Genomic DNA, 105,491 nt, shown 5'->3' on the forward strand with positions numbered 1-105,491 from the left:
ACTGGCTTCTTGATAACCAGTGGGGGGGGAATCAGAAGCAGTTTGTGGCTGGTTGGGAAGCCGGGCTTCAGTGTCACCCACCAGCACCGGGAGAATCTGCTCTCCCCTTGCAGCCTGCCCTGACCTGGGCATTCTCAGGTGGCTGCCCTGGGCACGGATGGGTCACACGCGGGACAGGGCAGCGTGCTGAGGGGGAAGCCTCTGGCACTGGCAGCAGGTGCTCACAGCCTCCTTGGCTGGAAGGGGGATGGTGGGCTCCCAGCGGGGGCGGGTGGCAGTGCTCCTTCCTGCACAAGCTGGCTGAAAAGCTAAACTTTCCCCTGGTGAAAGCTCAGCAGTGCCGTGGCATCAGCCACCAGATCAGCTCGTGTGTGGGCAGTAGCTGCATCAGTTCTTCTCCCACCAGCCTCTGCTAAAGCACCTCGAGCCTGACTTACAGCATCCTCTGCTACTCAATTCCAGCCCCATCCTCCCACCCTTCCTCCATCACTCTGCAGTATCACAGCGCAGCATCCAGGCAACCCCCGCACTGAGACACGACTGCACCCCTCTGCTACAGCACAGCCTGGGAACCCCAGCACTGAGACACAACTGCACCCCTTTGCTACAGCACAGCCTGGGAACCCCAGCACTGAGACACGACTGCACCCCTATGTTTTAGCACAGCCCCTGGGAATCCCAGCACTGAGACACGACTGCACCCCTTTGCTACAGCACAGCCTGGGAACCCCAGCACTGAGACACGACTGCACCCCTATGTTTTAGCACAGCCCCTGGGAACCCCAGCACTGAGACACAACTGCACCCCTATGTTTTAGCACAGCCCCTGGGAACCCCAGCACTGAGACACAACTGCACCCCTATGTTTTAGCACAGCCCCTGGGAACCCCAGCACTGAGACACAACTGCACCCCTCTGCTATAGCACAGCCCCGGGACCCCCAGTCATGAGGCTCGGTCTAACACTACTGGTGAAATTCAGCAGCAGTGGATACGTAGCTTGCGTGTCTCCCATTGACTTCCTAACTGCTACCTACGGCCGTGTCCGCACTACGCTGCACCACTGGGACACGCCCTCTCATCGACGCAGCGTTCCTTTTTTTGCGGTGGTGGATTAACGGCACGGACTTCCAGATCGCTTGAGCGGGTCTCCACTGCCACTCAATCGATCCTGCCGCCCTGAGACACAACCATAGCACATGCATTGTTGGGCTCAGCTGCTGGGACCAGTTCTGCTCCATGCTGCATTGTTCCCCAGGCCCTGTAATTCTCTGGCTGGGCCGGTGGCTCAGCCTCTGGCAGGAGGCCGCTCACAGTAATGAGCTCCTGCAATGAGGGGAATGGCTCAGAGCTTCATCATGAGCCTGGAATTCATTTGGAAACAATAGGACAGTTCTTCAGTCTCTGATTGGTCAGCAACAGAAGAAACGCGTCTGGTTTCCATTTGTCTTTCAGCCCCTTTTGGGGATGCGACGCGTGCTGCATAGAGTATCGCACAGGAAAGCAATCCCATGTCTCCCCCCGCCCTGCGCTCTGCTCTGCTGCTGCTGCCAGGCATTTGCATTGGGTCCCTAAAGAGAGAGGGCTCCTGACCGGCACAAGGTGGACCTGGCAGCGTGGGAGACTGGCCATGAACAACGTTCCGACGCCAGCTCCCAGGGCTCCTGCTGCCCGTCAGCTCCCATGGCCAGGCTCATTCTATGCCAGGCTCCCGCAGTCACACTCTGCTTCCAGGTGCCACTGTGGAGACTCAGGCCCTATGAAGAAATGCCCCTTTCCAATGCTTCTTTGTGCCTCCCTGCTGTAGCCCACATGCTCCTGGGGCATTCCTCCCCTCGGGCCCAGCTAGGCCACGTTATCCCCCCATTCAACCCAGCGGCCTTGGAAATGCTGAGCCTGGACCAGAGGCTAGAGAATCCGGTAGACAGCTGGAAGCAGCTGTCGCCTGGCTGGGCTAGCTGAGATGGCACCCCCTGTGCTGGTCACTGGGTGTAGTGGGCATCCCTTCCTCCGAACAGGGAGCTCTGTGCTTCTCCAGCACCTCCGCCCAGCCCTGGCAGGAGAAGGACAGTGTGGGCCAATGTTACCCCACAGACAATGCTCTGAGTCAGGCTGGCAGGAGGCTGACTAAGGGGCTAGGTGGGCCCGTGGTCTGATCCAGTGACACTCTATTTGGGATAGTGGACTGGATGGTCTGAGCTGACTTAGCTTAACCTGTGTAACAGACAGCAACAGTGACCCCAGCCTTCCTGACTTGATCCCCATAAAGAACTGACGAGAAACTTTTCCAGGCCAGGTCCCTGTGGAGAGACACCGGTGCACAGCCCCTGGGGGTCTGTCCCGATCTATTTTTAATGGGGAAAGGTATTTATTAGGAGTGCAGCATGCAACCAGTCCGCAGGGGTGACATTGCAGATATTACTGTGCTAAACACCTTCTTCCCACCTTGCTGTGGGGCCCGACAAAGCTTTCCCAGAGCCTGGGTTTTCCCATGTGTGCCCCTATGGGAATGGCTGGAAAAGCACCGGGCAGCATGCAGCATCCTCATATCTCATCTGCTCTGCCACTCACCGAACCCGTGGCGCTGGTGCTGTGAATGGCCCCAGCAGCGTGCTGTACACTCCCTGCTCTCTGGCTCCCAGCCCTGTGGGCAGGAACCGGCTTTCCCCTGCCTGCCACTAGCCCTAGGAGGGGATTGAACTGCAGCACTCTTGCTCTTTGTCTGAAAAACTGGCACAAACAAGTTTCTTTTCCTGAAAGTGGGGTGCTGCTAGCATAAAGCAGCTAGGATACGTGTCCCCTCGGAGAGCGACCCCTGCCCTCAGTGCTGGCCTGCAGCCCCCTGCTCTGCCCACCCCAGCTTGGCCCCTGGCTGCTCTGCAGAGCCTGCTGCTACTCCAGCAACGACTCGGGAGCGCTAGTCAAGGCAAACCAAGCCAAACGGGGCTCTGGGGTTTCAGATGCAGACCAATCTCCACTAGGCCCAGGCTCCAGCTCCGCCCACCAGCTCTCCTGCGGCAGGCCTCCATTCCCTCTTCTGCACGCTGCCAGCCGTCTAGCGGGGACAGCCATGCGGTCCCTTCCGCACAGCGAGCTCTGGCATGCGCCAGTCCCTCCATCCCACCAGCCCAGTCCACAACCATCTCCATGGTGCAGCATCTATTGGAAAGCTTCATGCTCCACAGACAGGCTAGTGACAATCCTAGGATATCCCCCATTTTTTAATCCTATTTGCAACCAGATCCTGGCCCCCCTGGAGACTGCTTTGGCTGACTCAAGCTCAGCTCTCTGCAGTTTCCTGCATGGCAGAACCAGCTCTATACCCTTCCGCTGGCGTAGCTGGAGGAGACAGGAGAGGACGAGAGCACGACTGCAGCAATTCCCACCTGCCGGGGCCTATTGCAGCTGTTCAAATGTTGGGAGTTCAAAGGCCCAGCGCAACAGAGCCCGAATCATGCCCCAGGCCTCTGGGTGCTACCGCAGTACACTTAATAGGGAGGACCTGGTCCGTGGTGTTTTCTTTGTGGTGGATCATATGTTAGTATCCCAGAGTGTCTGACAGTGCTGTGCAGAAGACTTGTTCTATAAGATTGCAGCCACTTCTGGGCTGGAACACGACAGTTTAGCAGCATCACACAATTATTTAGGGCAGGGAGTGAAAATAAAATCCATATCCAGGTAAAACTTCAGGGGCAGGGGATTGGAAGGAAGCAGAATCTAATTGCATAAGATGAGATTTGGCCAGCTCGCTGGGGTTAACACCCTGTCGCTTGTGAAAATTGTGGTGGCAAGAGGCTAGGCCATCCTGTTTAACCCCTCCACTGCTAAATTCTCTGCTGCTGTGAATTGGCGCGTCTCCCACCCAATTACACCAGCAGAGCCTTTGGCTCAACATTGTGTCCAGATGCTGCATTTGGAATATCACACGCGTTTCTTCGACTTCTCATATGTTCGAAGCAATGTAATCCGAGCCCCATAACAGCCTGCAGCACAGGCTGGTGCAGGGAAGCCTCACTTTCCCATTTGGGGAGCAGATATCCCGTAGCAATTCAGAGCTGTGAACACTACTAACGAGCAAGAAAAGCGAGGGCGGGAAAAGCGCTCTGCAGCCAGAGAACTCCGCTCTAACTCATGGAAAAATGTGGTTATGAGCCAGCCCTGGGACCTGAGGCTGGAAGGATTGCTAAGCCTTCGAAACAAAAGGGTCTTGGTGGCGTTGGCTGAACCAGACCAGCTGTCTGGTTCTTTCTGCTGTCTCCCAGGGAAAGGGCTGTATGTCAGCAGCATTTGGGAGAGCTGGCACGGGATGAGACCGGAGGGGCTGCAGCCTAGCACAGTGCCAGTTCTCCTGTCCCAGTCTCTGCAGTGTCTCCTGCTGGGAGAGGCTGGGACTGCAGCAGAGGGGAGCCAGCTCTCCAGCTGAGCGGGGTTCAGATTGGAGTATCTGTGGGTTCCCCTTGTACGGTAGCTGCCAGTCCTGCACCAGTCCCTCCTGTCATTCCTACTGGCAGAGTGGGGGATCTGAACAGCCATGAGCTCTCCCCACAGCTGTTGCTACTAACCTGCTCCCAGCAGGGGCGGTTCCAGATGGTGGTCCATCGAGTGCTTGCTGGGGGCTGCACAGAGATGGCCAGTCACACTGGCTTTGCTCCTCTTTGCTTCCAGAGCATTAAAGGAAGCAAAAAGTACACAACAATGTTCCGAATGTCGCTTTCCCTGTAAGCAGTTGTTGTGGTGGCCAGCGGGAGTTTACAAGATTGGGAGAAGAACAGGAGGGAGCCAGTCTCTCTGTGGCCCACCCTGGGAAAAAACCATGACAGCACCTTCTGCTGGGAGAAACTGGGGCTGGAGAGAGTCCACGCAATTCCTGCCCAGTTCCTGGGAGAGCTGTAACGGCTGGGAGCTCTCAAGCACTGCTCTTTCTGCACCATTTCACTAGTTGCTGGCAGATGCTCCCGTGATGGTCTGGGGCCTGAAGCGCTGGAGTTTGGGGGTGCACCAGCATGGCATGGGAGTCCCTAGACAGCCACCTGCTCTGTGACCTCGAAGCCCTCAGCACATCCCAGTGATGTTGAAGTCCCATTGAATGTTCTGGGACATATGCCCAGACTGAACCAGTGCTGGGAGTGGAGGAGCCATCCCAGAGCAGCAAAGGGGAATGTCTTGGACATCGCCCAGGGAGGTCACAAAACACATGCATCTGGGAGCCTGACCTTGCTTTCCCGTTAGAGGCGGGCCGGAGGGGAGGTGACAGGCTGACTCTTGGATCTGTCCCAGGCACATACCAGGAAGGAGCCAGTCTGATCACAGGGTTATGGGCAGGGAATAACGAAATCTTCGACATACATGGAATGCCCCGAATCCCTGTCTGGAAAGGAACTGGAGGAGGGGCCCGCTGTCCTTCCTTGGGGCCAAATGGGAAAAAAAAAAGGTAGTGGTGCTGGTGCTCTTCCAAGTTCCAGCCACAGAATAAGCCCTGCCTTCAAACGATACGGCTCGTGCTTTCAGCAAATTGTGCAGATGTCTGGTTTTGAAAAAGCAGGAGGTTAAACCCATCCCTGAAAATGGGATCCCTGAAAATGGGAAGTTCTTGGAGAGTGTTGCAGACAACTTCCTGGTGCAAGTGCTGGAGCAACCAACTAGGGGCCGTGCTTCTCTTGACCTGCTGCTCACAAACAGGGAAGATTTGGTAGGGGAGGTAGAAGTGGGTGGCAACCTAGGCAGCAGTGACCATGAGATGGTCGAGTTCAGGATCCTGACAAAAGGAAGGAAGGAGAACAGCAGGATACGGACCATGAATTTCAGAAAAGTGAACTTTGACACCCTCAGGGAGCTGATGGGCAGGATCCGCTGGGAGGCTAATAAAAGGGGGAAAGGAATCCAGGAGAGCTGGCTGTATTTTAAAGAAACCTTATTGAGGGCACAGGAACAAACCATCCCGAGGTGCAGAAAGAATAGCAAATATGGTAGGCGTCCAGCTTGGCTTAACAAAGAAGTCTTTGGTGAACTTAAACACCAAAAAGAAGCTTACAAGAAGTGGAAGCTTGGTCAGATGACTAGGGAGGAGTATAAAAATGCTGCTCGAACATGCAGGAATGAAATCAGGAAGGCCAAAGCACAATTGGAGTTGCAGCTAGCAAGGGACGTGAAGGGGAACAAGAAGGGTTTCTACAGGTATGTTACCAACAAGAGGAAGATTAGGGAAAGTGCGGGCCCCTTACAGACTGACAGAGGATGTGGAGAAAGCTGAGGTACTCAATGCCTTTTTTGCCTCTGTCTTCACAGACTAGGTCAGCTCCCAGACTACTGCACTAGGCGGCACAGAATAGGAAGCAGGTGAACATCCCGCAGTGCTGAAGGAACAGGTCCAAGATTATTTAGAAAGATTGGACATACACAAGTCCATGGGGCCGGATGCAATGCACCCGAGGGTGCTGAGGGAGTTGGCTGAGGCGATTTCAGAGCCATTGGCTATTATCTTTGAAAGCTCGTGGCAATTGGGGGAGGTCCCTGATGACTGGAAAAAAGCAAATATAGCGCCCATCTTCAAAAAGGGAGGAAAGAGGATCCAGGGAACTACAGACCGGTCAGCCTCACCTCAATCCCTGGAAAAATCATGGAACAGGTCCTCAAGGAATCCATTTTAAGGCACTTGGAAGAGAGGAAGGTGATCAGGAACAGTCAACATGGATTCACCAAGGGAAAGTCATGCCTGACCAACCTGATTGCGTTCTATGAAGAGGTGACTGGCTCTGTAGATGTGGGGAAAGCGGTGGACATGATATATCTTGACTTTAGCAAAGATTTTGATACGGTCTCTCACAGTATTCTTATCAGCAAGTTAAGGAAGTATGGGTTGGATGAATGGACTATAAAATGGATAGAGAACTGGCTAGAGCATAGGGCTCAATGGATAGTGATCAATGGCTCCATGTCTAGCTGGCAGCCGGTCACAAGCGGAGTGCCCCAGGGGTCGGTGCTGGGGCCGGTTTTGTTCAACATCTTCATTAATGATCTGGAGGATGGGGTAGATTGCACCCTCAGCAAGTTTGCAGATGACACTAAGCTGCGGGGAGTGGTAGATACCCTGGAATGCAGGGATAGGATACAGAGTGACCTAAACAAACTGGAGGATTGGGCCAAAAGAAATCTACTGAGGTTCAACAAGCACAAGTGCAGAGTCCTGCACTTTGGACGGAAAAATCCCATGCACAGCTACAGACTGGGGACCGACGAGCTAGGCAGCAGTTCTGCAGAAAAGGACCTGGGGGTTACAGTGGATAAGAAGCTGGAGATGAGTCAGCAGTGTGCCCTGGTTGCCAAGAAGGCTAACAGCATATTGGGCTGCATTAGTAGGAGCATTGCCAGCAGATCACGGGAAGTGATTATTCCCCTCTATTCTGCACTGGTGAGGCCGCATTTGGAGATTGTGTCCAGTTTTGGGCCCCCCACTACAACAAGGATGTGGAGAAGTTGGAGAGAGTCCAGCAGAGGGCAACAAAAATGATTAGACGGCTAGAGCACAAGACTTATGAGGAGAGGCTGAGGGAACTAGGCTTGTTTAGTCGGCAGAAGAGAAGAATGAGGGGGGATTTGGTAGCAGCCTTTAACTACCTGAAAGGGGGTTCCAGGGAGGATGGAGCTAGGCTGTTCTCAGTGGTGGCAGATGACAGAACAAGGAGCAACGGTCTCAAGTTGCAGTGGGGGAGGTCTAGGTTGGACATAAGGAAAAAGTTTTTCACTAGGCGGGTGGTGAAGCACTGGAATGGGTTACCTAGGGAGGTGGTGGAATTTCCAACTTTAGAGGTTTTTAAGCTGTGGCTTGACAAAACTCTGGCTGGGATGATTTAGCTGAGGTTAGTCCTGCTTTGAGCAGGGGGTTGGACTAGATATCTCCTGAGGTCCCTTCCAACTCTATGATTCTATGATCTTGCTAGCACAGAGAAGTACTTCTATTTTTAAAGGACAGCTTAGATCCTGGAGAAGCAGAAAGCCAGTATACCACCCTGCCACACACTGGCCCAATCCAGGGTCTTCCCAATTCTCCTGCAAGCCAATGGGATTGGAGAGAAATTGGGGAAGGTGAAATCCTCCCTGCAGCTCCATGTAGGAGGCCCACAGAGAACTGTAACATCGTGGTATAGCAACCCCCCTTGGCCTCGCCCATTGGCAACAGTCTCCTTTGGCAGCGCGGCCTGTGGTAACTCTGCCCCAACCTGGACCAATCCTTTGTCTCTTCCCCTCGGCACCTCTCTCACGCAGCATTTGGTGCAGGCCTTATTTCAGGTCTGGGGGCAGTCCTTCAACCCCACAGGGGAGGGGCAGGTAGTCCCAGTCAATGTATATGCCCCAGGGAGGTACCTTTCTGTGGCTCCTTCTCAGGGCTGTAGAGGTGGTGGTGGTAGAGCCGTGGAGGGTCGGCGACACGGGTCCTTCCTGCAGGCTGGGGCTGGGGTTTTTCCTCGCTCTGCTTCTCTGGCTGCAGAGAAGCACTGTCTGCTGGGCAGGGGGAGTCTGTTCTCCAGCTACCACAAACCTTCTGGCAACATCCTTCTCTCCTTTGTTCTCCCGCCCTTTAGGGGGGCAGGTTAAAGTACCCCTGGAGTCGCCCTTCACTGGGTCCAGGTGTCTCTGACTGACCTGCAGTAACTGCTCCCCTGCCTGCAGGGAAAAGGGCCTTTAGCAGCCTGGGGCTGACATGCCGGCCCTGGCCTCCCCTTTTGGGGGCTGCTGCTGCCGCTGGTGCTTGGGGTCCCTGCCGGCCGGCCGGCCAGTCTCCCCCCTCCCTGGCCAGGAGGGAGAGGGTGAGTGAGCCCCTCCAGCACCTCTGCCGCTACCACCACCTGCAGAATGGCCTTTCCTTGCCAGCCGCTCCCTCCCACTGCTCCTGCTGGGCGTGCCCCTCCCTACTGCTGCCCCCATGCTTGGGGGCACTCCTGCCTTTCCCCTTCTCTGCCCCCTTCCCCATAGCTGCCCCTGCCGACTGCTCTCCCCCCCCCCCCCGTGGTTTGTTACTTGGTTTGTTTGTCTGCTTGTCTGTCTGTTTGTCCCGCCAGCCTCGCTTTGGCCTCCGTCTGCTCAGTGTGTTTGCCCTGCCCCAGCCCCTGTGTTGGTTTGTTCCCTGCCCCGCCCGGCTCCAGCCGTTTGCCCCTGAGCCTCCCCAGCCCTACCCCCCCCCACCTACCCCTGCCCGCTGCTGCTTCCCCCCTGCCCTGGCCCCTGTGCTCCTGCCCCAGCAGTGCTCATGGCCTCCTTTCATTGACCCCCCACCTCTTTTTAGTTGCCCCCCCGCACACTGCACTCCCCTGTGCAGCCGGAGGAGCCGGTGTCCCACCCAGGGCTGGTGAGTGCATCGCCATCTTTTCTTGGGCTGGGTCCCTCCTCCCTGGCTCTCAGCCTTGCTGGGAGGAGCCGTTGCCCCCCCCCCCCTTCCCCTCCCAACCCTGTCCCTCCTCCCCCACCTCTTCCCCTCTTTTCTCCCCCTTCCCCTCCCTCCCTCTTCCGTCTCCTACCCCCCTCCTGAACCTGCTCCTACCCACTCCCAGGATGGCGGGTGTGCCTGGGGCCGGGCCCCCCTCCCCAGACGCTCCTGCCCCTCCCTCTCGCCCCAATGATCCATCCCCGCCCGCGGTGCCTGGCCTCGCTACCGCTGCTGGGTCACCGGGCTTCGGTCCCGCGGCACCGGCACTGGACAACTCGAGTAGGGGCTCCGGGGACTCCACTGCTGCCACGGCTCCTGCCCCCCTGCTCCGGGGGGCGTGCCCTCAGCTGGAAAGAGGGGCCAGGGGGGAAAAGAGGAGTAAGGCCCCTGCCTGGACAGCAACGCCTCTGGTGGCAGGGTTCCCCCTTCTCCCCTACCCCACTGTCCCTTCCACCAGCTCTGGGGGGCAGTGACGCTCCCAGGGCATACGCCCAGGTGGCCGCGGGCCCGCCACTCGCCACCTTATCACCTGTCCCGACCGCTGCCTCCGGCACCATCCCTGGGGGCCGGGGCCCCTTCTCCACCCTCACCAGGAAACACGGTGTCCGGTGCCTCTTGGTACCCGCCTCGCCCCACGTGGAGACCTACATGCGGGCGCTGGCGTGGGTGGTGGGGCCCACGGCCGTGGTGGCAGCCTCAATGATGTACGGGAAGGCGGTGTTCTTCCTGGCATCCGAGGCTGCCGCCCAGGAGGCGGTGGAGATGGGCCTGGCGGTGGGGGGCATCCACGTCCCCATGGAACCCCTGGAGGACCTGGGCGTACGGGTGGTGCTCACCTCCGTCCCGCCCTTCCTCCCCAATGCCACCCTTCTGCCTGTGCTCTCCGCCCTGGGGAAGCCCCTCTCCGTCATCAGCCACTTCCCCTCGGCTGCAAGGACCCCACCCTCTGCCACGTCCTCTCCTTCCGCCAGCAGGTGCAGCTGCCGCCGGTGGCACATGACAAAGAGGCGCTCGAGGGGTCGTTCCTGGTGCCCCATCAAGAGGCCTGGTACCAGGTGCACTACTCGATGGTGGAGGCCAGGTGCTACCTCTGCCAGGCAACAGGGCATGTCCAGAGGGACTGCCCCCTGGCCCGGCAAGGAGGGAGGCCCGGGACTCAGGAGGGTGCCATCCAGGCCAGCGGCGGTGCCCCTAGCCATCCGGTCCCTGTGGCCGCCCCTCCTCCTCCGTCGTGGGACGTCAGCTCTGCTCAGGCCCTGGGGGTGTCCCTCCTGGCAGGCCCAGGCGAGCGGGTGGGCCCCACTGATGCCCGGCTCAGTCTGGCTGGGCCTGTGGAGGAGATGGAGCCAGGGCCACCACTGTCGGGCACCGGAGTGGGCTCACCCCGGGGGGAGGCCTCTTCTCCCCCTGTTTTCCCAAGCCCCAACCCCTGCGCTCTTGCCCCCTGGCCCTGCCCCGGCTGCCTGGCCCTCCACCTTGGAGGACTGGGTGCTCATGCAGGGCAAGCGCAGCACATGCAAGGCCGGAGCCCAGCACCCCTCCCCCTCGTCACCGAGGGGGCAGAGAGCCCCTGCAAGACCAGGAAGGGGGCTGCTGGAGACGGGCCTTCCACCGTGCTCCCTGCCGGAGCCCAGCAGGCGGCACCGGCTGAGGAAGCCGGGGTGGCAGACGTGGGACACACCATCTCCCTGCTGGAGTCCCTCCTCGAGGAAGCCCCGGCCAGCAGCCCCCCTGCCCCTTTGTCATCCGAACCCCCCACCAGTGCCGGAGCTACTGCCTCCTCGGCTGCCACCGGGGAGACTTCATGGTGGTGGGGGGGACCTATCACCTCTGCGCAACGAGATCGATGCTCTGGGTCTGACCCCGGCCTGCCAAGGGGTGGACAACCCCCCCCATGGCGGGCCTTGATGTGGGCAGCACCCAGCCACCTCTCCCCCCCTTCCCAGGCTGCTGCCCCCGCTCCTGTCCCCAGGCCCCCCTGGACCCGTCTGCCCGGCCAGCAGGTGGCCGCACCCCCACCGCCACAGCCCTTGTGGCAATGGCTGGGGCTGAGCGGCCAGGCTCCGGGCCACCGGCCGCTCATCCCCCCCAAGGGTGCCAGCCTGGCTGTCCCTGCACAGGGGCCCGGAGCCCAGCCCCATGGCAGATGCCCCCACCTTGCCTGCCTCTCTAGCTCCTGGCCTCGATCAGGAGGCACTGCTCCCCGCTGGCCCAGTTGCTGGGACATGGACCCCGCCCCCGATCCTGGCCCTGTCCCCTCTCCTGCTCCGAGTCCTGCCCCAGATCCTGCCTCCCTCCCTGCTCCTGATCCCCCTCTGGCTCCCACCCCACCACAAACCCTTCCGCTCCCCCCCTCGCTACCTGTACCTCTGCCACCCCTGGAGTTGTCTCCTTTCCCCTTGCGTGCTGCCAGGGAGTGACCTTTGCCGTTACCTCTCCCAGCCCGCTCGGGGCTGCTGTCTTCCCTCTGCTACCACCCATATTGCCCACCCCAGCCGGCCGCAGGGCCACCATGGGGGCCAAGACGGAGGATGACCCCCCCGAGGTGCTGCGCGACGAGCTGCGCTCCTTCCTCCGGGACATGCGGTGCCCAGAACCAGGTGCAGCTCGCCCTGCAGCACTAGGGGGATTTCCACCACGTCCTCTGGGCCGTGAGGGCCACGATGAAGGAGGGGAAAGTGACCAGGCGGCAGGACACTGCAGCCTACCAGCGGGTCCGCAGCTTCCGTGATGCCCTTGTGACCTTCGGGACCAGCCACAGATTGCTGCAGAGCCTGATGGGAACCGCTAGCACTCCTGCCCACGAGATTTCCCCCAGCCCTCCTCATAATGCCTGTCACCTTTGCAACCTTAAACATCAGGGGCTGTGAGACGGGTCTCCGCAGGAGCCATGTGCTCTCCTTCCTTCGGGAGCAGGGGTACTCTGTGGCACTCCTGCAGGAGACCCATACGGATCCAGTTGCTGAGGCCAGCTGGCGGCTGGACTGGGGGGACGGGGTGTCCTTTGGTCACCTCTCCGCCCGCACGGACGGATTGGTCACCCTGTTCTCCCCCGACCTGCAGCCCGAGGTGCTGGGGGTCACCGAATTTGTGCCGGGCCACCTGCTGCACCTCTGGGTCCACATAGAGGAGCTGGCATTGAACCTTGTCAACATCTACGTCCCGACATCGGACCCGGAGCGTGTGTGGTTCTTCCAGCAGGCATCCGCCTTCCTCAGGACCCTAGATCCTCGCAAGTGCCTGGTCCTGGGCGGGGACTTTAACACAAGGAATGGGGATGTCCTCTGGGGGATTGTAGACCGTCACTCCCTGGTGGATGTCTGGCGTGACCACCACCTGGACAACATCGTCACCTTCACCTTTGTCCAGGTGGGGGAAGACCGGTTGAGCCACTCCCGGTTGGACAGCATCTACCTTTCCCATCACCATCTCTCATGGGCCCACTCTGCCGGATCCTCTGGATCCCACTCCTCCTCTGCCCAAAAGGGGGACCTCTGCAACCTTCAGAACTGGCGTCCTGTCTCGCTCCTCGGCACGGATTATAAAATCGTGGCCAACGCCATCTTGCTGAGGCTGGGGTCCGTGCTGCAGGATGTGGTCCATCCCAACCACACCTATACCGTCCCAGGTCATACCATCTTTGATAATCTCTATCTGGTCCCGGACCTCCTGGAGCTCTAGTGTAGGGATGGTCTGTCGTTCGCCCTCCTGTCCCTGGACCAGGAGAAGGCGTTCGACAGGATGGACCACGGGTACCTCCTGGGCACCCTGCAGGCGTTTGGCTTCGGGCCCTCTTTCGTGGCTTTTCTCCGGTGCTGTATGCCTCCACAGAGTGCCTGGTCAAGCTCAACTGGACCCTGACCGAACCGGTCAGCTTCGGGCGAGGCGTGTGTCAAGGCTGCCCATTGGTGGGCCAGCTGTACATTCTGGCCATCGAGCCCTTCCTCTGCCTCCTCCGCCGGAGGTTGACGGGGTTGGTGCTCCGTGAGCCAGTGCTAAGGCTGGTCCTGTCAGCGTACGCTGACAACATGCTCCTCGCGGTCCAGGACCCGGGCGACCTGGCGCGGTTGGAGGTTTGCCTGGCCGTCTACTCGGCAGCCTCCTCCGCCCGGGTCAACTGGATCAAGAGCTCTGGCCTGATGGTAGGGACCGGGTGGTGGGCGAGCTCCCTCCCACCTGTGCTTCAAGCCATCCGGTGGAGCGCGGGTCCGCTGCTCTATCTGGGCGTTTACCTTTCTGCCACCCATCACTTCCCGGCGGAGAACTGGCAAGATTTGGAGGGCAGGGTGTCTGCACGGCTGTGGAGATGGACAGGACTGCTCCAGTGCCTCTCCCTTTGAGGGAGGGCAGTGGTGCTCAACCAGCTGGTCCTGTCCATGCTCTGGCACCAGCTCAACACCCTGGTCCTGACCCCAAGCTTCCTAGCCCACCTCCAGAAGACGGTTCTGGAGTTCTTTTGGCCAGAACTGCACTGGGTCTCTGCAGGGATCCTGAGTCTCCTCCTGGAGGAAGGGGGGCAGGGCCTGTGCTGCATCCGCAGCCAGGTCCACACCTTCCACCTCCAGGCCCTGCAGAGACTCCTTTATGGTGCAGGTAGTCCGGCGTGGAGCCACTTGGTGCACGCCTTCCTCCGCTGCCTCCGAGGGCTCCGATACGACCGGCAGCTCTTTTATCTCCATCCGAGAGGTCTTCCGCGAGATCTCTCTGAGCTGCCGGCCTTCTACCAGGACCTCCTCCGGACATGGAGGCTGGTCTCGGCCTCCAGGCCCCTTGCGGTTACCGAGTGGGGGATCTCCTCGCAGAGCCCCTGCTACACAACCCCCAACTCCATGTGCAGGTGGCGGAGTCCCTCTCGATGCGACGGAGGCTGGTCCTGGCCGGAGTCATCAAGATCCGAGATCTCATGGACTACGACCAGGGGGACTGGGTGGATCCCCAGGCTCTGGCTCGGCGCATGGGGCTCTCCACTCTTCGAACCCCCTGGTGCGTACTCCAGGAGGTGAGGGCAGCCTTGCGCCCCGCTGCTTGGGTCTACCTCGAGTGGGTCTTGCGAGAGGGCGCCCCCCCCCCCAAGTCCCAGCCTTCCAGCGCTTTCCATCGGGCCTCAGCCCCGCGAGCGCCTCCCCTCCCCCGGCCACCCTCTCCCCACGCACCGAGCCGGCTGCACGACCTGTAGCCGGTCCTCTCCCGAACCGCGCCGAGGAACCATCTCTATGTGCTCGTGCTCCACACCCTTCACTTCCTCGCCCTAATGTCCCACCCTGACACTAAGTGGCGGGACCTGTTGTCACCTGCAGAGGGCGAGGGTCCCCGGTTGGCCAGTCTGTATTCCACCCTGACCCCATGGCCTGCCGGGGACATCGGTTGGCAGCTTCTTCATGGAGCTGTGAGCATGGGTGTGCTCTTGGCGTGGTTCACCCCTCGCCCCTACACCTGCCCCTTCTGCGGCGTGAGGGAGACCCTGGCACACATTTACCTCGAGTGCGCCAGGCTGCAGCCCCTGTTCCGGGTCCTCCAGAACCTCCTGCTGAGGTTCTGGCTGCACTTCTCCCCACACCTGTTTTTATACACACACCCCATCCGTGGCCCCACAAAATCATGGGACCTCCTCGTCAACCTCCTCCTAGCCCTGGCCAAAGTGGCCATCTATGAGAGCAGGAAGAGGAGGTTGGCAGGTGGGGTGCTCTGCGACTGTGGGGCCTGCTTCTGTTCCTCTGTCCACTCATGCATCTGGGCAGAGTTCCTCTGGACAGCGTCCGCCGGCTCCCTTGACACCTTCTGGGAGCAATGAGCGCTGTCCGGGTTTCTCTGCTCCGTGTCCCTTTCTGGTTCCCTCCGTTTGACCGTGACCCCCACGCCCGCTCCTTTTTTCATTCTCTGTCCCATGCCATCAGTTGTGTCCTGGGTCCAGTGACTCCTCCCACCCAGGGGGTGGGGCCTTTAGCACTTCCCGGCTCACAAATAGCAGCCATCTGGCCTGACTTTACCACAATATGCAATGGTTCAACAGAGCCATGCACAGGTTTTCAAGATGCTTTGATCCATGCAAGAATGTCACTTAGGGACGGCACCTTCTCTTTACAGGAAAGCTGCTGCCTAGGGAGAGCACGGAGCACTACGTTAAAGAGCTAGGGAATGAAACTAAGCTGGGTGAACGTGAACAGACTAATCTGAGAAGAAGTTATTCGTAGGACAACTGACAGCCCGATCAAAACAAGGTTACTGTTAGAGACGGACTCGACTCTGCACAGCTAGTAAAAATTGGGCTTCCCAAACGAAAGCAAAAGGACTGAGGTGCATCTAATTCAAACAGCATCCCAAATCATCCAGATGGAACACAAGAGAGAGTGAATATTCAGCAGAGCCTAGATTTGTTTGCAATAGGCATGGAGGTAATTGCAACACGGGGTGTAGGTATCCGGCACAAGGGGTGCGGTGTCTTTCTTGCAACACAACAACCGTTTGGCAAAAGTGCGTCATTCTCAGTCCAGACTGCAAAGAATCACAAAGCAAAATACATTCATAGAGCTGGAGCAGATGGCCAAATTCTCTTCAGATACATCTCCAATGAAGTCAGGGCAGTTACACCAGGAAAGAATTTGCCCCGGAGTTCTTTGCTGGGTCTCTTGATAGATCTGTATTTCCAAAGCAAGGTTCTCTAACAGATTGGTTTGTGACCTTGGAAATAAATGGACCCAGACAAACACTGGAGCTGGCCACAAGGGCTTCAGCTACTGCTGCTACTACAAGCAACGAAATCCCGGGGGCAGTAGGCAGGCACAGGGCAGAAAGATGCACAGGAGCCCATGCAGTGCTACTGTAGGTGGGGCTGGTAGCACTGGCTACAGGTAAGGTTGTCTAACGCTTCCCACTGTAAGACCCTGTTTTCAGTTGCTTGCATCTTTGCCAGACTTCAACTGCTTGGCTGTAATGACCCATGCAAGGTGTCTGCCTCAGGCTGAATTTTTTTTGGAAAGCGTCAGCAAAAGTAGGTCAGCCGTTTATGAGCATGACATTGGAGGGAAATACCCTGTTTCCCCCTGTTAAAAAATTCTTACAACCATTTAACTGAGTAGCTCTAATGCCTCCGTTCTTCGGGACAGAGACTAGAAACCTGGGCGGGAGAGTGACCTGCTGGCAGGATGTGCTCCATCCTTAGAGGTTTTTGAGGCCCGGCTGGACAAAGCCCTGGCTGGGATGGTTTAGCTGGGGTTGGTCCTGCTTTGAGCAGGGGTTGGACTAGACACCTCCTGAGGTCCCTTCCAACCGTAATCTGCTGCTGCTCTTCTTTCTGAGTCAGGGTGTTGGACTGCTGTTGGTGCGATCTTCTGCTTCGGCTCCTGCCCATTTGCAGGCCATTCAAGTTTCCCCGGCTTGCTGCTTTTTTGTGTGGCAGGGCTCCCAAGCAGTAGCCGCATGCCAGCGTTGGAGCCCTGACCGAGGAGGGAGAACTGCACTGAAGGTAGAAAGCAAATTAAAAAAGGGCCCTTCCCATGGAAAATGCTGAGACACCAGATGCTGGGAGCTGGGGTTTCAAGCGCAGATCTGGTGCTCAGCTGCACGGCTGCCTGGGCTCCCGTGGAATGCTCCCCAACTATAACTTGCCAGGGGCAAGTTCCTCTCTGTTCTAAACCCAAACCGACGTACGCATGCACCACAAGGCCCAGGGCCTGCGCCTCCCGTCAGACACCCAAAGGCAGCTCTATAAACCCGCAGGCCCCCAATGTGCATTGCAGGGAGCACCAGAGCTATAGCCAGCCAAGCCGCCCAGCTGCCCCGTGGGGGCAGAGATTCTTGCCCTGCAGGCTCCCCAGTGAGTGGAGATCCCATGTGACACCCAAATGCTCTGCCCTGCAAGGATGTGTCGGGGCGAGGGCCTCATGGTCTCTCCCGTGATGGGGTGTGTCACTTTCTTCCCCCCCTCTCCCCAGCGTGAGCGAGCGGGGCCTCGCTGAGCTCTCCATTTCCAGGGTGTAGCCCCACACTGATCAGACACAGGAGGGGCGCTTGGCCCATAAGCCGAGCCGGGCTGTGCGGGCCTGCCCGGCAACCAGCCAGCCTTTGTGCAAATCCCACTCAGCTTCCCAGAGACAGGAGAATGCAAGGCCTGAATGGAGTGCGACTGCCCCAGGTGAATAGCAGAGGTCGAGGCTGCCAGCTCAGGCTTTCCCACCTCCAACCGGGGGCGTGTGCTTCCTTCTGACGTGGTGTGTGTATAGCATAGCACCAAGGAGCCCCCTACCCAGCACCCCTGGACAAACATGTAACAAAGACAGTCCCTGCCCCGGGAAGGTCACAGGCTAAGTAAGCTGACTGCTGCTGCGTAGCCACAGAACAATAGCCGCAGGGCAAGCTTTCTCCCCACTCCCTACTGCCCTGGAGGGGTCTGGCTCGAGGTCTCAGTGGCTTGTCTGAGCCATGGCTTCCCGAGGGGGACCGCTAACAAGGTGAGCGTTCGGTGCGGGTGGGATGCTGGCTCTCAGCCACTAGGAACTGGGCTGAGGCTTCACAACTCATCACGCCCAGGCCCTTGAAGGGATCAAACAGGAATGACTGAGCCGTGAGGGGCAGCACTAGCCTTCAGTCCCCAGCCGGTCTCTTGCTGTCAGTCGCTCCACGGCAAGGGGAACAGGGACCCTTGGCTGACTCCGGAGTGCCTGGGACACGCCGAGAACGCCAGGCACCGAGTTCCCGCCCCACTGGCTGGAACAAAGCCTGCCTGCCGCCTCCCTAGGAGACCAGTGACGGCCTGTCCGCCTTGCCCTGTGATCTCCATCCCTGGGCTCCTGCTGCCCTCTGGTGGGTTAACGAAGAGTTTCCCAAGGAGCCTAAATCCGGGTTGCGGCTCCGCCCCAGCGTGGCATGCTGGCCTTGGCCCCCTCACACTGGAGAGCCTGTCCTTCCCCTTCTCCAGGGCAGCGCATCCCCGCCCCACCTGCTCTGCCCTGGGAGCTCCAGACAGCTCTGCCAGAGACGCTCTACCCTGCGCCACAGCCTCCCGCCAGCTAAGCCAGCGCCCCTCAAATCCAGGCCTGGAGAACCCCTGCTGGGCCGGGCCGGGCTGGCGTCCCACACGTGGCTATGCTAGTATCCCTCAGGTCCAACCCGCAGCCTCCTTCTGTTCCAGCCCTGGGCTCCTCCGCCGGGTGTGCGGCTGCCCTCCGCTCTGCACCCGGCTCGCCCTGCCCTGGAGCCACGCCTGGCCAGCTCTGGGCACCAGTGACCAGCGGGGGTGAGGCCGTTGCAGAGGAGGTGCGAGTTATTTTAACCCTTGCAGGCCCATGGACTAGGTCTGTCTAGAGACACGTGTCTATGGCTGGAGCGGGAAGCTCATGGTCTGCATGCAAGCAGCTGCTTGAGGGGCGGGAGAGGGGTGAGGGCATGGATGTGAAGGGGCCGAGCAGAGCTCCGGTGGGGCTAGAGGGCACGAAACGTGCCAGCTGCAGAGCAGAGCCAAGCCAACCCCTCTGAGGGCTTGAGCCGCTCCTGCCAACCCCCGCCCCGGCGGGGCCCAGTGCCTCTATCTTCATTTGGGCATGGGTCTCCTCTGTCAGGGGCGGGGCTTTCCCTCTTGCCTGGGGCTGGCTTCTAAGAGGGCTGGGCTGGTAGCCGGCAGGCTGCCTCCCCCTGCCGAGGTCTCAATGGGAGAGTCAGCTTGGATCTTCAGGGGGCTGTCAGCTGACCCGCTCCCTCCATCTTAGTGGGACAGCAGACAGGCCCATCCCCTCAGCCTGCCAGTGCCACAGGTCACCAGAGCCTCAGCCCCCAAGGTCATGGGACTGGCCCAAAGCCAGGGGATTTGCTGTAACAGAGATCAGACTGTGTTGGGGGGGTTGTCAGCGGGTGTGGGCGACAGGCACTGCTGCTGACGGTGATTGGCAGGGCCTTTCTGGGGGGGTCACGCTCCGGCGGCTCCAAAGCCCCTTTCCCCTCCCAAGGTCTTTTTGGGCAGCGGAGGCTGGTCACCTGGTTCCTCTGCTACTCCCGGCTCTCAGCACACATAGCCTGGCCCTGCTGCTGGTCCGCGCTCCTTCCTGGGCTTGCTTCCTCCCGCTGGAGCAGGCTCCGTGGGCGTGTCTCCTTGGTAGGGCCTGGGCACGTGATGGTGATTGTCGTCCAGCATATCCTGAAATTGCTAGGAACAGGAACTAGGAACAGCTAACATACACATACGAACAACTTCAGCTGGCAGTAGCTTTTCCCATAAGATTATGTAACTGTGCAGCACATCTGGCTGGACTGAACATCAGTTTTCAGTCACACCCCAGAACAATGGCATACAGGCACTTGAATTCCTCAGTCTTATTTGTTAACACCTTTAAGCACTGCCCTACTTCTTCTAAAGTGATGCACTCTTTTCCTCTTGTGATAGTAACAAGGCGCTGTGTGGCCTCCCTCCGAGCCTGGGCCCGAGGAAGGGTCGTGATGCCCTGGCTGGACTGTGTCACCAGCCTACAGCGATCCTGGCCCCACTGTCGCGGCTCCAGCTGCTCCCCAAACCCAGCATTCTAATGCACTCATCCTGTGCCCCCCCGAAGAGCAGCTGCCCTGCCGGCAGGCCCCCTTGTGGCGGGGTACAGCATAGCCGCTCGCCTTGTGGGGTGCTGACAGCCGATGCAGCGCGGGGTGGTTCACCTCTTCTCGGGACTCAGCCCTCTGAGGGGGCACAAACCATTCACAACCACCTTCCACCCTGGCACCACAGCCCTAGTCCCCGGCTGGTGTGGGGAGGAGGCCATGGGAAGGGGGGCTGGAGAGCAAGTGGTGACTGCTGCCAGCTCCCTGCTCCAGGTGGTGTGACCTGGTGCACGGGCTGACAGTGCCACTCAGGTTTGGCCCGGTCCACCTGCTGTCAGGATGGAGGGGTGGCCATGCCAAATCTGGGTGTGTGGCGTTGATGGAGAGGGAGCCGGGCCAAACCTCAGTGGGGCTGTGACCCCATGTGCCAGATCACAATGCCCAGAGTGGGTAGCTGGGCCCACACTGCCAGGGTGTGTTAAAAGTACGGTACCTAGCGCAGACACACAGAGCGAGATCAGTCACCGGGGTGCTGCTCATCCCTAGGGTCCTGAAATATAAAGGACACAGGACCCCCTTTTCTGTTCACAAAGGCAGAAGGCGAATTGAGGGGATGCTACAGACACTCAGGGCAAGGAGTGTGGGAAGACGAGGAGCTGGGGGGTGGGGACTGTAGAGGGAGTGCCATCAATGGGGCTTGATGGTGCAGCGCAGAATCTCTAATGAGCCAACCCAAACGAGGTGTCATTTACTGCAGGGGCTCGCTCGCTCTTTCTTCACTACAGGTCTCAACAGCCCAGTGTTCTCCATTCAAAGTGACCTGCAAAGGATTTGTTTTTATTGTGCTTTTGCCCTTTTCCTTTCCTTCATATGGCTGGGTGGAAGACAAGGTTTTGGGTTGGTAGTTTTCAGTGGTGTTCATTGCGGGCTGTCTGGCCTGCCCAGCAGGTGTCTCGTGGCTTGGCGGGAGGGGCAGCGCGATGGAAGGGGTGTTTACCAGGAGAACCAGCTCCGCCATCGGGAGGTGTGGCATGCTGAGTCCCTTACCCAAACCGTTCACTATGCATGGGAGTCTGAAGCAGTCTGGTTCCAGGTCCCTGCCCTTTTCAGAGCTCAGCGTCGCTCTCCTGGCTCTGGAGGTGGTACGGTTGCACTACTCAGGTCCCCATCAAGCCAGGCTCTGGATCTGGAATGTAAAAACTCAAGCCAAAATGAATCCCCCGCCCTTCTCAGCCAACCTTCTCCCTTAGAGAGCAGCAGAAAACAAAGCCTCAGCTCCTTTTAACTCCTTCATAAATGCTGTGCTCCCTGAATCCCACCACCCTCCCCCTCCATCTCCCTCGGCTTTTCTGGCCGCTCTCCATCACCAGACCCCCTTCCCCAGGGTCACAGGACGTCTCCTGAAACGCCTGCGCTCCCCACACTGCCACCTGGGCATCCTGCAGGGCCTAGGCAGGCTAAGCCTCGCCCTGGGCACATCTCATCCCGGGCATTTCATGTGCACACCATGGCCCCAGACTCCTGTGGGGTTCCCAGCCAAGGCTGCTCTGGCTAGGTCCAGCAGGTGGCGCTGCAAAGCCACTGGGGGTGAATGTCCCCAGACTAGGTAGGCCGGATTCGCCTGGCACTCCTGCCTCTATTACCCTGCGGATCTCCTTCAGTCCCAGTGGAGCTGCTCCTGACTGACAGCTAACAGAGCGGGCTCCAAGCCTCTGCCTGTGGGAAGCAGAGGGGAAGTTCTCCTCATTGCAAAGCCAGCAGCCTCCCTGAGGTAGCCGAGGCTGCTGTCTTGTTGACTGGATTTTGCACAGGGAGGGTGATTTGCATTGGAAGCTCCACACCTGCAAAGCCCTGTAGCTGTGAACCCCACTGGGTGGGCTGCCTTCAGACGCAGCCTTGCAAAGCAAGCTCCTGTCTGCATGCTAACATCCTTCTGGCTTCCCGAGCCCTCCACCGGTGCTGGGCAGGCACTGGCTGGCTGCTGGGTTTCAGTGCTGCTGAATATCCATCCTTCACAAGGCGCATATTGGGGGCCAGGGTTTGCACTAGGGGCTTCCTCTAGCCAGTGTGGGGACAGGGTGGCGCAGGGGGGGGACAAGTCTGGTCAACCTGCTGCTTCGGTGCACAGCATGGACCAGAGGGTCCCCAGTTGGGAGGTGTGAAATAAGGACAAACCTGCATCTTGGCACAAAACGTGAACTCAGATTTGACCCCAAATGTTTTGCAAATTCACAAACATTTCCGTGGTTCAACTGTGGCCTCGCGTTCTGAGTGCCTGCGTTTCTGGTTGCTCACCTTGAACATCGCGATCATCACCATGAAGCTGATTTCCAGCGGGTAGCCTGCTGTAGTGGGACGGTCTTTATCCTTCTCCTCAGAGGCTGCTACTGCTGTGTCCAGAGTTCCCATTTTCTCTCATTCTCCTACTCATCCTGGATACCATGGATCTGTATTAAGATGATATAGGATCAGTGTTGCCAACTCTTGTGACATTAGCATGAGTCTCATGCTATTGGGGTTTTCTTAAAGTCCCTGCTCCTGGAGTCAGGGGAGTAAGTGAAACTTTCAGCTTTCAGCATTTTTTTAAAAGTAAATTTCCAGCCCTCATGACCTCAGAGAAAAGCTTGAAATGTGACCCCAGGGCAGCCTAAAGCCGCAGAGAGTAAAAGGCAAAGAAAAAGAACCTCACATTTGTTATTTTTTAAAATCTCATTTTTGGTTTTTGCAGTTTGAGTCATGACTTTGGAGTGGATGGGGGTTGGCACACTGGAGCATGGTACGAAAGCCTGGATAGACAGACAGACAGACAGACAGATAGATAGATCGATCTCCATAGCAATCATACAGCATCCTAGGGACAACTGGGGAAAAGAGCAGCTAGGGAAACTAGCAGCATTCTAGGCAGTGCAGATGAGGTGGTCGGAGGCGGGCAGCCAGGGTATAGGCAGAGGCACCATTTCAGATTTCAGTGGGGACAGGGCAGCTTTAGCAGAGGTCCAGGTGCAGTGCCCCTATACCTGGGAGTCTGGGCAGGTGTAAAGCCCCCTCACCCCGCTAGGTGTGGCATGATGGAGGGGCAGCCAGGCCAAATCTGAGTGATGTTGCACCCCCATGTGCCAGGTCACAATTCCACTCAAATGCAGGGTGGCTGGGGAGGTAAGCCAGGCCCCCTCCTTAGCAAACTTCTGTTTGCAAACCTGGCTCCAATATTAGTGGGGCTAGGCCCACTTTCCAGAATATCGGTGGGGCCTGGGTCCCCCTGGACCTATATGACCTGGTGCTACCCTGGGTATAGGGTGCAGCTGGGACTGGAGGCAGCATTAGAAAGTGGGACCCAGGATATCTGAGTTTTATTCCCCACTCTGCCACTGAGCCTTTTGGATGAGTCCCTTCCCCCGCTCTGTGCCTCAGTTTCCCTGGCTGTAAACTGGGGACAACGATACCTGCCCTGCTGAGATGAAGGGTGGCTCAGAGGGCGCACAGTGCCTGGGGGCTGGCAGGGTTCAGGGAGGGATCACAGCTGCCCGGAGCTCCGAGGGGCACCTCCCACACACCACATCTGAGCGCCCAGCCCCGGGGCAGCTCTCCCAGCGGGCGCCTGGCCGAGGGACCCGGCTCCCCGCTTCTCTCCGAGCTCCCCATCGCCTCCCGCCCGCCCGGCTAGCGCCCACCACCGGCCCCGGCGGCCAGGCGGGGGCTCCCTCCCCCCCCAGCCGCGGCGTTAGGAAGGCTCCGGAGCGGAGGGAGGCTCTGCGCAGCCTCCTCCGGCGGCGCGGCGCGGCGCTGCGCTGCGCGTGTTGCTATTTTGGCGAGGGCCGGGCGCCCCCGTTTTGCGCTCGCTCCTCGCCGCTGCAGCCAGTCGCGTCCCCGCCTCCGCCAGGCTCCGGGGCTGGAGCGGCCCGGGCGCGGCGAGCCGGAGGCAGCCCAAGGTGGGTCGGGGGGTGAAGGGGGAGCCGGCGCCATGGCCGCCAGCTGTTTGCGGCGGGGGCTGGGGGCCCGGCCCCCCCGTGCGCTGCGGGAGCGGTGCGGGCCGGGTGCAGGGCCGCGCTGACCCCCGTGGCTGTGCCCGAGCCTGGCTGGCCAGGGGGCAGAAGGAAGGCACCTGCCCGCCTGGGTCACCGGGGCTCTGCCCGGCCTCCGCGGGCGCAGCCGGGTGGGGCGGCGGGATCTGGCCCCGTCTCCTATCGCTGAGCGCGGGGGACCTGCCGCGGGGCGGGGCGGGGCGGGCGTCCGGGGACCCTCCGGGTGTCAGACCCGCCGGGGACCCGGCTCGGCGCTGGCTGCCCGCGCAGCAGGGCGAGGTGGCTGCGGGGTGAGGGTGCAAAGCCCCCGCCCTGCCCCAAATCACTGTTGCTGGCGTGCAGCAGGTCTGGGAGGGGACGAGAAACGGGGGCGGGGGGGCTGCTGCAGGCAGCTCAGTGACCTGGTTCGTGCGGGGGGTGCAGACCCACCCCAGCCCGGCGGGGATGTGGGGCCGGTGCCGGGAATGCTGCCGGGGGCTGCGCCTGCAGTGCAGGTGTACATTGGAGCCGGGGCTGGCGCAGGCAGGAGAGCTCCGAGCCAAGGGGATGTGCCGGTCTTGCTGTCTGAGGGGCTCTGCTGGTGGCTGAGGATGTTTGTTTATGGGGGGGGGCATGACTCGAATCCGTCGGAGGCTCCGTTTAACCCGGCTCCGGCAGGATCCGTGCAGGGGCTAGCCCCAGGGACTGCGGAGCGCTCACCAGCAGGTGGGAAGGGGAGAGGGGCCTGCAGTGGTCTTTAAGCCTATAAGAGCATCCCTCTTCTGTATCGCACTGATCCCTGCACCCCCTCCGCCACCTTAAAGGGGCATAAACCACTGGGCGATCCTGCGTCGGCGGGACGGGCTAGATGGCCCCGGATGGGCTGGGGTGAAATGGACATAGGTGGGGCTTTGGTCCCCCCGAGCTGTGACTCACAGGGGTCAGCCTGGTGCATGTGCCTAGCTGGATGGATGAGGGGGAGGGGGAAGGAGCCAGCCCAGGAAGAATGAGGCCGGGAGGTGGGTCTGCAGAGGGAGGATGTGTGTGGGGGGATGGGAGTCCGCTCTCCTAGGCAGAGACTAGAGCCCCTTCACTGACTGGTGCTCTCCCCTTGCAGGCTGCATTCCCCAGCCCGGCTGGCAGCGAACGGGCAGTCTCTCCCCTTGCTACGTGAGGCCTGGTGCGGTGCTGCAGAGCCATCCGTGACAGACGGAGCAGCAGGAAGCAAGAAGAAGGGTCCCCTTCTGCAGCAGCTCCTTGTGAGACCCGCCAGCGCAGCCCAGCCCAGCCCGTCCCCCCCTTGCCCCAATAAAGACGCCAGAGCCCCTGCAGCAGGCAGGGCATGTGTGATTCCGGCTGGGGGGACGTGCCCTCTCCAGGGACAGATCTCAGAGGAGTCACCTGCAGCGAGCCCCAGCCGTGCCCCATGGGGCCGGGGCTGTGATCCTGTCTGACCAGCGGGGAGGAGAGGAAGGAGTCTGGCAGGGAGGGGTGCCTTGAGACTTGTGGGGCTGAGTGAGGCAATCTGTGGGGATTGGGGGCGGGGAAGGGTGTGTGGTGGGGGTCTGGAGACTGATCGCCCCTGGCATGGATTGCATGGCCCTGCACAGCCTCCCCGAGGGACCGGAGACAGGAGGCTCCCGAGACCAGGGCTCTGCAGAGGCTCTCATTACTGCCGCTGTGGAGGCGGAGAGCGTGGCTGGGTGGTGGAGGCGTGTGCCTGAGAGCACACGGGGCCGGGTGTAAGGAGAGTTGGGCAGGGAAGAGGGGGGTGGAGGAGAAAAGCACAGGCGGGGGACTCGCATTTTCCTAGGGACCTCCTATTTGGCTGTGAACAGAGGGGCAGCGGGGACTGGGCCATTTTCCGTCTGCTCCCAGCAGCCGCGCCAGGTCTTTGGAGCACCAGGACTGGGTGTGGCCAAGCACTGGCTCCAGCATAGCTAGAGAATCTACAGGCTGTGTGCAGCACTGCCCAGGATCGTTCCTCCGGGCCAGCGCGCTGCAGAGATTCTGTCCTTCCCATCCACTCGGCTTTCCGGAGAGCCGTGAAGCCGGAGGTGAAAGGTCGAGCCAATCTGGCCCAGAGAACCACCCCCACAGGGCCTGGGGCCTGGGAAGATGCCTTCCTGCTGAGACCTCCTCCGTCTCCAACCCCCTCTGCTGCCTGCCAGCCGGGCACCATGGCGCGGCCGAGCTCGGGGGTGCTGATCTCGGTGAACGGGCTGGGCTTCCCGCCGCAGAACCTGGCCCGCGTGGTGGTGTGGGAGTGGCTGAACGAGCACGGGCGCTGGCGGCCCTACACGGCGGCCGTCTGCCACCACATCGAGAACGTGCTGAAGGAGGACGCCCGGGGCAGCGTGGTGCTGGGGCAGGTGGATGCCCAGCTGGCGCCGTACATCATCGACCTGCAGTCCATGCACCAGTTCCGCCAGGACACAGGTAAGGACGGGCTCTGCGTGTCTGGGGGGGCGAGTGCCGAGATCTCGGGCCGAGGTGGAGAGCTGCCAATGCGGTTGGGCTTCAGGGCTCCTCAGGACCCTCAGCGTCTCTGCTGGGTTCAGGGTTCGCGTCGGGGGGAGGTGTCTGCTCCCCTCATGTGGCTGGACGCGGCAGCGCCAGACACCTGGCCCCAGGAGAGCCGTGGCTCTGGCGACAGTGGAATACAGACTGCCCACCGGGGTTCCTCGCCCCCAACAGGTGATAAGAGGTCCCGCCACTTGGTATCAGGCTTAGGGCGCCAGTGGCAGGGGGCTGAATCAGCCGGGCTGCTCCCAACACCTGTCACGGTGCTCTTGTGGCTAACTGTGGGTCGGGATTTGGTTCCGGGCTCTGCCACAGACCCCTTGGGCAAGTCATTTCATCTCTCTGCCCACCAGTTCTCCGTCTGTGAAACGAAGATGCGAATCCTTTTATCCATTTTGATGATAAATGCTTCAGGACAGGCCCGTCTCAGGCTGTCTGTGCAGCGCTTAGCACAGTGGGCCTCAGGCTTGGTACCATTGTAGCCATGATAATAAATCCCAGGACCTCCATTGTTCCGCCAGCCCCCACTTCTTCTCCAGCTGCCTGGGCTTTGTGGCAGCTCTGGAAAGCTGTCCATACCACGGGACGTCCATGCACAGTGCTCCGCGGGCGTTAGCCGCCCGTGGCGCGGCAGCGTATGGGTTAGCAAGACAGCAGTAGCTTTGCCTGGAAAGCAGCAATGGCAATAGGAAAGAAGCTGGCGAGCGAGTGGTAGGCACTGGTGCTGCGTCATCCTGACTGCCGGGCGGCCCCGGCCATGTCTCGCGTTTGGCAAACGGGGAGCTCCTGGCAGTGTAAGTGGCAGCACGCCGTGCGTCTTGTTGCCAGGCAGAGCCGCCAGCGATGGCAGGAGCGCCGCCCCAGTGACACGAATGGCCCGTGGAAACGCTGCTCTGCTGCTGCTTTCAGGTCCAAGGGCTGCAAGGTCAAGCCCCAGCCAGGCCAGAGCACTTTGCTGAAGCCTAGCTCCCTGCGTCTCCAGCGCACAAAGGGCCGAGTGGCTTCCTTCTGCGTCGCTGTGTCCTAGCGGTGGAGCCAGGGCGGGTGCAAGCTCCGATTGTCTGAGGGTGCCTGCTCCTGAGAGCCGAGGTGTGCTGTGGGGTGGTTGTTACGGGACTGCCCCGTCAGCAGTCAGGTTCCAGGAAGCTCCAGAGAGCTGCACGTATTAGGGCTGCGTGTGTTGTCCCGGGTAACTAGGAATGGAGGCCCAGAGACTCCCTGGTGAGGCATGGATCCCTCTGCACTGCAGGAGCATTCATACAGCACCAGGCAACCCCCAAAGTCCAGCCGCACCGGGCTCCTGGCCAACCCTGGAACAGAGCCTCTGGGGTCAGTCTCTCCTGGCTGCTCCGGAATGGGTCTGCCCCATTGTGCCTACGCCCTGGCTGCGCCCGGTGCAGAGCATAGACGCTAACTGCTTCACGCTCCGGCCAGCTGCAGCGTAGGTCCCACAGCTCCATGCGTGGCGTCTTTCCTCAGCGCCGGCTCCCCTGGCCAGGTCAGCAGGGCAGTGTGTGCTCGCTCAGTGCACTAGAGCCTGGGCCCGCAGAGGGGCTTCGTGTGCGCATGCCGCCGGAGCTGTGCTGCAGCCCTCGCAGGACAGCTGGACCCGGCCAGCGTGCGGTCGTGACAGGGCTGTTTAGCTTGGCAGAATTTTGCCCCGAGAGCTTTACTGCCCATTTCACACCCGTTTACACTGAGAGCTGGGCCCGACGCGGGCACCCCTTAGCAACAGAGCCCCCAGAGGGGCCCATGGCAGTGCTGGCCGGCGTGGGCAAGCCCTGGGATCCCCTGTGGCTCCGCCATCCCGCACTGGCATCTCCTGCCCTGCATTAGCCACTGGGCGACGCCCCTGTTGTGCCGAAGGGAATGCGTTCAGGTCTGCGTTCCGGCTCGGAGCCCCGGGGGCTAACACCAGGCCCCTGCCCGGTGCCGGGGGCAGGGAAGGGGAGGTGGGTGTAGCACACAGAAATTGGGTAGGGCCCTTTAAATAGCTGGGAACACACTGAACACTATTTCGAGGGACCTACCAGTCCAGAGGGGGGAGAGGAGGATGGGCGGCGGGGGGAGGCTAGGATAGGCGGCGCAGGGGAAGAGATGGGCAGGAAGGGGCTGTGGCTTTAAAGATCAAAGGCTTCTTAGGGTTCCCAGGAGATGCAAACCTTGTCTGAAAATGCCCCTCCCCCACCCATCAGCCCTCCCCGCCCCGTGCAGTGTGGTTAACACCCAGCCCTGCGGGCCGCCCCTCTGCTCTGCCACATGCTGCACCTGTTTTCCCACACCCGCCTGTTTGCAGGAAAGGGAAACAGACATCTGGCTTGGCCTGGTTTCAGAGCAGTCACAAGGCCGGGGGGACCCAGCGCCAGCCCCAATGGCCTGGCCTGGCACGGCAGACTGTGGGTAGCTTGCCTGCTTCCTGCCCCCAACATACCCACAACACGGGGATCTGCCTGGAGGGAAGTGGGTGCCCAACCTGCAAGCCACGAGCAGCCCCCATTGGGCCCAGGATCAGCTGGTGCTGCCGCCAAAGTGGGCTGGGTGGTGCCGGGCGTTGTGGGTCAGCCCATCTCCCGGCGAGTCTCCCTGGCTGGCTTAGCCAGCTGAGCGCTCCAGCATCTGTGCTACCTGCCAGTGTCTCCACTGCTCCGACACAGCTTTCCCAGGCGCACCATTTCACCCTCCCAGCTCCAGAGGGATCCGTCTAGCCCACCCCATTTATCTGGGAGTGCTGCTCCGTTCAGGGCTCCCTGTGGCACGGGTGGCTTGGCTCAGCCCTTTGCTACACCCTGACACGATCTCTTCACCCTGCAGGTGCAGAGCAGTACGTTTCCAGAGCTCCCAGTAACTGAGCGGGGGTGGGAGCAGGGAGCCGCTTTCCCGCTTGTCTGCAGCTGGGCTGATGAAGGCAGACAAGCGGGTATCTGTCTGTTTGCTCAGCTGCAGACCAGCGCTGGCCTTTAACCCTGCGTGTTTTCAGTGCTCTTTGCCAGACGGCCGAGCTTCCTCGGGACACAGCGGTCCCTCCTGCCTCCGGTCGGGTCAGCGCTGGGAGCGGATGGGTGGGAAAGCAAAGGCTGTTGCAGTCAAACAGCCGGGGGGGTTGTGCCGAGTCTGGGGGCTGCGGGCTACCAGCTCTGCACTGCTAATGCAGCCCTTTGCGTAGGGGAAGAGGATGGCTGGGGTGACCATGGCAGCTCTTCCAGCAGTTCAAATACTGAGTCAGGTCACACATGTCATGAGTTTGTCAGTGTTATCCCAGTCCCTAGCTGGAGGGAAGCGAGAGCCCAGAATGTGCCTATAGCCACGCACTCACAATGCCACCGTGCCACCGTGGCCTGTAGCCACACTCGCCGTGTGTGAGCAGAGCCTCATGGTAATGTGTGGGCGTGGGTGAGTTTGCATTTACATGCATGGGAATGCCATGGAACTGTGTGCCCCACAACCAGCCTCCCGGGGACGTGGTTCCGCTGGACCCACAGCTCCGGCGTCTGGTGCGCCCCCAAAACCCTCAGACAGTGCCCAAGGACTCCAGCCATGCCCGCTGCCCAGCCGGCTGTTCCCTTTGCCAGGGCTCTTGTCATGCCCACAAAGCTCCCAGCCATGCAGCCCCCCACGCCCTGAAACCCCTGAGCACACTGCCTTGGCCAGGCTCCCAACCTCTCTAACCGCCTCCTGCCCTGGCTGCTCCTGTGCCCCTGCGTTGCTAAAAGCCTCGAGCATCTCTGACCAACCCATATCCTGAGCCACCTCCTCCATGGCTGGCTCCTGGCGTCTGCTGGGGCAGTGGCTTGTATTGCATGAGGCCCCCAAAGCCTGACAGACTGCAGGAAGGCATAGTGCAAGCTGGCAGATCCTGCTTCAGACCCACGGATCCTGACAAGTGCCGTGGGGAGTCCAAGCCAGCAGGCCTGTCAGCAGTGCAGGATCTATCCGTCAAGCCCTGAAAGACCCCAGCCTCCCGTGTTCCTGGCTCTGAATCTGCCTTGTAGATCCTGGGGGAGCCAAACGCATCGCTCTGCCACAGGCAGCAGGATGGAGACGCCAGCCCCAGGGCCGACTAGCAAATGCCTTTGGCATCAGCTGCTTTCCAAGTCCCCTCAAGAGTTGCTGGCGTCTCCCAGAGCCAGGCGGGGTCCTGTTATCTCCATGTGCTCGCTGGAGATCTGCCTTCCAGGAGGAACCACCTCAGCAGCTCCAGTGGAAGGCAGCCTGTGCCCATCAGAGATAACTACAGGGCAGGACAGGGGAGACTTTTCCTTAGACACTGCCAGAGAGGTCGTGATCCCGGCTCATCGCCTCCCCATGCCCACTGCCTGGGGCTCCCGGCTGCTGGCTCTGCAGGGGCCCGGATCAGGCTCTCAGCCCATGGAGGTGAGGGTCCTGCCCCTGTTGTCCTTACAACACAGCCGGCAACCTGTCCGGGACAGGCACAGACCACAGGGTATTTGAGGGCCCCATTGCTGGGCCTTTTTGGTGCGGGTGCCCCTGGGCTGGTCCTACCTGCCCTCCAGTGGCAGGCTCAGAGGGCAATGAACCAACCCATCCATGGTCCTCCTCCAGGAGCAGCAGGGGAGGTGACTGTGGCTTGAGCCCCTCCCCCCATGTCCCCCAGCCCTGCTCGAGCTGTGTGTGTAGCCAAACACCTGCAGAGGGGAGACTCCGCACGTCCGGCCGGCTTTGCCCAGTGGCTTGCGCCTGCCGTACTCTGCATGGTGCGCTTTGACCTGTGACGCGAGGTGGGATCCCCCTTCACGGCTGCTGCTGGTGTGTGGCTGGCCACGTTCTGACGTGGTCTGGTCGCTCTCTTCCGTCTGTCTGTGCTCCTCCCCCCCGTTCTACAGCCGCAGGGGAGCCGGCTGAGTTCCCAAGACGCAGCACAGAGCTCCGGTTTGGGGGTGTTTTTCACACTGCCACAGAGCCCCAGGGGTGGGGCAAATGCAGACAAAACTGGGTCCTCTCTGTTCCTGGCTAGTGGAAATCCCACAAGGAGACCAGGGGGAACATTTTCTGTAAGTACCTAGGGCCCAGATCCTCAAAGGGACTTAGCTTCCCAAGTGACTAAAGCCGAGATCCTGAAAGATATTGAGGTGCCTAACTCCCATCGGGGGTCACTTGGGAGCCTAAGTCCCATTGTCAAAAGTGATCTAGATGTGGAGGAGCCTGATGGGACTGTCAGTGAGAGCTGGCCTCCTAGGGCCTCGGTCATTTTGAAACTAGGAGTTTGGCTCCTAAATCACATAGGCACTTTTGAAAAAGCCACCCCCGATCTCACGTTATTCTGGCTCCGTTCATATTTCCAGGAGGGTGAGTGAGACCCACTGTCAAATGCAGATCCAAGGATACACGGCTCATGGCCCTGGGGTCTCGACCCACAAGCCGCTTGCAGCCCAGTCAGCACACAGCTGGGCCACGTGGCATCCTCCGGCCCATGTAGATGTACGGTGTGGCTGTGACTCACGTAACGCACAGAGCTGCGTGTGCGGCCCACGACGAGAACCGCTGGGTTAGACCCTGGAGCTGCACTCTCGGCTTACCCCCGCGGCAGGGCAGCTCTGGGTTTCTAGCGGAGGCCCTGTGCCTTGTCTTATAGAGATCTCGAATTCAGGAGCCATTCGCAAGTGCTCTTGAGTGCTCTGCTGTGCCTGCCAGGTCCTACTGCTGCGTTTCACTGCCACTGCTAGGCTGGCCACTCTGGAGACTGGGCACCAGACGGCTGTCATGGCGTGGATCCTTTGTCCAGAAGAGTGGCTGTGAACTGTGATGAGCTGCCCAGAGGTTTTATTTGTCCTGAGTGGGGCAGTGGGCCGAGCCCCTGGGTGGGGTGAGATATACACATCCATCCACCCCATGGATGGGGCTGGGGTCGCACCGGCAGATCTTGGATCGGATCTTCCATTGCCTTTGGGTGCAGTTAGTGCAGTGCAGTCCCCAGACGGGAGCTTAGCAGAGGAGCATGAGATCCCGAGACCCACCCAGTGCTATGTGCCATTGGACCCACCTCCCGCTGCAGTGGGTGCATTTTTTGTAGGTGGGTCCTTCTACATTCTGCCTGGCAGCGGGTTCATCTCGTGGCTACGGAGGGCTCATGCTCTGGTGAGCAATGCTTTCACGGAGAAGACCCCTGCTGTTGTTATTTACTATTGTGCCAGACATGGAGCAGGACCCGGCTGTATACAGGCACAGAAAGATGAGATGGTCCCTGCCCCAAGGAGGTCCCAATCTAAGACCCAGATCCTCCAAGGTATTGTGGCTCTTCCCTTCAGTGGGGGCTACTTGCTGGGAGGGGCTGGGAACCCAAGCCAAGGAGAAGCAAGGTTCACAGAAACAACGGGAAGAGGAGTCAGCTGGAAAGAAGCAAAGGGGTGGCTGTGGCAGCTCAGCGAATCCCAGGCTCTCAGGAACAGCCCAGCCCACGTACACCTCCCGCCAGTGTGTCTCTGATCTGTCCTCAGGGTGCAAAGAGAGACAGGCTCAGTAGCACAAGTGCAGCCTGATAGAGTAACGAGGAAAGGGACTTAGGGACCTGCAGGGCAATGCACAGCATTGATGGGATTTCCATCTCCTCTTGTCCTGGGGCAGCGGTGTGTGACAGCAGAGCAGCCCAGGCTCTCCGTAGCGGAGGGGCAGGGGGTGCTTGGCTGTTGTTCACCTTAGGATGCCTGCGTTCAGATCCTGTCTCATGTCCCCAGTGAAAACAACTTGGGTGTGTTGCAAGCACCGAGCTCCCACGGGGTTCACCACCTCTACTCAAGAGAGCTCCCAGAGGAGCAGCAGCAGACCTCACCTGCGTGTGTGTCGGGGGGTGGAAGGGAAACCCGCACTGGAAGAGCAGAGTTGGTGCGGGCTTCAGGTCAGCGTGAAAAGCACGGGCAGAGCTGTGTGTGTGGGACCCAGGAACGGCAGGTCAGATCAGGGCTGAGGAGGTCTTGTGTGGGTGGGCGGGAGGACGGGGACCTGAGACTGGAATAGCAGTGGGTCCCGCTGCTCAGGAGTGAGGTTTCATAGATTCCAAGGCCAGAAGGAACCGTTGTGATCATCTAGTCTGACCTACTGCATTGCACCGGCCAGATCCCGACCTCCACATAATTCCCAGCGCAGATCTTTGAGAGCAACATCCTATCTTGGTTTCAAAGTGTCAGTGATGGGGAGTGCACGCAGCCCTTGTTAAGTTGTTCCAATGGCTCATTTCTCTCGTCATTAAAAATGTACGCCTTATTCCTCGTCTGAATTTGTCCAGCTTCAGCTTCCAGCCGTTGGATCGTGTTAGACCTTTTCTGCTAGATTATCAGATATTGTCAAATGTTTGTTGCCCGTGTAGCTACCTATCAACTGTGATCAAGTCACCCCTTGACTTCCTTTTTGTTAAGCTACATCGATGGAGCCTCGAGTCTGTCGCTAGAAGGCAGGTTTTCCAGACCTTTAATCATCCTCGCGGCTCTTCTCTGGCCCCTCTCCAATTTGTCAACATCCTGCTTGAAGTCTAGAACTGGACACAGGATTCCAGCAGCAGTCACACAGGGCCAAAAAGAGACATCTCGGCGCTGACTCTGGGTTTTGCCTGTGGGTGCTGGTGCAGAGCAGAGCCTGGGCCTCGGGGGAAGAGGCAGGGTGCGGGGCCACAGTGAGAGTTGGCCCTGCGACTCAGCTGTTTGGGGCACCTCCACCCCAAACAGCTGGTTTGCAGCAGCCAGTCCCGGTGGGTACTAAGCGCCCCCTATTTTCTGTGTGTGGGTGCTTGAGCCCCGGAACACCCACGGAGTCAGCACTTACTTGCTCCCACAGCATCACGCCTTGTGTTCAGCTGATTATCCACCATGCCCCCAAATCTTTTCCAGAGTCACTGCTTCCCAGGATAGCATACCCCATCCTGTAGTGCACATGAGGCCAGTCTGGATCAAAATGAGGACCCCATTGTGCTAGGTGCTGTACAATGACAGATAAAAAAGACCGTTCCTGCCCCCAGACTTAGATGGCGGTGTAAGACGAAGACAACTGATGGCTGCAGACAGACAGATGGGGAGTACCAGGTGACAGTACCGGCCAGCACTGTGGGCAGAGGCCTCAGCTTGTCAGCTGTCTAACCGGTGTCAAGTTCTGTGCAGGCATCACAGAAAAGGAGATCATCTTTGATCTTTCATCTAGCTGTCAGCCCATCAGCTCTGGGATGTGGCCAGATCCTCAGTTGGTGCAAATCAGCAAAGTTCCATTGACTGCAGCGGAGCTATACTGATTTACCCCCACAAGGGATCTGGCCCATTGGCATCGATGGAGCTACCCCAATGTACGCAGGCCTAGGATCTGGCCCCAAGCATATAAACTTGCAGACCGAAGGGGATTTTATCGGGAGACAATCTGAGCAATTGACAAACGCTTTGGGGGGGGGGGGGGGTTAGAGTGGGAACCTCATCTCCACCTTAATGAGCTCATCATGACAGTGCCTGGGAGAGGAGTTTGGGAAGCATGTCGCAGTGATGTGGATCAGTGGTGCTATGGGAACATAAGGGGCTAAATAGGGATGATGGAAGCCAGAATGGGGGATGCTCATAGACTCTAATGTCAGAAGGGACCAATATGATGATCTAATCTGACCTCCTGCACATCGCAGGCCACAGAACCTCCCCCACCCACTCCTGGGACAGACCCTGACCTACGACTGAGTTACTGCAGTCCTCAAATCATGGTTTAAAGACTTTAAGGTACAGAGAATCCACCAGCAAGTGAGCCATGCCCCATGCCACAGAGGAAGGCGCAAAAACCCCCAGGGCCTTTGCCAATCTGCCCTGGGGAAAATTCCTTCCTGGCCCCAAATATGGCGATCAGCTAAACCCTGAGCATGTGGGCTAGACTCACCAGCCAGACACCCAAGAAGGAATTCTCTGTAATAACTCAGAACCCCCCCATCTAACATCCCTGCACCGGCTGTTTTCATACCTACCGCCAGGAGTCAAAGATCAGCCAATTGCCAAATTAGGCTGTCCCATCCGACCATCCCCTCCAGAAATATATTCAGCTCAGTCTTGAAGCCAGCTCGGTTTTTTGCCCCCACTGCTCCCCTTGGGAGGCTGTTCCAGAACTTCACTCCCCCGATGATTAGAAACCTGCGTCTACTTTCAAGTCTAAACTTCCTGATGGCCAGTTTATATCCATTAGTTCTTGTGTCCACATTGGCGCTGTACTTAAATAACTCCTCTCCCGCCCTGGTATTTATCTCTCTGATGTATTTACAGAGAGCATCACATCTCCCCTCAGCCTTCTTTTGGGTAGGCTAAACAAGCCAAGCTCTTTGAGTCTCCTCTCATAAGGCAGGTTTTCCATTCCATGGATCATCCTAGTAGCCCTTCTCTGCAGCTGTTCCAGTTTGAATTCATCTTTCTTAAACCTGGGGGGCCAGAACTGCAGACAGTGTTCCAGATGAGATCTCACCAGCGCCTTGTATAACGGTACTAACACCTCCCTAGCTCTACTGGAAATACCTCGCCTGATGCATCCAAGAGTCCTTAGCTTAGCATTAGCTTTTTTCATGGCCACATCACATTGGTGGCTCATGGTCATCCTGTGATCAACCGATACACCAAGGTCCTTCTCCTCCTCTGTCACTTCCAACTGATGCATCCCCAGCTTATAGCAGAAATTCTTGTTATTAGTTCTCTTGCAACCCTCTCTCCCTATTATGGAGGATTTACAAAAAGACTTTGGATTCATGGACCTTTATTCCTGGCATTTAAACCCAGGCTGTAGTCACGGGAGAGTCAGTTGAGAAATAAACGCAGTCCCCTGTGCTTTCTACCCAGAGAGAGTCCTGTGCTCAGCATGAATGATAGGAGAGATGTGACAAAAGCATGGCAGCTCAAGCAGTTGCCTTGGGGAGAAGTTACTTGCTGTATCTGTTTTCCATGCAGATCTCTCTCTGCCCCTCTTTGGTCCCCCCTTCCACACTCTCTCTGTTTGTATTTCACTCTCTGCTCCCATTTTCTTGTAGGATCACTTCTCTCTGCTCCTTTTCCCAGCGTCTCCTCAGCAGAATGGGAACCCTGACCCCGCTCACCCTGGCCAGATCCCTCCTCCTCCTCCCTGCCATCTCGCCTATGGAGAGGGAGTTGCAATAAATAGTGGTGTGCAGTGCAGCGCAGCGCACCCATGGGTGCTCACCAGCCTCGAGGGAGTAGGGAGCAAGCCTGGCTCTAACCCTCCCTCCACTGCAGCCGTCAGCTGCCCATGCAACACTCCCTAACTTCAGCCTCCACTTCAGCAGACCCTTCCCCCGCCCAGGCCAGTGCCTGCTTGTTCTAACTGGTCCCATTGCTCCTTCGTGCCAAGGCTGGCTCCCGTTCCCATGGCGTGGCACTGAGGGGTGGCAGGGGAGACTGTCCCGAGTGGAGAAGTGACCAGGTGGTGGGATCAGCGAGGCCAATCAGACAGAGGTCCAATGGGCAGAGCCCCTGCCCCCCGTCTGTACTGGAGCAGCTGCTGTTGGGTTCCTGTGTTGCTGGGCTGGTTCCAGTCAGCTCTTCCGAGCAGGCTTTGCTGGCTGCAGATCTCCAGTGTCTGGAAAAGGCAAAGACAAAGCCCTCTGACTCTAGCAGCCTGTGGGATGCACATGGAATTAATAGCGGTTTACTTAGTGGTGGCAGCCGTGTCGAGAAATCAATAGCTTCCCAGCTCCGTCCGCAGAGACGCACCACGTCCTCCTGCCAGCTGAACAGAGAACAGAGTCCTAATGGGATTTAACAGTGGAGATCTACCCAGAGTCCATTCCGAGTGGGCACAGAAATCCAGATCCGGTTCATCTCCGGTCCCATGGGCCCAGGAGTCCTGGCTCCCAGCAGATTCAATAGACACTTCCTGTCTTTCTCCATCTCGGTGCAGCTGAGCCTATTCCTTATGCCAAGGGAACGAGCTGCTGGTTAGTGCTCTGCCTGCCTGGTCTGCTGCAGGCTTTGCACAGTCTCACCTGCACCTGGCCCAGGCCAGATTGTTTTGCACGCCAGGAATGGATACTGGACACACTTTTCCTTCTAAGATGCAGCCCGGTGCAGGTGCAGGGCAGTAAAGAACGGGCCTAGCCAAAGCGAGATAGGAGGTGACTGATGGTCAGCACAGAGCTTTCCAGGGGCACCTACATGCTGAAGCAGCCTTAGGGTTGTGTGCTGTCAGTAAGCGCATTGCCAAGCTGCTGAATGGTGTGAGGTGCAGTTCTGACCTGAAGCTGATGAGAAATGAAAGCTGGAGAGTTTCCAGGCTGGATTCCCTCTTTGGCGGGCTAGGATCCCCACTTCACTGGGTCTGTATTGAAAGAGCCACAATCTTCCCATCAGCCACCGACCTCCATGCAGGAGGGGCTGCCTGGCGGAGGAAGCTAATTGGTCACCAGACCACCTGCTGGTTTGGAAAAAGTGCGGTGTCCTTCCAAAATACAATGGTATCAAACCTTCAGAGCAAGGACGCCCGGCCCTTGCTGAGACGGAAAGAGATGCCTGAGTGACGGGAGCCCAGAATCAGGAACCAGGTGTCGCTCCTGCCAGCATGGGCATAAAGGACCCACAGATTCCGCACACGGGACGTTGCTAACCCACCAGTCACACACGGATGTCACACAGCTAGGGCATTGCTCACCCACCTCCTGGAACAGAGACCTGGGTGAAGCACACAAAGCTCTGCCCTCAATCCCTCTAGATCAGGGCTGGGGAAAATTCTTTCTTCAGACCGGGTGGCCTGGAGGCCGTGGGTTAAGTCGGAAAGCCAAGTCTGGGAAGAGACGGTCACTCAACATTGGTCTCAAACCTCTGCCTCTCTTCATGTTTCCGTCCCCAGGATGAAATGGGTCAGCGTCTGGATCCTGGTCTCATTCCTCACTCCCCAGGGCTGGCTAGGCAGCACCCTCAGCTCTTGGGGGGATGGAACAGTGGAGACACCTCGTGGCACTAAAGTGACCTCCTCTGGCTGATACTCAGTGTTAATGAGCCTAGAGAAGGTAGCAGGGACATGGGACCATGAAGGAGAAAGCAGGGAGACACTGCAGGACCTTCGCTGACCAAAGCAGTGTGAACGAGCTGGCTGGGTGGAAAGAGATTGACTTTGAAGACTGTGTGACTAGTGATATTTTTTGGATGCCCCAACAATCACTAGCTGGTTTTCAGAGGCTGATAAAAGTAATAACGTTGATGTAACACACCCAGACTTCAGTAAAGTCTTCAGCTTGGTACCACGCAACACTTTTATTAAAAAACTCGAAAGATATAAAATTAACATGGCACACATTAAATGGATTAAAAACTGGCTAACTGATAGGTCAGAAAATGTAACTGTAAAGAGGGACTCGTCATAAAGTGGGCGTGTTTCCAGTGGGGCCTGCTGGGATCGGTTCTTGGTCGTACGCTATTTAACACTTTTATCAATGACCTTTTGCAGGCAACACAAAAGTTAGGGGAGTGGTAAATACTGAAGAGGACAGGTCGCTGATTCAGAGCGATTTGAGTTGCTTGGTAGACTAGGCGCAAAGAGACAATATGCATTTTAACAAGCTAAATGTACGTGTTTACTTCTTGGAACAAAGAAGGGAGGCCGTGTTTACAGATTAGAAATACAGATAATAATTAACAGTACTGGGCCTGATTTTCAGAGGTGCTGAATGCCCACAGATCCCATTGACGTCAGCTGAGTTTGTGGGTACTCCGCACCGTTGAAAATGCGGCTTGATTTCATGTTTGTTGGGAAAAATCTGAGCAGAATTAGGTGGCCCAGCTTTGAGCCCTGTGATCCCTGAGTCAGCTCCCCATGTGTTCCAGAGGTGATAGCTGCACTTCTCAGGAATGGCCGCAGCTGGAAACGTCAAACTTGGCTTGTCTCGTAGTCCTGAGCAAGAATGGAAGAAGGCAGTTCAAGCTTGATGAGAATTAGTTCAGCCTTTGAAACTCCTCAATCCCGAAACTGGGCATTTCTCTGCAACCACAGGAGCCTTTCCTCTTGAGTCGTGACCGGTATGCGAGCCCTGCAGCATGCGAACGATGCTTTGCTAAAAATGCTTTGGGTTAAGATCTTCTGGGTTTCTCTGCAGTTGGCTGACATGAGGGGTCAGCACCACGTGTGGCTGAGCAGGTTTTAGCTGGAGGTACAGACAAAGTGGCTGTGCTCAGCATGGCTGTATCTGTGCCCCCATCCCCGGAGTATGGGAGCACCTCCCAGTCTATAATGTGCTTTTCATCAAGCCCCGAAGCAGGGCTGTGCTGTGAGACCATGTCACAGGTGGGGACTCGAGGCCCAGCGACGAACCAAGCAGTGTGGGGCAGAGCAGGGACTGGAATGTGGGTCTGCCAAGGCCTTGGCGAGTGCCCTATCCACTGGGCCATCCTTGGCTTTCACAGTGAGTGGGGGATGGGAGGCCAGGACACGTGCACCATCAGTGTCTTGTGGTGGGAAGAGTGAGACCCATGTTTGGAACCATGGGACAGTCGATAGAGACTTCTGGGGACTGTGCTATAACAGGGGGGTGCAGTCTGTCTCAGTGCGGGGGTTCCCGGGGGCTGTGCTATAACAGAGGGGTGCAGTCTGTCTCAGTGCTGGGGTTCCCTGGGGGCTGTGCTATAACAGAGGGGTGCAGTCGTGTCTCAGTGCTGGGGTTCCTGGGGGCTGTGCTATAACAGAGGGGTGCAGTCGTGTCTCAGTGTGGGGGTTCCCGGGGGCTGTGCTATAACAGAGGGGTGCAGTCGTGTCTCAGTGTGGGGGGTCCTGGGGGCTGTGCTATAACAGAGGGGTGCAGTCTGTCTCAGTGCGGGGGTTCCCGGGGGTGTGCTATAACAGAGGGGTGCAGTCGTGTCTCAGTGTGGGGGTTCCCGGGGGGGTGCTATAACAGAGGGGTGCAGTCATGTCTCAGTGCTGGGGTTCCTGGGGGCTGTGCTATAACAGAGGGGTGCAGTCTGTCTCAGTGTGGGGGTTCCTGGGGGCTGTGCTATAACAGAGGGGTGCAGTCGTGTCTCAGTGCTGGGGTTCCTGGGGGCTGTGCTATAACAGAGGGGTGCAGTCGTGTCTCAGTGTGGGGGTTCCTGGGGGCTGTGCTATAGCAGAGGGGTGCAGTCTGTCTCAGTGCTGGGGGTTCCCGGGGACTGTGCTATAGCAGAGGGGTGCAGTCTGTCTCAGTGCTGGGGGTTCCCGGGGACTGTGCTATAGCAGAGGGGTGCAGTCTGTCTCAGTGCTGGGGGTTCCCGGGGGCTGTGCTATAGCAGAGGGGTGCAGTCTGTCTCAGTGCGGGGGTTCCTGGGGGCTGTGCTATAACAGAGGGGTGCAGTCGTGTCTCAGTGCAGGGGTTCCTGGGGGCTGTGCTATAACAGAGGGGTGCAGTCTGTCTCAGTGCAGGGGTTCCCGGGGGCTGTGCTATAGCAGAGGGGTGCAGTCTGTCTCAGTGCTCGGGTTCCTGGGGGCTGTGCTGTAACAGAGGGGTGCAGTCTGTCTCAGTGTGGGGGTTCCTGGGGGCTGTGCTATAACAGAGGGGTGCAGTCGTGTCTCAGTGCAGGGGTTCCTGGGGGCTGTGCTGTAACAGAGGGGTGCAGTCTGTCTCAGTGTGGGGGTTCCTGGGGGCTGTGCTATAACAGAGGGGTGCAGTCGTGTCTCAGTGCAGGGGTTCCTGGGGGCTATGCTATAGCAGAGGGGTGCAGTCTGTCTCAGTGCAGGGGTTCCTGGGGGCTGTGCTGTAACAGAGGGGTGCAGTCTGTCTCAATGCTGCGGTTCCCGGGGGCTGTTATTCATTATAGCCTAGTGATCATAGTGACCGTCACGGCGTTACGTTCAGGCACTGTTCAGCAGTGACAGGCGTGTGCACGCTGCTGTCTGCCTTGGCACTGGCAGAGCTCCATCCACGAGCTCTGTTTGGCCGTGGCGGCTGACGTGGCTAGGAACGCTGCAGCTGGGCGGTGGAGGAAGTCATGGCCACGGTCCCTGGGCATGAGATGATGCGAGCCATGCATCCAGAGCCTTCCTCCTGCGGAGACCAGAACTGCTGCCTCAGCAGATGCTCTGGTGCCTAATTCTCTTCTCTCCCCTCTGCCGGGCTGGAGCTACTGCTCGGAAGCCAGCGGATAAATAATTGTTATAATAGTAATTAACAGGGCTGGAAAATAGTGTAAAATGTCTTGGGGAATCTTTCCTCTGAAGCCCGAGCGAGGGGCAGCCTGTGCAGCTAGCTTGCCCTGGACGTGGGAGGAGAGAGGCCCACAGAAGCCGGCCCTGCCCTGCCGTGATTGTGACGTGCTTGTGAAGTGTGTACTGCACAGAGGACAGCACGTGGCGGCTGCGAGCTGAAGGGCCGGGCCAGATCCTCACTGGTATGTAGGTGCCCGTTGGTCTCGGTGGGCTAGGTGTGTAAGTACCACAGCGCTAGGCGGGGACCCGGGAGATCTGGATTCTGCTTTTGGCTCTGCTGCGGAGCTGTTGCCTGGCCTGTCTGTCTAGACCGTCAGCTCTTGGGGTGAGGCCGGTTCTGTGTGGCCGGGCAGTGCTCAGCGTGGAGCCCCACCCCACACATCTGTACCGTGCTGGGAAAGCTGGCACTGCCCTCGGAGCCCTGATTGGCAGGGAGAGGGGCAAACAGAGACAGCCTCCTCGCTTCTGTACTGAGCCCTCGAGGGACCCTCCACGACACCCAGCCACTCTTTGCGGACACAGGTTGATTTTCCAGACATTGGAAGTGACCCAGAACCGTTCCTCAGCCCCCCGGCTGCAGCTCCCAGGGCATTTTCCCCTGTGCATGGATTCTGCCAGCTGAGCACGTTCCCACTGCCCTGCCCCCCGGCTGCTCCAGCTCCTCTAGCTCCTCCTAGGACCTGTCCCCTCCTCTGCTGCAGCCGTGTGATGAGCAGGGCTGGCTGAGGGGCAGCCACTCTGCACCCATGGAGACACTTGGCGGGTTATCCAAGGGGCACGGCTTGAATCGCTCCCACCTGCTCGTAGTGCAAGGGAGCCTGGGCTGTGCCCACCAGGGAAAACTCCCCCCAACCTACCAGCTGCTGGCAACACAAGCGCCCCACTCCGGGCTCCGCACGCCCTGCTCCTTGGCTGGCCATTTCACCCGGCAGCCCTTTGGCCCCCTACGCAAGTACTTGGGGCAGAGCAGAGAGAACCTGGGGCTAAATGGATGGAGATCGCTAGCACCCCGGAGCGCAGCTGCCTCCGCGCTCTTTGCACAGCCACACACGAGCGGCCAGGCCCTCCACCTCTGCACACCGCCAAGCACAGAGTGAAAGCAGTGCCCTTCGGTTCAGTTCAGTGCTCTCCTCAGCGTGCAGCGCTTAGCCTTGGCAAGCTGTCCTGTAGTGACTGGAGTGTGAGGCCCAACCTCAGGGCGGCCTGTCAGGGACCAGGGCACACACCCCAAACTGGCTGGGAGTTCGATATTGAGATTTCACCAGCCAGTTACCAGGTGTGAACTCCTCAGGCACTGGAACAGCCTGACCGTGGAATCACAGACAGTCCCTGGGGCGCTCCGATCTGTCTGACCACGTAGGGCAGCCCCTTTGTGACACCACGAATCACAGCAATATTCCGGCTACTTCCAGTCCCGTAGCACCAGTCACTTATCCAGATCTGCCACCAAAGACCACGCTTGTAGTCAATCCTGTAATAAACTGGAGTTATTAATAGGAAAAGGAAACAGGAGTTATTTACCCGGTTAAATCAGGTAAACACACACACGAGTTACAATCTTATGTTTCAAAAGGTAAGAGAAGCTTCTACAATCAGCAAGCTCTGTGTGTCCTTCAGGGCTAACCCCGGCTAAGCAGCTGGGGATCCCTTGCTTATGCCTAGATACCTTGCCGCAGAGCCCAAGCAGCAGTGAGATCCAGTTCCTCCTTGTTGGGGTTTTTTAGTCCATCCCTGCTTCTGCTCTGAGCTGCAAACTCAGCTGATGGGAGGAATTCACTTGCAAGACCCATCTTCATGGGTGGGGGAGGGGGTAGAGGGGGGAAAGAAAACAACAAAATCTTTTGTCCTCTTTATTGTTCTGCTCTAATCCCTCCGGTGTTGATGGGCCTTCCTTGGCAGGACAAACACCTGTTGGAGACCAGCATTTTGCACTAATTAATGTCTCTGCTTCCTGATGAGTTGCACAGTCCCAGGGCTTGTGATGTGGGTGCTCAAACATTATCTTACAACAGTCGCTCCCTGTGTCTCTGTAGAGCACAACGGGCCGTCTAGGTGCGACTATGATACAAATTGTAACGAATTAATAAGAGATTTGTTTCCCCGAACTTTGCCTGTTCTAGTCTGTTCTATTTGGGTTCCTGTAGCTTGGTAGCAGAGCACCAGCCCTCACTGACATTCAGGGAAAGCTCCCTCCTATTCATGAGATTAATTTACTACCCTCGTCCCCCAGGTTTCATGCCTTTGTTTTTCCCCAGGAGGTAAGATCAGCCATAGATGGACTTTCAGTCTAAATGGCTTTTATTTTAGCTCAACAGCCAGAGTAAAGAATGAGAGTCAAGTACCCAGGAGCAGGAGAGCACAGTGTGTGCAGCTCATCTGTAACAGGCTGTGGCAGCTCAGGCAGTCTGCAGATGGGAACACGATTTCAGAGAAATTTAAAGGCACAACGTACAGCAAACCGAGGCGTCCCGGGCACACGGAGTGCAACACAACAGCTGGGTTGTGCTGAATCCTAATGGCAGCTTGTTACGTGCATGTGGCAGGGTCTGCCTGGAGCTTAGCGCCATCATCTCAGCGCTGGGCAGTTATGGAGGGAAAGGCTGATTAGATCAACGGTTAGATCAGCAGAGCCTGCTCCCTGGGAGCTGCTTCTGGCACAAAATCCCTTCTCAACAAGTGAATGGTGTGTTGGCTGAAGCAAACTATCTGTGGCAGATCCAGCATGGGGCTGAACGCCATCTAGCCACCCTTGTTACACCCACGCTGCTGCCAAATCAGCCCCATCCTGGAGAAAGGCTATGGAAATCCCAGACTCCTGGGCCATCCCACGCCCTGGAGAATGCCTATCTGTATGGAAGTGGAGCACACGTCTGGAAGGGTTGGAGTCCCAGGTGAGGCGTGCCAACGGGATCTCTCCGGCCACGGCATCCAGGAAAAGACTCAGCGGCGCTTTCTGCGGTGTGGATATCTGTGCAGTGGGACGTGAGCCGAGTGAACAGCTGCCACACTAGCGCTCCGTGGGATTTGGTGACCTCCAGGCAAAAGGATCTGTAACCCCTAGGATTATTATTCCTTATCTGTATTGCAGTATCACCTGGGAGCCCCAGCCACGCAGCGGGCCCTATTGTGCACGGCCCTGTACAGATGCAGACCGAAGCGCACCCCAGCTAAGTCCATTCTCTGGAGCCATCCGTACAATTGTCCCCTCTTTGGAGAGAGAGCCGGACTGGTCCATGGAGCCTGAGCTCTCCTGTTGCCCCTAGCGGGGTCCCTCCAAGGCAGAGAGCTGCTCCATGGGCCCTGCTGGGACGATGTAAGCAGGATTTCTCTCTCCAGGGCTGTCAACGCAGCCCCTTCCACCCACGCCACAGTCTCTTTAGAGCAAACAAGGGCAGTGGTGAAGTGGCGGCTCAGCGTGCAGGGCAGTTCGGGGAGCTGGGCCTGTCTTTCATGGCTTCTGTTTACGCCCAGAGGAAGGCAATGGCAGCAAGGGGCAAGTACTGATAAGCTGTTCATTGCTGCGTGAGCGCCGGCTGTGTCCCCGCGCACTGGCCTGTCTTCAGCCTTTCCCGCTGCCGGTCCCTTAGGGAGGGGATGTTCCCGTGTGAGCCCAGCCGCTCTTCCTCTGCTGCGGGGAATCTAGGGCACAGGGAGGAGCCGGGAAGAGGCGGGTGCAGGGAGAAGGAGCGAGAGAGGCAGAGGAAGGGAAATGGTGGAAGTGGAAAAAGGAAGAGGGGAGAGCGGAGGGGGGGAGAGCGGGGGGGGGGGGGGGAGTGAGAAATGGGGATGGTTAAACCAGTGCAACTTCTGTGCATAGACCAGGCCGGCAGCGTGCGCCTGCGGGTGGTGGGGGTGGAGAGAGATTGTCTGTGACTTGGGAAGTGCGGGGAAAGGGCCTGAATAGATAGCTAGCTCGACAGATGGGCATGCCACATGGGGCCGGCAGGGGCGTATGTGGGGCCGGCAGGGGCGTACGTGGGACTGGGAGGGCATATGTGGGGTCGGGGGTGTACGTGGGGCTGGGAGAGGCGTATGTGGGGTCAGGGGGGCATACGTGGGGTCAGGGGTGTACGTGGGGCTAGAGGGAGGGAGCTGCTGAGCAGCAATCTGAGGCCGTGGGGCCCCGAATTCCCAGAAATAGGGGCTGATGTGAGGCTCCTGAGGCCACCTGGCTGTCAGCCGCACAGTTCCGGGTGCTCAGCACTGAGCGACTCAGGCAGGTGCCTGGCTTTGGATTTAGGAGCCCCCAGTTTTGAGAGTCTTGGCCAGAATGGCTGGGAAGCAGCGGCCAGGAAAGGCAGCCTGGCCGTGTGCAGCTGCAGAGCGGGCCGGGGCTCCCGGGCCAGCACAGCCGCGGGGTGTGGCTAGGCTGCAGCAAGGGAAGAGGTGTCCTGGCGTGAGAGCAAAGCTGCTGTGACGAAGGGCTACCAGCAGCCCCAGCACCCGCTGTGGGGCCGGCGCAGCGCCCTGTTTCCCAGCGAAGGCCACACGTGCGTGGAGCGCAGGCTGGCTGTGAGTTGCAGGGGCCTGAGTGGCGGCTGAAGTCACTGAATGAGCCAAGTCAGGTGATGCCTGCAAGAGGGACAGGGCAGGCTGTGGCCCAGATGGGAGCGGTGGGAAAGAGAGGGAAGTGAAAGGAGGTGGCATCCCGGGGGCTAGAAGCTGCAGGAAGAGTCGAGGCAGAGCTCCGACAGACAACAGCCTCCTCCGGCCCACTGACCTGCAACCCAGGGGCCGGGATCGCCAGCCAGGAGAGAAGAGGCGAGCGGTCCTTGCGCGATGGCTTGCAGTGGAGTCGGCGGGGCGGGTACCATGGGGCACCACGGGATCGATGGAGGGCGTCTCATCTGGTCTGGTCTGTCAGTGGTCCAAGGAGCCTATAAAGAGCACGCTAACAACAGGCAGGTGGTGCAAACTGAGGAGCTGTGACAGCCCCGTGTCTGGAGCCGCTCGGGGCGCAGCCTCTCCGGTCCTAGGCAGAGCAAAGGGTGTTACTGGCAGGGGAGGGCTGGAAGCTGAAAAGGGCCAACTTTATTATTTATATCCCAATAGGTCCTAGAACGGGGCCCTTTGTGCTGGGCGCTGCACAGACACAAGTGAGGCAGGCCCAACCACGAAGAGCTCACCAGACAACACAGACGTACAGAGAGGGGGAGTGACGTGCCCAAGGTCATCAGTAGGTCAGTGGCAGAGCGGGGAATAGAACAGAATCCAGGCCTCATGACCCCAGTTCCCAGGCCTTAGCATTGCGTCTCCAGGACGGCTGTCAGCAAAACATCCTGGCAGGGGATGCAGTCCGCTCCCAAAGGGAAGTAGAGGGAATCCTGTCATTGGGAACACAATGACCTAGGCTGGACCAAGCAATGGAAATATACTGTAGGGAACGACCCTGCACTGGCTACCCAACGGGATGGGGTGGATGACACAATAGATCTTTTCCTCTCTCCAGTTTCCATGGATGAAATTTATCCCCTGGTATAATTCCACTGATGTCAGAGCAGTTAGACCAGGCATTCTCCTGTCTGTCTGTCTGTCGGTCACTGGTATCACTGCGGTACCTAGGAGGTGGCCAGAGGGAGGAAGCTGGTAGAAGGAGGCAGCTCTGGTCCCGGCTGACTTTGCTTTCACGCTGCTGGGGGCTGGGTTGTGCTGTGGCAAGGGCAGCCATGCGCGGAGATTAGGGATGTTTGGGCTCTTTGTTTCTCCTCTGTGGGCTCCCCCCATTGCAGAGTCCGTGCAGAGCACTGCAGCGGGGCATAGGCCAGGCTGGGCGGCCGGCTCACTGGCTCGAGCCGTTGGCTGTGGTTTCATGGAGAGACGCCCCGTGGGCCCCGTCAGCTCCAGTGTTCAGCCACTTGAAGCTGCTCACGGGCAGAGGCCTACAGCGCTTTACAGGCAAATGTGCAGCGTAGTCCGGAGCAAGGAGCTGGGCTCCGTCACGTCCTGCCCCTCCAGGGGTAGTCAGCTTGCTGCCCACGGCATGAGCCAGAGCCTGCCCCTCACCTCTCTGGCAGCTCCTCTCTGGGGACAGACTCCAGGTCTGACTGGGCCTTATCTTTTCACACCGCTCTGACTGCAGCCCACAGGTTAAAAGAACTTGCTGCCCTAGTGCAAAGCCCTGCCCCCTTTCTCTCAGACCCCCGCCTGGCTGCCGGGGCGAGGGGGGGTGGAGGGGCAGAATGCGCAGCAGGAGAAATGGGGCTCAGGGAGGTGAGAACGCCCCGTTGTGGTCCCAGGATCCGCGGTGCTGCTCTCACTGCGCGTCCTCAGCACAGGGCATTGCCAGTTCACGCCGCTGGTTTTCGGAGGGGAGACGGGCCCCGGCAGCGTCTGTGCTCCCCACATCCTGCCACCCTCTTGCAGTGGGACTGTGATTTCCCTTCCCTCCCCATGGCAGCCAGCGTGCTGCGGTAGTCCTTCAGAGTCACTCCACGGCAGGAAAGGATTGAGGCACTCGGTATTTTTTAGATTCCAATAGCACCCAGAGACCCCAGCCAAGATCAGCGCCCGGTTGTGCTAGGCACTGTACAAACACCACATTCATTCAGTCCTAGGCCCCATGCATCTCTGCTGAAAGCAACTCAATCCTGACCTAAGATCTCCTGGTGTTTCCCCCCACGCTTGTTCTACCGATGCCCTTTAATGTGACCCGGCGTCCTCCCCAAGCCTGCCAGTGACCGCTGCCTGCCCTGCTGGTTTGCCCCGGCGCTGGGGCGGTTACTGTGTAAACAGACTCCTGCCACTGCCTGTGTCTCACAGGGCCTGAGGCTAGATTTGCAAAGGGATTTAGGCGACTAAATATCTTTGCAAACCCAGCACCTGATGCAAAGCCGGTTGAAGCCAGTAGAGCAGCACTCACCCCCGGGACACGGCCAGGGCACGGAGACGGCCAGTGCACACGCAGAGTCAGGAGGAGGAGCTGACAGCAGACCGATCCCTGCGTGCCAGTCCAGCGCCTTTACAAGACCCTAAAGCCTGCTCTTGTGCTCTGTCGGCTCAGACTCCAGCAAGCTCGCCTGCAGTTTGGTGAATTCTTGCTGAGTCCCAGCTGGAGTGGCTGCAGTCCTTTTAGCCCTGGGTTAGCCGAGGCAGAGAATTTCTGGGGAGCCCCCACGTAGAAGAGGCTGATATTTGCCACCTTCCCTCCTCGCGCTGCAAGGCCTGTCCTCCAGTTTTTAAAGCACGCTCCGTCGAGCCGCCCTGCTGCTGGAGAGACGTGCGGGAGAGCATGGGAGGGTGCCCGGCAGGCCGTAATGTCCCTGGTGACTGGGCGCGTGTAATGGGGTATACTTGGCCGTTAAGGACAGCGGGCCTGGGGGAAGGGGCAGGGCCAAGGCTACTCCGTTCCAAGTACAGCAAAGCTCAGAGTATGGCGCACTCGGGAATGGAGGTTGTGCATAACTGAAATGTTCGTAACTCCAAACAAAGTGGTGTGGCTGTTCCTTCAAAAGTTTACAGCTGGACATTGGCTTAATACAGCTCTGAAAGTTTGCTATGCAGAGGAAGAATGCTGCTTTCCCTTGTCTTTTTAACACAGCACCGTCCTGTATTTGATTTTTTTTGGTCTCTGCTTCTGCCTGATTGCATACTTCCGGGTCCAAACGAGGTGCGTGGCCGAGTGGTCAGTTCATAACTAACGCCAACCTTACGGAAACCACGGGGCAGCCGGGGCAGGGCTGCGGAGAGGCAGTGATCCTGAGCTTTGATCTCAGGGAGAAGAGGAAACCGTCTCTAAGGACCAGGGCCGGGAGCCTTGTAGTGAAAGGGGGAGCCAGGCTCCCACCTCTCCCAGTCAAAACAAAACCTTGGGGGAAGAGGCTCCCTGCCCTGGATAAGGGAGGGGCTGTCCACCCCCCTGGATGGGAGGGCCAGGGAGGGGTGACCACAGGGGTCTCCTCCTGGCAGTGGGACGAAGGACTCTGTCAGATCTCAGTTTAGCGTCATTTTGGCTTTGGTGCCGGGAATTTGAAGAACCGGAGCCCAGCGCAGCGCTCCTTGAATGGTGCAGGGAGGAACTGGCCGGAGCGACACGGGTCTCCCGTGCACGGCCATCACCCCAGCCCTGAGTAACCCTCCCAAAGTGCTGCCCTGGCCAGGCGCCGGCAAGGATTCCATTGGGGGGTTTCTTTAATCCAGTTTGCCCCGACTCCCCCTGTCTGCTCAGCCTCTGTCCAGCCATTGAGCACAGTGAGCAAATGGGGGAGTGGGCTAATTAGCGATGGCTTTGCACACGCCCCGCCCAGAGGGGCAGCCACATGTGCACCGAGCTCTGGCCGGGCAGGCTCCTGGTGCTGGGGAGGGTTGAATGAGGCCTTCGTGGAAGAGCTGATCTGGTCGGTAAGCATGACGGGGCCTGCGCCGGGTGGTACAAAGGCCCTGCCAAACAAGGCCAGGTGCCATAGTGAGGGGCTCAGAAAGATGGCAGTCAGCCTGAGCCTGTGTCGGTCCCCAGTGCCGAGTGTACTGCTCGAGGAGCCAGAAACCGAATGCCCTCCTAGCCACTTGCATTCATTAAAGACCCCTGGGCAATTCACGCCAGAGCCGGTATGTTCAATTCCCGCTCAGGGAGCATGTTTCTGCCCATCTCATAGTCCCCTGGAGACTCACCGGGGGAAGTAATTGGTCACATCCCCTCTTAAAAACCTGCTGGCACAGAAGAGGTGGCCCAGAGTACAATCAGGTCCCTTGGCTACTGGGCTGGTGTATATATGCACCACTGCCCTCTAGTGGATGTGATCTGCAGTGCACAACTGTGTGTCATAGTCCCTCTCCCTCTAACAGAGATTCCTTAGCTCAAGTGTTAGTGGCTTTTGAAGTAGGAGTGTCTGCGTTGTATCTGTGGTGTTCCACCCAGCCATGGCGTGTAGCATAGTCACAACCGTGGACTTGTCCTACTCTCCAGAGGTATTTGGTGGCTGGATGGAGCCGTCTATAAGGTTCCCAATCAAGTGCCTAAAATAAAGGGGTTTTGGCCCTCTGGGTGCTTATTACCCTAATGGAATCTCCAAACCTTGCGTGGTTTGCCCGTCACTAGTCGACACCGATGGTCAGGAGGGGACAGATCTATAATCCTGCCCTGCTTGCTGTGGCTAAGTCCTTCCCTGGCAGCTTTGCCTGAATAAGGCCTGCAGGATCAAACCCGCTCTCTCTTATACACACACTGAGCCCAGGTTTTTCGTGTCTCCTTGGGAGTCCCAGCTCAAACTGCTGCAGTCCTTTTGCAGGGCAAGGAGCCAGAATAACAGCCAAGCCAGCCTCGTTGGAAATAAACACCACAGCAACCACTAATGTATGGCTGTTTAGCTTGATGAGTCCCCGGGGAGGGATGCATAGCTAACAGAACACTTCAAACACAATTATTGATTGCACACACGGGTTGCTCGTGCATTTGCAGTGTCAGCCTTGGCGTCAGAGGCAGGCGCAAGGGAAGATTAAAGGCAAAGGCATGTTGACACGGATAGAGGAGGCTGGTCGGGAGCTGGCCTGCACAGACAGATTGATGGGATTCGCAGCACATCACCGTGTGAGCTCACCGCTGCCAGGCAGACAGCTCTCCGGGCAGGGTGCATGGCAGGAGCTGTGCCGGGCAGGCCGCTGTTTGGTTGGGGTGGGATTCTTTTCCCCCGTCTCCAGTGGGTTTGCATCGCGTGAATCAGAGCTTTGCGCACTACATCAAGAACGCTGCCTCTTGGGCTGTTGCCAGCCCATTACTGCTCTCCTGCTGGAGGATGCTAATTGCATCAGCTGCACCACAGCGGCTCCAGGAGATTGCAGTGCTGGACATGTGATTCAGAGGTGAGGCCTGGGGAATAAAGAGGATTTGTGTTCATTGCTCCACTGATCCTGGCTCGTGGGATGTGGGGGGATGCGTGGAGGTCCCATTCCTCGGCCTCGGGGGTCCTCTCACAGGTTGGGAGGCTCCACCCGTGCTGCCCATGCAAGTACTGGGGATGCCCATGCCTCTCATTCAGGAGCTGGGGACCCTCATTTCCATGCTTCCCATTCATAGGCATTGGTGATACCCCGCACGGGTCCTTGTCTGACACACTGACACCCCTCCCATGCATCCATTCCTACTGGCTGATCCCTGGGCACTAGGGAACTTCTCCCTTTGCTTCTCCTGCCCACCATTACATATCCGCCCTTTCCGCACCCTGCGGGTGTGTTCTGTGAACAGGCCCCGAAAGCCAGGACTCCTGCTGTCGCTGCACAGCGCCTCCCCACTGCGCTGAGGCTGTGACAGCCAGGCCACACGTCCAGCCTCCTTATTTCCTCCTGGATCATAGCAGGGACTGTGGCTGTGCTGAATGCGGGAAGGGCGGGTGTGGGGAGGGAGCTGTGACCGAGAGAGACAACTGAAGTAAGACCTGGGTCTGCAGTGCCAAGAACGGGCCTTATCCAGGAAGCAAGTCAGCCCTGCTCCGACTCTGCCCTCGCACACGGCCACCACGGGCCAGCTGGACTGCTGAGTCCTCGCCGTCGTTCTGCTCAAGGAGCGCTGTCCCCAGACCACACACACGCCTCTCCAGCCGGAGCCTGCGCTGTGCACACCCCCCCACCTGCCTTCAGAGCCTCTCTGCGCTGGCAGGGGCAGGGCAGAGCCCGGGGGCTGAGGAGGGCAGGGGCAGCTAGGAAAGCCGGGCCCCGGGAGCGTGTTAGTTCTTCACATGGCATCTTAGTTCGCACACTTCGGAGGCTGGCAAAAGAGGCTGGCTTGACGGAGCCTGCCCTCCTGCTGCCTCTCCGCTGCCCCGCCACCCCCTCGGCCCCCCAGTGCAGGGCCTTCCGGTCAGCCCGGCCGCGTGGGCTGAATGCAAACGAGGAGTCAGGTCCTGGCAGCTGTTGCAGAGGTTGCTGGGTGTGGACAGCTGCTGTGCTCAGAGCCCAGCTCTCCCCATGCAGGCATGAGTGGCACCTGACTCCCGCCCCTTGCTCCCCTGCTCCGCCCCTCTGCCTGGGCCCCACCCACACTGCGCCCACTGTCCCGCCTCTTAACCCTTTCCTGCCTGCTGCTTCTGCCTCTTCGCCCTCTCCCATGAGAGGTGGGAGCGTGGGGGAGGGGGCGGAGTGTGGGAGGGGTGGAGCAGGAGCGTCCGGTAGCGGCTGTTCAGCCATTTGCACCCGCCGGATGGCCCTGCACGGAGCGAGGTGACAGGAGCCCAGTCCAGCCAGCACACCACACACACGCTGCGCCGCCAGTACCGCTGCCCTTTGGGCTGGGCTCCTGTCACCTTGCTCCCTGCAGGGCATCCAGCCCGCCCGATCCAACCACCGTTCTCCCCGGGGAGGGCAGGAAGTCGTGTGGCAGCCTGTGCAGATGGGTGCAGGCACCGAGGAGGGCATGACTTCACCTCTGCCCCAGTGATGTCGTCCTGCACCTTAGCTCATGTCCCTCCACGTCGCCAGCCGGCCCTGGAGTCACAGCTCTGGCCAGGGGTCAGCCCCTCACTCCCCTCCCCACCGCACAGCCTTTGAACCCCTCACAACTGCAGGAAAAGGGACAGTTCCAGGTCAGAGCTGAGGTGCTGGGCCAAATTCTGCTCTCAGTTACACCATCATCGTCACACTGATCCCAGGAGTGACTGCCACTTTACCGCCAGCCCATGGAAATGTGGCCAGCCAAGGCAACACGCTGTGCTCCCACGCGGCTGAGAGCGCACGCCGACCCCTCGGCATTTATAACTGCGCACTTGGGACCAGAGCTGGTATCACTGTGGGGCTGTGGACATCCCCAATGAGGCCTGTGGAGGGCACCGAACATGGCAGCGGCTGTTGCTGTCTGAGCATCTCCCAGATATTGGACAGTTGCCACCTGCTTGATGTCCCGTCTGGACAGGATCACACTGCCCAGCTCTGATCTGGAACCGGCGGCTGCTTGATGAAGTTGGCCAGGGACTCCCTTTTATCCGGATTAGTCACCAGGCCACTGCACACTGCTTCTTGCCCCACCAGATGAGCCATCGGCTGCAGAGATTCACCTAACTGAGCCAAGAAGACAAGGTCAGGGGCGTATTCGAGCTCTCGGTGCAGAATGGCATGCAGCCCCACGCCATTATCCATCAGCCAGTCGGTGCAAATACTGAACAGCGATGGTGAGAGCACCCGGCCTGGCTGAACTCCCATGGAGATAGGAAACCACGCCGGGCATCTGCCATTGCGGCAAACGCAGCTTTATGTTCCAGTTTCCAGTGCTTTGATCAATGACACTGGCTTCCCAGGAATGCCGCGGTGCCTCACCAGATCCCACAAACTCGCTCGTGCACTGAATTAAAGGCTTGCTGGAAATCTGTTAAAACAAACCAAAAGAAGTTCTGCGCAAGGCATTTAAATGCAGCCGTCTTCTCAGAAAGCAGCGCTTGCAGCGGCTGTCTTGGTATGGACATGTGAGAATGGAAGGCCAATGAATTTTGAAGCATGTGTACCAAGGAATGCCGCTCTGTGGCCAGCGATCGTGGCATGACAAGGTTTCCCAATGATGGGCATAAACTGAATATACCACCAGACCACTGTAGGCCACTTGTCAGAGATCAGTACAGGCAGTGCTCAATTTTCAAGGAGACCACATCTCTCTGGAATTTGCCATGGAGATGGTGAATTGGGATCAGAATCTGGCAAGAGTTATTCCAGATTTACACCATTGTGTGATGTTTCAGCCACTGGTGGAGCTGCACTGGTCCAACCAGCTAGTGTAGACATGGTAGAAGGTGGGGCAATCCGCTCCAATCCAAATCATGCTGTGCCAGGGTAGTTGTCTACATGAGGGGTTGGCATAGGTGCAGCCACATCAGTGGCTGAAACCCCAGTGTGGACAAGGCCTTGATATTAATACAGTCACCAGGTTCCTTTGTTCACAGCAGCTCACTTGGGTTTACAGTACTTCCCACTGAAGCCAAGCGGCAGCCGCTTGTATCCTGCCAAAGGGGATTCAGCCACCACCTCGAATATGTCTACACGGTAGTCGAAGGTGTGATAGCAGCAGGGGCTGGCACACTTGCGCTAGCTCTAATCTAGCTAGCTCAGATAAAAATAGCAATGCCTAGAGTCTCAGGTGTGCTGCCTTGGCTTCACTGCTGTTGGTTCCCAAGCCAATACAGGTATGCCGGCCCATGCTGTCTCACCCCTCTGAGTGCAGTGTAGACAAACCCTGTATTCCCAAGCAGATCTCCTCTCTGAGAGGAGACCACACAGAGTGGGTGCCCTGGACCATCACTGGTTGCTGTGATCTTCGGGCCACATCCACAGCTCATCCAAGGCAGTGGGGAGATTCCCGTTGATTTTGATGGCCTTTGGGGCAGGCACTAGCTTAGGTCCCTTGAAATTCTGCCTTGTCAGCTGGAGGCTGCAGGGGATGACTTGCGCCTGGTTTGTTCCTGGCTCCTCCATGGCATGGGGTGGGCTCTGGCTCCCCAGGCAGTGTGGGCATCACACTGTCTGGAGTGACTCTCAGCTGTGAGTGCCAACCTCAAGGCAGACTGTCAGACACAGGCAGCCACCCCAAGCTGGTGGTGTGCTCTGTAATTAGATTCACCAAGCCAGTAATAGCTGTGAACTCCAGTATCATTGTACCAGCCTTACCACGGAGTCACAGACAGTCTCCTTAGGATCTCCAGTCTATCCTGCCCCCACACAAACTGGACTTTGTGATAAACGGTCACTGAAACCAAAAAGCACACCACATCAGGTTCCTCCCAGTCCCAAGAGACCAGTAATTGGTACTCCAGATCCTACACCAAAGACAGCGCTGGCAGCCAGTTCTATAGTAAACGAACTAAAGGTTTATTAGCTAAGAAAAGGAAATGAGAGTTACTGGGAGGTGAAAACAGGTTTTCAGCTGCTTGCGCAGGTGAGTCACAGTTCATAACTCCAAATGGTGGCTGTAATGTAATTAACGGCCACTTTCCCAAAAGTCTTTTCAGGGCACCCAGTTTATCTCTGGGGATCTCCGCTTGGCATCTGGTGCCCTTCCCTGTCACAGTCCAGTCTGGAGATGAAGGATCTTTCTTTGAATCCATTCTTATAGCTTCTTCTCACCGAAAACAAGCCGGCAGTGTCACTACACACGTGACTTTTCCTGTGATGACGGTGGGTGAGGAATGCGCTTAGTCTTTGTCCTCCGATCATCACGTGCAATGGCCACTTGCTTTGAAATTAGCACTTTTCCATCCAGGTTCTCTTCCTTTGCATTCCACAAGGCTTCTTTCTTGTTTGATGGGTTATTCTGTTACGGGGGAAAACAATGGAAATGCTTGCTACTACGTTACAACAGGTGAGAGAGAAGAGAAACAGTGCAGATAGCATCCCATTAGTTTTCATGAAGTTTAAACACCAAACACATTTCACAGTGGCTTTGATCTACACTAATACCCAAGTGAACGGGCCTAGGGCTCTGGCATGAGCTGGCACCTGGCCTGCCAGCATCACAGGGGGTTGTTTGTGCTCGTGCTGAGGCAACAGTCCCCTAGTTACTGTACGTACCCAGGAGGCCCAGCCCCTGAGTTCAGTCTCATTCCAAAGGGCTCTGAGGATAAAACCTTCACAAATCTCAGTAAAGACGCCTGCGGAATCGATATTCTGGGGAGGAGGAACAACAGCATTTCCTCACAGTCAGGCACCTATAGCCTGGTGTTCACTTCTATTCCTCGTATCCCAAAAGCCGTCGGTCCCTGTTGTCCCCATCACTTGTCTTGCTCACATCACTGCTCTCCTTGAATCCTTTGCTGCTGATCGCAAACTGCACTCTGTGATGGGTGTGATGTGCTGTGAGGCTGGGCCAGGCCGACAAAGATTTGTGGTTAAAGGTGTTTCCACTATACCCTGCATTAGTGGTAAGGGTAATTGTAAACAGGGTATGTCATCCAGCAGGTCTGCTTCCAGTGGAGTCCCACGGGGACTAGTACTTGGCCTGCCCTAGTTAACATTTTCATCAGTGACCTGGAAGAAAATACAAAATCATCACTGAGAACGACACAAAAATTGGGAGAGTGAGAAATAGTAAAGAGGACAGGTCAGTGAGTCAGAGTGCTCCGGATTTCTTGGCATACAGTGCAAGTGAGTGTGTTTTAATGCGGCTGTTGTAAGTGTACGCACCTGGACACACAGACTGCGGCCATGCTGACAGGGTGGGGCAATCTACCCTGGAATGCCGGGACCCTAAAGAAGATTGGAGGGCTGTGGTGGGTAATGAGCTGACCATGAGCTCTTAATGCGACTCTGTGACCCAAAGGGCTAGTGAAATCCTGAGGTGTATAAACAGGAATCTCCACTAGGAGCAGAGAGGTGATTTTACCTCTCTATCTGGCTCTGCTGTGACCACTGCTGGAATCCTGTGCCCAGGTCTGGTGCCAAATTCAAGAAGGACTTTGATAAATTGGAGAGTGTCAGAGAAAAGCCACGAGAATGGTTAAAGGGTTGGAAAACCTGCCTTGTCGTGAGCACTCAGTCTATGTACCTTAATGCAGGCTCATCCACGCTGCAGTAAAAACCCACGGCACTGAGTCTCGTGCCTAGGTCAGCTCACGCGGCTTGTGGAGCGCCGATTGCAGGGCTAGAAACTGCAGGACTGATGCAGGCTGGCCTCAGGCTGAAGCCTGGGCACTGAGACCCTCCCCACTCGTGGGGTGTCAGAGGCTGGTTGCCAGTCTGAACCCACATGCCTACACTGCACTCTTTAGCCCTGCAGCTGGAGTGAGTGAACTGACCTGGCTGGCTTCCATTGCATTGTAGACATGGCGAACGAGAAGGCTAAGGGGTGACTGGATTACAGTCTGTACGTATCTACGCAGGGAAACCATTTAATAAGGGGCTCTTCAGCCTAGCAGAGAGAGACTGAGCTCGAGCCAACGGACTGGAGATAATAACGCGTGCAGGTTTTATTGTGTTGGAACCTGCTCACAGCTCAGCTGGGGTCATGGCTCGAGTGCTGCCCCCCACGCCTGGTTCCGTGGCCAATGGCTTATGCAGTGTGTGGGGCTGACATGGCGTGTGCGGTGGCTTGCGGGAAACGGAAGCTTTCACAGCCAGTCCCCGACTCTAGCTGAGTCCCACAGCTTACGTGCAATGAGTTTGTTCAGCCCATTTCCTAAGGGACGGGTGTCGAACCCACAGCCATTAGTGAATACGAACTGGGGCCTGGCTGGCGGCTGAACTGAGAGACCAGGTGTGACCCCACACCTGTCCCAGGGGCCCCTCCGACTCAGGGCGGAGCCCCACTGCGGGGGAGGTGTGATCTGCCACTGCCTATGCTGACCCGGATGCCCAGGCGCTGCATAGCAGCAGGGCCCCCACGTGGGGGGAAGGGTACACTTTACCGGGGCCCAGAGGCTGCAACCCCCATGGGTATGTGTGTGGGAGGGGGCCTGTGTTACAAGTTTGTACTGGGCCCGAAAATATTATGCTTGGGCCCTGCATAGCGGGGCTGGTTTGTGGCTCTGCTACCCCCATGGAACTGCGGGGGAGCCGGGGGAATTGTCCTGGCCCCGCTTGGAAGAAGGTAGTGGTGAATTAGACCCATTTTTGAAGCAAAGTGGGTTCAGGGGTCTGAGTCTGAATCCTCCCTTACGCTGGAGTAAAGCGGGGTAACCCCACAGCTCCTGCTCACTACCCCAGGGCAAGAGGAGAATCGCGCTCAGGCTGGAGCTGGCCATAATCACATAAACGGGTCTTGCTTCCAGTAATTCTACAAGGCCAGGACCTCAGCAGGTGTAAACTGGCATTGCTGCATTGAAGTCAGTGCTGATTTACATCAGCTGAGGATATGGCCCATTGGGTGTAAAAAGCCCCGGGCGATGGCTGGGGAGAAGGGTCCTTTTAACAAGCTCTGGTCAGGTGTCAGGAAAGCCAGGGCTGGAAGGACCAGCCCAGGGTGTGAGATCCTGGCTCACCTGGATTGCCCAGGCTCCCACTGGAGGGCTGAATTCCTCACACGGGCTCGTGTATCTGATCCATGCTGGGGAAGCTCACCCTCCCTTCTCTGCTCTTCTGTCCCCAGGGACCATGCGTCCAGTGAGGAGGAACTTCTATGAGCCCTCCTCGGCCCCCGGCAAGGGGATCGTGTGGGAGTGGGAGAACGACAACAGCTCCTGGACTCCCTACGACATGGACATCTGCATCACCATCCAGAATGCCTACGAGAAGCAGCACCCGTGGCTGGACCTCTCCTCTCTGGGCTTCTGCTACCTGATCTACTTCAACAGCATGTCGCAGATGAACCGGCAGACGCAGCGGAAACGCCGCCTCCGGCGCCGCATGGACCTGGCTTACCCGCTCACCATGGGCTCCATCCCCAAGTCCCAGTCCTGGCCCGTGGGCACCAACTCCGGGCAGCCGTGTTCCTGCCAACAGTGCCTGCTGGTCAACAGCACCAGGGCAGCCTCCAATGCCATCCTGGCCTCGCAGCGCAGGAAGGTGTATGCGGGCAACAGCAGCGGGACTCTGGCTGTCAGGCAGAGCAACACTTTCAACGGGACAGCACTGTGGTCTGCGGGCACCGGGCCAGCCGGCGGGACAGCTAAGATGGAGCAGATCCGGTCCCCTAGTGGCATGCAAGTGACCACCTTCTCCCGAAGTCAGAGTGCTCCCGCTGGCACCCAGCTCCCAGGGCAGAACAACCTGAACAGGCCTGGCACGCAGCGGGTCACAATACTGAGCACCAGGGCCTCCATCCCACCAGGGTAAGGCTCCGTACCTCTCGTGGCTTCCGTGGCGGGGACGTGGGGGGAGCTGCTAGAGGGCAGATGTGGAGCCAGGTCACATGATAGGGCTGCTCAAACAGTCCAGTGCCCCTCAGCCATAATGCCTGGGGCGCTATATGGCGCTATATGGCCTGCATGTGTAGGAAGTCTGGCATCCTCCACCCCTGTGCACTCAGAGACCCCCGGCTCTCATCTGGAGCAGACGCACCCTCCTGGGTCGATGATGGAATTCAGTTTCTGTTCTTTCTGCCATGGGCCTGCTTCTCTTCTCTCTTACACCAGGGTAAATCAGGAGTGACTTCACTGAAGACAGTGGAGTAAGACTGGGGTCAGACCAGTGTAGTTGAGAGGAGAACCAGATGCCTGGTGTTCACTATGGTACTTGACTAAAGGAACATCCCTCCCTGGTGGGATTCAGTTTTCATGTTCTGGACATCGTGATGATCCCCCTCTGCTCCACTCTAGCCCTGGCCTGGGTGACCCGTCCCTTCCTGGAGATGACAGGGAATTCTGGGCCTAGGGCAACGTGTTGAGAGGGCAGCTCCGTGTCCGTGACTGAGGACCTGTGCAGACAGAGTGCTGGGTGGGAGGGAAGGTTGTGAGGGTGCTGTCCCACACAGCCCCTCAGTCACATCCACTCCCAGCAGGAGGTGCCCCGCAGCTGAGCCCAGCCAAGAGCGCAGCCCCTGGCTGAACGGGAGCGTGCTGACGCTAGGCCAGGGTCCCAGATCCTGACTCGTTGACAAATACGCAGCCGAGTCCCAGCCAGGAGCCAGATCTCTGAGAGGCTTGAAACGTCTCTGGCGGGCCTGCCCGGCACCCGCAGTGCTCGTGGAGCTGCCCGTATAAGGAATGTGCCCAGGCTCTGGGTGCTGCAGCATGGGGAATCTAGCTAGCTCATCGCACAGTGGCAGCGAAGCCCCAGCAGCGTGGGCAGCCAGCCCAGCGCGACCCCGCCAGGGAGCCGCAGGACACACTCAGGCGGCTGGTCTGTGTGGCCGTGGCTTCGCTGCCCCAGTAGGCGCGCTGGCTCGCTCAAAGCTAGTGAATGTGTACAGTGTGTGCTCCGACGGCAGCGTGGAGCCAGGGTCCTGCCCCCCAGCTCACACCGCAGTGTTTGGGGCTCCGGCAGGGAGAGGTGGTTTCATGTTTTGTTTGCTTGGTTTCTCCCCACGCCTCTGCACTTCCTGCAAGCACCACTCTGGCTGGCTGTCTGCAGGCTCCCTAGCAGGCGGCTGTGTGCCCACAGACACGTTGTCCCCCCTCCAGTTCAGACCCTTGCCAGGAGGGTGCTTCTGCTGAAGTGTTCTCTGCTGAGGCCAGGGCAGCACCCTGCAAACCAGCTCCCTCGCTGCATGCGTGAGGGCTTTGCAGACTCTCTCTGTGACCACAGGGCCCGGGCAGCGTTCTGAACACGGTGCAGGACGCTGAAAGCTAAGCAGGCCCCAGAAGCTTCGTCACTGCCGCGCCCATTGTCCAGTCCACGCTCCGCCCCGTCAGTCTTTCAGAGAGCCCGAGTAACGCGAGCAGCCAGGCTCCCAGAGCTGTCGAGCCAGCCCGGAATGGTCCAGGGCTCCGACGTGGGGTGCGTGGGGCTCAGGCCTGCTCTCTGCCCTGGGGGGAGTGAGGCAGCCAAGTCTGAGAAGCACTGCCCATGGCTTGCGGGGGCCAGCCCTGTTCTTCTCGGGTCTGGTGCTACTTGCAGCCATCCCGTGATACCCACTGGAGATGCAGGGGCACGGCTTTGCGTCCGTTCCCGATTGGAGTGAATCCCATGGGGTTATCGGGATTTGCTGTCAGACTATAGCGCTCAATGTTGTCATTGCCAGGCAGGCCTCAGCTTCGCTGGGCAGCGTGGTCTAATGGGTAGACCACTGGGCTAGGCTGCAGGAGACTTGGGCTCTATTTCTGTTTCTGCTGCTGGGTGACCCTTGGCAAATAATTTCATCTCTCTGTGCCTCTGCTTCCCCGTCTGTAAATGACACTGACCCTCTTTGTACAATGCTTTGAGATCTATGGATGAGATCTGGGGTTTATTACTCTTCATATTGGACTAGTTCCTCCCTATTCTGGGTCCATCACTACTCAGTATCCAGGCTTAGATACCAGGATGGGTGCCTGAGATAGGGCCAGATCCCCACTCGTGTAACTTGGCGCAGATCTACTGAAATCGATGGAGCTCTGCAGAGTCACCCCAGCGAAGGGTCTGTCCCATAAGCCAGACGATGGGTGGATGCGGTCAGCCTGGCTGGCACAGAGAGTCCAGGGCCCGAAGGGACCATTGTTATCTAGTCTGACCTTCTGTGTCACACCCGCCCTGGAACTACCCCCAAAGCATTCCTAACAAAAGCAGAGCAAGAATGATTTCAGGCACAACTTTCACCTCCGCAGCTTTTCAGCCGCCCGCCTTGCCATCTCCTCTGCTTTGGACACTGAGCACAAACCCAGCTCCTAGCCCTTCCCGGGGAGCAGCAGTGTGAGAAGTGTGGTTGAACAAGCTGGCCTATCTTGACTCTTGCAGCCTTGGTCAGTGACGAACCAGGCAGTTTTCTCTGACCCGCTAAGCCCTGTCACCACCAGCCCACTCCAGACAACTGAGTGAGACGGTGGCGCCGTCTGCTCTTGGTTACCCCATGAACACTCACTGAAGGCAATGGGGATGCCCAGGGGATAATTTTGCCCCGATGTAAGAGGCTTTCTGTATCTAGAGGCTCTTTTCTGGCCTGCCCCCTATGAATTAATCAAAGACAGGGCCAGCTCCTCGCCCGGTGTGGAGTGGGAGAACTCCACTGGTCAGAGGAACGATGCTGATTTACACCCGCTGAGGATCTAGCCCCCTGGGTCTGTCGCAGTTATAAAAACGGGATGAGGGAGCTGCAGATGAGTCTAAATTAGATCCTTGGGTGGCTCCCAGGGGAGCGTCCCACTAGGTCGGCTGTATGGGCGCTGTGTGCTCTGTGCATGCGTGCGTGTGTGGTCCCCTGAGCAGGACTTGCTGCCTTTGCTTCCCTTTAATTCTGCACTTAACAAGCCACCTGCATTCCTCGCCCCTTGGCCACTCGCCCTTCCCTCCACTTACCTGGGTATCCTTACCTGGGTATCCAAGATCTTCCCTTTGCAGAGGTGTGTCTCTCTCCTCCGCCTTTCCTTAGTTCTGCTGTTCCCTCCTGGTGCTCTCAGGCAAACCAGGGTCTTTTTCCAGCCCCCAGGAGCGACCTGTCGAATGACCGTTGGGAGGTAAACCCGATTGGATTAACTGTAAAACCCCCGTTAATCCAAGGCCATGAGTTGCGGCAGGCCCAGCTCAGCCTCGCTAACACCCAGTGCTGTACAGAGGCTGCTGTGGGCACAGGCACACCCCACTGGCAGCCTCTCAGGATGGAGGCTGGGGAGGTGTGTGATGGAAAATTACAGAGCCGGAGAGATGCAGCGCTTTGTCTAAAAGGCTGCTCAGTCTGGGGGAGGTTAGCCCACCGGTGTGGTTGGCCTGGTGCTGGCCCAGGGGTTCCTGGGTGCAGAAATGGCTCATCTGAGGTCGGTTCACCCCAGTAACTCATTGCCAGCAGGTGTGGTACCATATGCCAAGAAAAGGACATGTGTGTTTGTGAGTAGAAGCTCTGCAGGAGAGCCCCAGGGACTCAGTGAGTTGCTGATTTACATCAGCTGAGCATGTGGCCCATCAGTCCCAAGCAGATGGATGTGGAATGGCCAATGCCGAGTGTTTCACTTTCTTAAACCCTCTGCTTCCGCCATGTCTTACCCAAAACACTCCCCAGACCTTCCCTCGGAGAGCAGCCTGTGGACAGGGAAAGGAAATGCCGAGGAGACTGGAAATGGCACATGTTGGCTGGTGAGCAAACGTCTCCCCCGCCTGGTAGCTCTTTGATGGCCGTGTGAAATGAGCAGGCAGGTCTCAGTCCAGTTCTGACCTCGCCTCATACTGCAGTTGGCCCCCGCGGTGATGTCGATGTAGGAGCCAAGGCCAGAATGCAGCCCGGAGGGTGAATTGCCGTCGGAAGCCAGTAGGCAGTGTGGGAGGGGAGGCATTGCCACTGGGCTCTATCTTTTCTGCGCATCAGCAAAGACCTGTGGTCTCCCAGGGGCTCCCAGCACAGCACTCTTCACTCACTCCCACCTCCCTTTGCAAGGCTGGAGGAAGAAGAAATTAAATCCAGCATGTAACTGACAATGGCTCGGATAAGAAGGGAATTGCTAAGTAATGCATCTAGGTGCCAGTGCTTTAGTGAGAACTAGCTTGGCTTCCCAGAGAAGAGCCCTCCTGTATCAGACAGTTGCTCCTTTCTGGCGTTATCATCTATGAACACACTCAGCATTCTACGCTCAAGCCACAGAGACGGCCAATGTGGGAAATGCTGAGACTTCGCCGAGTTTGATTTGCATGGAATGTTTCGAGTGCTGGAAGCTGGAAAGGAAAGAGCCCTGCACAGGGGAGGAATTGGCTCGCAAATAGCACCCAGGTCGCTCCCTGTGAGCAGCGGTAGATAAATCAGAGTGGCTAGCAGCCGTGGGGGGCTCCCTCCGGGGTCCGCGCTGGGGCGGCTGTTGTTTAACATCTTTCTTCTAAATAGTCCAGTGCACAAAGAGCGTTTTGTGTTGCAGATGAAGTGGCGGCATGGCAAAGCCCATGAGATGCAGAAAGACTCTGGGATTTAAAGGTCTGAGCAAAGGAGCTTTAATCTAGACAAATGCAATGCGCTCCAAGGGAGAGACAGCAGGATCTGCTGGTGGGTAGGGCACTGAGGGGGAATCAGGAGGCCTGGCCTCTAATTCCAGCCCTGCACTAACCTGCGTGGTGCCCTTCGCACGTGACTTCCCCTCTGTGTTTCCTCCTACCCTGCTCTGTTTAGCCTGCACACTTTTCAAGGCAAGGATTGCCTTCTGCTCTGTGCTCGAACAGCCGCACAGTGGGAGCCTTGAGTCAGCTGAGCCTGTGGTCAGTGCTGTGAGTTACCAGTGAAGCAGCAGTGCGGAGAGCAGAGTGATGTGCAGGCTGATAGAGGGGGAGAGCTCCAGTACAGATTTGCAGTGTATGGCGGCAGTGAGAAAGGAAAATAGCAGGAAGGAGCTGCATGGCAGAGTGCAGAGGAGCTCTGTGGGGGTGACTTGAAGGACTGTTGGGTCAGATCCTGTCACTGCAAATCTGCGTAGCTCCATTGACTTAGCTAATGTGTAGCCGCTGAAGATCTGGCCCACTCTGTGCACGGCTGGACAGCTAAAGAGACAGTGAGGGTGCAAAGGAAAGTGATAAGGGCTAAATGGGCTGAAAGGTCCAGTGTGAGAGCAAGGGCTAAAGGGACTAAACTCCTGGAAGACAGAAAGGGTGAGAGGATGGTAATAGCTCCCTGCAGAGAGCCAGAAGGCAAAGACTTGGTCCAGGTTGTCCCACAGCAGATCAAAGAAGTACAGTTTAGATCACGTCCCTCCAAGCCACAAGAGCAATTAGAAAATGGAGCAGTCAGGAGAGGTCATTGAGACGTGTGCAGAGAGACAAGATAACAACATACTCTGGGGATAGTGTGGAGGAGACTCCGGCAGGAGCAGCAGCTGGATAGGATGTCCCCTTCTGGGCCTGATTTTGGTGAATTCCAGGCAGGGCAGTGTTGGGATGGGGATAGGCGAAGCAGAAAAGTTGGTGTCCTGGAGAGTAGCCCTTGGCCTTATCCTTTGTAAATCGAGATGGGGGCATCACTTGTGAAATAGACGCTATACTGTGAATTTCAGAGTTGGGCTCAAATCAAAGAACTGATCCAACCTGACCCCCTACCAGGAGAGATGGGAGGTCACAGTCTGAACCTGGGTCTGGATCTACATTTTGCAGCTGCTTCTTATAATGGGCTAAACCAAAATCCCAGATCCTCCCCACCCCAGACCCAACTGTTGGGGCAAAATCAAGGTCTAGATCTGAATGACACTGGCTGGGTCCCTACCTGGAGTCTAGGAGACACTGCCTCTGAAAAGAAGCTGATGGAGAAGCGCTTGAGAACATCTGGGGTGGAGGCAGGAGGGGAAATGCAGCTCGAGGCTCGGTCTGAGTCAGCATTGCGACTGCGGTGGAAGCTCAGTTTGTCATCTTCACTTTGGCTTTGCAATTGGGAACACCTGTTTGTCAGTGAGAAAATCTTTGCGCCTCAGTTACTCTCTGGTTCCCACGCCCAATTCACCACATCACCTCTTCTCTACTCTCAGGAGGCCCTGATCTGTCACCAGCCAGGTGGCTACAGCATGGCTTTATGATTTGGCCGACCCTTGACACAGCAACACCCTCTCCCCCTCCTGCCGGGGCAATACAAGTGAGGGCCAGTGAAGGTGTTGCAGATCAGAGGCTGGGACACCACGTGGCAGGACTGCACAAGGCCCAGATCTCTAGGCAGATGTGTCCTTGTTGGCCTCAGATCTCGCCTCTCCGCCTCTCTCGGTCTGAGTGGGCCCAGCACTTTGTGGGATGTGACTCTCTCCGAGGTGTTTGAGCTGGGTGTAGGCTTGGGCTCCCCGTAGCCCTGCCTCAAGAGCATCTCACAGCAGTCGCTGCAAACGGAGCAAAGTTTATTCAGCGCAGCCACTGGAGAGAGCCAGTGGGAATGAAAGTGACTCGAATACTGCCCTAGCCCAGCTGAGGGTTCCCACGCATGCCCAGGGCAATGCCCAGATGGCCCAGGCTTTAGCCCAGTTACTTGACCTGATTAATGACACGTTTTCTGTCTACACTACAGATCTGAATCAGGTTATGACTGGGTCAAGGGACAGCCAGCTTGTAACCGTGGGTTTGTCAGTATAGATGGAGTTTGTGTTTTTCCTTAAGGTCTTGCCGCCCGCCGTCGAGGCCTGGGAAGTCCCAGTTTTGCTCCTAGGCTCGGTCTGCGCTGCAGTTTCAGGCTGGGATTGCAGCATGTGCAGACACCGCCCAGCTAGATCGTTTACCTAGCGGCCGGGTACCGGCGCCGTGGCAGTGCAGGCTCTGCAGGCCCTCCTGGCACTTTGCCCGTGCTGCTGGGACTTCGCTGCTCCAGTGCCTAAGCCAGCTCCCCCCGGGACTGCAGCATGAACATCTCTCCCCTCCCTTCCCAGTATCTTATCAATCTCCTGGCGTCACATCGCCCGCTCAGGGTACCTCAATGCACACGCCATTCACTGGGCAGGCTAGCGCTGTCTCTGCCTTAGCTCTGCCAGCATGTCCATCCACTGGAGGCATTTTACATACACCATGTTTGACTAAATGGAGTCTCACCGACGTGCACAGCTGTGGCCCTTCCCCATCTCTAGCCCCTCGGCCCCAGATGTGGAGTGATCACCCGAGGCTGGAGCAGGGATCAGAGTTCAGTGCCAGACGCAGCCTGCTTAAGGACACTCTGGGCTAGTCTGTGCAGCTGCTGGCACCGTGCGTGTGGACATGGATGGGTTTGGCTGAACTCCATTGACTTCCGCGGATTTGCACCGGCTTTCCCCAGGGGGCTGCATTTGGTCCTGAGGCTGGAGGTTACCCGCCCCCTCCCTGACTACCGGACTCACGCACAGTGCAGCTGAGGGGAGTCTCGGCCGTCTAACGAGCTGGAATCAGGAGTCAGCCGCAAAGATTATGAAAATCTCCCCCACCCCCTCCGGCAAACGGTGTCTCCAGCAGGCTACTGCTGCTTGCACTGACCCCTGGGCTGCCAGGCGTGCCTCTCGCTGCAGCTCCTGAACCCCCGCCCCCCCCCCCCCCGGGCTTTCGCTGTCCAGAGGCTCTAGGTCTGTTCGTTAAAGAACAGCTGGGCCTGCGTCGGAGTGAGGAGTGACCCTTTCTCGGCTACCCCTCGCTTGGGATGGGTGCGTGTGCCCCACACACATGCCTTGGCCAGTCAGGAGGTCGGATGACGGGAGAGGTCGGGTGGTCTGGCTCGGAGGTGGCCGCTACTGAAATCTGCCTTGAATTTCTCCTCCTCTTTTGATCTCTGCCGGGCCGCAGCTGCTCGGCAATGCAGGAAGCCATGCACAAAGGCCGTTCAGCTGTGGTTAGCTGGGGAGGGATGTGAGCTATCTTTGCACCCTGCCTGTGGCCCCCTGGTCTGCCCACGAGTTCGAGCGCTGATGTGAGAAAATGCACTTCCCCTCTCGCTCGCCCACCGCCTGCAGTGAAAACAGCAGCTTCAGCGAGTGCCCAGCCTCCTGTGGGCTGTGAGAAGCCCTCTCCGAAGGGAGCACCTTCACAGCTGGGCCTCTCCAATGGAGGGCCATGGCAGGGCTGTCCCCGAGACAGCATCTCCGGCCAAATCCCAGCCCCCGTGTGCGGCACAGGATAGTCGTCAGGGAGGGCTCAGAGACGCCGTTTCCAGGTAGGTGTATATACGGGTGCGCACACACACACAAAACTGCGGGGATCTCACACACACAGACACCACCCTGCCACAGATACACATGCACACACACACACACTGCCACAGATACACATGCACACACACACTGATCGGGGAACTCACAAACACTCTGTTCATATGTGCATGTGTGTACACACACTGTGGGGGATCTCACACCCACCCCTTGCACATGTGCACACACGCGCCTGCCTTGGGGATCTCACTGGGATATCCCCTTCTGTGCAGGACACAGCAGCTGGAGGCAGGGCTGGCACCTGGCAAGGGGCTGCACACACACACACACACACAGTCCTGCACACACCTCCCTCACAGCCCCCCACACAGCCCCCTCACAGCCCCCCACACCAGCACTGTCCTGGGGATACACACACACGACTCCGGGGATCACACTCGTACACTCACACCCAGCACGCACCAGATACAGCAGGGTTTGAAGCGAAGTATCCAGAGCGACTCGATGCATTTACAGCTCTGAGCGGCTGCATTTCTCTCCTCACGCCCCCAGCGTTCTTGCAGGAAACCAACCTGCCCTAGTTTCACTCTGGGCGAAAAGCTCTCACTGCCTTCGTACTGAGAAAGCGGACCGAGTATGGGCGAGCAGACGCTGCAGTAAGATGGCGGGTGGCAGAAGCTAGCAAGCCTCCCACACCAGCTCTGTTGTCTCCTCAGTCCTAACCCGCACTTGTTCCAGGCCCGGAACTCTCCAGCCAGCTGTGCCAGCGCACGGCACCTCTGCCCTGCAGCCCCTGCTAATCCGGTCCTGCACCACACACAGCTATGCTAGTTTCTCTCAGAAGATCCCTTGCTCTCCTGATCCTGGGCACAACAATAGCTCCCCCAGTGCATCCCCTGCTGTTCTTCTTCGAGTGCTTGCTCATGTCCATTCCCAAGTAGGGGGGTGCTACATGCACCGGTGCCGGCAATGTTTCCCCTCGTGGTCCCCATAGGGCTGGCTCTGCAGCGGGGTGTGAATGTGCCAGTATATAGAGCGCTGCCCGTCCCCCTCCCCCTCCGTTCCTTCTTACCGCCTGTGATGGTGGCAAGCGTTCCCATCGCCGTTTGTCCTAGTGCACATAGCTCAATTCGCTGGAGGTAAGTGTCAGTTTAGATGAGACGGGACATGCCCTGGTGTGACGGGGGTGGGCAACAGCCCCTTAGCCAGCTTCCTGTCACACCAGCCCCAATGAAGCAAGGGAAATTGGAGCTGGCCAGAGACACCTGTACCCAACTGGTGAATGGGAAGCAGCTGGCCCCCTAATTAGCCAGGGGCTACATACAGGCCCAGGCAAAGGAAGTAAGGGGGGAAGCCAGGGAGTGGACGGTGAGCAGAGGCGCTGCCTGGGGCAGCTAGCCCAGGCTGTGGACAGTAAGAAGATGGTGGGACTGCACGCTGTGAATAAACTGCACCAGCGACTGCTGAACGGGAGGGTCTCGGAGTGGTGTGGGAGGCAGAGGAGCCCCTGGTGGTGCACTGCTCCACGTGGGGGCTTGTCCAGGATGTGCTGAGTCAGCACCACAGTTGGCAGCCCGGAGATGGAGGAGGCCGTGCCATGGCTGGTGAAGCAGCAGGAGGAGATGCAGAAGGCCATGCAAGCCCGTCAGCAGTCCCAGCAGATGGAGCGGCAGGCCTTGCTTTCCTGGCGAAAATGCCTGCAGGCCAGTGTCCAACAGCAGCTCCTGCCCAAGATGGTGACTCCGCGGTGGAGGATGGCACCTGGGTGCCGGGCTTAGGCCTGTGCAAGATGGGCCCTGCCGATGACGTGGACACATTCCTCTGCACTTTTGAGCGGGTAGCCATGGGGGCCAGAGGGAATGGGGCAACCTGGGCCCTGCGGCTGGCTCCCTACCTGGCTGGTGAAGCTCAAGCAGCATCCATGGCTCTGAGTGAGGGACACGCCAGGAATTCGGAGGCGGTGAAGTTTCGGTCGGCAAGGTGGACGGCGGGTTTGCGCCCCAGGTGTTCGCCCGAAAGTTAATGGATCGGGCCACCCGATGCCTGAGGCCTGACACCCAGACCATGGGGGAGATCATGGACGTGCTCATCCTAGAAGAGTTCTTACATGGCTTCCCCCAGAACAGGTGGGTCTGGGTTAGGCAGCATCAGCCGAGCCTAGTGGAAGCAGCTGTGAAGCTGACGGAGGAATATACTGACGCAGACTCTCCCAGGAAGGTGGGACGGCCATAAGGACTTCGAGTCTGGGGAACAGCCCAGAGAACCCCTGCCCAGAGAGGGGCCCGAGAGGAGAAGGGAGGACAGCTGAGGAGCTCCCACTGGGCCCAACGGATCGTTTGCTGGCAGTGCGGCCAACCAGGACATAAGAAGGGGAGCTGCCCGCACATGGAGTGCGGCTGGTGGAGTTTTGCAGTTGGACTAACGTTGAAGGGAGGGAAAGGGTGGAAATTGTCCACCATTCCGGTGAGGGTGGGGAGGAAACCCCAGCGGGGCCTGGTGGACACGGCCTCAGCCCGCTCTCGGGTCCAGAGGGTCTGGTGAAGCCTCATTGGATAATTCCCAGAGAAAAGCTGGACCTTGAATGTATCCAGAGCAATAGGAAACAGTGTCCTATGGCCCAGGGAGCCCTCGAGGTCCAGGGCAGGGTTCAGTGGAAGCGGGTCAGGGGCTGCCTTACCCAGGAGTGTTGGGCATGGATTGGAACCCCTCCCCAAGAGGGAAAGGAGGAACGCCATGGGGGGAAACCGTGAGGTTCCCCAGAGAAGGGGGCAGAAACCCTTGGGATGGGACGCCCCGCTAAGGAAAGAAACCCTAGACATTGCTGTCAGGAAGGAAAGATGTGCCCCCAGGGGCCCGTGGATGAGGGTAGAAGCAGGGAGGGGGGGACGCCCAGCCCAAGCCCCTCAGTGGAGGTGAAGGGGCCAATGGAGCTCCCCCAAATGCAACCCCTAGCGGGAGAGATCCGGGCCCCGCTTGATAGGTATGAGAAGCCCCAAGTGTAGGTACCCACAGGAGGGTAGGAACCAACCCTGAGCCGTGGCTGGACGGGTTAGGGGAAAGGCGGGGGACCCAACCAGGCTCACAAATGGTGTGAAGACCTGCGGGTGGTGGCGGAGGTATGGGGGCGCCCACCCCCCACACACTGTAGTTCCTGTGGGTGGCAGGGGACTGAACACCACAAGGAGGACCCCGAGGTCACTGCCCCGTAGAGACCCCTGCGGTTGAGGGAGGAGAAGGGGGGGTTGACGGGGGGCTGGGCAGCAACCCTTTAGCCAGCCTCTGTCACGCCAGCCCCAACTGAGTGAGGTAAATTGGACACCTGTACCCGACTGGTGAATGGGAAGCAGCTGTCCCCCTAATTAGCCAGGGCTGCATACAGGCCCAGGCGAAGGAAGTAAGGGGGAAACCAGGGAGTGAGGTGAGCAGAGGCGCTGCCTGCCTGGCTGCAGACGCTGAGGAGTCCCTGGCACTAGCCCAGGCTGTGTACAGTCGGGAGGTGGTGGGACTGCATGCTGTGAATAAACGGCACCAGCGACTGCTGGACGGGAGAGTCTCTGAGTGCTTTGGGAGCCAGGAAGCAGCGGGGCAGAGGAGCCCCTGGTGGCGCACGGCTACACCCAGTCGCCAGGTTTTCAATCCTGTGCTCCCAGCAAGAAGCGAATGCCAGGAAGCAGCCTGCACCGGCACCAAAAGTTTCAGGCCCCGCACCAAGAAAGATCGAGATCTTCGGCTGCGGGTGCTTCTACTGGGATCAGCACTTAGACCGGCACAGAGCTGAGCCGGTCAGCCTCGGTGGGGAGCGCCCCCCAGCGCCCTCGTCTTCCCAGCACCAATCGCCATCCCCAGTGTCTCCGAAGAAGGCGCACGCCGAGTGAGGGCACTTGCTGGTGCCAAGAAGGACACGGGAGACCAGGCGAACCCCGCGTTGGGCCACCGGTCCCCATCGACCCAAGAGGTGCCCTCACCCATTCTGGTCTCGAGCCCGACGCCGGTCCCGCTGCTGACTGGAGAGCTGCAAGGGCCCTCGGCACCTGATGGGGACCACGATGCCCGATGCTTTCCAGACGATGAAGGACTTTACGGCCATCCTGGTGCCACCAACACCCCGAGAAGGGAGGCTCTTGGCATCGCCTACGTCCGTGGGACCTTCCAGGGGCAAACCGGCGATGAGACCGCCCCAGCGTTGCCTGAGACCGAGGCGCTGGTCTCCAGTTCAGGCTCTGGACCTGGGGCACTGGTCTCCAGAGAAACAGCATCAAACCCCAGAGCACCACTGGTGCCCGAGCCCTGGCACCAATCTCCACATAGCCAGCACAGGTCTCTGGTCTCTGAATCCCAGTTGCTGAGCCCCTACAGGAAGCCCAAGAGCCGGTCACGAGAGGAGCAACGCTCAGGCTCCCGACACCACTTCCCAGCATGCGGGCGCCCACGTTCCCGCCAAGGTGTGGAAGGGAAAGTGGCTTCGGCACCCCGATGGCCCCCGAGGGGCAGTTCGAAGTCGGGGGCAGAGGAAACAGTTTTGCCCAAGGGGCAGCTTCCCTGTGGCTGCGGGCTTCCCCACAGCACCCCAGATGGGGATGTGGCCACGAGGCCAATGCACAATCCCCTGGCAGTTTTGGAACCCGTGGGGTCTTCCTCCGGCCATGGGTTTGCAAGGCTACTCCCTCTCCAGACATCGGCAACCACCCACTCGGCACCAAACTTAGACAGGCACTCGGACCAAGAGGAGGTCTCCCAGAGACCCCAGAAGAGGTCGGATGACCCTAGCCCTCCCTCTCTACCAGCCCCTCCTCCCCCTCACCAGATGAAGCTGTGGCAGGACCCTCCACCCCCATCCCTCTGGATGATTTCAAAGCCCGCCAGGAGCTATTGAAATGGGTGGCATCAAACCTAGGGCTGAAGGTGGAGGAGCTGAGTGAGCTCACGGATGACCTATTTGGCGTCCTGGCAGCAGCAGCCCCACCCAGGGGCCCTCCCGGGCCAGGAGGGAGTGGTAAAGCTGGCAAAGACCCTGTAGCAGACCCCAGCCTCCTGGCCGCCTACTTCCAAGCAGGCAGAGAGGAAATATTATGTTCCCGTGAAAGGGTGTGAATATCTGTACACGCCCCCTCCCCAGGGTCGCTGGTGGTAACAGCTGCCAACAAAACGGACAGGCCGGTTCCACCCCAAAAAATAAGGATGCAAAGGAGTGGGCCCTTTTTGGACGAAAGGTTGATTCCCCGGCTAGCCTGCAGCTGCGCATATACCCAGCAAGCCCTGTTAGGCAGGTGTGATGGTAACATCTGGCAGTCACTGGGAAAGTTCTCCGAGTCCCTGCCGCAGGCCTCCAAGCAGGAATTTGAGGCCATTCTGGAAGAGGGCGAGGCAATAGCCAGGCCCTCTCGCCAGGCTGCCTTGGATACAGCCGACGTGCGACCAGAACGATGGCGTCCGTGGTGTCAGTGAGACGGGCATCGTGGCTCCAGTCGTCTGGGCCATCGAGGACCTCCCTTCTGAGGGTGCAGCCCTGTTTGTGGACCAGACAGACTCTAGGCTGCATGGGATGAAGGGTTCCAGGGCTACGCTGCGTTCCCTGGGACTTTACACCCCTCCATCCACTGGGCGACACTTCAGACCTCAGCAGCTGCAGAGATTCGGGAGCCAGCTGAACAGAGATCCCTACAGGGAAAAGACCAGGGGATATAAGAGACGTCAGGGCCAATCGCTGGACACAGCCCCCAAAGTGGGCTCCAGCCACTGGCATCCTGGAGGCAAACAAAACTTCTGAAGGTGTGCTTGCAGGCAGCCTACCAGCCCTTACCTGGATCGATTCCCCCCTATTCTCATGCCACTTCACCCTCTGGCTCCCGGCCTGGGCTGCTATTACACCGGCTGTTGGGCTCTACATACAGGTGTGGCCCTTCAGTTCACTTTGCTCCCACCCACCTGCCCCTGAGGAACGTCCCCCCCAGCAGGTCCGAGCACTCTTATGGGGGCGCCATGGGAGAGGTTCCTCGAGAGCTGGAGGGAGAGGGTTTTAGTCCCGCTACTTTCTAATCCTGAAGGCAAAAGGGGCACCCTGGACCTGTGAGCCTCAATGGGTATCTCAAGAAGTTGAAGTGGTCTCTCTAGCCTCCATCAGCCTCTCTCTGGACCCAAGCGACTGGCACACACCCTCGATTTAAAGGACGCCTGTTTCCGTATCTCTATCTTCCCAGACCTCAAGAGGTTCCTGTGCTTCGTTGGCCTGGCAACAGCTCCACACATGTTCACCACGGGCATGGCAGTGGTAGCAGCCTACCTCAGATGGCGGGGCATCAACGTCTTTCCCTACCAGAACGACTGGCTCATCGGGGCTACTCACGGATGCAAGTCCAATGGAGCATGGAGGTCGTTCAGACCACCTGCCAAACGCTCGGCCTGCTAATAAACAAGGAAACATCAACGCTCGTACCTGTCCAAAGGAGAGAAGTTGTCGGCGTGGTCCTGCACGCCACAAGAACTAGAGGTTTCTGGCCATGTCAGACCTCGTAGCTGGGGTGTCAGCCCCCTCCCACCACGCTGAGAACGTCTCAGTCTGCTGGGCACGTGGCAGCCTGCACCTATGTGCTCCAGTACGCCGGACTGCACCTCAGACCCCTGCAGATGTGGTTGGCGTCACGGTATTCCCCATCCAGGCATCACCTAGACACAGTCATCACTGCTCCCCCTACAGATACTCACCTCCCTATGGTGGGGACAGGGCCCCAGCATGTGCTCAGAGGAGCCCCGTATCTGACATTATCGCTGGAGGCAGATGCCTCTCAGTTAGGATGGGGAGCCCCCCCGGGTTTCCTCAGCACTCAGGGCCTCTGGCCCACAGATGAGCTGATTTTGCATATCAATGTCAGGCAGCTCAGGGCAATTTGGCTGGTCTGCGAAGTGCTCCTGCCCCGACTCACCAACAGGTGGTTCAGGTACTCACAGACAATACGGCCTCTGTGTATTATATCAACAGACAAGGGGGGACCAGGTCCCCGGCCCTTTGTCAGGAAGCGTTACGTCTGTGGATCTTCTCTGGTTCTTCTGTATCAGGCACGGAATTCACCTGGAAGCTGTGCATCTCCCAGGCATCCGGACACATTAGCGGATCGCCTCAGCAGATCCTTTTGCTCTCACCACAGGTGGTTGCTGCACCGGGAGTTGCCAGAGCCATTTTCCAGAGGTGGGGCACTCCCCAAGTGGACCTATTTACCACCAGGTGGCACAGAAAGTACAGTCAGTTCTGTTCCCTGCAGGAGGGCAAGGACGCCTCACTGCCGGATGCTTTTCTTCTGCCATGGTCAGACAAACCTCACTTTAGATTACCTGGTCCATTGCAGCAAGAAGGGCTGGCCTTGTTGTCAATCAAGGTACACCTGGTGGCCATATCAGCTTTCCATTCACCGGTGCAGGGTAGGACAGTTTTCTCGCATGGGATGATGATCAGATTCCTCAAGGGCCTAGAAAGTCTCTTTCTGCCGGTGTGAGTTCCAGTTCCCCAATGGGACCTGAACTTGTCCTCTCCAGGCTCACGGCTCCCCCCCTCTGAGCCCCCGGCTTCCTGCTCTCTCCTGCATCTGTTCTGGAAAGTGGCCTTGGTGGCTATCACATTGGCAGAGAGAGTCTCAGAGATCAGGGCTTTGACCTCTGAACCCCTTACAAAGTTTTCTGCAAGGACAAGGTACAGCTGCATCCACACCTGGCATTCCTGCCCGTTCCGTGTCAATCGGGATATTTTCCTCCCCACCTTCTTTCCGAAGCCCCTGAGCCTAATGAGGAGAGGCGCCTCCACCCGCTTGATGTCAGGCGGGCGCTCGCGTTCTGCATCGAGAGGACCAAACGTCTCCATAGATCCATGCAACTCTTCGTTGCAGTTACCGAACAGATGAAAGGGCTGCCAGAGAACTTCATCCTGGATCACCGCCTGCATCCAAGCACGCTGTGAGCAGACGGGAGTCACTCCTCTGGCCTGCTTGACGGCCCACTGGACAAGAGTGCCGGTGTCATCAGTGGCCTTCCTGGCTCCGGTTCCAACCCAGGACATCTGTAGAGCCGTAATCTGGTCTTCAGCGCATACTTTCCCAGCCCACTATGCCATTACGCGGCAGGCCCAGGACGACGCAAGCTTTGGCTGAGCAGCGTTGCAATCAGCATGTCCATAAACTCCAGTCCACCTCCCAGGGCGCTGCTGGTAAGTCACCGAACTGGGAACGGACGTGAGCAAGCCCTTGAAGAGGAAAGAGCCGCTACTTACCATCAGAATTGTTGCTCTTTGAAATGTGCTGCTCTTGTCCATTGCACACCCCCTTCCTTCCCCTCTGTCCGAGGTCTGGCGCGAAGGAACCGAGAGAGAGGGACCGGCAGCCCCCATTTGTGCCCCACTGGAGACGGCTCTAAAGCCGGCCTTACGGATACCGCTGGGGGGAATTTCCGGCATCGGCGCATGTGGCGCACACACCTAACTGGGAATGGACACGAGCACCACATCTCGCAGAATCGCAGTTGGGAAGGCAGGTAACCTGCTTTCCAGTCTGGGGAGCGCAGGGTCTCCTGGGTCCCTGAGTCCAGCCCCTGCTATCACAGGCAGCCCTGTCATATCATCCCATTCATCAGCTTACCACGTCCCAGCTTCCAACTAGCGCGACTGTTTACCCCCTGCTCCCAGTGGGGCTCTTCCAGAACCTTCCTCCTCTGATGTTAGAAACCACCTCCTTTCCAGCCTCAGTTTACCTATGGCCAGTTTATCCCCATTTGTTCTTTTGCCAACACTGTCCTTTCGCTCCAGTAGCTCTTTCCCCTCCCTGGTGTCCCCCTCCCCTCCCCCAGTGTATTCATAGGGGGCAACCAGATCCCTCGCAGTCTCCAGTCTCCACCCCTCAGAGCAGCCCTCCTCTGCCCCGGTGCAGTTAGACCGTGGGTGAGCAGCGTTGGGCACAGAATTCCCGGGGTCTCTCCCATGCCCAGCTGTTCACTGCAGTTTGGCCCCGCCGCACAGTTCTGCAGCTCCCTGTTATTCCAGTGCTGGGCACTGATACGGCATCGCAGTCCTGACCTGCGGGCCTTTAGCGCTTCCAGCTCTGCTGCCGTCTTTCCGTCCCCCCCCAGCTCTGGCAAAACCCCTCCTTCAGTCCACAGCAGCAGCCGTCCCAGAGCAGCAACAGCCAAATGAGCAAACTGGTGCCAGACAGGGATGCCATGTCCAGCAGGCTCGTTTAGCCCCTCCGCCGCTGCCAGGCATTGCCCCGCTCATTGCTCGCAGGGTAAGGCCCGATTCACACAAGCAAGTGGAACAGGATCAGGGCCCTGGCCAAAGGCTGAGGGTATCTGGGAAAAGAGCAGGGTTGGCAATACGGGCTTGGCTCCGTGTGATTTCCCTGGGAATTCTGCCCCTGGCAGCTGAGGAGGGCGGCACGAGAAGGCACGGGCTGGGAGACCCACCACCCACCGGCAGTGAGAAAGAACCAGGAGTTTACAGCGAGCCAGCATGGTCTAGTGGGTAAAGCTCTGTTCCCAGCTCTGCCCCGACCCGCTTGTTAAACCAGCCCTGGTCTTGTCTCTGTAGGGGGTCAGCTTTCCGAGCAGGGAATGTGCAGCTCACTGTGTGTTTGTACAGCACCTGGCACATTAGGCCTTGTCAGACCTACCAGAATACAGATAAATAGCACTCAGAGCAAGTGAGAGCTGGGAAAAGCCAGAGGGGATTTTGGGGCGCTGCTGAAACGTGAGAGCCATTGCAGCGAAATGCAGAGGAGCTGGGGCTGGTTTGCCAAGCTGTCTGCCTGTCCGAGGCTGCCACCTGCTACGAGCTTCCTTCCTCTGGTGACACGGCGCTTTCACTTCCCTAGCACAGGAGCGGATCAGTGCTGGGCTGTGGCGTGTTCTGATCTGCAGAGGCCGTGCGGCCCTCAGCTCCAGATGGACAGGTAGGAACACCCAGCACCTCTTCGATCCGGCCAGGGAAGCGTGTCCCGAATGCCTGTGGGAGGAGCTGGAGTGACAGCCCCGCACACTGAGTGCAACCTGTGGAGCCCCAGCGTGGGTGGCTGCAGCGTGGGTGGCCGCAGGATGGCGGGACCATGACCTGGAGAGAATCCCTCTAGGGGTGGGAGAAGGGATCACTCTGTGAGCCAGTCAAGCCTCAGCTTCTCTGCGGGCACTGCCAGCCAGGGGCCGGTGAGTGCCAGCCATGCTGGTGTTTGTGTGAGGGAGACGCGTGCCCAGGGCTGGCCTGAGACCCCGCACACTCGCTGCACAGAACCCGCGAGCAGTTGTCAGGTACTTCCCAGTGAGTGGTGAGCTGGGCTGAGGGGGGAGGTGCTGAGCTCGAGGCAGAGGCTCCCGGTCCTGCCCCCAGCTGCCACAGGTGCGGGCGCGGGCGCGGGGTTTCTTCGATTCCACTGTGATCACGACTGGTGGCAGAGTGAACTGGCCCTGGGTGTTCACTCCTTGAGGGGACTCACCTTGGGATGCCCTTCTTTGGGGGGGCAGGCCCCGCTTTGCCCACGAGCTGTATCTTCACCCAGGCCTTCATACAGACAGAGGGACACTCACATGCCCCCCTCCTGCCCTGGTCACTAAGCGCTAGAGTGCTGGGGGAGAAAAGGGAATTCACTTCCTCGGCAGCTCCTGTCACGCAGTCAAAACCTCCCCCCCTTGCAGAGGTATGTGTGAGCAGCCAGTGCCTTACCCCTTCTTCCCCGGGCTCAGACCTTTCCGGGTAGCCGCGCCCCACGCTGCAGAAGGGCACGAGGGAGCACTGGGCAACCTCTGCCTCAAAGGCAGACGTAACGGAGAACACAGTCCCTGCCCCCGAGAGTGCTCCACACACTCCGAAGGGTGCATGCCCTATAGGTCGGATCCCAGAATGGAAGCTAAGCGGGGGCAGTCTTTGCTGTCGCACAGCAGCGTGACTAAAGCAGGGCTGCGTGCCCCATGCACGTCTGCGTGCTACAGAGGTGTGTCTAAGGCGACCGGTGAAAAGCATGCTCTTATCTGCTTTGAATGGCAGGATGTGATCAGGACTGTATTGGGATGATGCAGCTGCACAAGGGGCAGAGTTAAGGTTACCTACGCAGCCATACCAGGTCTTTCCTGCGTGCTTAGCTGTGCAGCTGTAACGTCCTGCCCTGCTAATATGGGTTAGTAGGTTTGGGTTCAGGGCCGGATCCTCAGCTGCTGGGAATGAACCGAACTCCCTGGCTGGCAGTAGGACTATGCCAGTTTACCCCGCCAAAGGATCTGGCCTTTGTCTCAGTGGCTTCTTTGAACTGGATCCTCTCTGTTCTGGTCTCTAAATCATTATATAAGCAGGGTCAGCTGGACAGACAGATAGACAGACACACACTGTGAACCTAGTCCCCACTTAATCCCACCGTCTCTCATTCGAGAGATGCCCACTGCAAGGTGGACGGATGCTGTAATCTGCCCTAAGCTCGTATTTATCAATGGCAGCTGGTGGCTCTTCCAGATCCCCCCGCCCCCGAACGCAGGCTGTGAGGTCACTGGCGGGGAGGTGCCATTCTGCCACTTACAGAAGGGGATTAAAGCCCTGTATAAACCCACTTGATCTGCAGTCCACCAGAGCCTCTGACTCCAGAGCCAAGGCGCACACCAAGCAGGCTTTCCTCCCCCAGTGCTGCGCTTGGCGTCTGGGGAGTGGCACACGCCGGATCGTGGCCCTGGTCATAGCCATGAAGATCAAGCTGGCAGCTGGGTGAGTGAACTGGCCGCCCGGGCGCTAGCAGGGGCACCTGTGCTTCACAAGCTGGCTCCTGCTCCATGGAGGTTTGGCCTGGCCTGCAGCCAGAGCAGGCTCAGCCCCTCTGTCCCCTGGGATTTGCTCCCTCTGGGTCTGAGGGGAATGAACAGGAGACTTTCCCGTGAGTGCAGCGCGATGGGAGCGGGTCCTTTCCGCTCTCCGCAGAGCAAGCCTGGGGCACGGGGCTGGCTGCGCTCAGGGCTCCGGCAGTCTTGGCTGCTCTCCCTTGGCTGGCACCAGCGAGGCTGTGGGCGGGGGAGGATGGGAAGGGCTGTATTGACTATGCCCTTTGGCTGCCTTTCCTGTAGGGAAGCTGCACAGCCTCAGTGGGTCGAGCCAGTGGAGCGCCCTCCAGTGGTGGGGGCAGTTGTTCTTACACAGGGCTCCCACCCATCTGTGTTGTTCTCATACCATCCACTGCCCAGCAGCTTTGGGAGCACAAGGCCATTTGGCAGACAGACAGACAGACAGACAGTGCCAGAGGAGAGCCTACGGCCGCGTGCAACAGCTCCTTTCCCGTGCGCACGGCATGAGGAAAGCAGGAGTGCTCCAGCTCTCCAGCCGCAGGGATCAGGAAGTTCAGTGACACACGGGCCGCAGCCCCGCGGCGAGGGGCCATGAGCCAGTCAGGGGGGTAAGCGGAGGTCTCTCCTGGACCCTAATCCCAGCACAACATCCTGTCCCCGCTGGATTTAATCTGGGATAAGGTGGAGATCACTGGGTTGATGTTAACCCCTTAGGTACTGTGATCTCTAGAAGCAGATGCTGCCGCCAGAGCATTCGTATAGCCAGCAGTGTGGAAAATGCCAGCACGCTAAGGGTTACCGCTTGGCGTGGCACTGGCGGGCGGAGCGTGCTATTTGTACACAGGGGTGTGTGCCTAGAAGGGGGGCTGGCCCCCGCTGTGCCTGCAGAGCTCCTAGTAACACTGGAATAGGCACTGGGCCCATGTGCCACAGGTGAACCAGACCTAATGCTGCGGTGGCGTGTTCTCCTGCACGTTTGCACTTCCAGGAGCGCATGTGGGTTTATTCAGCATTGGCCCAGTTCTGCTGCCACTGAAGTCAATTAGCAAAAGCCAGTCTCACCCTCTGACTACAGAAGGCATCTACCCAGCCCTTCGTCCTTCCCATCACCAGAGTATCTGAGTGCCTCACAGTCTTTACAGTAGTTATCTCCACAACACCTCTGGGGGTAGGGCAATGCTATTATTCCCATTGTACAGCTAGGGAAACTGAGGCATGGAAAGGCCAAATCCCTTACCCACAGTCACAGAGCTAATCTGTGGCAGAGCAGGGATTCTCGTCTCACTGTGTAATTGTATCGACTCAGCTCCTGATTCACATAGTGGAAGTGAGCGAGCAATCAGGGCCAGAGCCTGCAGTAAAAGATTCCCACTCACAGTTCATATCACTGTGTGCAGCGCCTCTCCAAGTGCTTCCCGGATGCACAACACCAATGAAATGCAGCCGCCCCTGGGGTGGAGGGCAGAAGCCAGTGGGGAAATGTCAGCTTAGGACACAGGGGCAAGCCCTTTTCCTCAAGCAGAGCAGGCAGGATTCTGGGTTTTAAGCCCTCACCTGCAAGAACCAGCCAGAAAACATGAATAGGCAGATTTTCAGAAGCTAGCGGAGAACAGTGGCTCATGCCCTCCTGCTGCATTTCTTATGGAGAACATTTGGCTGAGTCAACCTGGCTGGACCTTACGGCCAAGGAGTTTAGTGGCCCAACTGGCTAGTACACTCTGTCTGCTCTGCACCACTGCACTGATGCAAATAGTCATGAGCCCAGTTTAGCGGGCCAGCGATGCCAGGTGTGCGTCACTGCTGTGCACAGGGCAGCAGGCGCAGATCAGTGCATCTGGCTCTGGGTGCCTCTGAAGCCAGGCAGTTTCGTGGGAAGCTGCGAGCTCCTCGTTACCCGGCCCCATGGCCTGGCACAGCACAGCCACGCCATTGGCAGGACGGCGCCAGGTCACGTCGCACCACTGAAGCATGTGGCGCTAGCGATCCCCAGCACAACCAACCACAAACCTACTGGACACGAATGAGCTGATGCTTCCTCTTGTAGGGCCCAATCCTGCCCGGTGCTGGCAGCTTTCAGCACCCATCGGGCTGACGTTTCCCCCTTGTGCCATCATCTGCACCATGGCCCGGTGTGTGCAGAATGGTGCCAGGTCAGAACAGCTGCATTCACACCGCCCTGGGACTGGTGTGAGCTGCAGGGCAATGGAGGATGCTGCCCGCTGGCATTGTGGGGGCTGCAGGGCTCAGCAATTCGCAGGATCAGGCCTGTGTAAGGAGCTCAAATAGGAAACCCAAACGTTTCTCTCGTGTGACCGGCAGTGGGCCCAGTGGCATCCCTCTGCTGCCTTCCTGCCCCGGTCATGGTGCAGCAAGTCTGGCCCCAGCCACGCAAGCAGGGCTCTGAGCTAGCTAGTGGGTGTGCTTGGGCCAAATGGCACACACTGGTGTAAATCAGTAGTAACGCCATTGACACCAGTGGCGACAGAGCGAAGGGAGAACGGTTGCGTGAGGACTACGGCGAGGCACCACCTCCATCTCGCCGGACCCGGCACCGGCAGTGGCGGGGCCTGGGGTAAAGCGACGGTGTTTGTCTCCCCGCCGCCTTTCCTGATCACTGTTTTCAGCGTGGGCCCAGGGCAGGCCCAGGGAGGTGCCTCCACCAAACAAAAAGGAAACAAATGACAAACGCAAACCAAGGGGGGACCTTTCCCTGCCCCCTGTTGTGTTGTTGGCCCCGGGTGTCAGCCCTTCCCCCAGACAGCACTCGGCTTTGCTTGGTTCCCCTGTCGGGGGAGCCTGTCTCCCTGCCCCCCTAGCCCTGCAGCACCTGCCTGTCCTCCCCCCTCACCAGAAAGTCTCAGGGATCCCTTAACTGGACTGAGGTGTCCCCAGCTGACCTGAGGTAACCCCTTCCCAGCTTGTAGGAAAAAGGGCCTTTATCCTTCTCGGGCCCGTCCAGCCTGACTTGGTCACAGGATAGAGACCGAAGAGCCAGGCCAGAAGCTGCCTGTTTCTTTCTCTGAACATGCTTGTGTTAAAGTGCGGAAGGCCCACACACATGCGAATTTTTGCCATTCAGCTTCAGCACTGCAGCCTTCCCCACACGGCAGCAGTGAGCTCGGCCACCGAGGAACGCCGCCCATCGCTTCCCGTCGCGTTAGTCGCCCTCATCGTTGGTCACGTTCCCTAGCATGGGCATAGGGGTGTGGTGTGGGGCTGAGAGCGAGAGCAGTTGCTGATGGCAGCAGTTCTATTTTGTGCTCCCCTGACCGCTTTCCCAGCCCTGGGAAGATGTGTGGTACATCTCCGGGATGGTTTGCTTTTGGCCATTAATGAGTCCCAGGGTCTCTACTGGGCTGTGTCTTGCTGGCAGCCCCAGGAGGGGAGTTGTCAGGACCTTGTATTGCATTTGTTTCCCAAGGAACTGGCCACAGACAGCCAATGGCATGTTACTAGCGCCACATCATATTTGATTTGATCTTTGCCGATCTCCATCCCGGGCTCTTTGTTCAGAATTGCAGGGACTGCTGCTCCAGCACCAATGTGACACTGAAGGTTTTGACCAGCTAGATTCATGCTTGTGTACCAGTGAGTTGTCTGTTACGGTCCCTAGACGTCTGGTCTCACCGTCAGCCAGTGAACACACTCACTCTCACAGATTATTGCCACTTCTCTGGGGGACCTGACCGTTGCTGCAGCATGGCCCATTTTGTGGCATCTCCGACATTCTGCCTCCAGGCTGAACATTGCAGACCGAAGTGGCTTGGTGTCTTTCCACAGCTGCCCGAACCTGCTGTCCTGTTAAGGGTCTGTGGTCACCCATCTCTGGCTGGGCACTGTGCTTATGCTGTCAGTTTGGTCTGACTGCTCCTTTCACATCTGTGTCTTTCCTGCGTCAGTGTGGTCTGATGCAGGCCCCCATATGGCTAGCACAAAAGTCAATGATTTCTTGCATTCTCCCTTTTGTGATAGCTGGACGCTTGGAGGAAGAGCCTGCCTGGCTGCCTCTGTTGGAGGATGCTGATATGTAAGAGGAGGAGAGGGACCAGAGCCACCAGTAGGAGAGGGATATCCAAGACTGGGATCGGTTGTTCCAGTGAGAGAGAGTTCAATGCTGGAAGCGTGTGCAGGGGGAGAAGGGCAGAAAACGAGGCAGCTGGTCTAGCTTAGACTTCTCCTGCTGACTGCACATTTTGAGCAGTTGCCTGGTAATGGGTGGGTGACCAAACGTCTCTTCTCTAGCCCTGGTTATCATTCTGGCCACATCGCAGACAGATGCAAACCAAGGGCAGGTCCCACCCTGCTTGGGGAATGGTTGGAACTTGTTTGGTCTCTGATCGGTTTGGTTCCATCCTTCCAGGATGACTCATGTTGCAGAAGGTCTCGGAGGAGAGAAAACCAGCAGAGCTCCTTGGGGGCCCAGGACTGGAAATCCAGGGGTCGGGGTGGGGGCATCTGCAGAGCTGTGTGCTGGTCAAGGGCTGGATTAGCAAGTGATGCTGCAGGGCACATTTTGGTGCCTTGGCAGAGCTGTGAACGGCGCCCCAGCCTGGCGTAGCAGAGGGCACTGACGTTACGCAGGGGTGCCGTGCTCACCGGCAGAGCTGGGAGAGAAGCCGAGGCCGGGGTGGGGTTCACGTTAAGGTGCATTGGTGGAGTAGTGTGGAGGGCAAGTACAAGCCGACTTTTAGGGCTGAGGGGCAGAGTGGCCTGGGGCCAGGGACTGAAATAGCCTGGGGTGCTGCAGGTCAGGACTGACGTGAATGCACAGAGCGTTGCTGGAGAAGCTTGTGAATCAGATTAACGGACTGATTGGCCCCTCCCCTCGGAGAAGTGACTCTCACCATGCCAGTGCCTGCTGCAGGCACATTGCACAGGGCCGGGCGGGGGGGAGGGAAGGAATATGCCCATTGGAATCCCCTTGGTGCTACTCTGTCCTTCCGAGGCAAAGAGCAGATGGCTTGGACTCCGCTCTCCAGCATATGTTCACCGCAGGGGCCAGTGCTGCCGGCATCTGTCCTGTAGCGGGTGGGGGTGGGATGCATGGAGAGGACTGGGACTGTGGAAAAGACAATCAGTTGCTACTTGCAGCAGGTGAACCTGTCTGCCTGGGGCACGGGGAGAATCAGCCCAGGAAAAGGAGGGCCTTCCAAACTGCCCACACTGAGTGAATCCCAGGGACCTGCCCAGCCCTGGTGCTATTGGTTTGCTGCTTCCATTGTGCTCCCCTGGGCCTGCAGCTGAGCTGACTTTGCGTCTTGTTGCGCTAGCAGGGGCTGTGTCTGGGGCCCTGCAGGGGAATGTGTCGATCCAGACAAAAAATAATTGGTTGCCCTCAAACGTTAAAAAATAAGATAAAATAAAATGTCATGGGAACAGTCCTGCTCCCAACCTCCCTCCCCCCACGTCACCCCTGCAGAAACCTCCCTGAATTATGAGCTGAAAGTAGGCGGGTTTCCCTTTAAAGCAGTGAGGAGGATCTCGAATCCAGAACCAGTGCTGGTGGCCAAGATTTTCAGAAGTGATTTGGGAGGCACAGCCTAAGGTTTCCTTTAACACCTGAAGGGGGCCAGGCGTTCAGAGGCTGGGGCTCTGCATTTGCCAAAACCAGACTGCTTTAGGGCAGCTCAATTTGGGCAGCCAAACACCAAGGCACCCAAAATTACAGCCAATTGGGAAATGTTTTTTTCCATCAAAAATCCAGTTACTGAAATATTTCAGCCTTCAACTGAGATAGGTCAAATTGGTGCCTCATGGGAGCTGTAGTTTGGATGTGCCATGCTCCCACTCTCCTCTACAGGATGAGTTCTGCGGTCTGACTACATCTCCCATGATGCACCACAGTCACTCTTGGCAGGCAGTACCATATTTATAGCTGTTTTGTTTAATAGAAGGTCAGATGGATTGTGGAGTCCTTTGCTGTTTACATTCCCCTTCCCAGAGCAGTTACCTGAGGCCAGCATGGCAGAAGCCAGCACTCCAGAAAAGCGTCCCACATATTCGCCTCAACGCAGTGTCAGACCCAAGCTAACGGAAGTGATCAGATCACAGCAGGGCCTGGAGGACTTTGCTAGTCTGAGCCGCGACCTTGGATTCAGGCACTCCTGGCCCTGGGGTGCAGGTAATGGGGTTTCAGAGGCAGGAGCAGAAGCCAGGCTGTCTCTGAGTTCGAGATGTTCAGCTCGTGTGTTTCTGAGCCAGGCCTTACAGGGGTTTGAGCCACGAACATGCCTCCAAACCCAGTGCTGGCAGTGGGGTCCCGGGGGGGGGGGGGGTACGGCCCATCTCTGGTTTCTGTGACAGTGGCGTGAGAGTTCTGTATGCAGTCCGTGGAGAGACGAGAGGGATGTGCGGGTGGGGATCAGTTAGACCCAGATCCTCAAAGGGATTCAGGCTCTTGGCGTTTCTTGATCGATGGGAGTTTGGTTCCGAAGGATCTCTGAGGATCTGAGCGTTAGTTCTCAGCCTGGCTGCAGCCCTGACTCCATGCTGGGCTTAGGGGGATGGTTCTCAGGGCACCCAGGGCTGTGGGGTACCTTGTTCCGCACCCACCCCTGCCTCCAGCGTGAGCGTCTTGTCTGTGCCTGGCTGGGTCAGCTCCCTGATACTGCCAGTCTGTCAGCCGCTTGCGCGTTCTCCTCTGGGCTACTCCAGCCCTGGCTTCTCTGTGCCAGGTAACAGTAGGTGCACTCCAGTCCCTGAGTCCCTCTGAAGTGTTCCCCGGTGATAGCCAGCGCCTGGCACTGGCTGTTCACAGAAATCCCAGATCCGAGACACAATCAGCTGGGTGAGGAGTTCCCTCTGTGTAGGACAGCTAAGCAGTGTGGGGGGGGGAGGCAATGCTTCAAGGGACTTACCCAAACTCTTGCCTCACCTTCACTTGATCATCATGATGGGGCAATGCCCAGGACTTGTGCCTGAACCCTCACCATCCTCGGGCACACAGAGAGCCGACAGAGCCCCCAGAAAAGGGCCTCATCGCTGAGATCCAGGCTTGCATTACCTTCAGAGTATGTTGGTGCAGCCGGCCCTTCCTGTAGCAGAAGCAGCATTCTAGCCTAGCCACTGACATAATTAGGCTGCCGTCACCTTAGCTCTGCAGTGCAGCGCACGCCCTCGAGTCCCAGGAGCTAGCGCTGGCACGGTGCCGTCCCATCACGGGGCGCCCGACGGGGAACTCGCCAGCACTTTGTCCTACTCCGGTTTAGTGACCCAGCTGAGGGAACTGTGCCGGTCTGGGATCGCTCCTGACTGCGTGTGTCCTTGCAGTGTGCATGAGCCGGGCAGTGTGTTTATGGGTGTAGCAGTTCAGTGTGGGTGTGCGAGGCCCTTTGTGTATGTTCTGAGTGTGTGTGTGTGTGTGTGTGTGTGTGCTCAGAGCATGTGTGCACGCGTCCGTGTGCCTGCATGGCTAGAAACGCTCCTGCCAGGGCTCCATCTGCCCCATGTTCCTTCGTGTGCTTGGCTGCGTGTTGGCTGCATGGGCCAGCAAGCCGAGAGCACATGATGGCAGGGTGCCCATGCAGCGCTAGCTCTGTTCCAGAGCGGCAGGGGTGGTCCCTGCCTTCCCAAACCTGCTGTGTGCCACTCTCTGTGCCTGGCCTGGCCCTGCGTGGATGCCAGGCTGAGCTGGAGAATTCAGCCCCTGGCTATCTAGTGGCCGGGGGCGTGGTGGGAGGCTGGGTTTAATGCTGGAGGCTGAGATCCAGGCAGCTGAAGTGCAGGTCTCTGCCAGTGCTCCCCCGCCCTGAACCACAGCCCGACCCCTCCCTCACAGCTCCGGTCCTGCCCCTCCCCATGCTGCCCTGCGGCACCCGCACGTCCAGCCTGGCTCCCCCCAGCTGACCTGCAGCTCTCGGTCCCTGCTCCATAAAGGTCCCTCCAGCCCGGCCCTGCTATTCCCATCCCTGACCCGGAGCTTGGAACCCTCCCTGACCTCTCCACGGTCTCGCCCCTGGGTCAGTCTCCAGCCACCTGGCAAGGGGAGAGAGGCACGGTTACTACAGGAGTGCGGGCATGGGCTGGGTGCTGGAGGGTACCGGATGAGAGGATGGCAGTGGCCCCCTTGCAGCAGTGATGTCCTGGGGGTGTCCCTTCCAGGGCACTGGAGCAAGCAAGGAGCCCAGCTTACACCGGGCCAGGATGTTTGGGGGCACAGCTCTACTGCCTGCACGGGACTGACAGCAGCAGAGGATGAGTCTGGGGCGTTCAGCCTGGGCTGTGCGGACAGGAGCCGTGCACTCACTGGGATGCACTTCAGCAGGAGTCCCGGAGCGTCCATTTGAGAGCGCCCAGTGCTCAGTGGCAGCGCACTCCCTGTGCTCCTCTCCCAGCCCATCGGGGAGTCCCCACGCCTCTGGAGATCGGGCTGCAGGCCCCATGCTGGGAGGCAGCGCTGCCTTCTGTGGGGAGCAATGGGGGTGCTGACACAGCCAGCACGTAGAGCCACTCCAGCTGGGGCTCCAAGGTGCCTGCCTAGCATGGACGGGTTGTGTGTGCGATTTCACAAAGATGGGCACGTGCAGGTAGGCAGCACCACCCCCATCATAGACGATCAGAGTGGGAAGGGAGCTCAGGAGGTCTCTAGTCCAACCCCCTGCTCAAAGCAAGGCTAACCTCAGCTACATCTTCCTGCTCTGGGCTGACGGGAAGCACTAAAGCAGCCCAGCATGGCCGTTACTGCCCCTGGGGCCAGACAGAGAGCAACAACCACTCCCCAGCCTTGGCACCATGCTCCTGGTCTTCACCAGTTTTCTCCTGCCAGGAGTGGGGGTCCCATGTCAGCCTGCCCTTCCCAGATGCCCAGGTGCAATGCCAGGACCCTGCTGCTATGGGAAGGTTGGAGAACCACTGAGGTAGGGGACACGCATCCTCCCCACTCTCCCTGGGGCATGGCCATACAATGAGACCAATGGCAGTGAGGGGGTCCCAGTCCCCCTGCCCTCCCCCTCCCCCCGAGGTGGCAGCCCTGCCTCGTGGTGGAGGAGAATCCTGGCCCCTCCACAAGGCTCGCGCAGAAACAATGCAGGAGCTTTGCTCCACAGGGAACAGGATCGGGCTCGCGGACATTTTGGCCCAGCCTCAAAAGCCTGAGCGCTGATGACTCCGACTGAGCACAGAGCTGAATTGCACAAACGTCGGGGAAGCTCGTACCGACCCCACCAGGGGGCCAGGCCACGCCCGACCACCCGCCACTGAGCTGTGCTGGGCACAGGAGCCAGCACCCAGAGCTGACAAGAAGGGAGTCGGGGCGGGAGCGTGTGGCACTGGTATTGCTGGGGTGCTCGCGGGGGGTTGCTTTGGTGGGTGTTTGGAAGGAGGGGGAGGCTACGACAGATACAGAGGCGGCAGTGGTGGTCACTCAAGCAGTGGAGGAGACAATGAAGATGACTGGCTGTGGAAGCTGTGGGATGTACATGATCCCGGAGGGGGTACCTCAAAAGAGCTTCGTTTGTATGAAATGCCGCCTCATAGAGCTGAGGGAAGAGATGATTCGAAGGCTGGAGATGCAGGTGGAAACTCTTGAGTTTAGAAGGGGGTTGGAGCAGATGATGGAGCAAAGGAATGAAGAGGCTGAAGGGAAAATCCCAGAGCTGCAGATTGAAGCAGGACCAAGGAACTCTGAGGGGAGATGCTGGGTGAGGAAAGTGGCCAGTGGAAGCATGTGACTGCAAGAACCCGGCAGAGGAGAAGACGGGCCAGCGAAGGGGAAATAGACTCAGAAACAGGTTTGTGGTGTTGGCAAATGAAGATGGGGCACAGCAGGTGGTTACTGAAGGCGGGAGGGTGAGGAAGAAGAGAAGAGCAGCTAGTCCTGTACAAAGAGTGGAGGAGCCCATGGAGATAGCACCAAATCAGAGCCCCGGGAGGATACAGGAACGGTTGCAGAGGATTGCAAAGGAGACAAGTAGACGCGATGACTTGCAGCCAGAAAGACCAGGGGCTAGGCCGGAGAATCGCACCGTCACCAGGAAAAGGCAGGCCTACGGGATTGGGGACTTCCTGCTGAGAAGAACAGACAGGCTGTAACCCCAGAGCTGATCCGGAGAACAGAAGGGTGTGCTCTGCCGGGTGCTCAGATACGGGATGTGGAGCTGAGGCTGAAGCAGATCCTAACAGGAGTGGGAAAGAATCCACTGATTGTCCTTCATGTGGGTACAAATGACACCGCTAGATTCTCGCTGGAACGTATCAGAGAGACTAGGCCAGGCCGGGGAAGACTCCTAAGGAAATGGAGGCTCAGGTGATCTTCAGCGGGATTGTGCCTGTCCCTACAGGAGGACAGCAAAGGCGTGGCAAGCTTTGGATGATCAACAGCTGGCTCAGGCAGTGGTGCTATAAGGAGGCTTTGGGATGTCTGGTCACTGGGAGGCAGTCATGGACAGAGGACTGTTCTCTTGGGATGCACTTCACCTGAGCAGGGAGGGAAATGCACTTCTAGGATGGAGGCTGGCACAACTGATGAAGAGAGTTTAAACTAGGGAGCTGGGAGAGATGGTTGGGAGATGCCCAGGTAATCTCCACGCCTGATTTGAGCATTAAGAGGGAGGGAAATGAAGTAAGAAGGGATCCAGCAGTGGGGAGCAGAATGGACATTAGGAGGCAGGGTCGTGTAGATACCAGGCTAAGAGGCGATATTGGCAGTAGAATGACTGGGCCAAATCGTGTAAGGAACATGAGCGAAACCAAACAGCAACAATTAAGATGTTTGTATACCAAGGCGAGGAGCCTGGTAACAAAAGGGAGGAACTAGAGCTACTGGTAGAGGAAGTGAAACCAGATGATACAGGAATAACAAAGGTGGTAGAATAGTCGTCACGCCTGGCATACAAATATCGAAGGGTATGTGGTGTTTAGGAAAGACAGATATAAGGCAAAGATGGTGGAGTAGCATTATATAGCAATGATGAGGTAGATTGTAAAGAAATTAGAAGTGATGGAAACAGAATTTCCCCTGGGATAGTGCTTGAGGTGTGCTACAGACCACCGGGATCTGATTTGGACGTGGATAGAGACCTCTTTAAGGCTTTTAATGAAGTAAATACTGCTGGGAACTGTGTGATATGGGAGACTTTAACTTCCCCGTTATAGACTGGAGGCCAAGTGCTAGTAGTAATAATAGCACCCAGATTTCCCTGGGTGTGAGGGCTGACGGATTCCTTCACCAAATAGTTACTGAACCAACAAGAGGGGATGTCATTTTCAATTTGGTATTGGTGAGTAGTGAGGATCTCGTAGAATACCTGGTTGTAGTTTGACCTCTGTAGTATGCAAGGTCTTGGAAAAATTTTGAAAGAGAAAGTAGTGAAGGACATCGAGGTTAATGGTAATTGGGATAAAATACATCATGGTTTTACAAAAGGCAGATCGTGTCAGACCGACCTGAGCTCCTTTTTAGAGAAGATAACAGACATTTTTAGACAAAGAGAATGCAGTCATACTGAAAGGTGAACTGTCAGGCTGGAGAGAGGTTACTAGTGGAGTTCCTCAGGGATCGGTCTTGGGACCAATCTTATTTAACATTTTTATTACTGACTGTGGCACAAAATGTAGGAATTTTTGCGGATGACACAAAGTTGGGAGGTGTTGCCAATACTGAGGACGGATCTGGATGACCTTGAAAACTGGAGTAATAGAAATAGGATGAAATTTAATAGTGGAAAATGCATGGTTATGCATTTAGGGTCTAATAACAAGAATTTCTGCTATATGCAGCAGTTGGAAGTGACAGAGGAGGAGAAGGACCTGGGTGTATCAGTTGATCACCAGTGTGATGTGGCCATGAGAAAAGCTAATGTGGTCCTTGGATGCATCAGGTGAGGTATTTCCAGTAGAGCTAGGGAGGTGTTAGTACCGTTATACAAGGCGCTGGTGAGATCTCATCTGGAATACTGGGTGCAATTCTGGTCTCCCATGTTTAAGAAAGATGAATTCAAACTGGAACAGGTGCAGAGAAGGGCTACTAGGATGATCCACGGAGTGGAAAACCTGCCTTATGAGAGGAGACTCAAAGAGCTTGGCTTGTTTAGCCTAACCAAAAGAAGGTTGAGGGGAGATGTGATTGCTCTCTATAAATACATCAGAGGGAGGGAGAAGAATTATTTCAGTTCAGTGCCAATGTGGACACAAGAACTAATGGATATAAACTGGCCATCAGGAAGTTTAGACTTGAAAGTAGACGCAGGTTTCTAACCATCGGGGGAGTGAAGTTCTGGAACAGCCTCCCAAGGGGAGCAGTGGGGACAAAAAACCTAGCTGGCTTCAAGACTGAGCTGGGTACATTTATGGAGGGGATGGTCGGATGGCACTGCCCAGCCTGGCAATTGGCTGATCTTTGACTCCTGGCGGTAGATATGCCAACGGCCTGTGCAGGGATGTTAGATGGGGGGTTCTGAGTTATTACAGAGAATTCTTTCTTGGTTGTCTACCTGGTGAGTCTTGCTCACATGCTCAGGGTTTAGCTGATCGCCATATTTGGGGTCAGGAAGGAATTTTCCCCCAGGACAGATTGGCAGAGACCCTGGGGGTTTTTGCGCCTTCCTCTGCAGCATGGGCACAGCTCACTTGCTGGTGGATTCTCTGTACCTTAAAGTCTTTAAACCATGATTTGAGGACTGCAGTAACTCAGTTGTAGGTCAGGGTCTGTCCCAGGAGTGGGTGGGGGAGGTTCTGTGGCCTGCGCTGTGCAGGAGGTCAGACTAGATCATCATATTGGTCCCTTCTGACCTTACAGTCTGTGAGTCTGAGGGCACAGCATCCGCGAGCACAGCCCGTCCTCTGCCCCTCATGAATCTGACACGGCTCACAGCGCCAGCCAGCGTCTGGCTGCGGGGGCGGAGCAGGAGGGGGAGGGGGACGCCCGACTCTGGGGTGTTCAGCCTGGAAAGCGGACCGGATTGCCGAGGGTGGACGCTCAGGGGGTACTTGGGGTGGACATGGGCGGGGCCTGGCTCCCAGGGCAGGGCACAATGGACATGAGCTGGCTGTCATTTTCCCTCTCACCTGCAGGGCTCAGAGTGCCTCCCCCAAGGAGCAAGGGGAAGGTTGATTATCCTGAGTGCGCAGAGGGGAAACTGAGGTCGAGGGAGGGGAGGGCATTGGCCCCAGGCTGCCCAGTGAGTCAGCACCAGAGCTGGAAGTAGAGCCCAGCGGCTCCCGTTGACCTAGCAGGAGCTGTTGTGCAGAGCAGGTTAGAGGCTCAGGTCTCCTGACCGCCTGGAGCAAGGCTGCCCCTCTAGGAACTGCCCTCGGGCGCTCCTGGGCAGCTGCTTGCTTTCCCCTGTTCGTATCGCAGTCTCTCTCGCTCTCATGCCCATGCCCACCAGATCTCTAACCTCAGGTGCATGCAAACCCACCAGCTGGTGCAGATGCCCCTCCTCACCTGGCCGCTCTCCATCAGCCAGAGGCTTGGTAATTCCTGGGGCACTGGGCATGTCGCTGTTCTCTGGTGGCCTGGGATGCCCAGCGTGCATGGCAGGAACCCGACTGCGCTCAGTGGGCATCACCTGTATCCTGTGTTAGGAGACAGGGCCCTCGCAGCCAGAGTCCAGCCAGTGTCCCTCTGCTACCAGCCTTGATGTAACAAGGGTAACAACGGGGACCGGGGGTCCTTGCTGGGCGTGTCTGGCAGAGCGAGGGGCTCTCTGCCTGCCTGGCCATGGGGCATGCTCCCTTACCTAGCACTGCGTGGAGGAGTGGCGGCTTTTAGATCCTGGGCTGGATTTCTGCACTCTCCTGGAAGGGGTTCTGGCATCGTCCCTGAAAAGGTACCAGGCTCCAGGGAGCAACATCACTCACTTCACCTTCACTTCCCTCTCCCAGAGGAGGGGTTCCCAAGGGTGGGGTTTGCCTTCTGGGCACTGCCTTCCAACACCTGAATGTGCTTCCTGCTTCACTTGTCTCCACTCCAGGGTTCCTGCCCTCCCCGTTAAGAATCTGAATGGAACTGGACCAGTCCATCCTGCCCTGGCAGGTAAGAGCAGCTGGAATTTCCTCAGCTCTGGGCAGCCGTCCACTCCTGGGTATAGTGAGATGGTACTTACTTACCATGGTGAGCGTTGATGGATGGTTGGGCATGTATGGGGATGCATGGATGGATGGATGGTTGGGCATGCCTATGGGATGGATGGATGGACAGACGGTTGGGTCTGGATGGTTGGGCATGCCTGTGGGATGGATGGATGGATGGATGGGAATGGACGGCTGGATGGTTGAGTATGTCGATTGGATGGATGGGACATTCCTAGCATTTGAGCTCAGTCTCAGACTACAGGGATCCTGCCCCACGCTAGGACTGTTGCTCTCGGTGGGGAGATAATCACCCAGCCCCCTAAGTGGGCTTTGTCTGCGCTGTGCCTTACTCTCCCCTTACCGGCTCTCTACGGCACAGGCATGACAGGCATTTTGATGTGTGCTGCTGGGCTGCCCGTATGCCTGACCCGCGCCCCGAAGCCCATCCTGCACCCTCCGCCTGTGAGCAAGAGTGACATCAAGCCGGTGCCCGGGATCAATGGCATCTGCAGGAAAACCAAGAAGAAGCACCTCAAAAAGAGTAAGAGCCAGCAGTCCTCTGTCCTGGCCCTGCAGAGCCACAAGCACTGGCCTGCACCGTGGCAATCCCAGAGCCCAGGGCTGTATGGGCTGGGATCTAGCTGGGAGCATGGCCCTGGATCTGTTACAAAGCCGCTTCCTTCTTTCCTCACCATGCTTGGGTGAATGAGGTGTAAAGGGTTGATGAGCACAGCCAGGCCCAGCACAGCCTGGGGCAAATCACGCCCTACAGCTCTGCTGGTGAACCTCCTTCCTGGCCCACAGCCCCCGCTACCCCTGTCCTGGGTATCTCTTAGTTACAGACAGAGCCAAACTGTGCAGGGATTGTCTGAGATTGACCAGTGGCCCCTACATTCTGGCCCAAGACCCTCAAGTGGATTTTCATGCCTCAGGCAGAGGAGCAAACCCTCCTGCGGAAATCACCCGCTGCTGCCCAGCGTGATGCCTGGGCACCTTCAGCCTGATGCCCCCGGGCCATGGAGTTATTGGGCCATCTGGCACAGCACTCGTGGACACTGAGCACGTGCCAGGCAGCCAGGGAGTCACACCCAGGAAGGGCCAGGTCTGTCCCCAGATAGAAAGAACCTTGCTTGCTAACGTACAGCACAAGGCCAGGCAGCTTCCTGGGAGACCTGGTGCGCAAAGGGTGCTAATGGGATTGCTTTTCAGTTAGTCTCCCCACACGGCAGCTGTTTTAGCAGGACAGTGATTCAAGGGCTGGAGTAAACGCCTGACAGTGAGAGATTGAAGGAGGGTGAGCTGCTTAGCTGAGAGGTGACAGTGTGTAAGAGAGAAAAGGGTGACTGCTAAAGCGCTCTTTAGTCCAGCAGAGACCCACTGGCTGGAAGTCCCACCCAGACACAGCTATTCGACAGTGAGGGTGGGTAATTGCTGAGCCAGTTCCCAAGGGAAGTGGTGCGTTCTCCATCCCGTGATATCTGCAGCCCTGTGCTGGAGATGCTTTACCCAAACATGGGCTGCTGGGCTGACTCCAGGGGCGAAGGCCTGTGATCTACAGAGGGTCAGACCAGATGATCGAATGATCTGCTCTGACCTTCCAGCTGCTGCAGGGGGCTGTGGGTTTGGGTAGCCCAGCAGAGCTCAGCACCCCTGGTGCTAGGTGCTGCACAGACAGAATGTTTCTGCCCCAAAGAGCTTCCAGTCTAGCTAGACAAGACAGACAGAAGGTGGGCAAAAGGAAGAATTATTATCCCCATTTTACAGGCTCAGAGCTTCTGTAACTCGGTGCCAAGGCAGTTGCTTGGGCTTCCCACGTCTAGTCTCCTGATGCGTGGGCTTCAGCAGAGGTTTGGCCCTCGGTTTACAGCAGGCAGCCTGCCGTGGCGGCTCCTGAAATGGTCAGGGCGCTGCCGAAGGGTCAGTAAGAGCAGCAGCGTTCCCATCGACTCCCTGCGCCCCACAGCTGTGGCAGCAGCTCCCCTCGCCTCTGTCCGTACAGGTTAGGTCAGCAATACCGTGTCGCTTTGATGACCAGTCACGCGCTGCACCGAATCCCAACTGGTGCCCATTGCTCAGAGGCTGCAGTCGTGTGTCCCCCCTGCCCCCCTCCGCACACGGGGCAAGTGACAGGCCAGGCCCTGGCCAGGCAAGCAGGCTTGGGAGCGCGGGGAAGGGGCCAGGCAGGCTGGCCCCAAAGGGGCCATAGCAGTTTGCCCGGCTTTAGCCCCCAGGGGTGCTCCGTGCCCGCTGAAGCGGGAGGGAGCCACGTGGTTGAGTGAACAGCGTGAGCCACGTCGCAGACAGCCCCGCGGCTGTGAGCACATGCAGAGCGCGGCGCCCTGGGCTGCATGAACGGACACCGGCTCCGAGCTCCCCACTGCAGCCAGGCCGGGGATTCACTGCTGCTCCTGCTCCCCTGGCGTCCAGCGGTGAAAGGGTTAACCGCTGAGGCTGTAACGTGCCCCAGCCCTAGCCCCAGAGATCCCACCTGCTCCAGCCAAGCCCAGAGCAAGGGAGGGCTGCTCGCTCTGTGCCCCTGGTCCTGCCCCTTGGCGGAGCCCAGCACTGCACGTACAGCCCCATGCGGCGCACTCTGACCTCTGCCCCTCTCCTGTGGCAGGCAAGAACCCCGAGGACGTGGTGCGCCGCTACACCCAGAGGGTGAAGAGTCCGCCGGACGAGGTGAGCGCCTGCCCGGCCCTGCCCTGCCCTGCCCGGGGCTGATGGGCTTGGACGGTGCCCAGGGCCGGGCGCTGCCTGGATGCCCAACCCCATGAACAGTGACCCACGACACCCCTGGCATAAAGCTGCGCCCGCGAGGACCCAGCAGCAGCGCCACCCACTGGCACAGCTCGCCCCTGCACCTCCTTAGCTCTGCCCCCAGGAAGAGCAGCCTGTTAGCACCCCTTTCCCAACCCCCCCGTGAAACCCAAGACCCCCGCCCCCCCTTCTACACACCCCGTCCCCTCACTGGGGCTGGGTAGGAGCCTGCTATGTTTGAGGGGGGGCTGAGCTCACTGAGGGCTTTGCTCACCTGGCTCCACGAGGGGCGGGGGGCGGGGCGGGGGGCAGCCCCTGTCCTGGGTGCTCACTCCTGGCTGCTGCTGCACCCGTTCTGCAGTGGCACCGAAGTGACCAAAATGGATAGGAGGCCAAGAGAGGCACGGACACGTCCCTTCTCTGCCCAGGCATCTAGCCCGGCGACCGCTGGGGCCGGCACAGCCCAGTCCCAGGGGAGAGCTGCCGGCCAGGCAGAGGGGACGGAGCTGCGGGATTCGACTGGCAGCATAGAGTGCAGCTACAAGGGAAGGGGAACCTGGGAGAGTGAGGGGCAGGAAGGGGGGGCAGAGGGGCCGATGGGGCAGTGGGGCAGGAAGGGGAGGCAGAGGGGCCGATGGGGCAGTGGGGCAGGAAGGGGGGGCAGAGGGGCCGATGGGGCAGTGGGGCAGGAAGGGGGGGCAGAGGGGGCCGATGGGGGGGGGATGGGACAGTGGGGCAGGAAGGGGGGGCAGAGGGGCCGATGGGGCAGTGGGGCAGAGGAAGGGGGGCAGAGGGGCCGATGGGGCAGTGGGGCAGGAAGGGGGGGGGCAGAGGGGCCAATGGGGCAGTGGGGCAGGAAGGGGGGCAGAGGGGCCGATGGGGCAGTGGGGCAGGAAGGGGGGCAGAGGGGCTGATGGGGCGGAGGGATGTGATGGCTGAGGAGGAGAACGGGAGCTGGGAGAAGGGAAGCAAGGACAGAAGGATGCGGTGGGCAGACAGCAGGGCAGCCAGGCCGACTGGCGGAGGAGGTGCCAAGGCTCCGCAGGCCCAGACCCAGCGCCTGGCCAGGAGGGCGATGGTGCGAGCAGCTGCTGGGCTCTGGGCGGGAGCCGCCCGGCGCTGGGATGGTCCCGTGCACGTCCCCTGCATTAACCCCGCGCTCCCCTTCAGGACTGCACCATCTGCATGGAGAGGCTGGTCACCTCGTCCGGCTACGAGGGCCTGCTCAGCCACAAGGGCGCCAAGCCGGAGCTGGTGGGCAAGCTGGGCAAGTGCGGGCACGTGTACCACCTCCTCTGCCTGGTGGCCATGTACAGCAACGGCAACAAGGTGAGAGCTGGCGGGGCGGGCGGGGCGGGGGGCTGCCCCTCTGGCGGACGACGGGCTGTCCCACAGCCCCTGGGCAGCCTCCGGTGCCAAGGGCAGCGCTCTGTAGGGGTCAGGTCTCCACCCTAGAGCCCAGCCTGGCCCTCCACCCCTCCCTGATCCACTGACCCGTCCCACGGCCAGCAGAGTCCTCGCCACCGGCTCTGGGCCGAGGCAAGCGGAGGGAGCAGGTCCAAACCGCCCCACTGGGGAAAGGCTCGTGCCCCTGCCCCGGGATTCTGCCAGCCGCCACCGGAGCTCAGCTGCTGGCAGGCCCCGGAAGCTGCTCCCCGGGTTGTCAGCCTGGTTCCGGACTGCGCCCAGGTTAGCTTACCCTCCTCGCCCTCTGCCCCAGGACGGCAGCCTGCAGTGCCCCACCTGTAAGGCCATCTATGGGGAGAAGACTGGGACCCAGCCCCCAGGGAAGATGGAGTTCCACATCATCCCACACTCGCTGCCGGGCTACACGGAATCCAAAACCATCCGCATCGTCTACGACATCCCCGCGGGAATACAGGTGAGGCGCCCAGCACCCGGCCCAGGGACAGACCTGGGAGAGAAAACACCAGGGGGACCCGGTGCCTTTGTGGCTTTTCCGCCCTCCATGGACGAGTCGGCGCGTGCTCCGTTCTCAGACCCCTGCCCCGGCCCTGGAGAGATGGTGGCCTCCTCTGCTCCCTCCAGCAGCCGGGCAGCAGAAGCCCCGGGTGCGACACACCGTGGATTCGGCGGCGGGTCTGGGCCAGGCTCCTGGGCAGGGCGGTCGCTGGCCCCCCCTTGGCTCTGACCCACGTCCTGCCAGGCGGGATCGTGCTCAGACCCCTGCTGTCTGCAGACTGCCCTGCTGGCCAGCGAGTCTCACCCTCTGCCCCGTCCAGCCTGTGCCGTGGGGCTGGGTGGGGGGGCTGCCCTCTTTGGCTGAGCTGGGGGTGATGTGTCTCAGGCCTGGCCGCTGGCTGCAGCATTTCTCCAGTGCCTGCTTTGTTCCCTGCCAGGGCCCAGAGCACCCGAACCCCGGGAAGAAGTTCACGGCCCGAGGCTTCCCCCGGCACTGCTACCTGCCGGACAGCGAGAAGGGCAGGAAGGTGAGTGGCCTTCCCCAGGATCTACGGCGCCGCTCACTGCGTCTTCCCATGAGCAGCTGGCGCTGGCGAGGGGCAGCTGGGCACCGCGGCCGGGAGAGCGGCACCCTTGTGGCAGCTGCTGCAGGACTCCTGGGTCTTGGACTGCGGCCAGGGCGGGCAATGGGTTTGCTGAACATCAGCACGAAGTGTTGTGCTGTCGTGGGCACCGCTGGCCATGGGGCTTGGAGACACACGTGTGTGCTGTGCTGGAGCTGGCACATTATCCCCTTAGACTGCAGATTTCAAAGGGGCAGAAGGGAATTGGGTGCACAAATGCCAGGGACATTCAGTGTCCTAACTCCCCTTGGCTCTATTGATAATCCAGCCCTGGAACGTCCGCCCTGATTCTGGAAGGTGCTGAGTCCAGCCCCTCAAATACCTCTAAGGATGTGAGGCTGAGCATCCCCACTGGGGCCAGTGGCCACACCGGGCCATACGTTTCCATGCGGCTTGTTGGCCGCTGTCTCTGCCCCCGTCCTGCTGCAGGACGGCTCTGAGGATGTGCTGGGGGAAGGGCGATGCAAGGCGGGGTCGCTGTGTCAAGGCCAGAGAGGGTTATTCTGGAGGGACTTATTCTCATGCACGGAAGTAAGGAAGATCCCCATCCCAAGCCCCACATTTTCAGGTCTGTGTTCTGAAGGGTGGGGCAGAGCCCCGATCATTCTCTGGGGAGGGGCTGTTCCTTTACCAGACCTGCTTTGACTTGCCAGAGCTGCCTCTCCCGTGTAGAGAGACGTCCAGAGGAGGGCTTGAGACCCCTCTACCCGTCAGCCCCATCCAGTGCTCCCCATGGTGCTCTGGGGACTGAGGGAGAGGCAGGCCTCTTCCCCCCGGACACTGAGCAAAGACATGCTGGGAGACTGGGGAGAGGATCTCAGCCCCACGGGGACTCCCCCGTGTAACTGCCCTGCCGCCCCACAGGTTTTGAAGCTCCTGATCATGGCATGGAACCGCCGGCTCATCTTCACCATCGGCACGTCCAGCACGACGGGCGAGTGCGACACCGTGGTGTGGAACGAGATCCACCACAAGACAGAGTTTGGTTCCAACCTCACCGGCCACGGCTACCCTGACCCCAACTACCTGGACAACGTCCTGGCGGAGCTGATGGTCCAGGGGGTCTCGGAAGCCAACTTGAAGGACTGAGGAGGAAGCCCTGCCCTCTGCTAGCGTGCTCCTTGGCAGCCAAAGCCCGCCTGCGTCCGTGTGTGCGCTCACACGCGTCTCTGTGAGGCCATCCTCCACCACTTGCTGCATCCATGTGTGCGTGTCCTCCACCGCCACCGCCACCGCTGGGAACCACCCCTTCCCAGGGCTCTGCCTCTGCTGCCACTGCCTCGACCTACGTAACCTTCCCGCTGCAACGCTGGACTTGGCGAGGGTGCCCCGGAAATGTGCAGGAGCCTCACTCCCTGGAACTGACACTGGCCGCTCAGACAGGCCGCCGCCGAGAGCAGGCCAGCAGGCGCAAAGCAAAGCTGGGCTGAGGCTTTTCTTACACTCTTGTGCTCTGTGATATTTTCGCTGTTAGAGAACCCAGCCCACGCCCGGAAATCTTGTGCAGTAGATTGTGTCCAATAGAATCCATGTCCACAGCCGACCGGGCACCTTCCGGACCCTCTCCACCACCCCACCGCCACCGTCTGTCCCGTCCGTCTGTGCCAGCATCGGCTGGGCGAGCCGCCCCCCCCGACTCTCACGGGGTACATTTTCCATGGCTCCTTTTGATTGGTCCCTGTGGTTGCTGCTGCCACTTTGGAAGAAGGCGGGAGAGGGGCCCAGGCTGGGGGAAGGTAGAATTGCCCCTCAGCAAGCTGAACAGCTGGGCAGGGATGGACAATAAGGGGGTGCTCCATAGTGCTCTTATGCCGCTGTTTGGGGGGGCTCTGCCTCTGTGGCGGAAATGAGGTCAGAGCTAGACCCACTGATCTCCATCCCTGCCTCTGCCCCCCAGAGCAAAGGCTCCAAGACCGTCCCTGAAGCACACACTAACCAGCAGGGGGCGACACTGCTTCACACCCCGCATTGCACAGACACCGGCTAGCTACGCCCCGAGCCCCCCTTTTGGCAGCCCCACGGCAGTGCCCGTGCCCTATTTCCGCTGAAAGGAGAGGGGTGGAGCCCTCAGCAGCTCATCAAGCACCTGTCGGCAGTGAGCAACTGATGCCCGGATTGGCCTTTCAGGTGGCAGAGCCAGAATTCGAAGGGCCGCTGGTGGTTTTAGAAAGTGCCCAGCTGGTGCCCGTTGAGCTGGGCACACCTGCCTGCCTGTGCGCCTGTGCCCTTTGGCACGCACGGCTTTCTGACTCGGGGCCTGGTTCGCGCTGGGTCCTGTAGCACGCCTTTAGCTGGGAAATAAACCTGGCCTGCGGTTGGTGTTCCCCCACCGGGCAGGCGTCTTCTCCAGCCGCCAATGTAGCGCCGCAGAAGCCGATTGTGGCCCCTTTGTCTGGGCACCTGTGAAGCCCGCGGCCAGCAGAGCCAACACAGCCATGGGGAGCGGGGGATTGCACGCGCACAGCGTGGGGCAGTGGCTTCAGCAGCTCTTTGCGGGCGGGAGGTGCTGTGGTTTGGGGGAGAGCAGGGCTAGCTGTTCTCCTCCTGGATCCGCCAGGCAACCTGGGCCGGGTCACTCCACCATCCTGTGCTGCTGGGGGGGGGCTAGGGATATGGCCCCTCCTTTGCTAGGCGCTTTGGGCTCCCTGGGTGCTGGGCCATGTACACTGATGCCTAGCACCAGCGGCAGATCACCCCTTGCTTGGCTGCGACCCGTTAGGGTGGGTGAACGGGGTCGCCTAGACAGGCCCTTTAAACTGCCTGTTCCCATCAGATTGGCACACGGATGTGGGTGGAACGGGCTGGGGTCCCCCCATGCACCCCACGTGCCATGGAAGCTGCCTGGCGTACACAGCGAGGCTGCCCCAATGGGCAAGGCCCCCCCCTTCGCTCCCGCCCAGTGCACAAAGACGATCCCAGCCCCGGCTGGACGAGGGTGGTGCTTCGGCCAGGTGAAGGGATGACCGCATGGCAGTGTCCCGTTCATCCGGCAGGTGGGCACCTCTTAGTGGCTGCATGAGACATGGGGCAGGAGGCTGGGGGGAGTTGGGCAGGGGCGAGGAGTGGAGAAGGTGCTGAGTCTGCAGGGCCGGTGCCCACGTCCCGGGCGCGGGTGGAGCCTCGCTGCTCCCTTGCAGCTGAGGGCTGTTGGCTGGCATGACCGGTGCTTCCCCTTGGTCTGTCTCCTGCTGGCAGCCCAGGGAGACGCAGCTCCAGGCCCTGGTGTCCAGCCAGGGCCCAGAGGGAGCTGGAGGCGCCCGGTTTCTGTGCTGTCCTGCTTTGCCGCGCCCGCGCTCTGCTGAGCACGCGCTCCCATAGGGGCTGGCGCCACCCAGGGCCAGGACCAACGTACCCTCCCCTCCCAAAGGGAGGGAGCAGCTGCGGACTGCAGCGCCAGGGCACTTAGCTCTCGCCCACAGCTTGGGTGAGCAGCGAGGTCCCCTGCCATGCTGCGCCTGGCCGCAGGGCGGTTCTCTCTGGCGCCTGCGGCAAGCGGCTCGTCCCCTCCGCTGAGCAGCACGGCAGCTGTGCCGGGCGCTGGCGGGGGGGTTGGGCCAGCAGCAGTGTCACCGAACGGCCCCAGCCCCAGAACGTCGCCTTTGCCCAGAGCTCCAGCACAGAGTCACACGGCCCGCCCGCCCGTGGAACTGGGCCAGGCCAGACAGCAGCTCTCGGCAGGGGCCTGGCCTGGGAACAGAGCAGCAAATCTGGGCAAAAGCTACACACACGGCATGCACGCACCCCCTCCGACACACGCACTGCTCCCCACACGCCCTGCACGTGAAAACACCCCTTGGATACACACTGCAGACACGTTGCCCACACACGGAGCGCGTGCAAACACCCCCGCCACACACCCGTGCTGCACACGCAAACACCCTGCCGGTACACACTGTTTGCACACCACTGCCCACACACACGCCCAGCGCCCGGGCCGTTCGGAAAGGGCAGCAGAGAAGGGCAAATGTCCTGCCACGGCCACCTAGTGAGTGTTTGCCACGTCCCTGCACAGCCCCTGCCCCGGTGTCAGGCCTCAGCAGCGGGCGTCTACCTGGGCACCCCCTGGAGCCGCAGGCCAGGCACCCGCCAAGCAGGCGGGGCGCACAACGGGGCCTGGGTCACTCACCCCATGCCGAGGGGGAGGGGGAGGGGGTGGGCAAAGGCAGGAGCCAGGTGGGAGGTGGGCAGGGAAAGGCTGAGAGTGTTTGTGTTGGGGGGGGTCAGGCCAACACGGAGGGTGTGTGGGTGTGTGTGCAAGTGTGTGTGTGCGCACGCATGCGTTTTGTGTGTGTGTGTGCGTGCGCAGCCTGGTTTGTTCCGTCTCTCGGGTGCCAGCTGGGGGGTGAGGGGCCCCCTTTTTCCTCCACCCTCGCACCTGGGCTGTAGAGCCCCCTTGGCCGTTACCGCCCCCCCCCAGCGCTAATACATCCTCCCCGCGTGTCCTGTGAGGCACCCCCACCCCCCAACACGCACAGCCGGCCCTGGCACCCGCAACACGCCGCCCCCAGGACCGCGAGCAGGGTCCTGCGAAGGCCCCATTTATGAGTGGGGCTGGCATGCCCTGGGGTGGGGGGCAGAAGGAAGGGGGCTGGCCTGGATCTCAGCTCTAGCGGCCTCCTGTGGCGGTGCCCTGCAGCTGCGCATCCGGAGTCAGGGCAGCGTCCCCTTCTCGGCAGGACATCAGGACCCCCAGCCGCAAGCCCAGCGCGCCCCTCCCGTCTGCGGCAAGAGCAGGCCGCCCGCGTTACTTCCAGCCTCACTCAAGGTGCCTGCTTTGCCACGGGGCATAAACCGCCCCAGCGACCGGGCCAGGCTGGGCCTCGGAAGCCAGGGGAGCCCAAAGCCTGCCAGCGGCTGGGCGGGGGCGGGGAGCCCACTGAGAGGTCAGGGGCTGTATCTGGTTTGCTTGTCGCTGGGGGTCTTGAACCCAGGGATGCAGCCTGCAGCGACTACAACTCCCAACGTGCCCGGTGTTGAGCCGCTAGGCGCAAGGCGGAGCAAGGTCTGCTGGGAGTTGTAGTCTCTGCGGGTGACCCGGGCCGGCTGGGTGGGGTCTGGGCATCGTTACAGGCGGTGGCACGGCCTGCGTCTGACGCGCCTCTGTCATGCTCGGCATGTGTTGGTGTCTTTCTAACGAACGTAGTCAATAAATGTGGAATCCAGACACGACGGCTCGCAGCCTCTCCATTGCTTCTGGGCTGGCAGGTGGCCGGGGGGAGGGGGGACAATTTGGGCACAACACCCTGCTCCCAAACCGGTTCAAGGGTGCATGGGGGGGGGGGGCGAGCGGAGTGTTTCATTCCCTAGTCTGGCGCCCATGCTCCTTTCACTTACACCAGTGTCAGTCCAGAGTGACTCCACTGGAGCCAAGTCTCAATCCGGTGTCAGCGAACAGCCAATGTGGGCTTCCTGTGGGGCTAGTGCTCTGGCCTGGAAAGCTGAGTGCTAAGCCCAGCTCTACCGCGAACCTGCCCGGAGAGTGTGGGCAAATCACTTCCCATCCTGTGCCTCAGTTTCCTCTCCCCCCTTAGGGCAGGGACAAGCTCTTAGGCCTGGTGTGCACACGCACGCACACACACACGCACGCACACACACATGCGCACACACACACACACACACACACACACACACACACACACCTTTCATAGCAGTGTAAGCGCTCAGGCAGCCGTACGATGTTTGTGGCTACGTTGGGACAAGCCCCAGGGGGTGCAGTTGTACTGGCAGACCCACGTGATGCTGTGCCAGCGCCAGCGCCAGCACCTGTATGTCAGGCAGGCTGTGCCCATCGTAGGCGCTGCACCGGCACTTGGGTGGGTTTGAGCCCAGTGTCGCTGACATAGCACAGCAAGAGGGGGCCCATGGGGGGGCGCATGGTGCCACGCGCAGGGGGTGCCCGGGCAGCGGGACGCGCGAGGGCTCCAGCTCAGTTACAGGCTGTGGTGCCGGGAGCACCCTGCGCACCCACTGCACCTCACCTCCCCCCGCTGGCTGGGCATCGGGCTAACCCCCAGTGGAGACATTGGAGCTGGTTTCTGGCTTAGAGGCCTGGCTGAAGGGGAAGGAGGCTGGGGCAGAGCTGGCTGTCTCCAGGCAGTGCTGAGCTCTGGCTCTGCCCAGCGCTAACCCAGCTGGTGGTCATTAAAGCTGTAATTAGCCTCTGATCTGCAGCTCCCAGGGAAGCAGGGCACCTGCGGCTGGACCAGGTGTTGTTAGACCTGCAGCAGCCGTGCAGACTGATCAGTAAGACTCCAGGGCAGCCCAGCCGTCGCAGGCTGACAGCATCCCCTGCAGCTCACCCTGGTAACTGGGCGGAGAGCAGCTGGGGGTTTCCCGTCAGCCAGGGAGTCCCCGCAGCGCCTCCTGCTAGCAGAGCCTGGCCCTGCAGCAGCTGGACACTCTCCACATGCAAACCACTGCTGGCCGGGGAGGAAATCATTGCTGCGCGGTCTGTAGTTTCTAGAGCCAGGGCGTCCCTCTTACACTCGCACTGAGCTGGGCTGCAGAGAGCCTCTGTGAGACAACAGCCGGGGTTAACGGGATTGTTTTCCCAGTCTCAGAACACACACTCATCTACTAGGAGCGTGCATGCAGCTCTGCACCCCAGGGGTGCACACCGAGGGCTACGCATATGTGTGCGCACAGGGAATTGTACATACCTCCTCCCCAGCCCCACAGGCACACCCCACCCCTCCACCACACCCACAGAGCAACCCCCCCCCCCCCCCCCGTGCAGCAATGCCCGCTCACGTGCACAGTGTTCCCTGCACGCATGGTGCACA

The 105,491-nt window shown here is 58.8% G+C and overlaps 1 protein-coding gene across 1 annotated transcript; it reads left to right on the forward strand.

The window, feature by feature from the left end:
- The first annotated feature begins 23,752 nt into the window (after positions 1 to 23,752).
- DTX1 (deltex E3 ubiquitin ligase 1) lies at positions 23,753 to 103,867 on the forward strand. Its single transcript, XM_067550264.1, has 10 exons — positions 23,753 to 23,867; positions 25,057 to 26,378; positions 58,582 to 59,263; positions 93,304 to 93,365; positions 93,783 to 93,944; positions 96,024 to 96,085; positions 97,334 to 97,492; positions 97,884 to 98,045; positions 98,524 to 98,613; positions 99,574 to 103,867. Exons 2-10 carry the CDS (start codon positions 26,120 to 26,122, stop codon positions 99,796 to 99,798), a joined length of 1,863 nt encoding a protein of 620 aa, XP_067406365.1. The 5' UTR covers positions 23,753 to 23,867; positions 25,057 to 26,119; the 3' UTR covers positions 99,799 to 103,867.
- The last annotated feature ends 1,624 nt before the right edge of the window (positions 103,868 to 105,491 follow it).

This window comes from Emydura macquarii, unplaced genomic scaffold (assembly GCF_026122565.2).
Source record: "Emydura macquarii macquarii isolate MOO-44397 ecotype Brisbane River unplaced genomic scaffold, CSIRO-AGI_Emac_v2 contig_1254, whole genome shotgun sequence".
NCBI classification, from domain to species: Eukaryota; Metazoa; Chordata; order Testudines; family Chelidae; genus Emydura; species Emydura macquarii.

What these genes read in the sequence shown, in the direction of transcription:
- DTX1 (XM_067550264.1), top strand. Translation starts at nt 26,120, where the DNA reads ATGGCGCGGCCGAGCTCGGGGGTGCTGATCTCGGTGAACGGGCTGGGC. An exon ending in AGGGCCTCCATCCCACCAGG is followed by an intron (nt 59,264 to 93,303) that starts GTAAGGCTCCGT and finishes TCTCCACTCCAG; the next exon opens with GGTTCCTGCCCTCCCCGTTA. An exon ending in ACATCCCCGCGGGAATACAG is followed by an intron (nt 98,046 to 98,523) that starts GTGAGGCGCCCA and finishes GTTCCCTGCCAG; the next exon opens with GGCCCAGAGCACCCGAACCC.